The 144,179-nt window shown below is 41.9% G+C and overlaps 1 protein-coding gene across 1 annotated transcript; it reads left to right on the top strand.

Annotated features, from left to right (window-relative positions):
* The first annotated feature begins 32,806 nt into the window (after window positions 1-32,806).
* TMEM200A (transmembrane protein 200A) lies at window positions 32,807-106,795 on the top strand. The gene is made up of 2 exons (XM_046004353.1): window positions 32,807-33,791; window positions 103,929-106,795. Exon 2 carries the CDS (start codon window positions 103,945-103,947, stop codon window positions 105,418-105,420), a length of 1,476 nt encoding a protein of 491 aa, XP_045860309.1. The 5' UTR covers window positions 32,807-33,791; window positions 103,929-103,944; the 3' UTR covers window positions 105,421-106,795.
* Window positions 106,796-144,179: the final 37,384 nt, after the last annotated feature.

Below are 144,179 nucleotides of genomic sequence, written 5' to 3'. Positions count from 1 at the left end.
AATTAACCACAATCATAGCTAATATTCTTCCCCTGGGGATTAAGAAGGGCAAGTCCTTTGGTGGTATACCCAATGTTGGGTAGTAGCCAAGTGTGCCTTGGAAAGATGACCCCGGGCTGGGCAGCTCTGGAGGAGTGAATATGACTGAAATCAATTGAGGGGACCCTGAGAAAGAGCCACAGTGCTGCTCACCATCTCACTCTCCCCACCAAATCATGGAGCTAGAGAGAGGAGGAACTATCTTTAAAAAGGAAAACTGTTAAAGTGCACAAACATCAGCGACCTCCTACCCACTCTTGCATTTTCCATACTTTCAGAAGCGATGTTAGAATTATTTGAATTGAACCTTATATTATTTTTTTTTCTGCTGTGAGTATCAATTTTATTCATCCAGCTACCAAAATAGTGTTTTATTTATGTGGCCAGAATTACAACATGGTAGGGCAGGAAGGTTATTTAGAAATCACTGAAATTCTATTAAAGATGCAGTTTATGTGAGGTGAGGGCACTGGGGCGTCCTGAAGCAATGTACCCATCCAAAGACCAAGGCAAGAGCAGGCCCCCCGGCTCCCTCTCCTGCCCTGGATATTGCTGTAGACACTAGCCTGGAATTATGTGCTCACTGAGCAGTATCTGAGCCTTCCTTAAAAACTCCAAAAAACTGAAGGGGAGAGTTTTCCATGGGCTGCTTATGCTACAGATTTTAAAATTGGCTGAGATTTGGAGCAAGGGGGCAGCTGAAGTATTGAAAATAAAATTTGTAAGGATGTCCATGGGTCTACTGCTTTCTCTTAGTCTCTTTTTTCTGATTCATCTCTTAGGTTCTGACCTGGAAACATCCCATCAAAAGGGATCAAATCTTCATCAAAGGAAATGCTTTGCTGAAGATAACTTTCTTATCCTAAATTCTGGGTTTGGTCACAGATTGGCTGGGCTTTTATGGGGCATCCAACCTTAGCCCCCCACCCCCCTTAATCATGACTGAGTTTTTATAAGAGGAAACCACTCAGTCTTTAGTCAAGGAAAATGGAATGAGTTGTGACTCTGAGTTGGAGGTGGGATTATTTCATTTATTTGGGGAGGGCCTGGCTTACCATATACAACATTGCTTGAGCTTCCCACTTTCCTCCGTATGTATCATGGTACAAGAAGGATTTACCTTGCATTCATTTTCAACTGAGGCATCAAACAATAGATGTCAGACCTCAAAATGACTGAGGCAAATCCTTACATGTAGAACTAGCCAAAGTAGTTCTGATTCCACATTTTTAAACTTCTTTGCCAACTTCAAAGGTAAAAGAGTTGAGAGCAGGAAGAAAGGTGGGTATCTATGAGAAGTTTTTAAAGAGAGAGAGCTGTTATACTGTGAGTCCCCATCCCTGCCCAAACACACAGGGATGAGGGGGAGCTGACCTCCAATGTGTCAGCTCAAGGGGGAGCTGACCTCAGAGAGCTTGCTTTGTAGCCTGAGTCAACCTGGGAAAGTTTAAGAGGTCTGTGAGCAGAATGAGCTGAATCCTTTTGGATAGTCCAGCGCACTTGAGTTCATCAGGACAAAGGATGTGGAAGGGTTTTCTATGGTCAGATGACAGCCATGTTGGAGAGGGACAGGGAAGAAGAGCCAAAGTGAGCTGGAGAAGTTTGAAGTCCTGTTTCAGAAGAACTTCCAAAGGATAGGACCTCTCTTTGGACAACTGGAAAACTAGGAACCAAGAGTAGTGTGGTAACTACAGAAACAGATTCCAAGCCCATCAGGAGAGTGGCCTCTGATGGACACGGGAGAGTACCCAAGGCAGAAGGAGTCCACTTAAAAGTGCCCAGGGAGTGTTCCTTCCCCTCATTTCTCCTCAATTCCCACACCTAAAGGCTAAACCACATTTAGCAAGGGTGGCAGGAGCAGAGCCAGAAGAGAGAGGCTAAAGCTAGACAACACCTCCACCAAGAGTGACTGGGCTGACCCATTGTCTTCCCTAGAAGGTAGTACAAAGCAAGTGTACTTTGTATGCTCTGGGTTCCGGTGGCAAGTTATTCTTAATGTAATTTGGGTCCTAATTTTGGGCGCTTTGTTTGAATTCTGTGCCTTGCTTTTAAAGCCCACTTTATTTTGTCAGAGATATTAATTATAGTACCTCAGTATGTGCATAGGACCTCATATATATCATTTGTTTGCTTTGATCCCTAATTTTCTTAATATCTGATGTGGCTGTTGTTTTTTTTTTTTCTTTTTAAGATTTATTTGTTTATTTTTGAGAGAGAGAAAGTGCATGCAAGAGCAAGCAAGCGGGGGAGGGGCAGGGAGCAGGAGAGGGAGTGTCAGGCAGACTCCGTGCTGAGCACAGAGCCCAATGGGGGACTCGATCCCATGACCCTGAGATCATGACCTAAGTGAAAACAAAGAGTCAAATGTCCAACCTACTGCTCCACCCTGGGGGCCCGGTTGGTTCTTTTTTAAGAGTAAGACACTAACAAGCTGATGGTCATCCCACAGGGCAGGGGCTGGGTCTGTCTGCACGCGATGAGAACACTGAGGCTGTGGCAAACTTTTCGCCTTGGAGGATCACCAACCCTCAGCATCTCTAGGAATTCTCCCTCGGGTCGCAGTTTTCTTAGAATGGTTCAGCAGTTGTTCTCACATTCCATCTGCATCAGAATCATCTGGAAGGCCTGTTCCAAGGGAGGATTGAGCCTTATGCCCACAGCCCCCAAGTCTGTGATTCAGTAGGTCCGGAGAGAGACTCAGGAGAATGTACATTTTTATCAAGTTCTGAGGTGATGGAGATGTTGTTGGTCTGGGGACCACACCGAAAATCGCGGCCCGAAGCACAGAGTTTCTCAGCCCCGGTACTCTTGACGTTTTGTGCTGGAGAATTCTCTGTGGTGCAGGGCTACTCTGTGTATTTGTAGGATCCCTGGCTTCTCCCCACGAGATACCAGCATCAGACATGTCTCGAAGCATTGCCAAACCACTGACGACCCTAAGGAGTCCTTGTGTCTCCCTCCCGGAAAATCAAAACCTCGCTGTAAGCAAGCTGGGAGGCAGTGGGGCCCTCGAGAGTCTGACGCTTCTGTTGGGAGTCTATTTCGCACCCTTATTTTTAGCATTCCCTCTCACCAGTCTGATCTTACGCTACATTTGCACCTGTACCTCTGTCTAAAGATGAGTCTCTTCAACAGGGGAGGAGCGGACCAGGGTCCTGGGGAGGGAACCCCGGGGGGGGGGGGGGCGGGGATCTGACCAACCCTCGCATGAACTTTCGACCCACGCTTCAGGGCACAGTTTTGCTCTGAAGTTCTGCTTTCAGAACTGTCCCCTCTCTCTAGGGTTGGAGCCTTTCTGAGGGTTGGCAGAGCTAAGCAGCTCCCTCTCCTGCAAGCCCACAGGTCTGTTTTCCCGGGTCTGCAGAATTGGGTGCCGTTCACTCAACTGCTTTCCCGTGTCCAAGGTTCTGTTGACATCTTTCATCTGCTCTTATCTCTTCTCCCGCTCTCTTTGTTCTTGTGGCTCTGTGCCCTTTTACACATTTATTTTCAATCTGGAGTACTGCAAAGGAGCAACGAACAGCATGTATGTTTAATCTGCCATTTCTTTCTTTTATTTTTTTTATTAACATATAATGTATTATTTGCCCCAGGGGTACCAGTCTGTGAATCATCAGTCTTACACAACTCACAGCACTCACCACAGCACATGCCCTCCCCAATGCCGTTTCTAACCAGAATTCCCAGCTGCTTTTTGGACATCAGGTCTCGGTACAAAGGAGAAGAGAAAGGGCATACAAAGTATGTGAGTTGGGGAGGTGTTATTAATGATTTTGGCTACATATGAAGAAAAGAAATTTGAAGGTATGAGATACATTCTATTCCTATTTCAATTTTTTTTTGCCTAAAGACCTAATTGTTACACTCTGTTATTGCCTATTCAATAAAAACAACATTTGTGGTAGAAGATAAAGCCCTTAAGAGACTCTGAAATATTGAACAAGACAATATTTCTTAAAACCTTTTGTAAATGTCAGATATTCACCCATGTAAGGTTATGATTCCTCACTTAAAAATATAAAGATTATAGACCTTCATTTTACCCTTAAAATCAAAGCAGTATATTCTTACAGTGGACTTGCTTTCCACTTGGAAAATAACACTGGCACTAAGCCAAATAGCTTAGAAGTGAGAATTAAACCCCTTGAAGCATTTGGAGGTGGGTTGTTTGGTTTGTTTCTTTATTGTTGTTATTAATATTCTAGTCAGCGGAACCACTGGGCTGCTTCTCCGAATACGAACAGTCTGAAATCCGAACGCAATCCGAAAGTGCGATTTAGGTCTTGGTCAGATTGCTCATGTGTGACTTTTCTTATTGTTGAGAGAGAACCCAGCTCATGACTTTTGGGGATCAGGTGGGATTTAGCTGTACGTAACCAAAGGGGATATTGAATTCAAATTCAGTAATTAGCAAAATGACAAGTGAAAATTCTTCACAAATAAGTATCTGGCTCTGGGGAAATTACCAGATCCCTCAGGAGTAAATCTCTCCTGGTAGAGGAATTATAAAAATATCACAGCTGAAATGGACTACATGTCCTATGAATCCAACTTTGACTTGACATGTGACTTCCTTCTGAGCTTTCTACAGGTACAGCCATATGTGACAAAATGCCCTCCAGCTGCTTTAAGAGCTTTTTGGATGTTTGAGTTTTTTTTTTTTTTGATCAGTGCTTTTTGAATATAAGCCAATTGAAAATTTTGGGTTAGCACATGTTTATTAAATATAAATTCATATGTCCATTGCATTATGACTTACTTGAATCCCAGTATATAGACAGACAAATTTCTGCTAGAATTGTGTAGTATCTGGTGCTTTCAAGCTAACAGGCTCTAAGAAATAATGCTATGTTCTTGCCCTTGATTTTCAAAACACCTGTTGACTTACCATCGTATATGGTGCAACTGGAATGTGCTAAGATGGAAAGTCCATGGAAAATGGGGGAGGAGGAAGAAGAGGTCACAGACATACTATAGTATGTCAAAAGTACACATCCAGATCTAGATCTAGATAGACTATATAGAATCTATATTCCCTATAAATATAAATATATTATACAATATATATAAGAATAACACATATATATAAGAAGCAAGCCAAAGGAAAATATGGTTTAGAGTGTCAGTGAAAACTTGGAGATGAAGAATGTATCCATGAGAAGAATTTGCCATAAAAGCCGGTGGAGTATGGTGGCAGAATCGCTAGATTAGGCATTTGGTGATCCAGCCATGTGACCTCCAATATGAATCATCTGGCTCCTTGAAAATTACATTTTTTTTCACTTGTAAAATGAAGGTAATATCTGTCTTAGCTCTCAGAAGTCTCTGAGGATTTATTGAGATCACGTATGTGACATCACTTTATAAGTTATATATATTATATGAATATAAGTTGTTAACAAAAGCAGAATCAGAGGAAAATAGAACTAGTGATGCCCATAGGAGGTTGTTTGGTTCATTTACATGCCTAAGCCACTCAGGAGAGTGATTTACCTGTATATGCCTTTGATGTATTTTGTGGTATTTCAATTTTCTCCAAACGTTTAAAATTATATTGATTAACATAAGGCATAGCACATTTTTAGTACGAAATAGTTTTGAAAATAGTTTTAAATTATTTCCAAGTAACCATCTATCACGTAATGGGGTTCTTCTTACACTGAATTCCGTAGAGATGGATTTCCCAGAGTAGGGTCCTTTGATAGACTTTGGGGGAACTTGGTGGCTTCGCTGAAAGTACACATGAAAGTGTGAATATGTGCTAGGGGAGATTTTCTGGGAAGCATATACAGCCCTGGGAAGAATGTGCTCCAGGTAGTCTGTGCCCCTCCAGAAGGACAGAGAAAATGTCTTTTTCTGGGAGGCGGAAATGAAATTAAAATTTGGAAATTATAACTTACGTTCACTGAGAGCTCGGTACACCCAGGCACTGTGATAACTAACAGCTTTTGTTCTTTGACTACATTCACGACAAAATCCTGAGAGAGGAAAAAATCCACAGCACCTTTTAGGAAATGCTTGAGTCCAAGAATGTGTCATACTAAGGTGCATACCCTGGGTCAGAATTTTTACGTTTTTAGAAACGTAAGTTGATGCCTTTACCATACATTAAACAATAAATATATCCAAGTGGTTCTGAGACATTGCCTTATAATCGTAAATGCATAAATAAAAGTTTTAAAAAGATTCCCATTCGTTTATTCCCTACAAGTCAGATTATGATGTAAAAAAAACTATGAAAAAGCATTTTCTTTTCCTAGCTTTTAGGATTTTGGAATTGCAGGTAAGGGATCATAAACTTGTAGTCTTACCATCATTTAGTAAATGAGAAAATGGCTTCAGGAAGTTAGGAATAGCACTGGTTTGCACAGTCAGCAGGTGACCAAACAGATTTAAATTCCGGTCTTCGGAGTCCTGGTCTGTGATATTTTAAGAATTCAAAGCAGATGGACGATGAGAAATGCTAAGAGACGCAATTCGGTTTTAATTCACAGCTATTACCAGCCATCCACCTTATTGTTCTTACTGTCTCTATGGATTTTCATTTTCCCTAGCAACCATAACCAGCTAGGTGACAAGAGTGTGGGAGAAGGAAGACAGAGGCAGAGTCCAACCCATTCCTAGAATCCTGAAATGCTAACGGGAAAGCAAACCATCCAGATTTAGGTGAGTTAGTGGCCAGTCCATGAGATCTTCCCAAGAAGAATTTGGAGTTCACGGAACATTCATAATAGTATTTCTTGAAGACCTACTATGTGTTACATACTCTTCCAGGCACTGGTCACGCAATAAAGTGTATGAAATTCTCTACTGTGGTAATATACAAGTAACCACATACCCACATACTTGACACCTTCACACAGAATTTGGAAAAAAGTCCAGACCGCAAGATGGGCTCTCCTTAGCTAATAATAGTCTCATAGACATATGTGGGTCTCAGTTCCAGGAGAGGGGGCTTTCACAGGAACCCAGAAGAAAGAGAGAAATCCCTTGAGCTGCTGTGTTCCATCTTTCCTATTATCAGGCAACAGTATTAATTCGCCATGCTCTCAAAATATTCAGAAAGGAGAAATAAGTCAGGGAATCCATGAAGGCAGGATGAGGGTTGCTGACAGGAACTGATCACCAAGGATTCCACTGAGTCATCAGCAAGGCAGAGCGAGAGAGGGGTCCACGTGGGCCAGGTAAGGGTAGAAGTAAAGGAGATTCACAGCTGGGAGCACAGGACAGAGGCGCGGCCCTTCTGAAACTCGAGTCATGTCATCAGCAATCAAGAGCTGACTGAGAGAAAGAGACTGACCCCCCAGTGGGGTTCTTTTTCTGCCCGAGGCCAGACTACAGGTTGAGACAGCATGGCTGGAGTGGAAGGCTGGGAACCAGGCATTTGCTCATGGACCATAGGAACAGTAAAAGCAGAAAGAACAAACACCATGATACAAGAAGATTCCATGAAACCGTGGGGACGGATGGGTCAGCTGAACTGGAAAGTGTTCCGAGTACATGATGGGATTGAATGATCGTGTGAACAAGCTGGAAATGTACCAGCTACTTATAATATCATTTCTATACTAACATGAGCTGTGTATTCTAAGCCACCAATGTCAAAACAGAAATTTAAGGAATTCTGGGCTGGAGATACTTGAATTACAATTTGTCAGTTGCAGAGGCTGCCGCCAAGACCCACTAGGTGGCAGTGTGGTCGTGATTTGCTGGTAAACACAGACCAGACTAGAGCTGAATCTCAAGCTATTAGTTTTTTCTGACATTTAGAAGTTCACAATAGAAAATGTTCCTGGAATAATGGATGGAAAGTCAAACAATGACTACCATGTGAGCAGCCATTGACATATAAAATAAAACTGTTTTACAAGTAGTTAACAATGGAGCATTTATAAAAAGTCAAAACAGCAGTATCGTCTGCTAGGTTTTTAAATGATTCTTCTGAGAGGTGAACATTAGATATATCTAAAATAGAGAGAGGGGATGGAAGACGACAGTGGATACCTCTCTCCCAGCCCTTATAAAAGCCAGGCACCCTAGCTGCACCTAGCAAGCTTCAAGGGTTTTCTGGACCAGGTTTCACTTCCTTCATACCAATCCAAGTTCCCGGTTGCTTTTGGAGATGCCATTGGAGACCAATCCCTGACAAGTGACCTCCTATGACCATCTTACTTCATTTTTTGCATTCGTATTTCCCCCAAATTATGTACAAAGCACACTAACATTTTGCATTGTAAAATTTCCCTGTTCTTTCTTGTTTCTTGGATTGCCACTTATTAGCAGTGTGATATATGACCCATTACTTAACCCCTCTGTGCATCTTTTTCTTTATCTGTAAAAGGGAATGATGACCTCTTCAGGTTATAGCAGGACTGGCATGAATTAATATAAGAAGACATTAGATTAATTGGCCACATGGTAAACATCATGTAATGGTTTGCTCTCAACCAGAAAGTAAGGTGAGAAGAAAGAAACTGCATTCTGGTTCCCTTTTATTAGTGCCTTTTAAGTACTGGATATATAGCATACACGCTCAATAAATATTTAAATCAATGAATAAGTAAATGAATGACTAAAATTTGATGGTGCACTGCGATGCCCAGGAATGACTTAGTAAATACAACCCAGCCCTTAACATTTGAAACATCTTTTTTTTTCTTAAAGATTTTATTTTTAAGTAATCTCTACATCTAATCTAGGGCTCAAACTCATAAGCAGGAGCTCAAGGGTCGTCACACGCTCCACCAACTGAGCCAGCCGGGTGCCCCAGGAGCATTTAAAGAACATATTAATGCATGAGTAAAGTTAGAACACTTCACAAATAAGCCTTTAAGATATTTCTTTACATTTTAGATTGATCAAATGTTATTAAATATCAGGATAATAGTTTAAAAAGATGAGCTGAATCCCCAAATATTGATTTTCTAAAAAGATTTTATTTATTTGAGAGAGAGAGAGAGAGAGCACAAATAGGGGGAAAGATAGGGGGAGAGAGAAGCAGACTCCCCACTGAGCAGCGAGCCTATGTGGGGCTTGATTCTAGGAGCCCGGGATCATGACCTGAGTTGAAGGCAGATGCTTAACTGACTAAGCCATCCAGGCGCCACCTCCCAAAATATTGATTTAAAATAGTAGACATTTTTGGTTAGAAGTTATCTTTGAGATAAATAGGTTAACCTTTTTATTTTTGGACTAGAAACCAGGCTTTTAAATTCACTATGGTTTTTTGTTTGTTTGTTTGTTTTTTAGTATTTTGCTTCCCCGGTTTGGCAAAAGCCATTACTATGAGTACATTAAGTGTGGTTGATTTTGCTGTTAAAAACATATGTGAGGAATACTCTTGACATTTATATTTTGGTATGTTGGCATCCATTTATATAATATTGAAGCATAATTTTTGGAACTGCCTTCTTTATCATCAAAATATAAAAATGTATTTTTTAAATCTGTACTTAGCTTTTTTCAAATTGTGAGACACTTACTTCGCTGTTTGCACCAATTTACTGTGTGCTTCCTTCCCCTTTGACACTACTTCTCTTGCCTTGAAGAAACAAAGTTAAAACTCTATGTAATCAGAAAAAATTAGTCATGGGGTAGAACAAGTGATCTTTTAAAAATATCAAGTCAAATTTTAAATTCAAAAGATCTGAACATTATTCTTGAAAAGAGCTGCAACTAAAATAACATGTATTACATTTTGGAGAAAATTTTTTGGAACTGGAAAATGTTAATCCATGCAAAAAACTCGCCCAGACGCAGTGACCTAGTGTGGTTTAGGTACAGCATGCACACAAGAACTAATCCATTCCTTTTGCCCCCTGGGACCTTCCCATGCAAGCTTGCCAAGGAGTCAGGGTGTCTGTCCTTGTTTTAAATGATAATGTTGTCGTTTTTAAATTAAATAGATTTTTATTGCCATAAGTGCCAATGTAACCTTAAGTGAAATCACAGGTACCATTCGGCACAGAGAACTGTATGCATTCACAAACAAGAGTTGTGCAAGGCTTTCAGTCTGGTAGAAATCTCATTGCAGTTCAAGCTAGGATCTATGTATTTCTTTGCACAGTACTGGTGCAGTCCAGTACTGAGATTGTTCTTTAAATACCACGGCTTGAGCGGGTTTGACAACATGAGGGACATTTGTGATCTTGGCGTGAGTACACTGAGTGGGGATTTGGAGCCAAGTGTGCTGCAAAGAAACTGGGGGATAAGAAAATGTAGGCTGGGAGGAAGGACTGGTTTTTATAAAGATGTGGTGCTGGGAAGGGGGAGAAGAATTAGCTGAGGGGGATCTGAGGTCATGGCAGGCTGTCCAGTGGTTGTTGTAGGTTCTACAGCAAGGTTGCAAACTGATGCAAGGGAAATAACTTAGTGTGCCGGAGGGGACTGGCTTCAGACACAGAGGGGCTGCTGCAATTTTCCCATTGTAGCAAAAGAGAGGGAAGAAAGTCCAGGTCAGATACAAGCAGCTGGTGGATTAAGTGATTGGAATATAATCCTTGTGTGTATTTCCTCAATAAAGTCCAAGACAGCCACAGTTGATGTATTAGGTTTATAACCTTGAACTTGCTACAGGTTTTCAGCATTTAAACACATTTTAATGTATCTTTGATGCATGCAAAAGCATGTTTGTCATGCATGTGTAAGTTATGAAGTATACATAGTACAGGAAAGTCCTGGGCTCCTTCCACTCACTTAAAAGCTGCACTTTAGAACTTGACCACAACCATTCACATGCCTGGGTGCTTCTTCCTGATCCTGTGGCTCCGTCTCCTCTCCGGAAGTAGCCAAGATTTTGAAATGTGGGTCGTAACATTGGTATAAACTAGTGGTCCATTGCCTCCTAATGCTTTCCTGCATGATTGTCTCATGAGGGACAACAGGCAGTTAGAGTGTTAAATAAACTTGGATCAATTAGCAATTCTAATAGATGCCGCATATGATTTAATACAGAATTTTGAATAGCTCGTATTTAATTCCTTTAAAATTACACCATGAAAAAGGGGCCTTATGAGAGATGACAAACAAAAGGAAGATGGGTTGGAATTAAACTTCCACATGCGCTTGACTCATATCTGAGTCCCCTCCAAAGCCGTAGCACAGGTGTGACTCAGTCCATAAACTCCACTGGCAGGAAATATCACATTGGTTTATTATTTTACATCCATATAAAAATCTTCTCCAAGCTCCTATGCTGCCAGACAGGTGAGAAATTCAGTCTTAGTCATTAAGGTTGCAGAAGAATCGAGAAAGTGTATGTAGTGCTGACAAAATGGGGGAAGACTATTTCCTCTGTATTTCATCATGGTCGTCTTCTCCCCACGCTTTACACACATGCCCTCTGCCGCCATGCCACATGGAAGCCGGCCAGCCTATGCTTGAGACCCAGCCTCGGTGGAGCTAGGGGACGGGCAGACCCCCGTGCAGAACGGCCATGTCTCTGGGGTTCTGCCCTGAAGCTATGCTCAGAATCCTGCACATAGAACTTCTTCCTTCTCTGTTGAAATCTTTCCACCTGCCTCTGTCGACCTCAAAGGCACTACCTCCTCTTGCCTCTACCCCTGCCGCACTTACCCAAATAACACCAAGGAGGTCAGGCTTTCACAAAAACCTGGAAAATTCTCTGTTTTTTTTTTTTTTCTTAAGTGGCTTACGCTTTCGTTCTGCCATGATTATCCTCTGAGTTGAAGGAGCACAGCCCTGAGCCCCATTTGAAATTGTCAGTGGAAAGAGAGGGGAGGAGGGAAACACATTTAAACAAATTACTACCTCAGCGAATAATCCTGCAACATTTCTATATAAGGCATGGGCTTCTTATTAAAGAAAATGTTTTTGCTTTTGTTTTTTTCAAGAAAGAAAAAAGAGGAAAGCTGTGTTCTATGTGATATTGGACTTTCACCTTGTGTGAGTATTGAGAAAATGGAGATGTTCCCACCTAGCTCATCTCCCTCATTTTAGGGCTAAGGCGACTGAGTTCCAGAGACAACATGGTGTAGTAGAGACAGCAAAGGCTTTGCAGTTAGCAGAATGAAGTTAGCTCCCCAAGTCGGTGCCTTATTAGTTCAGCGATCTTGGGCAAGTTATACAGTCTCTCCGAAATTCAGCGTCCTCATCTGTAAAGGGGGATCATGACACCTATCTTACAGGGCTGTCAGGAGGTTTAAGCACTGACATGCATATATGGTCTCTTACACAGAACTGGTCCATAGAAGGCATTCGAGAATGCTAGTCTTGTTGCCCTGGTTCACAGCCAAATATGCAGGCTGTGGCAGATCCAGATGAAATCTCCGGTTCTCCTACTTCCCGCACACTTCCTTTCATGTTGCACCATCAGTGCGGTGCTCTGAGAAAGGCCGTGAAATATGGAGGACCAGGCCCTATCAACAGGAAACAAACCTGTTACTGGCAGACAGGTGGTATGCACGCTCGGTGCAAAAAGGACATGGCATTTATTAATCAATCCTTTTCATTGAAAAGATTCATCATCTTTGCAAAAACACTTGGCTGCAGCAATCGCCTTTGTCTCTGAGCTCCAGGGGATGGACCAAGGCCTGACAGTAGCAGAGGGTCAGGCTCCCAGCTGCTATTTTTCTCAAGCTCACTTTCCTATCCCCAAAGATGAGCCAAGTGGTCAGCAGGCAGTTGACCAGCAGCATTTGTCATGCTCCAGGGTGAATGGAAATGAAGCCGAGCTTGTGAATTCTCTCCCCTAGTGGGTGGGTATGCTCCAGAAAGGGAAAACAATGTGCCAAGACTGATGAGCCCAGCCCTGGTGCTGGCCAAGCAACTGTCCAACATGTATGACCTGTCCCCAGGACAGGCGCAGCCCTGCCCAGTCACCACCGAGGAGATAATCCCATTAGCGAATCTTCCTGCCAGTACCGCCAGTATCCTGCTGAGTGAAGAACAATGTACTTATTCTTACTATGTGTTTTAGACTTAAGCAAATCAGATCCATAATTATTAATTCATTTATTCACTCTACCAACATTGTCAAGGAGATTTTCTTTTTTTTTCCCCTAAGATTTTACTTATTTATTTATTTTTAAGATTTAATTCTTTTTTGTTAAGATTTTATTTATTTATTTGACAGGCAGAAATCACAAGTAGGCAGAGAGGCAGGCAGAGAGAAAGGAAGGGAAGCAGGCTCCTTGCTAAGCAGAGAGCCAGATGCAGGGCTCGATCCCAGAGCCGAAGGCAGAGGCTTTAATCCACTGAGCCACCCATGCGCCCCAAGATTTTACTTATTTATTTGAGAAAGAGTGTGAGTAGAGGGAAGGGTAGAGGGAGACAATCTCAAGCAGACTCCACGCTGAGCACAGACTCTGACGCAGGACTTGATCCCACGAGCCTGAGATCAAAACCAAGAGTTGGACTCAAATAACTAAACCACTCAGGTGCCCCAAACCTAAGGTTTTCCAAGTCAACCTTATCAAACACAAACTCTGTGTCAGTGGATTTCTATGCACTACCTATTAAAAATGAAAACTAACATTTATTAAAACAATGCATTAAGTACTTTACACGAGTTACCACTTTAATGATCAGAAAACACTTATGAGCTATTTTCTCATATCCTGCTTTACAGTTGAGGAAAATGAGGTTCGGATTGCTAGGCACATACCATGGTAGACCTGGGGTTAGAATCCTGATTTGCCTGTGTTCAATCGATGTATGATACCACGTTCTATGGTACAACCCAGTGCATGCCACTATCTCTGGGAGATTTTCATTCTAAAAAAGGAAGAAGGAATCCTAATGACAACTATAGAAGACAGACCTGGTAATGACAGTTACAGAGGGTAGACCTGGTAAGTGGAAGTAACAGCTCTGATAATTGATCCTGTTTGTATATTTACCACAGGTAAAATGGGCATCTCATAGTGATTTCTCTTCAGAAATATTCAGAGGAAAAATTCACCATATTTTCACATGCTACAGACTAGTAGTCTTAAGCCAGCACTTACTAGAATATAGTCATTTCCTGCCTGAAAATGAAGTAATCAATCTTGCTGTAGTAGGTAGTGTTCTATACATGCTTTAAAATGCAAGGGTATTGATTCCTAAGCTGGAAAAATCATTATCGTAAATGCTGGTCATAGCTCCTAAAAATTCAGCTATTCACATTAACACCGGGGGAGCGCCTGCTCACTCTTCTTCACATCTGTATATGCTGCCTGAACGCCTGACAACATCTTTGGTGATTCTTTGGTTCTCGGTGCCAAAAGGGCAAGTTAACTGCTATACATTGTGACCCTTTGAGGGGGAGGCAGCGCTTCCTTGTGGTTGTCAGAATCTGGATACATAATATACCCTTTTCCAAATTTCCACCCCTCCATTCATGATGTGGAATTTGCACCTTGCTACCCCATCCTGGGGTGAACTGGGTACAGGCCTGGTTTCCAGCCACTTTGTAAGTACCCCTCAGGCAGTGTTTGTACTCTCAAGGGTTTATATAAAGCTTTATGACTCAGCTATAAAGCACTGAATGTAAGTTATAGTCAAACCTTCACTAGACCATCAGACGCTTACCACCACTAGCAAAGAGGGTAAGAGCAGCTGGGAGCAAACCACAAGTTGGAGAGCGTTCGTTTTCAATGCTACCAGCATTCACCATCTGCCGCTTGCACTGAGTGGGCTCCTACATCCACAATCACACTTTCTTCTTTCCAAACTCTTCTTTCAGAAAATAGGACTTCTAAAGGCTAATTTCCACTGTTACCTTCTGTAACAGGTGCTTGGGTGTAGAAGAAAGAACATCCGTAGCCCAGACATGAGTTCTGATTCAACGTAAGATGTTGGTCTTTCCGATTCAAATATTCTATATAAATTTCTAAGTCGATTTCTCTCAGTTTATATGATCAAGTTTATCCTCCTAATGTAGCTCCTCAAAAGTCAGAGGATTCTTAAGACTGTGAAGATTTTCCCATATCACTACATGATATGTTGAGGAGATAGTTGGTACACATAATCTTATCCTCCACTAAACTTATTAGGGATCGAGACTTCTCCTTCAATATGTCCCCAGTCTATAATGCAGAGGTGGTCACATGATATGTGTTTGGTAATACTGTATTTGTTTTCTATTGCTGTCTGACTCTTGATTTACACTCAAGTCTTGACCTCATGGTTGCGAGTTTGAGCCCTGTGTCAGGCTTCATGCTGAGCTGCGTGTGGAGGCCACTTGGAAAAAAAAAAAAAAAAAAAAAAGGAGGTCAGAAGTCCAAAGTGAGTCTCCCTGGGCTGAAGTCAAGTTGTTGTCAGGGCTAGTTCCTTCTGGAGGCTCTAGAGGAAAAACTTTCCTTGCCTTTTCCAACATATCTTGGCTTGGTGGCCCCTTTCCTCCATCTTCAAAGCCTGCAGCATAGAGACTTTAAATTTCTCCCAGACTCTGACTCTCTTGCTTTTCTCTTTCACTTACAAGGACTCTGGTAATCAGATTATGCCCACCTGGATTATCCAGGATAATCTCCCCAAGTCAAGGTCAGCTGATGAACAACCTTAATTCCATCTTCAACCTAATTCTTCATTGTTAAGTAATATAATTTATTCACCTTTTCTGGATGTTTGGGGCATGGACATCTTTGGGGAGCTGTTACTCTGCCTTTCACAAACATTAATCAATTAAGTAAACACAAAAAGAGTTAAAGTAAAATCAGAAAGGATTCTCAAAAATCTTGTTTTTTAATTCCACAAAAATTTTCTGGAAATTCTAAAGGAAGAAAATACTAGATCTGATGCAATTTGATATTTTGATCATATTTATGTATATTTACCATTTTGAGACTTTTTTTTTCTTCAGCTATTGTAGTCAGTCATCTGGCATCCTTTATGATGAAGTTCAAGGTTACATTGCTCCAAATTGTATCTCTTCTTGAACCTTTTTTTCCCCCTGAGGATGTCTAATTCCCCTAATGCAGACAGACCCCCAGACCAGGTGTGTCATCTTTGAGTGAAATCTTTCTGGAAGCAAAATATGATGTCGGAAGCATTAACAATTTCCAATACATTTGGGCCATATGAGGTTTTTTTGTTTCCTCTAATAATTGAGCCTTATTGACATTAGATTCCACAAACGCTCCACATTCATGTTTGTTTATTACTTGACAATTTGCTGTCAAACAACCAAGCAAGAAAGGAAGCTACATGGTAATAATCAATATGGCCAATCACTTTATCTTTCTTTAACACAACACATGACATCAGAATTGTTCAGCTAATTGATAAGCTAGACTATTTGATGCACAATGCAAAATGGTCAACCACTAATGACTTTTAAGTAAGTAAAGATACAGTAGGAAGACCTAGTTTTCCTTTTTTTTACTAGAGACTGGGAGAGGGGCAGAGGGAGAGAGAGAGAGAATCTCAAGCAGACTCCCCACTGAGGGTGGAGCCTGACACAGGGCTCGATCACCCAGCCCTGAGATCATCACCTGAGCCGAAATACAGAGTCCAACGCTCAACTGACTGAGCCACCCAGGTGCCCCTACTTTTTGTTTTTAATTCAGGTTTTAGTAGTTGGTTAGTTTGTTGTTTCCTGTCATTTGAAAACTTACAGAGATTTGTTGGATGAGAAATGGAAGCTTAAGTTGCCTCCAAATTAAATGAAGCCCATTCTGGTGATTGAAGCCCACTCTGACTGAACATTCCAGTAATGTTTCCGTTATACACAGGGGGTGAGGATATTCCTGGGGATCACATTTCATGGCACATGGGTAGAGGTGTATCTGTAATGAGAACCTGGTGTCTGTGCAGACTAACTTCCATTTGTTCGTGAGCAAAGCCCTGGAAGGTGTTTGGTGCACTACAAGTGGTGTCCGCAGTAGCCTTGTGAGTGGGATGTTTGTTATTGTAGCAGGTTGTTAGACGCATGGAAACATGCTCTTTGAAAGCCTTCCAGAAAATAAATGGCCAAAGGATGACATTTCACTCTACCTTCTCTACTTTCTTTAACCCTGATAACTGGATGACATATTAAAATGTGTAGTTGTGTGCTTTCCACACCCAAACACATTTTCAAATTCAGTTCAATAAATTCCAGATATTTACAAGCTATTCCTGTTATCCTATCAGTAGACTAAACTTGGCAGGGAAATAAAGAGTTCCTACAAACCCAAACCACAGACATGTCTCTTGACTTAATATGAAACACTGACCTGGTCTTTGGACAGGGATTCTTAACCTCAGGCTTATGGTAATTGGACGGTCCAAAACGATATTGGGGATATTGGGCCAACAGTGAATTCTCTACAGATGTAGGGAAATTTTGTGGCTATGATAGCATTAAGCTTTTTCCGGGATAAGGAGTCATAACTGTTACGAGATTCTTGTATGACCTTATATACAAAATATAATAAGAAATAAAATAAAATATCTCAGGACCAGAAGTTTAGAATCTTTTTTCCTCCACCAAGATGTTGCTTACAAACCTCAGAAAAAAATGTTTCAGGTTCATGATGAGATGTTTTTTGGCTCCCATGAATAAACTGAGCTTCAGCTTTGGAAAATTAATGTGAAAACATAAAAATGTAATTGCTAAGCAACCTGTGCATTAAGCATCATTTTCAATTAATTTTAGCTAAGAATTGGGCTATTAATTTTAATATCTTACACTCACATTTATAATTAAAGATAATCATTTTAAAACCCACTTCAGAGGCTCTCCAAACCATGGCATGTTTTTGTTTATTCAAGGATTTCTCTCTTTTTAAAATTATGAAACACCATATTGTCTTGACAGACTTCCAGAATACTGGAAATGTATTGTCTTCTCCTTAATGATAGCTTAAAAAGTAAGGCTCTATTGTTAAACAAAAAAAGGGAAATTATTTACCCAATATTCAATATATAGTAACTTCATATGAAACATGATATTTTAATTCACTTTAACTCTTTTGGATCTATGGTAAGAAGCTGAATTGCTTCCTTGAAAGGTAGCAGTAACAAATATTCTTAAAATTTGAGAAAATTATCGAAGGCTTTATCTATAGTGTATAAAAGAAAATGTTGACCATGTTTTGGTAAGTAAGCACATAGTCTATGAACCTGGAAAATTCAGACCATACTCTGGGGCCTTGATTCAAAACTATTAGGAACAAAACTTTGACTTTTCTAGAATGGAGTTAAGTCAGTAATTTTAGGAAACTTCTGGGGAAAAAAACTTAACTTTTTGGAGATGATGATGGAATTTGATTACTTCTGTGATTATTGTTATTGATTTTTTAATCAATAAAAAATTTTTAATCAATAACAAAAACCCAAACTTTTGGTTTTTTGGGGTAATGTTGTATTGAATCTGGTATACAATGCAATTTCAGGGATGCATTATCAATAGCTTTCAGAATCTTTTTTCAAATATCCTTTTTAACTTAGAAATGATTTCATTTTACTGAAAGCTCAGGGCTTGTCCCTAAGGTCCCTTAGGTCAGCCTGAAATCTCCACAATTCAGTATCTGAATTGAACTACCCGTACCGTAAGTCATCACCAAGAGAATGGAAAGGATGTTTTCTCATCACACAGGACTTTGTCTGAAACTTCTGGTCAGCACAAAAATAATATACCAATGGATGGGTAAAGAAATGATTAAGTAATAAAAAGCATGTCTCTGTGGTGCTGTGGCGAAGCTAAATGTATCCTACGGCCCCAGTTCTTATGCTGCTCACATTTTCCTCTCTTGGGGTCAGAAAATGAGTACTTATTCCTGAGGGCAAAGGAGACGGGTGCGGTGCGAGCTAGGCAGGTTAGAGTCTAGGAGTCCTGAGAAGTGGTTGTGAACTGAAAAGACAGGACAGAACATGCTAGTGGAGGACAAATCACCAACACAGAGACAAGAGCATCTCTTCTGCCCTGAGAGAGGGGTCCGCTGGACCCCTCAAGGCAGCAGATCGCCCTCAGGGAGGAAAATATTTCTGGGTTTGTTTCCTTCCTCTTATTAAAATTTATTTTTCTTATTGTAGAGTACCAAATATTTGTTGTAGAAAATGTGGTAATACCTAAAAAAGAAAATTCACCCCTAACCACCCCAACCAGTAAGGACAATAGCTAACATGTGGTTATTTTCTCCCTCGTATTTTCCTGACATGGACATCTCTAGCCACCTGTTTGTTGGCACACCACCAAATTCCTGGAATCTAATTTGCAATACAACTTTTTTCTCTTAATGTTTGATACGCTAACATTTTTTTCCAGAGACACTGACTGGCTTCTCGGTTTCCTGGGCCTTGATGGGCAATCCCTCCATTGATGCCACCCCCTTCCCATTATACATAGTCTCCGAGACAGAAAGAGGAAAAGAAGAAGGAAGGAAAGAAAGATTTGCTTTGGCTTAGAACATTTTCCTCTGCTATTTCAGGACACTGACCCCACTACACCTAACTTACACCCTCCATCTCGCCTATCAAAATTCCTGCACAATTTGTTTATACCCGGAACACAGAATAGTACACAAATGGAGGAAGGAAACATGCTTCATTGATCTAAACCTGGGCTGTGAATAGTTTTCCACCAAATTCATCAGTCAGTTTGCTTTCAAATTCCTTGGTGGGGGGGAGACTGATGATCAAGTGGCCCAATAGTTAATAAGTACCTAATAAATAAATTCCTAATTGAGTGGAGTTTTATGAGTTTTTTTGTTGGGGAGTTGAGCGGGGGGAGGAGAAAGAAGCCTGAAGAGAACAGGAAGTCCTCAGAGGCCTGTATGGAGGTGGAGGCCGTGGACCACGGGGTCCCACTCAAGGGAGAGAAATGTTAGGACAAGGGGCCTAGGCATGAAAAAGGCAATCAAAAAACTTGCCAATCTCTTTTTTCTTCAGTCAGACAGAACCAAGCAGATACCCCCATCTAGTGAGACATTTCCTGTGAGACAGCCGTGGCAACAACTTGTCACCTTGTCCTGCCCAGGAGGGTGTTCCTCATGCTGAAAGGGATGGGTTAGTCTAGACAGAACCATATTTGGGTGGGAGAATAAGAATTCTCTGGGCAGGACAAAACTACAAAACTATGAATGAGATTGGTTTGGGGGAGTCGGGGATAGGGAGAGTATCCATGTGTCCTGAAACTGCCCACCCCCACCCCCAGAGATAGGAGCATAGGGATGCTGTGAGTCCTCCATGCCTGGCCCATTGCAGGCACTTGACATGTGTTCACTGAATGAATAAACAGAAACGGACCTTCTAAGTCCCTCCTTACAGGGAGGAAGTCAGAATTTGCCAGCTGTCTTCGAGTGGTATAAAAGAAGTCATGCTGCCTGATTTCACAAATGCACATAGGGAGCATAAGAAGGAAAGACAGAGAACAGATTCTCCTAACTGGAACTCAAAAATTCTCAGTATCTGTCATGAGTCATGGATTTTTTCTTATTCCCAAGTTGAATGTTAGGACACTCAGATAAAACAGTTCTATTAGTGTCATGAGAGGGGTTATAGATAAGTCTAGAGGGGTCAAAAACAAACCAGGTTGTTAAAGAGAAGCTAAATATTTTCCATTTATCTTATTGTGATAGGCAACCATTGAAGTTTTTAGGCAAGAAAATGACTTCATTAAAAATTAATATGATGATTTTATGAAAGAAATGAGGGGTCAGTTCCTGTCAAGGAGCAATTTTTTTTAAGAAGCTATATTTTTTTTTTTATATTTATTTTTTTTTTATTTTTTTTTCTCATTTTATTTATTTTTTCAGCGTAACAGTATTCATTCTTTTTGCACAACACCCAGTGCTCCATGCAAAACGTGCCCTCTCCATTACCCACCACCTGTTCCCCCAACCTCCCACCCCTGACCCTTCAAAACCCTCAGGTTGCCCCAACCTCCCACCCCTGACCCTTCAAAACCCTCAGGTTGTTTTTCAGAGTCCATAGTCTCTTATGGTTCGCTTCCCCTCCCCAATGTCCATAGCCCGCTCCCCCTCCCCCAATCCCACCTCCCCGCAGCAACCCCCAGTTTGTTTTGTGAGATTAAGAGTCATTTATGGTTTGTCTCCCTCCCAATCCCATCTTGTTTCATTTATTCTTCTCCTATCTCCTACCCCCCCATGTTGCTTCTCCATGTCCTCATATCAGGGAGATCATATGATAGTTGTCTTTCTCCGATTGACTTATTTCACTAAGCATGATACGCTCTAGTTCCATGCACATCGTCGCAAATGGCAAGATTTCATTTCTTTTGATGGCTGCATAGTATTCCATTGTGTATATATACCACATCTTCTTGATCCATTCATCTGTTGATGGACATCTAGGTTCTTTCCATAGTCTGGCTATTGTAGACATTGCTGCTATAAACATTCGGGTACACGTGCCCCTTCGGATCACTATGTTTGTATCTTTAGGGTAAATACCCAGTAGTGCAATTGCTGGGTCATAGGGTAGTTCTATTTTCAACATTTTGAGGAACCTCCATGCTGTTTTCCAGAGTGGTTGCACCAGCTTGCATTCCCACCAACAGTGGAGGAGGGTTCCCCTTTCTCCACATCCTCTCCAGCATCTGTCATTTCCTGACTTGTTCATTTTAGCCATTCTGACTGGTGTGAGGTGATATCTCATTGTGGTTTTGATTTGTATTTCCCTGATGGCGAGTGACGTGGAGCACTTTTTCATGTGTCTGTTGGCCATCTGGATGTCTTCTTTGCAGAAATGTCTGTTCATGTCCTCTGCCCATTTCTTGATTGGATTGTTTGTTCTTTGGGTGTTGAGTTGAAAATAGAAGGAGAGATAAAAAGCTTCCAGGACAAACAAAAACTGAAAGAATTTGCAAACACCAAACCAGCTCTACAGGAAATATTGAAAGGGGTCCTTTAAGAAGCTATATTAATGAATAAAGATATTAAGGCTTTATGAGTAAAAGCCTATTAAAATTACTTCAGCAGACGGTTTTACTTATCGTATCTTAAAACTCGAGTGTGACTCACAGCTTAAGGGGTTTTCAATTGAAACCTCTTCATTTTGTGACTTTTCTTACTATAAATAAAACTTTACCTCTGTCATTAGTAACCACCAATTCTCATATTTAGAATTGCAAACACACTCCAATCAAAAGGGTCCTAAATACTCATCCTATCAACACCAATGCTAATGCCGAGTGAATAGGACAATGTAGCTACAATTGAGTGAAGGTCCTTGAAGACTATGAAATTTTCTCTTTCTCAAAACTTATCATTCTAGTAGGGTCTTCATGCTTATTGAGATAGAAATAAAACATTTTGAAGAGTTCATTCTTATTTTGAATGAAATTCACGGTTTCTGTAAGCAACAAAGAAAGCTTATGCTACTAGAGGGAGATTTACCTGTAACAGACATGTCTTCATTCTGAGAGTTTTAGGGCTTTTTTCATCAAGGAGCCTCAGCAAAAAGGATTAGCATGATATATAGCTTTCCTATTTTTGGTTTATAATTCTTTAAAAATTATAAAGTTGGAGGAAGTTGAAACATTTTTCATTTTCTTGTGTTTCTTTTTTGTTTGCTTTTATCAAGGTGTAATTGACATAGGACATTACATCAGTTTCAGGTGGACAATGTAATGATTTGGTATTTGTATATATCACAGAATGATCACCAGGGTGTCTGGTTAACACCTACCATCACACATTCCTACAAGTTTATTTTTTCTTGTGATGAGAACTTTTAAGATCTACTCTTTTAGTAACTTTCAAGTAAGTGATATAATAATGCAAACTACTGTCGCCATGCTGTACATCATATCCCATGACTTATTTACTCTATAATTGGAAGTTTGTACATTTTGACCCCCTGTACCTATTTCTTCCAACCACTATACGTCACCTCTGCTACCACCAGTCTGTTCTCTGTATCCATGCACTTGTTACTTTGTTTTTCCTAGGTTCAACCTGCAAGTGAGATCATGTGTATTCTCATTTCCTATTGTTTCTGTGGGCAAAGAGCAAACAGGGAAGTGTTGGAGTACGTACTTCTTGCTCCTCTCTTGACTCCTTTGGGGATCTCTGTGTTAAAGGATCCTCTGGTCTACCTTTGAAATTTTCAACTTCTCAGTTAAAAAGGCCGATGCTGTGCTCTAGCCTAACAGCTGATACAGAGGGCCCAGGGATGCAGACAGCAAGAGTAGACTGATTTGAACCATAATAATATTTCCAATTCAACTTTGACAGCTCTTCATTTTGGAGTTTGCTTAATGTATTTGCATGACTATTGCAAAGCTGATATGCGGCTCCCTTCTTGGCTATCAGGTTTTTCTATGTAAGTACAATTGCTCAAAGTCAGAGTGGAAGACAAGAGCCTTCTAAAACCTAGGCACCTACACATATATGTTTTTGTTTTATTTATTCAGGTTATGAATTTTGGCATTTTAATAGTTTGAAGTGGGCATCCAGAAATAAAATCTCATTTTTAAAAATGTTTCTTTTCTTTTTTTTTCTTCTTTTTATGTATTTTTTAGGAGGCTCCATACCCAGTGTGAGGCTTGAACTCACAACCCAGAGATCAAGAATCACATGCTCCACTAACTGATCCAGCCAAGTGTCCCTAAAAATCTCAAATTTTGTCATTGCTCTTGTTATAGGAAATAAGGGTATAATTTAAAATGATGTGATTTTAAACTGAAGCTTGAGTCCTACAAGGCCCTGGATGCTTAGCCCCAGGCTCCTCTCTCTCTCATCTCTCACCATTCACCCTCTCCCTGATCTGCCTGGCCATCCTGGCATTCTGATTGGTCCCAAACATGCCCAGAACATTTCACCTCAGAGGTTTTGTTTTGTTTTGTTTTGCATTTTCTATTCCCTCAACCTGATCTGTCCCTGCTGCAGATTTTTTTTTTTTTTTTTTTTTGACAGACAGAGATCACAAGTAGGCAGAGGGGCAGTCAGAGAGAGGAAGGGAAGCAGGCTCCCCGCTGAACAGAGAGCCTGATGCAGGGCTTGATCCCAGGACTCTGAAATCATGACCTGAGCCCAAGGCAGAGGCTTTAACTCACTGAGCTACCCAGGCGCCCGTGCAGATTTTTTTTTTTAATTGTGTTATGTTAGTCACCATCCAGTACATCATTAGTTTTTGATGTAGTGTTCCATGATTCATTGTTTGTGAATAAACCCAGCGAGGCTATGCCTTATCCTACTTAGATATTCTCCTCAAATGTCTGCCCCTAGAGAAGACTTTGCTGATGCCTCTATATAAAACTACAATCCTGCTCCAAGATCACTCTCTAGACTCTTCCCCTGCTTACATAGCCCTTATCACTTCCTTTTGCTATACTTTGTATATAACGATTTTCTGCCCCTCTGAGATCTGAATCATTAATGGTAGAGATGACTGGGCCAGAACAAATCCTGGTACACAGTAGTAGGAGCTCATGAGGAATGTGTTGAATAAAAGAACAGTTTTTATCATAAGATTATACTTATTGACCTTCCCATAGATGGTACAGGAGGCCCTAACAGCCTCTTGGTTTTCTTTTTTTTTTTCCCCTAATGGTGAAGTTCATCAAAATGAAAACTCCAAAATATCAGTCCTTCACCTGGTATGTTCCCTTGCCTGTGGAACTGTAGGAAAGAAATAAGAGGGCAATCAAATACTTACTGGTTTGCAGTAATTAATTCATATTTCAGATGCTCTCAAATCCGAGTGACTCATCTCTATGTTGCTTAGCTTCTAATTTTGCGAGAGATTCACAAATAATTTCATCAAAATATTCCTTTTGCTGAGGAAAGTGGATTTTTACCTTTATATCTACTGTGTGCCATGAACTAGAGCATATGTCAAAACATTAGATGGGAATTCAGAACTTCTTTGCTATATTGTGTTTTGTCTTTAAAAGTTCCTGTAATTTTATAATTTTTCTCATAGGTCATCTTTACCTTTCAATAAAAAAGTCTTTCCTCCATTGTCCAGTAAAATTGTGGATCCAGTAAGCAGGCCCTCATTAATCTCTTGATTTGCAAAAGCCTCTGGCAAGCCACCTGTGTTCTCAATACAACCATTCACCAGAAGACAGTATTTTGCATTAAAGAGTATTGAGCAACAAGACAGGAGACCTGTATCCTTATCCTAGCCCTAAAATTCTTTAGTTGTCAGATTCCGGGCCAGGTAAACTCTTTGAGTTCCAACATTCCAATGAGTACCTTCTCTTTCAAGGTTAAAGAAGTAATTTCAAATCCTCTGTTGGGTAACTGACCAGTCTGTGAGGGAAAATCTACTGGTACACTATACTTCATAAGACATTGTAAGAGAGCATCATTCTTGAGGATATTTGGGTAAACTTTGTAAAAGCATAGTTCTTGGATTTTTTGGTTGGCACACATTAACTTTTGTTTAAATTATTAATGAGGAAGCAGACAGGAAAATAAAAGAGCTGCTTTGACATGCATTTGAGGAATGAGGTTTTATTTTGTCAGTAGGAAAAGGAAAGCTATGTGAGGCATAAGGCTAGTTAATAGGGTTAATTTCTCTCATAGCAATAACATGTCACTTTCTGTTTTTTAAGTCATTTAAAAGTTGCTAATCAAATATTCTATGGCAAAAATTTGAGCTCTCTCATGGAGGCAGAAGAGTATAATTAGATAAAGCTCTTGCTAGCAAGATGTCAAATAATCAAGCAACCATTACCTTGCCTTTTAAAGTAAATTATTCTTTCATACATTGAGAAGATGGAAATATAAGGAAGCTGCAGATTGATTGCTTTTGCCAGAAAGTCCTGAAGAACTTTCTTTCAGGAAGCTTTTAATTCAGATTGCACATCTCCAGTAAGGATTCCAAAAAGTCTGTATTTTAGTTGATGAATTATAAGGTGAAATCTGGTATTTAAATTTGTTATTGTGTGTGTGTGTGCCAGGTTTGAAGAAAAGTCTGAAAATATGAACACAAACTTCCTACATATGTCATTTATCAGTAAGATCCATCTGTCGCTAGGTCCACAGTTACAGAGAAAAGTCTTAATGATTGTTATTGTTATTTTAAGAATATTATTATAAAATTAATACAAGTCATTATAAAAAATTAAAGGGGCAAAATTGTATAAAATAAAAATTAGAATGAATTTAGTTTCATTCCCCACTGATAGTCTCTGTTAATATTCTGGTATGTATCCTTCCATGTCCAACACCTTTAGACACACACACACACAAACACACACACACACACACACACACACACACACATTTTAACAAAGATGGGATCCAAGGTCTTCCACAACTTCTTTTCTTGCTTAGCACTATCTTTTTGACATTCAGCCCTATAAGTGGATATGGATCTTTTCTGTTTAGGGCTACATGGTATTCCAATGTATCAACATATCATAACTTGACAATCTCTTAGTGATGAGCTTTCCCATTTTCACTGAAAGACAACTAAAAGTCCTTGAGAACTCCAAATCTGGCATCAGCCTGCATGGCTCATAAACCCAGTTCCTCTACTTACTAACTTGTGTAAGTCACTTAACCTTTGTAGTTCTCAGTTATTTCAGCTGTAAAATGGGGAGAAAATTAACACTTAATATAGAAGATTTTTGTGAAGAGTTACTAGATATAAATGATTAGAATTTATGTGCCTACCTCAAAGCAAGTACTATATGAAGGTTTGCTATGATATTTTTGTTACTATGGGCAATACTGCAATCTACAGCTTAAATATATATCTAAATTTTTGACTCTTGAATAAACCAGATGTTTTTGAGGACACAGAATTTAAACCATGGTGAAAATAGCAAATGAACTCTTAGTCTTCATTTCTTATTTAGCAGAAGAATGAATAGAAAAGACAGCACATATTCTGCTCATTGAATACTGGTCCTAGACAGTGTAAATAAAAATACATACTTTCTGAAGCTCTCCAACTCATCATTATTCCCAATGTCCTGGTTCATTCCATCATCTTCGCTTACCTGGGCTATTATAAAAATCTCTAACATTTTTGTCTGCCTGCTTCTGAGTTTCTCACCTCTTCCACAAAACCCCTACCATTTCTGTCAAAAAGACATTCTAATGTTCCCTAATGTCTCCAGGTTAAAACCTAAATTCCTTAACATAGAGTTCGAAGCCCTTTGTGAGCTGGTCCTGGTCGAACTCTCCAGATTCCTTTTGATAACTTTGGCTTCCTTCCACACTCCTGCCATACAGGGTTTACCTACCCTCCTCTGACTGTCCCACACTGTTTTCTTCTCTGGAAATTGCACACACAGTTCTGCCTCTTTGAATTCTGCCCACCCTCACCACCCCCCCAGTCCATCCTTTGAAGACTCTTAGTCTTTTAAGACCAATATCCTCTATCCCCATGTCTTTGAAACCTCCTTTGAACTCTAGCTCCCCAAAGGATTTCTGAGAACCCCTATTTTATATCATCATTTTTTACCCCTATTAGGGCACTTTTCACACTGTGATTGTATGCTTATAAAAGTGCCAAAACACACCAGACCACAATACATATAACGAAAAGGAGTCCTCTTACTCTTTTTTATATGGCCTTAATTGAATATAATGTCCAGTACATTATGTGAACGCTTTTTGAATTAATGAATGAACAATCCAAAACAGAATTTCTATTCATAAATTATTATAAGCCTGTTCTTTTAGGTGGGGAGGTGTGGTAAGGCCGGGGAAATTCGTCTGCTTCCAGGGATAGGCTAAAATCTCTCCAATAACCACCTGAGGACATTAAAGCAGCCTGACATGAGTCATGTGAGAGAATGCTGAATAAACCTTCGACTAGGAATAAAAAATGCCCAGGTTCTAGTCATGCCCTTACCACTCTCTAGTTACATGATCCTGAGATAGACAATTAACTTGTGTTAATTAACTAAAACAATGAGGGAGCTGAAAGAAATGATATATAAAGTATTTCAAAGATTATTTTTTCCAATAATTAAAAAAAATGGATATAGTTCCTAAAAGAAGACTTGGCCTGCTCAAGTTCATTACAGTTTATTCCATTGTGGAAACAGGTGTTTCCAGATCAACAGTGGCACAGTGAGCAATGATCCCAAGTGTCAAAACTCATTAAATGACTATTGTAATAGAACAGATGATCAGCTTTGACATTTCTTTTGAAAACTGAATGTGTCAACATTTCCTAATGTTTTGAAATAAGTGTGTGAAAGGGTATTCCCAGGGATCCTAAATAGCACAATTTTAAACTGCATTCTATTTTTATCAACATCGTGGTTTCATTAGAGACTATACATAAGTGTAAACGGTGACTGTTTACAAAGTCAGCTGTACATGTGTGCAGATTTTGTTGGTAGTTAAGGCATCTAGATATTTATAAACATTTTAGAATTCAAAATACCAAGTCATCTTCCTCCAATTTAATAAAAACAGATCTCATATAATTGTCAAGAAAGAACATACCCGTCTTTGCTCTAGATCATAATTATGGGTGGAGACAGAGAATATGGTGGATATTAAAATCTCATTTTATTAATTAATTCAATATGTATGTACTATGATTTGATTGAGCAGAAATTATTAGTATGTATGCGTGTGTGTATGTATCTATGTATTTATTTATTTACTTATTAGAAAGAAATAGAGGGAAGGGCAAAGGGAGAGGAAGAGAGGGAATCTTAAGCAGACTCCATGCCCAGTGCGGAGCCCAACGTGGGGATCGATCTCATGACCGTGAGATCAGGACCTGAGCTGATATCAAAAGTTGGTTGCTTAAATGACTGAGCCGCCCAGGCACCCTCATTGAGCAGAAATTAAAGACTAACTTGTTATACAATAAACTTTTACCATGCCCAAGAGTGTGATGCCAAGATGGCACCCCTCAGGGTGACTGAGACACTTGTTGAACATCTGCTATATGCCAGGCTAAGTGCTTTACAAATACTATTTTATTATCATTGAATCCTTAAAATGGCATTAAAAGGACATACTATAATTATTGACACTTTATGGATGAGGACAACAGAGCTCAGAGTGGTCAGTACAAGTTGAGATTTTAGCCCTGTTCTTTGATTCAAAAGCTATGCTCTTTGCATAACACCACACTACCATCACCAAATAAAACATAGCTAAAAATGCAGGATTTCAGCTGTCCTCAGGAAGGGATTGAAATGAAGGGTAATATAAACAAAGCCCCAGGATAGTCACGGGTAAAGTAAATTGCGTCCTAGTGCAGGACTGCTCAAATTTTAACAAGCTGAGGAATCATTTAAGGTTGTTGTTAATTGTGGAGTATGATCTCCAGTAGGTTTGGGTTGAAGCCGGAAATCTGCTATTCTAACAATTTTCCGTGATGCCAATGTTTCCTATCCTCAAACCATACTTTGAGTAGCCCAGCACTGATGCATGATTGGTTCAGTACCATGGACAGTGGAACAGGTGGGTTACTATTTCAGTCAAATCTCTAACATCTTCTGTGAGTAGATTCTTGCAATAAAATATACAATCAGGGGGCTCCTGGGTGGCTCAGTGGGTTAAAGCCTCTGCCTTTGGCTCAGGTCATGATCCCGGAGTCCTGAGATGGAGGCCTGCGTCGGGCTCTCTGCTCAGCAGGGAACCTGCTTCCTCCTCTCTCTCTCTGCCTGCCTTTCTGCCTACTTGTAATCTCTGCCTGTCAAATTTTATATATATATATATATATATATATATATATATATATATATATATACACACACACACACACAATCAGAAACTTCCTGAGAAAATACTTCCTGGATTGCCAGCTATAAGATGATATATATGTATATATATATATATATATATATATATACATATACATATATATATACATATATATATACATATATATATATATATATATATATATACACACACACACACACAATCAGAAACTTCCTGAGAAAATACTTCCTGGATTGCCAGCTATAAGATGATCTTTCCTCACATATAGGTACAAATCTGTTCACAAGAAAGAATTGGCGTTTTCGGAGAAAGAGAGGCTGCCCCCCAGTTTGTATTTTTGAAGGGTATACTGCTAGTGCTCCTCAGGTAAACATAAGCTAAAGAGGTTTATCATCAAATAAGGGGGTTAATACAGAATTTATAAAATATTTAAGTATTAGTATCAGCTGCAAAGTTATAAAACCTCTATGTGAGAGAGGTTAGTACTCTCACTTGCATGTTTAATGAAGAGAAATTAACAACATCTTTCTGCAGCTAAATATACTGAACTATTAATCAATTATACAAAATGAGAAAGAAAGATTAAAAATATGGCAGAGTGCTATTCAAAATCACAGTGAAATAAAATGACCTTAAAAATTTCTTTGTAAATATATTTCTATTACCTTTTTCTTTTCCCTGCATTTCTTCTACCTCATTCCAAATTTTAAAGATAAAATCAGAGAAATCACTTTCTTTAATTGACTTTGTCCTTTTTTACCCCTTATTTTGAAACAGCAACTATGGCTTCCAGCCAGATACCTTGGGGGCCTTAAGACTATCAATTTATTTCACAGCTGGAGCAAAACAATTCAGATAAGAATCTAGGAAACAATTGCATTTGTTTTCCATTGAAGATATTTTTTTATTTTTTGGTTGAGGACCTCTTCTCAGGTCTGGAGATGCTATGGGCTAAATTTATGACAAAAGAAAATGGTATAATCACACATAAACCTTCTGACAAGTCTTCCCTTAGCCTTGTTATGTGTTCTACTTAGTGATATTCTTGTTATTCCAATGTGTATTTTCAAAATGAATCTACTAAAAATGTGTTGCTACCCATTGAGCTTACACTTCTAGCATACCAAGAGTGAAGATTGAAATTTCCGTATTTCAAAATTTTTCTCAAGTTAATTTTTGATTCCACAGGAAGAGTCTCTACATTTGTATATGTGTGTATGTGTTTCAATATGTATTGACAACCTAAGTCACAGGTGAGAAGAGTCTTATATATGTTGTTTCATTCAATTTTCACAGAAACAGTTTGAAATAGGTACTTTGTTCCTACTTAAGGAATGGGAGAAATGAGGTTTGAAATCCTTCTGTCAGTTGTGTTTGTAGGTAGTTGAGCTTGAATCACAGAGATGAGTGCTCTCTTCCCACACGCACTCTTATAAGATGGGTTTGTTCTAGTAGAAATTTACAAATCTCATAAGGACAGGGCAAAAAATTTTATGTGTGAAGTGCAGTGCAGCCTGATGGTGAGAGGTCCCCATCCATTACTTCAAAAGCAGGTACAGAGCTAAATTCAAAATCCATTACCAATGGTGTTATCCTCACTGGGCTTTTTTCAGATGGACAGACACTGGCCATTAGCAAAGATTAAATAATTTACCTGGGCTTGCTTTGAGCATTCAACGCCAGAAAAGGATTTGTAACTAATATCTTGGGAGTTGCTTGGTCTACTGAATTGTGGATAATCCCCTATTCATAAACATCTTATCTCTATCTTTTCTGAGACAAGTAGTAATTATTTTTAAAAGAAATATAAATAATTCCCTTTTGGTGGTCTCATGCAGTCCATCTTCTTTGGTTGAATCACTGAAATCTAACTTCAGAAAGGAGGGATCATCAGCATCTGTGGCCATAAGAATGGGATTATTTTTTTCCTTTCATAACACTTATCACTTCCTCTTTGAGGAAGGCTCAGCTATTCAATGTGTAGGATGGTTAGATGGGCATTTGAAATGTTTTACCACTTGTATGAGATGCAATGTCATGTTTGATGATCTCTATAGACACTGTGAACTTGTTATTCATTCCCTGGGAACCCAGTGAACACAACCAGGTGATGTCCACTCACAGAAGCTTTATAGAAAAATGTGGCTTTATAAATACACAGAGCTACAATTAGAAGAAAGGCCCAGTGGAATCACATTCCTTTGGTGAGGTGCCTTGAAAATGTGTAAGAAAACGAAGAGAATTAAGCAAGTGGCTGTGGGCTAAAGAGTTCTTGCCTCAGGTGGGGTAAAAATAAAACTACAGATGGTTTACTGGAGTGATTTATTTCTTCAACTCCCTCCCTACTCCTTTAGCTTTTTTTTTTTAAACCTTTTTTGAGATTTTTAGTAAAATTACCAAGTCTTCAAATTCTTCTAGTCAAGACAGGAAGACGGGACCACAAGAAACCTATTTCCATAGTCTCTCCTCATTGCCACACCAGAACTGCAAAATGTGGGGTTTTCCATAGAATCCCTACCCCCCTCCTTCCCTGTTTTAAATACACAAACACACTTCACCGGAATGCCGTACTTGCTCTCTGGTCCATTACCTAAAATACATTCAGGAGACGCACAGGTGTACCCCACTGTAAGTGCTGGCACTGATGTGTTCTGCACATGCCGGGGTATGGCTGGAAGAGTAATCCAGAGTTTTATGTGAAACCTTATTCACTGAATTGACCTGCATAGAATAAAATCACCACTCTGTCTCTGCCAAATTGGAGGTAATTATCATATCATTTTACTCTATGAAGAGGGCAGTCTCCACTCACTGGATGTTAGGGAGAAAGGAGGAGTAACCTGTACCCCTCATTAACTTTGATGTTTGGAGTTCAACATCAGCACCGTTCATCGAAGCACTCAGCGGGCCGGTTCGCCCTTATCCCTCCTGCCCATAACCCTCACCCCCAAGCCATCTCTCACAGCTCCTTCCAGGGCCGGACCGCGGCTAATCCGTTGGGCGCTCTAGGGCGGTGTACACAGAGGGGGCGTTTGCAGAGCCGCTGGGAGCCGAGTGTGGCTCCGCTCGCGCAGCGCCCGCGCAGCCCGCCAGGGGGACCCCGACCCGCCCAGGCGGCGTCTGATAAAGAGTCTGAGGGGCGTGGGGCCGCGGCGCCTGCTCCAGGAAACCCGGGCATCCGCGGGGGCTCCCCTATTGCTCCAGTGGACTGGCGGGGCTGGGACCTGAGCTCAGGGACCCGCGGTTGCACCGCAGGCAGAGGCGTGCCCCACGGGTGGGTGTGTCCGTTTCCACCCGCTGGCCTTACAGCCCGGAGAAGAGCTCCTGAAAGCGGGTATTTTGTCACCCAAGACAGGTTTTGTCTTCGGTAAACCCGGATCCAGAAGTGCAACTTTGCGGCCGGGTCACGCGTAGGGCATTTCGGGGGGCCTGGGAAGGGAGGAGCGGATCTTGTCGGCATCCTCCAGGACGAGGCGGGCTGCGGGAGCGGGGGCAGCGGGGCTGGGGAGTTCCCCCGGGCGGTGGGAGGCGGCGAGACTGGCTCCGGCCCGGGTCCCGACGGTGCGGTGACGCTCTTGGAAGCCCGCCCCGCGCCCCCCCCCCCCCCCCAGGCCCCAACCCCCTGCTCGCCTCTTCCGAGCTTAGGGCGTGAGGGGTGGTTGGGATCTGTCCGGACCACAGCACAAAACTTTTACCCTCTAGGTCCCCGGGTCCTTTTGTCTTTCTTGGAGGCGGCGACGACTCCAGAGCGGAGAGTCCCTGCCTCCCGGCCGGCGCGCTACGCCCGCTGACCTCCGAGGGCAGGAGCGCTCGGGCTTCTTGCGCTCGATGGCGGCGGCCGTCGGCCCCGCGACCCGCGGCGGGCACAGGCAGCAGCGCGGCCCCCGCCCCGAGACCGCCGCCGCCCCCACGGCGCGGGGGTAAGGGGCGCCCCCCCACCCTCCGCCGCCGGTTCCCCGCCCTCGCCGCCCGCCCCCTCGCCTGACTCATCCGCCCGCGGTGGCCGCGCCGCGTCCGCCGCCCGAGCCCAGCCGGGATGGGGAGGGAGCCCGCGGCTGCCGGCGGCCGCTGAGATTCCCGCTGACGCCCCCGAGCCCGCCGCCTCCTCCGCTCGTCTGAAGAGGCGCCCGATGTCCCAACTGCTCCTGCAGTGAGAGTCCGGAGAGACCCCTGGACCCCTGGACCCCTGAGGCCGTGCGCTCAGGACAGGTGAGGGGGGAAGGGAAGGTGCTGTCGGGGGCGGGGAGGTGGGTGGGCAGCCGCGGCAGCCGCAGAGGGGCGCTTCTCCACCCCACTCCCCCCTGCTTCAGCCGCCAGAGTTAGGGTAAACGCTGTCTCCCGAAGTTTGGGAAATAAACCAAGTCCGCCCTCAGTTTCGGACTCCCCAGCCCTCGGAGCGCGAGGGAAGCTTTGCGGGGCAGCCTCCGGGAGCCCGGAACCTCGGAGCGCCTGGCTAGGCTTCTCCGAGCTACACCCTCCTTTGTCTCCGTTCCAGAGAGTCAGCATTCTCGGCGAAGACGTCCGCGGCGTCAGTTTATAGTGGCCTCTGGCAGGAGCCAAGTGTAGTCAGGGTTTCCTAAAGCAATACCTGGGAGGCTCTACATGGGCAAAATGGAGAGGCAGAGCGATTATTTGCCGATTTCAGCACTACTTTTCTCCCTATATAGTCACATAGTCCGTCCTTCAGAAAAAGAACTGAGGCTTTGCAAGATTTGCTTCATTAATCATTCTTCTGCTATTATTAATTATCCACGATAGCATTTCACACTGTGAAGGTGTAAGCTGTGTCTATTTACTACCTTTCGATTTAGATGGAGAAGTGTATGTGTGTGACACATGTAATAAAAAATAATTCATTATTCAGTACCAGGCACCGGTGATGACAGAAAGTCAGATGCTCCACATATATGTAATTTACTAATTGGAGTCTATCCCAGTACACCTGGGTCTGGTGTATTTCAGAACTACATATGTTGCATTAAAGTGTCTCTTAACCTTGTTTTTTTTTGTTTGTTTTGTTTTGTTTTGTTTTTTCTTCTGAAGACCTTCAGAAGTAGTCGTGGACAACTGTATGCATAGAAAATATTTAAGGAATCGACATCTGTTCTTATTTGTCAGTAAGAATATTGAACTCTTTTGGTTTGCCGTCAAACCAAGTTCCGAGCTACACTTTCTGAAGTGCTTTATGCATAGGTATTACCAGTTCCCTGTAAAAGCTGTTTACTTTGATGGTTTATCACGTCTTGCATTGTAGAAATACTTATTATCAATTGCCTTCAGTTTGTTATTTGGCTGCCGAGATGGGAATATATTACCGTTTTGTGAAAAATAGGCTAGATTTGAAACTTTTTAAACCCTTGTTTTTCCACTACTGTTTATCTGAGCAGAAGCATCTGCTTGTAGTTTCATGGTTTTCAAACAGCTTAAGTGAAGGAAAGGAGTCCCTCTAAACAGAAAATAATGTTTTCGTTAAGTGGAAACTATAGTTAAAGGTCTCAGCAATTTAATGATACAGGATTTTTTTTTTTAACTCTTAAAAATATATACTGAGGTGTTAGAAATGATTTATGCTAACCAAGTTCTACTAGTGAGCTCATAATTATGGGATGATTTAGCTATAATTTGTAACCCTGGTTATAATTAGCTTTGTATCCTAGGCTGGGAAAGCCTTCAGTGAAAGAGGGAGTTGTTGCGTGGGAAGTCTCTGTGTGTGATTTCCAGGCGGTCGGCACAGAAAGGCTTTACCTGTTGCTTCTGAGTCGGGTCCAGGTAGAAGCCATGTGGTATCCCAAAGGCACCCATAATCAAAAGGGATTCTTCAAGAAGGCTCATTGTAAGGAGGGATAGCTACACTTGTTATTTTAACTTGGAAGAATTGTTAGTGAAGCTTTTGAATGCTCCCAGAGCTAGATTGCTATAGTTGGACTTGTGTGGTTTCAGAATTTTGACAACAGCTCACTGGGCAGAGAAGATAACCAACCGCTGACACATAGGGGGAGTGAATCTGAACCGATTGTGTAAATTCATTCATTGCCCTGAAGATTCTCAGCATAAAGGAAAAGAAATTCATATTGGCCTCAGGAAAATAGATAAGAACAAGGATAAAAGCAGATCTCACCTTTTGCATTTCTTCAGCAAAATTAGTAGAAGATAAATTCATAAGTCCTCGTAATAATTCACTTACTAAACAGAATATAGCATCTAAAGGGAAGGCACTTTAAAAATAAATTTCATTTATTAATACTCTCCCTAAATAGGAGACCGCATGGGAAGTCTTCCTTAAACAAAATGCTTTTGGAAAACAAAAACAAAAACGAAATTTGTATAGGGACCAAAAAACACCTCTGCAGTGAGATGGCCCCTTCATTTTATTAAGGGATAGATGATGTACAGTTTTTCTAAGTGTGTCCGGTTCAGAACTTAAGATAGGATTTGTCTGCTCATGTCTGATTTATACCCAAGCACTCGGAGAACACGGATGAACACATGTTGGATGTATTCCTATGGACTGGCTGATGGACTGCAAGGTAACCTCTCCCATGGGAACTTAAAGTGTGGTGCAGAGAGGGCTGGAAAGTGTGCACAGATCGCTGAGCATCTGGGATGGTCCTTGAGCATCGGGGCACTGGTGCACACAGGGGAGTAGTGTGGTGGGTTGCAAAGGACTCTGGATGGGGGCTTGGGAAAACCCAAGTTCTCCTGACTAAGCCACTGAATGAGTGGCCCTGGATATGTAACTTGGCCTTCACGGGCTTCTGCACCCTCAGCCCCTCATCGACAGATTGAGGGTTTTGGACCTGTGGTCTTCCTGTCTCTTTTTAAAGTGCTGTTTGATGAATTTGGTGGAATTGAGAGGGAGAAGCCAAAGTGTAATTTGGGAAGGATGCAGTTAATAGAGTTGCGTCAAAGGAAGACGGGCAAGACATGTCCATGCTGGACACAGGGAAAGGGTAATAATGATGCTAATACGAGGTAAAGGAGATCTGACTGATCATTGATTATCTGAGCTTATAATACATAATAAAATAATAAACGCCTGGGTGGCTCAGTGGGTTAAGCCGCTGCCTTCGGCTCAGGTCATGATCTCGGGATCCTGGGATCGAGTCCCGCATCGGGCTCTCTGCTCAGCGGAGAGCCTGCTTCCCTTCCTCTCTCTCTGCCTGCCTCTCTTGTGATTTCTCTCTGTCAAATAAATAAAATCTTTAAAAAAAAAAAAGAAAAGAAAATAATAAATGCCAACTTTTGTTGAGTATTGGACAGATTTTGATGAATTTTCACAAATAATGGCAATCAATTTTTCACAACATCCCTGAGAGGTCATGAGAGCAGAAAGGTGAGGAAGCCGGGAAAATGCTACAAAGCACGTGTGTTCCCATATGCCCAGTTGCCTTTCTGCAGACTTCTAGAGATAGGAGAAGCTGGAACGTGCTTTGGAAACCCTGTGTTCATGGGATAGAGAGATAAGGTGGGTGTCTGATTCTCCTAAGTGTAGGTTCAACTTTCTGAGGAAAAATTTAGTTTACATTCTGGAAGTTAAGTCTCTAAGAGAGCAAAACCTCCTGAAATGTATTGATTTTTGTTGTTGATGTTTAGTCTGATTATTTCTGTGTGCTTCCTCCCCACCTCGCCTCCCTCCCTTTCCCAGCAAGAATTCTGGGGATTTGACTATTTACACAGTCATTGGTAAGACTCTTCAAAGAGTTTTGAGGGCAGCTGGGAGAAGGAAACTACCCTGTAAAGGCGGGGATTGGGGTGGGGAGACTATTGTATTGCGAATGGGATATATGCTAGGAGCAAGTTGTGATTTTTTTGTTCCTGGGGGTGAAATTACACAGGAGTCCTAAGAATATGAACAAGGCATGAAGATATGGATCTCTCCATTCCCTCCTGTGGTGCCCTCATCTCTGCCTGAAGAGATAAGAACATCAAGGATGGGCAGGTGCCCCCACCCCCACCCCGCTTCCCTGGCCAAGGGAGTTGGTCAGGATTCGTTATATGTGTGAGGAACCTCTATTTAACTATGTTATACAAAAAAGGATTTACTGGCTCCTGTGACTGGAAAATCCAGCAAGATGGACCTTGCTTCAGTCGTGGCGAGAACCCAGAGGCTCAGGTGGGCTTTGTAAGGGCTCTTTCTCTTTCTCCCTATTTCTCAGCTCCTTTCTCTCTGGGTCAGCTTCATCCTGAGGCCCCTTCCTATGTGCTGGGAAAGCTGACTATCGAGTAGTTCCCAGCCTGCCTTCTTGGGCTTTTGAGCTGTAGAAAAGAGAGGTTTTGTCTCTTCCAGGTCCCGTTCATAGACATTTCCTTCCAGGGCTCTGACTGGCCCTGTATCAGTCCACATCCATCAGAGAGTTGCAGTCTTGAACTAGATCATGTACCCCACGCTGTGTACATGGTGGTGGTGGCAGGGTGAGGGGGCAGAGGCTGGCGGGGACACCACAATGCACAGTCGTGTCAAGATCCCATAGAGGTGTGGTTCTCTGAAACTACTGATGTGGCCAATCAAAAACAACATGTCTGTCATCAAGGAGATTTGTCCCCTCTTTTTTCAGGACAGACCCCCTAAACAGTGGTGTGGAGTTTGCACATGGAGGCAGCTCAGGTGCCCAAGGCCAGACACATTACAAAAGTGGGACCCTCCTCCCAACCAAGGCAAAGCTCAGTGATGAAGTAATGCCCTTCGTATCTAGACTTTGCTGAAAGAGGTGTGGTTGCAGGATATTTCTGACTGAGGAGCCCACTACTTATCTGTATCCATGTACTTTAGTAAATATCCCTGTGCTTTATTTCCAGCCTAGTCGTTTCATGATCAGAAGCCCTGGTCATCTAAAGATCATGAACTTGGAGACCCCTCCTTTAGGGACTACCCAGCCAGCAAATGTTTGAACAGGAAAGTGAAGTGATGAACATAGTACCGTTATTCATGGAGGTTCCCTGAGTTCATGGGAGTCAGGCAAGGGGGAGGCAGCAGGCATAGGTTAGAGTTACCACTTAGGACCTAAGTCCTAAGATGATAGGTACCAAATTAGAATATTGGGAGGTATGCATGACATTGTGAGTCTGGTAAGGGCATATGACAGGATAAAGGAGATTCTGTGTTGACATGCGAGGAATGAATGGATCTGGAAGGTCAGTGGGAGGTGGTAGGGGACATGGCTGTGGGCTGTGGGTAGTACATGGTAACTGGCTATGTAGAAAGGAGGCCAATGGTCACGGTGAGTCCAACGGGCACGATGTTTATGCATGTAGCACTGACATTTATTGGGGACCTATCTAGTATGCCAGGTCCTGTGTCGCATGTTTTGAATTCACCATATTATTTAAATCTCATAAAAACCGTCTCTGGTGAGAACACTGGAAGTTAGGGAGGTAATAACTTGCTCAAGGTTACGTGGTCATGAAGCGGCAGCACTGGGATTCAAACCCTGACCGTCCAAAACAAATGCCCCTACTTTAATAAACTGCCGTACTACCTCTCAAGGCCATGGTCAGAATCCTCTAGGTGAGGTGAAACTGAAGATCCGGCCTTCTACGAAGCAACTAAAGTGACAAAAGTTCCAGAGGGGATGGAATAGAGGTCATCAGGGCACAGGTGCAGAGCACCCATGCTCCAGGGAAAAATAGACAGGATTGCCAAACCGAGAATAGGACAGACCTAGATTCTTGGTTTGGGGTTTGGGGTGTAGCAAGGGAGCTGGATGGGAGTGGTATCAGGAAGTCGAACAGGTGAGCCGATCAATACAACAACTGGGGCTTGATTGTTGGTCTGAGAACAGAGCTCTGCCATCTGCCCCACTTTAAATGCCTTCCTGGTGTCAGGCAGGAAGAACACACATTGGGCACCTCCTCAGAGGGAAACAGGATACTATTAGTTGTCAGGCACCGCTAGGAAAAAAGGAGCTAACATTTGTGGAGCACCTGCCACATGCCTTAGATACATAATCTCCACCAAATCTTTATTACAGTCCTGGGAGGGTAAATATTAGGCTTTCTTCTTTTTCTTTTCTCCTTCCTTCCTTCTTTCCTTCCTTCCTTCCTTTCTTCCTTCCTTCCTTTCTTTATTTCTTTCTTTCCTTCTTTCTTTTTTTTCCCCCTTTCAAGCCAGGAACTAGTGGCTTAGAAAGGTTAGATGATCTTCCTGAGCTCTTGGAGCCAGACTGGAGAGGAAGGTGCTGTCATGGAAACCCAGTTCTGTCTGAATCTAGACCTCATTCTGGATCTTCAGGGAGTCATCCCGGCCTTGGCAGGCAAGGTCAGAGTCAAGTCTGGGGACTAGAAATGGGGAAGTCAGCAGGGCATATGGTTGTGAAGGGAGAGTGAGAGCTGACTTGCAGTCATCAGCACTGAGAGGGGAGCAGGTCATCCGGAGGGGGCTGTCCAGCAGGATTATATCCGGCTTTGGCTGAGAACTTCATAATCCGCTAGGTTTTTCCCCTCCGAGCAGGATCTCTGTCATTCTGCAGGACAGATACGTCAGCAAGTCAGATGTTCGGAAGGCTTAATTTTAGTCACTGATTTCTGTTGAAGAGAAGGGACCTCTGCCAGCTGCCTTGGCCTGAATTTACCTTGATATGGACAGGTACTTTGTCCTGAAATATGATAAGTAGATACATAGAGAGAGAGGGAGAGGGAGGGAGTCAGGAAGGGAGAGCACAAGCGGACACGGAATGTAGTAGGTATATGAAACACATTCCAGCTACAAAGGTCTATCCTTGAAGATACTCTGAATGAAACTGCTTACTGACAGAACAGCAGTGACATTATGTTATTCCCCAATAAATGCAAGATCAAACTTTTATCTGCTCAGACGTGTGACTGTGGATTTCATTATGTGCAGTGGGCTGTGTGTATACAGATATATACACACATACGCGCGCGGTAAGTTAAAAGGAATGTGAAGGTATATAAAAATATATATTTTAGGCATATTTGTGAGAACTCAGACCTATTTGAGGAGGTAAATATAACCATAAAATTTTTAAAGCAACACAATAAGACAAGGTGATTTTAGAGTTAGAATGATTTTTCAGAGTGCAATCAGGATCACAGTGCTGGCTAGTATTATGAAATACAAACTTAATAGTAGCAGTTGAACTAAATGTTATGAAGACTAAAAAGAATGGAGCCATCTAAAACCTGGAAGGCCAGTCCAGGGAGGCTTCCAGGAGGAAGTGAGTTCTGATGACGATATATGAGCAGAGAGTGAGAGGAGAGCAGTGCAGGTTAAGAACTTATTAATGCTCTCTGACCAGAAAGCACCAGGAATGACCCATGGTGGAACAGGTTGGGGCAGCTACTTGTTTAAGCAAGAGAGAAGGCACACAACATAGGGAAACACAGGGAGTCTCAGTAAGAGGGTATTAGAAATTACTTATAAGATTTTAAGATTTGAGTTTATGTTATACGATTTGGGGAAGGTTTAAAGAAGTAGGGCTTCTGCTCTGGATTGAAGCAGGAATAATCCTTTGATTTTCTATCTCAGTAAGTCTTATCTGAAGTAGCCAAGACTAGAGAGGCTAATGCAATAACTGGCGAAGAAGCAGCAGTCCCTGAGGAGCCAGATTAGGGGGACATCGGTCACGCTAGGGGTTAGACCGTGTCCATATTTCTGTTTGTCAGAACAGAAATATGTTCAGGTGTGATTACAGAGTGGCCTTGTTTCTGTCCTGAGCCATCGTGACCACAGAGGGGCCTTGTCTGGTGTTGATGTTCCATGAAATCGTTTCCCTCCGACAGGAGAACCTCAGGGCCTGGTTGGGAGGGCCAGGCTCTGCTCCTTCCTAAGCTGGAAATGATATCTCAAATTGTTTCTGATTCCAGATACCAAGATTTCCAGCATAAGAGGGTCCTGTTCGTGAATGTTTCTCTTGGGGATTATGGAGGTGGCTTTCTCCTTAGACCGTAAAAACGTATTTAACAGTATTTATCAAATGCCACTGTTTACTAGTTACTCAGCTAGATCCTGCGGATGTCAGGATGCCAAGAATCTCAAGAATTTCATAAGCTAAAGGGAGAGCCAGCGGTAAACCGATGATTGCAGTACCCTGAAATCAAGCTGGTAGAGATACTAGAATCGGTAAAGCATATTGGAGGCTCCTCGGGTAAAAGGAACGAGGACAAGGAGCCAGATTTTGGCAAACAGTGAGCGAGTCACAGAGGTGCAGATAGGTTGGCAGCCGCTGAGGAATATTTTCCTTTTCAGAATCAGCATCTTGGCGCTGACATGCAGGGCAAAGCCAGAGAATTTCAGTATTCTCGGTGCTGATGTAGGGGTTGGAGACGCACAGATTTGGGCTCACTTGGCAAACCACGGATCAGCTCAGCTCCATGAACCTTTATGTGCACGTTTTAGTAATAAAGTAGAGTTACTTAGCATTTCTGAAGAGATGTTCCTACTTCTCATCATCAAAGCCATGCACGCTCCCAATAGAAACTTTGGAAAATACATGAAGTCTAACAGATCAGGGAGAACATTTGCCTGTAATCCCCTGACCCCAAAGTACCCATCAGATTTTGACTTTTTCTTCCTCATTTTTAATGAATTTTTTTCCATAGTTAATAACATGTTGCAATCTGCGCTGCTGGCTTAACCTTATGTCCTAAATATTTTCCAACTCCTCGGCAAGCTTTATTAATGTCTGTATAATATTTGATTATGTGGATATAGCACAATTTATTAAGGGTTCTCTTAAAATTGGACCTTTAGATGGTTTCCAAATATCTGGCATTATAAATGGCATTTTGATGAAATCTTTGTTCAAATTTCAGATTATTTCTCTAAGCAAGATCCATGGAAGAGGCTAATTCCTGGGTCAAAGGTTATGGCTGTCTTAAGTCTCTCGATACTTAATGCAAAACTGATTTTCAGAATAGGTAAATTGGTGATTGACGGTGCATGGAAATACCCCCTTCATCAACTGGGGTTCTGTGTATTTATTTTTAATTTTTTTAAAGATTTTATTTATTTATTTGAGAGAGAATGAGTGAGAGAGAGCATGAGAGAGGAGAAGGTCAGAGGGAGAAGCAGACTCCCCAAGGAGCTGGGAGCCCGATGCGGGACTCGATCCTGGACGTCCGGGATCATGACCTGAGCCGAAGGCAGTGGTTCAACCAACTGAGCCACCCAGGCGCCCCTGTGTATTTATTTTTAAATAAGAAAAGACACCATTTCAAAATGAGTAGCAATTTTTGTTAACCACGTACTTTGTTTCCTTGTTATAAAAAAAACTCTTTTAGAATCTAGACCGTTAAAATATTGTGATAAACCATTCGAGTTTTAAATATGTATTTACACACATTCCTGATTATACATCTAGAGGCACAAGGCAGAGAGCAGATTAGCTTGTGAGTAATTTTTTTTTTAAATCATAAAATGCGTATCTTGTGAGGATGCTCTTCCGACCATGTTGTGGAGAACTTTCCCAGCCAGAACCGCACTTTGCTGAGTACGCCCTCGCCTTCTCTGTGTCTGTAGCTTGGTAGGATGTTGTAACTCTTGTGCTCATGGTCCCTACACTGTTCAGAGGGGCCCTAAGCTAAGGGAGGCAAGCCTGTGTTCTGTTGATGGCTGTGTTCCCAGCAGGGAACACTGGACCAGGTTGACCAGTAGGCAGAATGTGAGGTCCCAGATAAAATGTGAAAACGCTTGAGGTTTTCCAGAACATCTGCTCTCTGAAACCGCTGGTTCCCCTCCAGTAAGCCACAGATTCTGAATTTTGAACCTTCTGATTTTGTTCCCTTTTCCAGAAAAAAAGCCAGTGACATCCTAGTATCTAGCTTTCATAGTGAGAAACTTTGACTCATTCCATAAGAAGGCAGAATTCGCATCTTAGTTAAACCTCTGTAAGGGTTTTTTCTTGTCCAGAAATATTTCCTGCGACTGTAAAAGAACTATTAAACTTCCTATAGCAGTCCATTTGACGTGGATTTTGAGTGCCATTTTCAATCTTTTCACAGCTGCCATTTTTCTACAAAAATAATACACAACTAAAATAAAAAGACTTCTGATTTTCTTCTGAAAGTTGAGGAAGAACATTACAGCATTATAACTCCGTTTTCTTTCACAGATCTCTGTCAGTAACTTTGAACATAATTATTTTCTTTCATTTGTTTAACAAATTGTGACTTAGTGAGCTTCATTCAGAAGTTGCTGCTAAATTATACTGACGACCCATTTGGTCAAATGTGAGGCATATCATGTACAATGATGTAGAAAACCATGTGGGAAAGCAGGACCCCTAATTTATGATCACTTACTGATGGGACATGCATGGGATAGTCAATTCAAGCTCTGTAAGAAGTTCATTAATTAATAATTGATGCAATACCTAGGTGTTGGCAGCTGGGAATAGAGTAGGTCTCAAAGCCAAGGTTGTGGTGAGGGTACATTCTAGATGGGGGAGACAAACAAGGTGGGTTCAGACGTGGACGGGGCTGTGAGGAGGTGAGGAAATTTATGTAAAAAAAGGCTTGGGCTTTTGGAGATCAGATGGTCAGGGCAGACCTCTCTGTGTTTGAGGCATCTTGGCTCATACCTGCAAGATAATAAGAGCCAGCCTTGCATATTGGGGGTCTGGGGAGAGGAGAGAAGGCTTCATTCTCAACTGCTTGGAAGTTACGAGAAGGTTTTTCTTTTGGAGCATGATGTTTGAGACCATTTATTAAAAGTAGGGGGTTGGGAGCAAAATCACCCATCACTTTAGAAACCCAAGGTGTGCCATACATCGTTCCATGGCTGAAGACATTCCACATTTAGTATGTCCCTCTTCAAAGACTGTTTCATATAAATAAAACATTAAATACTAATATAAATATAGTCTCTCTGTAGAATATAAACAGCTCAGTCAGTCTACTGCGCTTTTTTTGTTGTTGTTATATGAAGCTTAAATTTTTAACTGTGGCTCGTATAGTGACTTTTATGCATTCAGTAAATATTCACTGAATTAATTATATTTGATCTTCTATGATGTCAGGGGAAGAAAATCACTGTAAGATATAAAACAGACTTTTTAGTAAAAGGCTAAATCATTTCTCTGAAAATATTTGGATAAAGTGTTAACTTTATTCTGAATATTAATAATATATATTTAAGGATTTATTTGTTTGGGGGGACAGAGGCAGAGGGAGAGAGAGAATCTCAAGCCGACTCAGGGTTCGATCCCACCACCCTGAGATCATGACCCAAGCCAAAATCAAGAGTCAGATGCTTAACTGACTGAACCACACAGGTGCTTCTGAATAGTAATAACATTTAAAAATGATATTCAGGGTGTTAAAAATGGAATATTGAAAATAAAAATAAAGTTCACAAATATAATTATCTTCTTTACATCGTCCCCCACCCCCACACCTGTGCCATATAGGTAGAAATCTCTGAGAAGTCCTCATGGTGCTCTTATCACACCTTCCTTGACACATGTGGAAATCCCTTATGTATTTTGTGAGTCTTCCAATCCTTGAACTAATCTCTATCCAGAACTAACTCTATCCAACACCTGTGTAATTGAGCAGAAGACAATAACAGCATGTAATTAGTGATGTTTGCTAGTGAATGTTTAGCTCGGTGTCTTCGGGGAGATCTTGTTCAAAATATACTCACTGAGTCCTCTGATGTTTATCAAGCACATGCTCAGTGCTGGCCACTGCGGTCAGTGCTGGGAGCACACCAGCTTCTCCTCTGGAGGAACTCACAGTCTAGAAGGCTCTAGTAGGACTCAGGACTTCGAGTGAGGATAACAGCTTTGAAGGATGATATACCGGTCTCCCTGCGTCTGAGCTCGGGGAACGAGAGTGGCGGTGAGTCAAACTGGACTAATTCACAGAAGCCTTAAATTCAGAATTTGGTTAAGTGATTTTTAAAGGTCAAATTACAAAGAGAAGACAAAGATGAAAAGACGGCACACGCTGTCCGTTTCCAGGAAACAAGGCCACCTGCATCCTGACGCTCATCCTACTGGGTACCACTGTGGGAGTTTCTCCTCTCCCACCCCAACTGTCAGAAAGCTCATTGCCTATTTGGCAGGAGACCTGCCGACTGGCAGGCCCCTGGGACTCAAGCCCACATGCCACCCCATGAACTGAGCCCTCTCTTCTTCAGCTTGCAGCGTGGTGCAGTAGGGGGAGGGTAGGGAAGGTGGGCGTGCAAATAGGGGGTGTCTCTTGGCTCTCCTGCCTTGGGGCCCTGCAACCTAAGCTCTTCCTTCTCACCTTCATCAGCACCACTCCTCTCTGACCTTCAACGACCCCTGAAGCTTTAGATTGGAAGATCCTCAGCCCTGCTGCCTTCTTGGTTTCTGGTAAAGCATCACTCATTCATTCCTTTGTTCATTCATGTGATGCATGTTTTCTGAGTGCCTACGGTGTACTGTTTCAGGCTGGATATTGAGCAGGAAACAAAGCTCCTCTCTTTTTTATGACTCCTACCTTCTGGTTGGAGGAGACAGATGATAGCCTCTAATTTATTGTGACAGATAATAAGAAAAATAAAGCAGGTCCCACGGACAGAGAGTAGTTGGGATGGTGAGTAGTGTAGCATAGTCACGAAATAGCCCTCCCACATTTGAGCAGGCACCTGGAGGAAGGGAGGGAAGGAATCATTAGGATGTCCAGGAGAGGGGAGTGCCTGGCCTGGGAACAGGAAGCACAAGGGCTATGGAGAGGAGGCCTCTGAGAAGTGGGGGTTGGCAGAGAGGTTTGGCACTGCCGAGAGGCCAGTGTGAGTAGAACAAAGCACGGGCCCCTGCAGGATCTGACAGCCATGAAGGAAGGAATCATCTGAGTAACATGGGAAGCAGCTGCGCATCCAGACCTGCAGTGGGGCTTTGCTGGGCCCGGGTCTTAACATCATGACTAGTCTCAGAAGGAAATGGCCAGGAAGCAGAGGTCTAGGTTCTGCATTCCCCATCTGTAGGCTCTGACTGATGGGTCTGAACTGTAATTCAGGGTTCTCAGAAATCATGGGATCAAAAGAAAGTGACATTGAGAAAGACTTTGAAGCAAGAATAATCCAGAGAATTCAAGCCAATAGGAGATTTGGGGGGGCGGTATTCAAAATTTTGTTCTGGATTGAAAACTCTGTGTATTCACAGATTCAGAGTATGAGAGCCGTGAGGAGTCTTTTTCATACAACAGTGAGAAAGATGAGGTCTGAAAAAGCAGTTCACTTTTCTTAAAGCCTGCTTACTAAGTACAAGTACAGATACGGGATTAAAATCCAGTCCTTTTTCCTCCTAATCTTGGCCCATGGGTGATACATACATGTTAAGGAAAAGAAAAGCTATGAAATTTATACTTACATTAGCCACCTAATATGAACTAAGGCTGTCATGGTCAAAGACTTGGGGCATACCCCAAAAAACCTTCTCTTAAATATTAGCATTGTTTGGCCGACAGATACTTGTGTTCTAGGCACTGATTGTGTCTCGTGCTAGGGAAAATCTGAGTGGGTTGGACAAGGAGCTTATCATCTGGTAATGATACAAATGATACAATAAATTACATCGTCAGTAATGATGTGATGATAAGTGTGGTTAGTGCCATGAAAACATAGATGTTGCTAGGAGAGGGGGTCATGAGTCAGAAGGTTAATGGAATGTTTCCCAGAACTGTCTTGTAAGTTGGGGGCAGAAACAAGAGAAACTTGTCTGGAGAAGCTATGCCAAAGAGAAAATCCATGCAGGCAGGTTGAGAAAGAAACTCTTCAGTGTTTTCAAGAACAGAGAGAAAGCCCTGTCACTGGATCACAGCAGGGGAGAGAAGGTAGAAGGAAAGGTTATACGCTGGGCAAGGCCATTGTGAAATGCCCTGTGGGAGGTGATAAGGGTTGCGCACTTGTTCCAAAGAGCAAGCTTTGAAAGAGAAAATACATGAGCTGATTTACCACCACTGGGCAGTTTTGTGATAAAGGGGTCAGAGGAGGCAAGAATGCATGAAGGGAGAAACAACAGAGCTTAGATGGGATGGCGGAAGTGATGTTGGAGATTTGTGGACTGAGCGAAGACAGGTTTTGAAGTCAGCATCTGCCAACACTGGTACCAGCACGTAGGAAATTGTGGTCCAGGATATGCCCAGATATTAGCATGACCGAATAGATGGAAGATGGTATTGTCTGATTCGATAAGGAAGACTTTATTCCTAAGTTTGGTTCCTGAGTTCAGTTTTGGACTCATTACAGTTGAGACGCCCATGAAGCATCCCAGGAGAAAGAGTAGGTGGACATTTGGACAGATGGGTCTGGATTTCAGATGTGAAATTTGGAGTGGAGACATAAATTTGAGAGTTACGAGCACGTAGTTGGTAGTAAGTCATAGGGGGTGGGGGGGACAGAGGCTGGGGAAGACTTAGGACCATGCTTTGGGGATTTCCATGTTTAGGGCTGGTTAGAGAACATACCAAGAAGTAGCAGCCTTGAAGGTAGAAGAAAAGCCGGGGGTGTGATGTTGGTGACAAAAGGTACATGATATTAGCTGTAAAGCTTTGTTGGCATGTGTCACTTACTAAACAATTTCTGAAGATCTGGGTTCAGTTTCTTTCTCTGATTTAATCTCTCAGCACAACACTGATGTAGTATTGCCTTCAAACTTTTGGATGAAATGGGATTAGAAATTACTGGAAGTTTTTTGGGGCACCTGGGTGGTTCAGTGGGTTAAGCCTCTGCCTTCGGCTCAGGTCATGATCTCAGGGTCCTGGGATCGAGCCCCACATTGGGCTCTCTGCTCAGCGGGGAGCCTACTTCCCTTCCTCTCTCTGCCTGCTTCTCTGCCTACTTGTGATCTCTGTCCAATAAATAAAAAATCTTAAAAAAAAAAAAAAAGAAATTACTGGAAGTTTTTTTTTTTTTTTTTTTATTTCATGTCATAGTTGTTGGTACCAAATTAGAACAGAATAGATGCACAAGTTATTTCTTCCCAGTAAAATACTGATTGAGTCACACATCTGAAGGTCAGTCTCATTATCATGCTGATTACCAGTCTGGTCTCTTATCAATTCCCCCGCTGCCTTCTTTTTGATGGAGTCTTTATACTTTTAAAACATTTGCATATACTTCTTAAAGCATCACTAGGTCATTTATTATCTTTGTGATAGGACTTTTTAAAACCACAAACAGAGGTTTAAGCTATTTTATGTTCCAGGACATTGTAAGAAAAGTATATAATTTAAGAGAGTTGCTTGAACATCTAGCGGAAAACTCAGAGGATTATGCTGGCTCTTATTACTAGTGCATTTGTAGCTCATTAAAATGGAAGAGAAAAGACACCTGTTATTGGAGGTTACTTCTAGCCTCTCCGTTTGGGAGCTTAGCTTATCCTATTCAGTATTCGATGTTGGACCCTGAGGGAGCATCACATGCTCTTCCTGTTTTTCTACAGGGAAAAACACAGTGGAGAGGCACGGTAGTACATGAAACGAATGTGCAAAAATCGAAAATCATCTTTGTCAAATGAGAAGTGATTAGCCACATTTACTTTACTGCTTCTCAAGTCTTCTAATACAGCCTTTCCATGTTTTAATATTTTTCATCATATTCAAATAGTATTTAAATTCAGGAATAAACCTCATTTATAAAATGAAGTTATTAGAGCACTCAGTAAAGCTTATTATGTCCACAGTACTTTCTTACGTTATGATCTAAAGGTCCATAGCAGCACCTCTCCTGGCCCTGGATCTCTTTGGAAGTTAGCACCGTGCTGCTGGGTGTCTCCCATGACGGTGAGAGCCTCCTCCTTTAATATCTTTCTCTTCTTATTTGAATGCTTAGAAGGCAAATCTGCCCATGGTTTTCTCCGTCCTGGCCTGAGCGTCTATCAGTTATGTAAGACCTTCATGAACAGTGTGTCCTAAGGAGCAACGCCAGGTACTGCTTGCTGGTTCAATGACCCAGCTTCTTGCTTGCCCCCTGGTGAACCATCTCTGAAGCCGACCCTTGAGGAAAGGAGCTGGACTATTTTCCATTTTCAGAGGGGGCTTTTTTAATAAGTACCAGTGGAGGTCGACGTGACCTTGGATCGGGATGGCTGGTTGAAGAGGTGGTGTACAGCTACATGCCCCGGGTTACCACGCTGGGGACTCCATTAACTTTCCTCCAAGTCCAGTGCTCTCGGGATGTCAGTCATCTTCCTGTGGCAGGTGTCGCTCAGTGAGCGTCGGTCACTCAGCAGCCAGACAGGCATCATCGTGCGACATTCCACCCATGAAGGGAGGCAGCCTTTCTTACTGCTGAGGGGCACATGCGAAAAGCAGCTCGTGGAGTCAGAGTGTCATTTTAAAATGTAAGTGTCGGGACCATGAAGGTTTATCCTTTAGTTTTCTATGGTTGATCTAGTGGGACTGGGGGAATTGCTAACCAAAGGTTAACGTTTGAAAGGCTGTCTCACCGACCTGCCTGGGGCTTCTCTGAGGGACATCCCATCTCTGGTCCGTGCTCTCTCTTACTTTCATTCTGGAAATCATTGCCATCTGGCTGCCTGGCCCCAGTGGCTCTCCTTCAGAGATATTTTTAAAATACAGAGTCAACTTTTGATTCTCCGAGCTCTTCATGATTGAAGCGAGATCCTTTTTGGAAAAAGAGTCCCATTGCCAGGGATTATTTGAAAATCACTGGAGAGTTTCAGTTTTACCACTTCAGAGCTGGGTGACTGTGGTCAAATCATGTAACCTTGCTGGACCCCAGGTTGTTCATCTGTAGCATGGGACGTGACCTCCTTAGAAGGGTTACTCCGGTTGTAAAAAGTCATGTAAATAAAAGACCCTGCAGAACGTGTGACACCGAGTGACACTGCCCAGTGTGGTTCTTTCTGTCCTTTCACTGCCACCAGGGCGATCTTGCTTTTGCACCTGTGTTGTGAAAGCAGCAGCTGGGAGCTCGGCCTGGATGTGAAATCCTTTCCAGGGGCGGGGAGCGAGGCGGGTGAGGAGTCTTCTGTGGACTCGTCCCCTGCCTCTCTTGGGAGAGCTGGCTGCATCTCCAAGCAATTTCAAGGTGCCCCGCTCATGCCAGCAGTCCAGCCTGACGCCCTGAGCATGGTTAGTCCCCCTTCTGTCTCTCCCAAACCCAGGGGTGTCAGTAGTAAAAATGAACCTAATGTCTCTCTCAGGACAACAGAAAGAACTGACTGGAGAATGGAAGGGGAAGTTCTTTTCTGTTGGTGGTGGCGCCACTAGCAGTGGCCCCAGAAAACAGAGCCCACTTCAGCTCTACTGACGGGGAGCTGCGCCCTCACCTCTTGGAGACCAGTGGATGGAAGGAAGGCTGCAGCCCCACAGGAAGCCTCTCCTCCCTGTGCCCAGGCAACATCCCCCTCCACTTGGCTTGGGCCAGGGGCCAGGAAGGCGCACTTAGAAGCAGGGACACTTCTGCTGTTCGGTCTGCTGAGTTTGCACTCTTCAGTTTCTTCTGTTAAGTTGGCTGTGCTCCTCAAGGCACCTGCCCTGGCTCCCTCGTGACCTCAGACAGGAAGCAAACCTTCTCACCTGCTGAACTGTGTGAGCTCCTCAAGGCCAGGTGCTGTTCAGGATTCCTCCCAGAGGTCCTGGAATGGTCTACCTAAGCTGAATGTGGACAGTAGCCCTGAGGGGTTCATGAGCTGCCCCTGGCATCAAGAGGGCTAGTTTCACTTTGATGAAGGGGCGGGGCTTATCACGCTAGAGGTGTTAACTCATTTAGAGGAGGAGCCACTCTCTCCTTAGGCATTTCTTCCTCACGATGGTGAAGAAGTCAGCAGTGCCGTCCCAAAGAGAGAGAGACAGACACTGAGCAGCAAGTCTGGGCAGGCGGGCATGCTAAAACCTGGCCAGATGGGAGGATTGCCTGACAATAGATAATCCGGGCTTTTCTTGGGCTTATTCATTTGGATGTTTTGAAACTCCCATGAAGCCATCTTAACAAAATTGAAAGTTGAACACTTTAGCACCTGGCAGTGGGAACTCTTCTGGCCCCGTAGCCATCACGACTCCCGCCCTCAGGACTCCTTGTAACTGGGCGGCAGTTCCCAGTCTCTCTGAGGATACTGATCAATAAATTAGGAGCTGTTGTGCTCGAAACCCAGGAAGAGTCTTCAGTTCTTGTTTTTAGTGATATATAAGTCACATTTGGTTGGCACAGAGAGAGAAAAAAGAACATCAAAAAGTGGTGAATACTGTCTCTATTATGAGTACCAATTTTAAAATTTTCTGAATAATTCTGATAAATATTAATACTTTGAGGGCCAATTGACCCAAGGAGTGTAGAGGAAGAATTTATTCACATCATCTGAAAAAAGAAGAAATCACTATGTATGTACTTTCTGAACATAATGAGTTGGTTTTATCAGTGTTTTCTATAAAATAAACTTATCTTTTCAGAATGTGCTTTTTTTTTTTAAGAATTTATTTATTTAATTGACAGAGATCACAATCAGGCAGAGAGGCAGGCAGAGAGAGAAGGGAAGCAGACTCCCTGCTGAGCAGAGAGCCCGATGTGGGACTCAATCCCAGGACCCTGGGATCATGACCTGAGCTGAAAGCAGAGGCTTAACCCACTGAGCCACCCGGGTGCTCCTCAGAATGTACTTCTTTTGTTTATTAAGAGTGGTCATGTTACTGAAGTTTTGGTAAGCATACTTTTCTAAAGCCTGCATGATGCCCTGTTAGCCTGTTTTTTTTACACACACACATACACACACACACACACACATTTTTTAAGATTTTATTTTTTTAAGTAATTTCTATGCCTAATGTGGTGCTTGAACTCACAACCCCGAGACCAAGATCACCTGCTCCTCTGACTGAGCCAGCCAGGTCCCTCTGTTACTTCTGTTTTTAAGGTATAGTTTTTAATTAATAAAAAAGGGAATGTTAATTCTGTGACATTTAGAGATTTCCTTTGCAATTTCCTTGATTCGGGAAAGAAAAGCATGTTTCCCAATGCATCATTGGATCTTTTGGCATTTTCTATCAAGCTTCACAGTTGAAGTGATAACCAAATCACACATAAATGAACTTGTCAGGGAGCGGATGACTCTCCCCTGAAGTTTTCTGATGGGACCTTTTCCTCTTGTTACAAGCTTTAGCGTGTCAGGCAGTTTAGGATGATTTTTGCTTTTTTTCTCATATCACAAATGTTTGTATTTGGAGGCCCTTTACTTACTGTCTTTTTGCAAAAGGATTTCTTTTAGTACAGCCTCGTGTCTCATTAGAAACACGAGAAACCCAGTCATTTTTAATAAACTCTTTTGATTATAAATATAGAAGCAAGCAGTCCAAAGAAAACCAGTCTTTATCTGGAAAGGGGATTTGCATTGAGAACATGGAGTTCCATGCATGTGCTTTTGGGGCATTACAAGTTACAGAGATCACAATAATAAATCTTTAACATCACCGTAACTGCAAGGAAGGAGGAAGTCTAGGGCTCCCTGCCAGGTGCCTGTGCTGGAGGGGAGTGGAGAAACCCGCCCGGGGCCCTAGGAGGGCTCATCAGCTTTTTATGGCCATTTTTATAATCTGTTTGTTCTTCCCGTGATCTAACAGAGTTTGTTTACATTCTAAACAGAGTTTATTGTTGGGGATTTGTCAGATCATTTCTCCTGTTAACCTTATTTCATCAAGCAGTTGTCTTATTTTGCCAAATCAAAGCTGCTCTAGTAAATAATTTGAGTGGAAAGGAAAGATAGGTCGCTCTGGCTGAAGGGGCACCTTAAGAATAGGTTGATGGATCGTTTGTAGAGGAAGCTGTTGAAGGGGATTGCTTCTGGTTCCTCCAGTTCTTTGGTCTCCACCAAAATCCCCCAAAGAAGACGCCAATTAGGAGCTCGTTGTCTAAAGAGAAAATTAGCTTCTTTGCACTTCTTTAACTTGAAAGTTCCATGGGAGCAGAAGGTTTATCACCTTGCAACCTGTGATCTTGCATGACATTTGCCTTTTTGAGAACACTTCCCTGGGAGTCTAAGCAGCAGCAAACTCATAAGCAGTCTCCCATGACTATCAACTACAAGAAGGATTTTCAGGTAAGTTTTTAGGGAACTACCTTTGGCCCTCTGACCGTGTTTTGAAGTGAAAAATGCACGGTTGAGAAAATTATCCTTTCATTGAGGAAGAAACTCTGCCCCCCCGCCCCCGCTCCTTTTTCCTGAAATCATACCGATATTCTGGGTGAAAATTGGATATTTGTGAGGGGAGAGCACTTAAACTTGAATTATATAGAGTTGCTTTTTTTTTTTTAATTGTGTTATGTTAGTCACCATAAAATACATCATTAGTTTTTGATGTCATGTTCCATGATTCATTGTTTGCGTATAATACCCTGTGCTTCCTGCAATACGTGCCCTCCTTATACCCATCACTAGACCAACCCATCCTTCTACTCCCCTCCCTTTTAAAACTCTCAGTTTGTCTCTTGGAGTCCACAGTCTCTCATGGTTTTCTCCCCCTCTGTTTTCCCCTCTTTACTTTTCCTTTCCTTCTCCTAATGTCCTCCACGTTATTCCTTATGTTGCACAGGTAGGTGAAACCATATAATAATTGACTCTCTTTGCTTGACTTATTTCACTCAACATAATCTCTTCCAGTCCCGTCCATGTTGATGCAAAAGTTTGGTATTCATCCTTTCTGATGGCTGCATAATATTCCATTGTATATATGGACCACATCTTCTTTATCCATTCATCTTTTGAAGGACATCTCAGCTCTTTCCACAGTTTGGCTATTGTGGACTTTGCTGCTATGAACATTGGGGTGCCTCTGGCCCTTCTTTTCACTATATCTGTATCTTTGGGGTAAATTCCCAGTAGTGCAGTTGGTGGGTCATAGGATAGCTCTATTTTTAATGTTTTGAGGAACCTCTACACTGTTTTCCAAAGTGACTGCACCAACTTGCTTTCCCACCAATAGTGTAAGAGGGTTCCCATTTCTCCACAGCCCCTCCAACATTTGTTGTTTCTTATCTAGAGTTTACCTGTATTCTTCATTTCACTTAGGTATCTGTGTCTGGGTTTATACAACTGATGTGCGGTCGTCAGGAAAACTGCCTGAAGTACTGGAAGAACTTTCTGATTTCCATTCTCTTGGCTCCTCCCAAGCCCCATCCCGGAAAGGGAAATTTTACTCACTGACAGAGTAAAACTGCGACCCCAGCAGGGACCGGTCCCGTGCCCTGAAGCTCTGGGGAAGGCTGAGAGGGACAGAGGAGAGACCTCTGTGCAACGGCACGTGTGGGCTGTCAAGTCTGTGACCATGAGTAGCAGCTCCGTTTGCTCGCGACGGAGCTGAACACTGAGATGGGGTTTGTCAGAGCGACTGGAATTGCACTTCCTGTGGTTTCTGTTCAGAGCTCCTAAACGCAGCAGTGTTATTGTCAGCCATAAAGACAGGCACACGGGAACCGATCGGCTTTTCAGAGCACTAGAACCGCAGTGCCTGGTCTCTGACCCTTCCCTACACCAGCCTTCTGGGACAGAAAGCAGAGCTTGGGTCTTTAAAATCTCCTCTAGGTGATTAGCATTGAAATATTTTTTTCACCAAAAAAAAAAAAAAAAAAATAGTAATGAGAAAATGTAATCTCAACAGATAATGACTTTAGAATATCCTCTGATAAAAGATTTGCCTTGCATGACAATGCTGTTATTTTAACACTGTGTCCGAAGGCAGTGTTCCTGTTTCTTCACCCCAGCCTTGAAAGGCCAGGTCCTTTTACAGATTACCCGCAGTAGTCCCTAACTCTTGCCCTCGGCGAACCTATTTCTAAACCTGATCCCTTGCCATGTGGGGAGGCAGTCACGCAGCCCAGCTCATTGTCAGTAATCCCTTAATGCTATTAAAGCAAGTGGGAGGAAGAGGGTCCCTCTTAATTATCGATTCTAAGAGGATTTGGCCCCTAAGATGCTGCGGAGCGCTATCATTTGGTGACAGTATGCATTTCTCACTTGGAGGTGGCAGGGGCAAGACGCTGAGATGCTTGGAAAGGAAGCATGAGGGATCACCTGTCTGTGACGGTCGTCCTGGCCTCTTGCGTTTGTAATAAAAGTGATACAGTAATACGAAAGGCGTTTGTGGAAGCGCCCATCATTTCTGCGTAGCAGAACAAGTGTTTATGTTTGGATAGAGTTTTTGGAAGGGTAGGAAAGCTGTATCTTTCAAGCGGAGTGCAGTCACGTGAACTTGGCCACAGGGCTTCTCAATTTTGTTGCAGTTGGTTGAGTCAAGGGGACTCCCGTCTGTAGAGGGGATTGTAGACCAGAATCCCAACTCCGTTTCCTTACTCGTTAGCATCTTTCCCTGGAATTGTCATACATGTGCAACTGGACTTGAGGTTTAAACTGACGAGGCTGGTTTAGAGCCCTGTCCCATTTCTGGTTTTTGTTTTTGTTTGTTTGTTTTTTCTTTTTTCTCGTTGGGAAGGCCATTTTTAAGTCCTTTTGTGAAGATGGGAAAGAACACAGAAGTGAGAGGTGACCCAGGGTCTTTGAGCATTGAGTTTACACTTCGTTTCTGCTTCACGGATCGAAGTATTCCTAACGAATAGTGTGGGAGTGGGAGGGAGAATGGCAAGGACCACTCAGGAAGGAGAATAAAATTTTAAAATTAAATAACTTTTTTTTTTTTCAGAGATTTTATTTGACAGATCACAAGTAGGCAGAGAGGCAGGCGGGGTGGGGGTGGGGGGATAGGCTACCCGGTGAGCAGAAAGCCCAACGCAGGGCTCGATCCCAGGACCCTGAGATCATGACCTGAGCCGAAGGCAGAGGCTCTAACCCACTGAGCCACCCAGGTGCCCCCAAATTCAATAACTTTATTATGGTACACTAGTATAGGTCCTTTGGAGATTATGTCCCCATCAGCCATCTACATATCAAGAAGGCAGTGAAGGAGGTGAATTTTTAGATGAGAACTAAGGCTTGATTGAGATGTTGGAAAGTATGAAAGGATTCTGGAGAACAGACAGTTTATAGTAATGGTTTTCGAATGTGTAAGAATCCGAGATCTTCCTCTTTAGGAAGAAAACAATTTAAAAGGAAATGTGCTTAAACCTGCAACATTAGGAAATTATCTAAATATAGATGCTTCCAAAGTAAGTTGATAATGCCCAGAATGAATTCTCAAGAGAGATGATATGTCTGTCCTTGGAGAAAATGGGACCTGTCCTCAGAGTGGAATAACTCATTGCTTAGGTAAGTTCTGTTTCTGTCAATGTTATTGATCTGTATTCTTGCTGATGTACATTTGCATTCATGTATAGTACTTTATAGTCAAAATTCATGTATCTTTGTTGCTTTTATTTCTGAGAAGATGATTGATTCCTCTTGTGAGTGTCATAATTCAGTAATCATGCTTTCTCAATCTTGTCACCAGAAACAATGACTATTAATTTTTATGTCTGTAAGTAGACATCTGATTTTTTTTAAAGATTTTATTTATTTATTTGACTGACAGAGAGATCACAAGTAGGCAGTGAGGCAGGCAGAGAGAGATGGGGAAGCAGGCTCCCTGCCGAGCAGAGAGCCTGATTTGGGGCTCGATCCTAGGACCCTGAGATCATGACCTGAGCTGAAGGCAGAGGCTTTAACCCACTGAGCCACCCAGGTGCTCCAATACCTGATTTTTAAAATAATTCTAAGACTTAACACATACTGCATCGCTCTATTATAAATGCTTAAATTACCGAGATTGAAAAAAAAAAAGCATTTGAATGTCCTTACTGAAAACACATTTATTCTGGTTTATATGAACTATGTTAACCACTGTGTTGAACTTATAAATTTATCAAACCATTTAGTTCATGGCATTCAGCATATCACTACATGGCAATATTTTTTTCTAAAGATTTTAAGTAATCTCCACACCTAATGTGGGGCTCAGACCCACAACTCTGAGATCAAGAGTCTCATGTTCCAAGAAATGAGCCAGACAGGCTCCCCTAAATGGCAGTAATTTTAACACTAATCGTTATTGTTTAAGGAGAAGTCAAGCAAACTTATTTTTTTGAAAAAAGATCCATTTATCTGATAAAGATGCATTAATATAAATATAACATAAAACATGTTTTATATAAAAATAAAAGCGATATAATATGAAAATACTGCTGTAGTCCAGCTGCATAAGTAGGTAAATGATATTTTCATTGCTTCTCAACAAATTAGGACCTTAGAATAAATTATAAGTTACATTATAGATTGTTGTATTTGAATAGTCCTCTGATTTTACAAATGAGGAAACAAAGATTCACAATGGCCACTCAGTCATGTAGCAAGGCTTGGAGAAGCAGGAACCAGACTGGTGGGGGGAGCCGTCTCCTGGGTCTCAGCCCAGGACATGTTCCGCTGTCCAGAATGGCCAAGTGTAGATTTTGAGAAGAGCAGTGGAGGTACGTGCTGGGAATACTGATGTGAAGAATAGATACTGTGGTGTTTGTACCATTAGGGGAAGAGAGGTATGAGCCTGACCAAAAAGCGTTTAAGGAGAGCTAGGACCAGGTACATCACCAAGCCAACTCCGCTGTCCTGGACTCCTGTGAAAGGTAGCCATTTCCAATGTGAAGGACTGTGTAACATGACAACTACTTTAGAACCTGAATTTCATCTTTCTGTGAAGGAAACGTCTAATATTTGTTAGTGTGTACTCTGTGTACTTCGCTAGCTATGTTGTGCATGCCTTCTCATTTGATTCTCACTGTACCCTGTGAGGTAACAATTCTCCATCTAAAAGTATTCTAGAAAAATGAAGGAACTTACCCTTGGTTGCTTACCAGGTTGTCACTAGAGCTTTTGCTCTTTGACACTTAATGTCTCTCTCTCAACCCACAACTCTATCATTGTATCAGAAAAAAAAATGAGAGAAAAAAAGGTGTTATAGACTTGAAAGTGATACACAGTATTCCTATGGATCCCAGCCAAAGATTTTTAACGTGGTAAGGGAAAACAGTGATATAGCTCTTGAGAATTTTAAGAAGGTAGTAATTTTAGATACAGAAGCTCACAAGCCAGATTTTAATATCATCAGTTGATTCTGATGATTTGCTCATTTTCAGATCTCAAAATTTAAACATTTCTGAGTAAAATTTCCAGGTCAGTTGTACATTGTAAGGGATGTAAGTTCAATATTCCATGGGCTAATTTTATTACATGGGCTCCCTTTGTTATAATGAAACTATAGGGTCTCCCCCAACTTCTTTGTTAATACCCATTACTTAAGAAGTATAAAAATTGCCTGGGTGCCTGGGTGGCTCAGTGGGTTGAAGCCTCTGCCTTCAGCTCAGGTCATGATCCCAGGGTCCTGGGATCGAGACCTGCATCCGACTCTCTGCTCAGCAGGGAGCCTGCTTCCCCCACCGCCCCCCAACCTGTCTCTCTGCCAACTTGTGATCTCTGTCAAATAAATAAATAAAATCTTTAAAAAAATCGTTTAAAAAAAAAGTATAAAAATGGCCTTATAAAAATGGCCCATCCTGACACTTAAGGGTTACTAACAAACGTTATTCTGCTTCCAAGGGCATTAAGAACTTGTCAAGAGTGGTCAGAAATAAGTGTTTCCGTTTTTTAGATGTTCTAGTCAGCTCCGAGTTGCTCAAAATGCTTCATCATGTTTCAAAAGTAAAACAAATGAAATGTTCAACAAGTCCCCATACTATTTTTGACTATAATCTTTCTTTGATTAAAAAAATCTCATGGCTTGATGGACATGATTATAAATCATAGCGGTTTTATTTATTTTATCTCCGTTGTTTGGATCCTGGAGAAATGATATATTATCAAACCCCCAGTCATCTAATTTTAACCAAGAAGCATTCTGAAGTTCTTAACTGTAGCTGTAGAGAGAATCTGAATGTGTCACATTTTGGTGGAGTGACCAGCCCTGATGACCATGTCATGTAAAGGTGACACGCATATGTCGGGTGCTGTCACGCAGAGGGCAGGGGGGAGCGTGCGTGAGGCCTTCAGAGCCGCTCTGCCACTTTCTCTGTGGTCTGAAGTACGTCTTCAATCTCAGTAAACTGTGTCTGAATTTACAGAGCAAGACTAGTACCAACTACATAGGATCGCTGTGAGGTTTAAATAGTGAGGTATATGAGAAAGTTTGACAAGAATTAGTATTCTTCAAACGCTTAAAGGGGCAGAATCTCTTTCTTATGCGTAATCTCTCCCACATAGCTGGGAGAATACATTGCATACAGTAGGTGCTTAATGAATGCAGATAGTGGATTGGGATTGTGGGGGGAAAAATACTGCCCGGTAAGGAGCAGAGGTCCACTAACTCCGATGTTGCCTCACTGCTGGCAGATTCCTTCTTCTGGAGTCAGCTGCAATGTTCTCGGGTTGCTCTGGTCCTCCAAGGCAGCCTTAAGGGTTTGGTCTCCTCTGCCCTCTCCTTCATTACAGCAGAATTTCTCAACCTCCACACTAGTAACAATGAGGACCAGATAATTCTTTGTTGTGGGAGATCATCTTTTGTGTGTGTGTTTGTGTGTGTGTATGTGTGTGTGTGTGTTTTAAAGATTTTATTTATTTATTTGAGAGAGAGAAATCGAGAGACAGAGCACGAGGGTCAGAGGGAGAGAGACAAGCAGACTCCTCGCTGATCAGGAAGCCCGGACGTGGGGCTCAATCCCAGGACCCTGGGATCATGACCTGAGCAGAAGACAGATGCTTAACTGACTGAGGCACCCAGGTGCCCCCATCCTGTGCATTTTAAGATGTTTAGCCTCTACTTATTAGATTTTGGTAACGCCCCTTCCAATTTTTGTTACAGATTTATTGTAGCAATAAAAATGTCTCCAGACATTGTCTCTTGTCCCAGGCACAGAGCTGTGCTAGGGTGAACACTGTGGTCCACAGCAGACATAGGGCATTCCGCACTTTGCCATGTGATCGTTGCTTTGTCTGTGCCCCTCCCAATAGACGGCCAGCCCCTACAGGCAGCACTGCGTCTCTCTCTCTGAGCTACCATCCCCACACTAGTGGAAGAGAAACCAATAGAGAAGGAGGAAAAGATATCTAAAGAGCGAGAAACATAATAATTGTATTGGTCCATTCTGTGTAGTGGGTTTTGTTTTGGGAGAGACCAAAAGGGCAAGGATTCATCATCACCTGAGATCTCTTTTCCTAAAACCATTAATGTCACCATCTTTTTTTCAGATGCTCCTCTTCCCTATGCCCTGATCATGGATAGAATGGTGCAGTGTGTCTACTCAAAATAGATGTTAATCTGGGATTGACAACTTGAGACTTTGGGCTTCAAAGTCCGGGCAGAGATCAAAGGGACCTCTCTCTCTCTCCCTTAAATCCTGGAACACCTTCCACAGCTGGGCTCCAACCATCTATTCCCTGAAAATCTCCATATATGTGTCTCTAGCCTAGAACCTCTCTATTAATCCCAGAGTCACATTTTCTAGCCCCTGGAGAGCTCCTCTTGTCTATTTCACAAGCTCCAGAACCAGAAACCTGGTGTGAAAAGGTCTGAGCACATCATGTTCCTTCCTTGCTCCTGTTCAGCTTCCTTCAGGATTCTTTATCCTGGGGAGCAAAGCCGTCCCAGCCCTAGTGCTGGGATCTGGAGTCAGAATCTTCCTTTGCCATTGATGACTCAGTGACCTTCTGCAGATGAGTTCTCCTCTTGTTGCTCCATTCTCTTCATCTGTCAGATGGATACTGATCTCTCAGGCTGTTGTGAAGATTACATTAGATATAATGTGTGCAAATTGCTTAAATGAAATAATGCATGTAAATCAGGGAGGGGAAAAATGCCTTTTCTGCTTGATAAATGGTAGATGCTGTTATCTTTGAAAAACATGCTTGAACCAACTGGCCTTTCTGCCTCCAGTTTTACCTCAGTCTGTCTATCTGTTGCCTGGTCCCTGGACACACAGATTCCTTAGTGTTGGCCATTGCCTTCATGACTAAGGTTAGCCTCCAGCATGATGTAGATGGCCCTTTGTGACCTGCCTCCTGCTTACCTTTCCGTCTCACCATGGATGACGTCCTGAACTCACCGTACCAGCCCCTCAGGCTTTCATGCCTGTGCCAGCTGTTCCCTCTTCCTTGTTTTCTTTCTCTCTTTCATTGAACGAACATCTGCTCTTTAAGACAGAGCATGGCCATCTCTTCATCTTAGAAGCAATGGTCACCCTCCACTTGGTCACCATCCTGAGATCATTGTTGCACCGTGTGCCTGTTACCATGCCAACACTCCTTGCTTGTGTGTCTTCTGGCACTTACCAAAGATAACTCATGTTTCTTGATTGTGTCCCCCACTAAGTTGTGACTTCTTGACATCACGCTCGTTCTGGTCTTCTATTCATTTTGGTTTTCTATGATGCATAGCCCATTTCTTGGCATTTAGTAAATGTTTAATAACTATTCAAATAAAGCTAGGGTTCTGTAAGAGTGAATCAGGCAGTATAGACTTAGCAAAATGCAAAAGAGTTGAGTCAGAATGAACTGATGAAATTAACCAGCAGAAATCAGGAATGAAGAAACCATGCAAGTATCTTTATTGGATAGAAACAGGAGATCCGTAGATATAGAATCTAAAACAGAATCTTAATGCTGGGATCAAGAAAGAAGTCCTAGCTGAGTAAGATAATCTGTAATAGGTAGCAGAAGAAATACCAGAGGGTCTGGGTGTTAAGGTGTGCTTCCTCCCTTTTTTGCCTCCGACTTCAAGGAGCTAGATCTTAAGAGGGAGAAACAACAAAAGAAAAAAATAAATCAATTCTTATAAGACAGTGCTATTTAAAAAGGTATGTACCGGGGCGCCTGGGTGGCTCAGTGGATTAAGCCGCTGCCTTCGGCTCAGATCATGATCTCAGGGTCCTGGAATCGAGCCCCGCATCGGGTTCTCTGCTCTGCGGGGAGCCTGCTTCCTCCTCTCTCTCAGCCTGCCTCTCTGCCTACTTGTGATCTCTCTCTCTGTCAAATAAATAAATAAAATCTTTAAAAAAAAAAAAAAAGGTATGTACCTAGCATTAGGGCAATAGAGACGAAATAATTTTTCAACAGATGGAGTCATGTCACTGCCTGGGGACCAGAAATGACCAGCTGAAACATCAGAGGCAGATGTGTGGTGGGTAGATATTTTACGCCAGCTTCAAAGCCTCCAGTATCAATAACAGCTTCATGGAAAGAGCCTGATCAAAGATCATGTTCAAGAGGCCAGGCTGCTTCACAATCACATGACATCAGCCTGCAAAACGTGCCAGTATTTTGTCATTTTCTGCCTGAGCATTTTAAAACTAGTTTCCTGCTAAAAGCAACAGTCTCAAGAACTCCCCTTTTTTTTAATCATGAAGATTATTTTCCATGTCTGTGATGTAAAGCAGGGAAACGTGGCGCCCAGTTTTCTTGGCACTAAGAAGGTGACCAAAACATCACTGTGTAACAGTACCAACCCTTTAAACGATGATTTCTTTGAAGGAACTGTATTGTTCTGATTGGACTAGGAACATGTTGGTACGTTGCCCAAATGTCCACTTTCATAAATCACATTTGAAAAACCTCTGACCATGTTACATCTTTTGAAATCTCATCTCACCTTCTGAAAAGGGATTTTGCTCTCCTTTCTGATCTTACCAATTCAGCACCACACAGTTCTCTTCCCTTAGGCTAATGAACGAATTTCCGTTCCCATGTTCATGTTCCCATGATTTGCACAGTGCTTTGTTTTTGAGGCAAAATAACAATGAAATCACAGTGCTGGTTGTATGTAATGATTCAACAAACTGTACTTGTGAGTCAGTTGTCAGGGTTTGAAGTCAATATTTGTCCATTTCTCAAAACCTTATACCAACCCCCGGAAGATTTGTCTCTTGCCTATTCTGTGTCGAAGGAGCCAGCATCCTGCTAAACCCAGCCTCAAGTCTGTAAGATCTGGGACCACCTTAAGGGAGACATTGAACCGACAGGCGAGAAGGAACCTCTCTCAAGGCTTGAGATGATTTTGCCATTTCACAACCATCCTATTGAAATTCCCTTCCGTTCCTGCAGAAGCACATCGTTGCTTCTGCCAGCAGGTTCCTGCCAGGAACTGGAATGAATCCCTGCAAATACTCGGAGTAGCAGGGGTGGAAGAGCTCTCTTCTCCCCCCCACCCACCCCACGCTGCTTCTGCTTCTGGCAAAGGTTGGGGTGTTGGCAGGGACACCCCGCCTCTGCACAGTCTGCTCTGGGAGGTGGGGGATTCCTCTTACTTCCAATTACCAGTTTCTTTACATGTGGGAGGACATTTTTTGGCACATGATCCTCATTTCTTCATGTCTGGCTGACAATGCCCCTCCTAATTTATTTTTTGGCATCCTTTATGCATGTGTTAAGATGTCAAAAGGTATGTACAAAGTATTGGAGTGAAGGCTGAATTTACACTCTGCAGCTTCCAGGGGGTATGGGATGTTAGAAATTGTCTCTTGGGAATAGAGGTTACAGTGCTGGGTAATAGAGGACACTGCGGTGATTCACTTGCCTGCTTGCAAAAGTCAGAGGATCCTTTAGCGAACACTGAATCATGAAATCCTTAACTTGTAAGCAGGTTTAGGATCTGGAAGTTAGTGTGATCTATTCCCAGCTGAGGAAGTTGGGCGAGGCATACTTAAGTGATTTGCCCGAAATCACCCCTTTGGCTCGTGCTAAATACTATATTAGGATTCTGGTCTCCTCTCTTTGTTCTGTATTATTTTCACTGTATTGTAATGTTTTGCAAGTTGTAGGCTCTCAGTGACATATTAGATACAACAAGATATCCGTCTTCATAATTCATTCTGCATAGCGGAGGGAATAAAATAAGATCTTCTCCCCATTTCCCCTCCCAAACCAATTCTGGCTAACTATGTCACCATCCTGGAGGGACTGGTTATAATTCCTGTAGCTGGACTGAGGTTCCTGGAAAAGAGGTCATTTCAGTTGATTTCCCCTCTCCCAAGTGGCTGGAACCGTAGTTGAAATGCCAGCCAGCTGAAACATGTCAAAATCAATCTGTAATTTTGGAGGCTTGGAAAATCAGTTCCAATGGCCAGCCCTGGACAGTCTGTTCTATTCTACTATTTGAAACATTAGTAGCAGATTTGTGAAAGGCACACTCAGGAAGAACAGAGCTCCCAAATTGTTTCTTCAGAGAGAATGGGTTTATAAACAACTAATTTGAGTAAAAGTAGCTCAGAGAATATTTTAGGTTCTGGTTGAGAATCTTAAATGCTCAATTAAGTAATTTTTAAAAAGCTCTTGTTAAACCTGTATCAGGAAGTGTTTTTTTTTTTTTTAATATAAGGTTAATGAAACTACATTTCAGTTCATAACAATTGCTTCTACATTCATTGGTTGGATGGAGAAGGTTTTGCTGGTAATGATGGTAGAAGAGGTTCGCCACGTACCTTGACCAGATTGTGTTATTTATTCAAGAAGGTAACTCACACTGAATCCAACTTTGGATTTAAAGCAAACGCTACACAAGCAAATGCTACACGTAATGGCAGTTAAAATACAGAGGGTATAATAGCATGGTTATCTAAGACAATAATTCTTTTTTCTACATTTTATTTAATTTTATTTTTTTTCAGTGTTCCAAAATTCATTGTCACCACATGCAGTATGTGCCCTCCATAAAACCCACCACCAGGCTCACCCCTTCTCACCCCTGCAAAACCTTCAGTTTGTCTCTCAGAGTCCACAGTCTCTCATGGTTCATCTCCCCCTCCAATATCATTTTTCCCTTCCTTCTCCTAATGTCCTCCATGTTATTCCTTATGCTCCACAAGTAAGTGAAACCATGTGATAATTGACCCTCTCTGCTTGACTTATTTCACTCAGCATTATCTCTTCCAGTCCTGTCCATGTTGATATAAAAGTTGTGTATTCATCCTTTATGATGGAGGCATAATATTCCATTGTATATATGAACAATATCTTCTTTTATTTAAGTTTATAATTATTTATTTGACAGAGAGAGATCACAAGTAGGCAGAGAGGCAGGCAGAGAGAGAGAGAGGAGGAAGCAGTCTCCCTGCCGAGCAGAGAGCCGGATGCGGAACTCGATCCCAGGACCCTGAGATCATGACCTGAGCTGAGGGCAGAGGCTTAATCCACTGAGCCACCCAGGCACCCTGAACCATATCTTCTTTATTTATTCATCTGTTGAAGGGCATCTTGGGTCTTTCCACAGTTTGGCGACTATGGCCATTGCTGCTATGAACATTGGGGTACAGATGGCCCTTCTTTTCACTACATCTGTATCTTTGGGGTAAATATCCAGTAGTGCAATTACAGGGTCATAGGGAAGCTCTATTCTTAATTTCTTCAGGAATCTCCACACTGTTCTCCAAAGTGGCTGCACTAACTTGCATTCCAACCAACAGTGTAAGAGGGTTCCCCTTTCTCCACAGCCTCTCCAACACACGTTGTTTCCTGTCTTGTTAATTTTGGCCATTCTAACTGGTGTAAGGTGGTATCTCAATGTGGTTTTGATTTGAATCGCCCTGATGACTAATGATGATGAACATTTTTTCATGTGTCTGTTAGCCATTTGTATGTCTTCTTTGGAGAAGTGCCTGTTCATGTCTTCTGCCCATTTTTTGACGTGATTATCTGTTTTGTGTTTGTTGAGTTTGAGGAGTTCTTTATAGATCTTAGATATCAGCCCTTTGTCTGTATTGTCATTTGTGAATATCTTCTCCCATTCTGTGGGTTGCCTCTTTGTTTTGTTGACTATTTCCTTTGCTGTGTAGAAGCTTTTGATCTTGATGAAGTCCCAAAAGTTCATTTTCGTTTTTGTTTCCTTTGCCTTTGGAGACATATCTTGAAAAAGTTGCTGTAGCTGATGTCGAAGAGGTTACTGCCTATGTTCTCCTCTAGGATTTTGATAGATTCCTGCCTCACGTTGAGGTCTTTTATCCATTTCGAGTTTATTGCTGTGTATGGTATAAAAGAATAGTTGAGTTTCATTCTTCTACATGTAGCTGTCCAATTTTCCCAGCACCATTTATTGAAGAGACTGTCATTTTTGATGTCATTTCTGAAAAGGGCAGGGATACCAAGCTTATAATGTTCCGTTTTCCTCCCTGAAATACATATGAAAACAGTGAGAAGGGATATTTGATGTCAGAATAATTTGCAAAGAAAAGTATCAGACAGACTTTAGTTATGAACTTGCTTGCACTCTTGATTTCAGTTTGGGTCATGATCTCAGGGTCCTGGGATCCAGCCCCTTGTTGGGCTCTGTGCTCAGCAGGGAGTCTGCTTGGGATTCTCTCCCCTCTCCCTGTCCCTCTCACTAGCCCCCCCCCTCAAATGAATAAATAAATAAATAATTTTTTAAGGTTATATAAAAAAAGGAAATAGGTTCGGGTACCATTGAAACCCCCACCTATCACATCCCAGGCTCTACTCTCCCTCCTTGAAAGTAACTGGTACTTCATAAAGCCTTTACCTCCCTGTTTTTGTATGTTTGCTGTATATGTTTGTATCTGATTATTTAGAGCATTGGATTCTGTATTTTAAAACTTACATCAGTGTTTTCTTGTCCCACGTACCTGACTTTGTGGAATAAATGCCTGGAAAGGAAATCAGTGGGTCTAAGGGTGTACACATTTTTAAAGTTCTATATGTATTATGACATTGTTACAGTTATCTTCCCAGATCCATGCTTACTCCACACTTCTCCATCACTGCGTGTTTTCAATTGTTTTAACCATGTAAATTTGATAGGTACAAAATGATATGTCACAACTTTACTTGGCATAAGGTTGGACATTTTCTCTGTGTGTTAATAACTTTTTTCCAATTTTTATAAATTTGCTTGTTTATGTCCTATTATATTCTGTTTTTCCAATGGGGTATTGTTGTTGCCATCGTTGTTTTTAACTATTGATTTCTTTCTTTTTTCTTGCCTTCCTTCCATCCTTCCTTCAGGTAGGCTCCATGCCCAAACTAGGGCTTGAACTCATGACCCTGAGATTGGGAGTCACATGCTATACTGACTGAATCAGCCAAGAACCCCTAACCATTGATTTCTAAGAACTCTTTATATATAGAAGGGACAGTATTCCTTTGCCTGTTCTATATGTTGCAACTTTTCTTTGTTCGCGGTTTCTCTTCTAAACTTGACTACAGTGGCTTTGCCGTGTAAGAATTTTAAATTTTATGTATTCATAGCTTCTCTTAACGAAAAAAAACTTAATGGCTTTTGGCTTTCCTACTATGACTAAAATACTTCAAGAATTTGTGAAGTGCTTTTAACAGAAAAAATTCTAACTTGTCATGAGTAATTCATATAATAAGCAAATGGAACATTATATAAAAATAACATTTCCCAGAATAAATAGTGGGGAAAGTTATACACTTAAAACAATAAAAATAATGAAACTTTGAAGTGAAACACAAGCAATTCTCAAGGAATGAAAATTCAGACATTGTGCTTCCCATGGAGAGACTACAACACTGTTCATAGAAAATAGGACACAGTTGAGTAAAAAATGGAAAAAATATTAAGAGACTAAAATAAATCTGAATGAAAGAAATACAAAACTCACAGCCAGTTGTTCTATTTACATATTACTTGAGATTTATGATTAATTGGGTAAGATTTACAAAGGACTTTTTATTACACTTAATGAGGTTTATTTGGGCATCTGTTCAACTTTAACAAAACTTAATTTTTGTGTTTGTTATTCAGTCAACATGTATCGATTACCTGTTGTGTTCCAGAAAATGATTAGGGGGTGATAATTTTGGCTTCTGAGATCGATCCCTACAAAATTGCGTATGCCGGACCTGTTTTTCCCTGAGGCATCAGCAGTGGCCTCTGATTCACCCTAATACCAGCTTGGCTCATCCTTCTCTCCTCCTGCCTCCTTTCCACTCCACCTCCAGCTACTGGGTGGAGCCAGGGCTTACTTAACCATCTCAAGATTTCATATTCCCTTTTTGTCTTTCAGAATGCAACTATATTAATTATGCCTCTCTTTCTCTGTATTCAATATTTTCCCTTTGGAACTTGTCCTTTAGCATATCACATAACCAAGATTTTTCAAAATGTATAGCTTTTATTGTGAAATATGCTGCAGGAGCAAAAGGGAAATCTATGCTGTGTGCAGTTTAAATAGCTCATCACCACCTTGAGGAATTTCTATAAATCCTAGGTTTACAATTTGCTTAATTTTACAAGGATTTGATACATAAGATTTATTAAGAATACATGTGTTAGGGGGCACCTTGGTGGTTTAGTTGGTTAAGCGTCTGCCTTTGATTCAGGTTATGATCCCGTGGCCCTGGGATCGAGCCCCGCATCGAGCTCCTTAATTGGTGGGGAACCTGCCTCTCCCTCTCCCTCTGCCTGCTGCTCCCCTTGCTTGTGCTTCCTCTCTCTCTCAGTCAAATAAATAAAATATTTTTCTAAAAAGAAAACACGTGTTAGATGAAGTGAAGTACTCTCTCATCTATTAGAAATTTTATTTTTATAATCACTTTTTAAGTTATTATGAAAATATTGCCTAATCAACCTCCTTAGTTGTATACAAGAGTGCTTCTTCACGTTATTTCTCTATCCTCTGATGGCTCTCCTTCCTTAACTTCTGCATCTTAGTCCTATTTACCATCCCCCATTCTTCAAATCTGTAGTGGCTTCCCTTCGTATTATTTCAGTCATGGCCAACACTACGTCTTCTTTATCTTGGTGCAGCCACACCAGGTGAAAACATTTTGGAAACAAGCACATTAGTGGAAAGTTCTGTCTTGGGCAGCTCACATTAGCAGTCCTGTCTGTTCTGAGGGATATCTGAAATATGGCTGCACTAGGGATCACTACTTATTAACTCAAATCCTGTTGTTAATGTGACAAAAATTCACAAGAATGTTACAGAATTACTTTTCGAACGACAGCAGCTCACAGATTTATTTGCCAGTTGTTCAGACAGAATGAATGGCCAATGCAGATATCACTTTCGTACCAAGGAAATTCTAGATACTGCAATGATGAATTCTTCCTGATTATTAAGATTATTTCATAACGTCCAGAAATAGCCCTCTTTTAAACACCAAGGGAATTTTTCCTGCTACTTTACATTGGTGATCATTTAGATAGTCAGAATATTATTGGAAGAAGCAAATTGTATGTTTAAAATTGCAGAATTTTAAAAAAAGATTTTGTTTGCTTATTTGAGAAACAGAATGTGTGCGAGCAGGGGGTAGAAGCAGAGAGACAGGGACAAGCAGACTCCATGCCGAGTGTGGAGCCTGATATGGGGCTCAACCTCATGACCCTGAGATCATGACCTGAGCAGAAATCAAGGGGCGGATGCTGAACTGACAGGACCACCCAGGCGCCCCCCCAAATTACAGAATTTTGAAAGAAATATATCATCTTTGCTAACTTGTATTTTTAAGTGAGAGGATATGGGTCATTCATCCTGTGGTTTTTGTGTGAAATCCTTCTTATTTAAGAAACTTTTCAGAGCTGCTTTTACTGCTGAAATGCACTACCGCCACAGGTTATTTATTTATTTATTTATTTATTTATTTATTTATTTTACTTCTTCTTATAATTTATTTCCCATTAGTTGACTTTGTGTCATGATAGGAGTGTCATTCTAGCTAAGCGTGAGAAGCTATGTGCATTCATGTCCGTGTGCTCAGCCCCCCACCTCTGACAACTGGGTCTCTCACTGCTGCTGGGGAAGACATTAGAGTCTTGTGGGCTGGTGCCATTAACATGTCGTGGTTTCCAGCCCGAGTGTACTTTCTGGGCTATTCAGCTTCCCTCCTGGGCACCGCTTGCCCTCTCTCTGTGCCTGCTCCCACTCCCACCGCAGGTCCCTTCATCCACCGCTTCCCAGTCTGGCTCAGCTCTGTAATGGTTAAGACCTCAGTGGACCATCACCTCTCCACTGCTGGGATGGACCCGTGTGAAACTGCCAATGTTCGAAGGGTTTTGACTCAAAAAGCCATCAGTTGGATCTGCTTCAAGTTAAGACATGTTTGTCTTCATCCTTTTATCATTCTCCGGCTTCTGGGAAGAGATGACCTTCCTCTCCAAGGTGAACTCACCCGCCTCAAGAACCCATAAATTCTTTCTCTCCTGGGATCTGCCTCCATCCGTTACACTTGTATTTTCACAGCTTTCACTTCTTACTTTTTACCATGGCTCCTTTTCTTTTACATATAATGTAGCCCACGAGTCTTTTCTGTCTTTAAAACTATGTGCAACATGCCACGCATATATAGGAGAAATATAAAATATATGCATAGTTTAAAGGATAATAGTACAACAACCATGATCTTAAAACTAGACCCTTTCCAATATATTTGAAGCGCTTGTGTGCTCTTCCTTCTTCTCGGAAGCAATATCCTGAATTTCGTATTATTTTATTCTTTGCTCTTCTTTATAGCTGAATCACGTGTATATATTTCAAAAGAATCTTTTGTTTAGGGGCGCCTGGATGGCTCAGTCGTTAAGCGTCTGGCTCCTGGTTTCAGCTCTGGTTATGATCGCCAGGTCAGGAGATCAAGCCCTGCCTTGGGCTCCACACTCAGTGCAGAATCTTCTTCTCTCTCTCCCTCAGCTCTTCTCCCTACCCTTGCTCTCTCTTGCTCTCAAAGAAATGCATAAATAAAATATTTTTCAATGTAAACTCAATTAGCAAACTTATAGTACATAAGTAAGACCTTTTTTTCATTTTATTTTATTTTATTTCTTTTCAGTGTTCCAAAATTCTTTGTTTATGTACCACACTCAGTGCTCCATGCAACACGTGCCCTCCTTAATACCCACCACCAGGCTTGCCCAACTCCCCACTCCCCTCCCTTCCAAAACCTTCAGTTTGTTTCTCAGAGTCCACAGTTTCTCATGGTTTGTTTCCCCTCTGATTTCCCAATCTTTTGTTTAGTCTCACGTAGTTTTAAACATAAGGTAAAAACGCATGAAGCCTTCTGAAGCCAGCTTTTTCATCCTGTTATGTTTGTACGGTGAGTCTGCATTAAAATGTAGTTTTCTCTCATCCAGTTCCCAGTTTCCATGTTGTGCTGGTGTAGAACCTGCACCAATGTCCTGAATTCCAAACAAAATAACTTCACTTCCCAGTTTTAATTCCCTAGAAATAGCTTATTTTGTTTCACGTTGTCAGCCTGGTTGCCAGAAACAAAACTCTTCCGTCTTAAACAGAAAACCAGCACCCTCTCCTTAATCATGTGTCCATCTCAAACTACTTCCCTGGCTTTCTCCTTTCCTTCAAGACTGAAAATCTTACAGGGAGTAGTTTATACCGTACGTCTTAGCCTCCCATCCAGGCTGCATTTGACCTCTTGATGGTTGACCTTCCATGTTTTTTGAACTTTCTCCTTTGGTTTTCTTGATAAAGCTCATGAGTCTATATATCAGACATGATCTCTGAATTCTCTATCCTCTATCCTTCTAATTTTTACATATCAACTGTATCGATACATTATTAACATGCTATCTGTATTCTAACATTTGTGATAAATACAGTTCTTTCCTCCTGCTTGTTCTGGGTATGGAATACTCTCTACTACAAAGTGTGGACATACAGAGATCTGTCAGATGTGGTCGGGAAGTTCAGAGCCCTGAGGCGGCGGGCACAGGCACCAAATTCCCGGTACAGCCCCAGGGCCCCATTGTATGCGATGCTGCCGTGCCTCCAAGGAGGGGATATGAACACGGTCTGATTAGCGAGAGCAGATCGCACAGGTTTCAGGACCCAGTGGGACTCTTTGAAGGGTGAATAGAAAGTTACCAGAGGGACACAAGATGAGTGCAATGCCAGGTTTCTACCAAGGGCGGGGGGAGGGACACTTTTCAAGGGTTATTCTTCAACTACACCCGGGGCTGGAGAAGGTCTATGATAAACCTCTTCTCAGACACTGGGATTGGTTCTGTCACTGCTTCTACCTCCGTTCTGTATCCCCCAAGTCTTCTCTTTCTTGCCTACTTCCCATGATTCCTATCTCCAGGCTCTGGTTGGCCTCAGAACCCAGATTGGATTTGGCAGGTGCTGCAGCTGAGATGGGCCTGGGCAATCAGACTCAGAAGGAAAGAAGGGAGCGTGAGAAAAGTCAGGGATGCAAAAATGGCATGAGGCACGTGGGGGGCATGAGCACTGGTGGGGCGCTTAGAGAGAAGAGGTGGGAAATAGAATTGACCAGAAAAGCAGTATCTGGATCATGAAAGAACATTCCATGCTTTGCTGAAGAGTTTGGATGTTATTACGGCACAGGGGAAACTTGAAAGTCTTTCAAGGAGCAGAGTACAGGAAAAGATGTGGGTCGTATTTTCTGCATAACACCTAGCTGGGGGTCCTGTTTCTCCATGGAAGCTGTGGATGAGGCCCGCCACCCCCATCTCCGTTTCAAGAGAAGCTGCGGCAGGAGTGGTTGGCTAGCAGGTGTCACAGCATTCCCGCAGGGCCTCCCCACACTGGGTGTTCTCCAGGGACGACGGAGCATGGCAGGGTGTTGTGCCCAACGCAGGATTCTTCTGGTGGGCACCCTCTCCTTGAGCTTGTGCTGGCAGAGACCTTGTCTGGGCTACATTTGATTCTTTGTTCTTTCCTCTTTCGTTTTGTGGGGGCCAACGGTTTCTGGTGGCCTGAAGCTCCCTCCACCCGTTCTGAGCCCTCCCCACTTCTCTGTCCCAGGATTCCCCCCAGGAAGCTCTCAGATTTCTAATTATGTCTTGACATCTTCCCATAGGACATGAACTGACACATGATGCTTTGAAGTCTATTTTTAAGTTTCAGTGTATGTCTTCAGGTGGTTTATTTATGTTTTTCCCTCTGAGCTAGCATGCTTTCATTTATATGAAATGAACTGTGGTATGGAGTGAGAAGTAACCTTTACGTTATCTCAGGAGAGACTGGACTCCCGGGAAAGCTCAGCTTCTCTGCATGAGTTTATCATTCCAACTATCTGGGCCCTGACCGGCTCCCGGACGACCCGCACAAAGCCTCCAGCCTTGCTCGGTTCTACCTGGTCAGGCTTTCCCACATCCCATCATGGCAGGATTGGCTCAGGTTCAAAGAGCTGATGGACAGAAAATACTTCAGACAGATAGGATTTTATTCCTGCCTGTCATTCTTATCATATAAAGTGTTTTGATATCTCATGTGGTTAGGTCAAAGAGGAAGATAATTCAGCATCTTAAAAAGCCTGTGACCTAGCATCTGGGGGGACAGGAGTAATTAGAGCAAACTACCAGGTGAGTTTTGAGGCAGTGTTTCCTCTGTGGTGTATTGTGCCTTATGTATGAAAGGCACTTCCTCACTCTCTCTCTTTAATACACGTTTAAATGAACCCTGTTTAAATGAATCCTGTTTTTGAATTAAGCTATCAGAAAATATGGAAGTTCATTTTTAGTTCTTAGAATGTCTATCATATTTATTGCAGTTCATGTAATATGGCTAACAGCAAAATTCTAGACTCCATTTATTTAAAATAAAGTGCTAGGTTGACTAGGATGTTTTTGAAACTAAAATGAATGTGTTTGAGTTAAGTTGTGAGGTGAGACTTATCTAATCTCTTGGGCCGGCTCTCAGGTGTTCTGTGATCATAACTCCTTTGTAAGTTCTCTATGAATGGGAGTTCTCTGTGTGGTGCAGGATTTAGGGAGGGACCCAGGTCCAACCTTATGGTTTTGGCTGCACTGCTTTGTTCTCATCTTACAATGAGAATCTCTTCAGTAGGAGACAGCTAAAAGGCCCGCAGAAATTCAAATGGATTCAAAATCTGTGGAGTGATAAGATGCTAAATGCCTTTCATGTGAACTTTTCCATTAAAAAAAAACCAAACCAGATTTTTTTAAGTCCAAATGCTCTAATTACAGTTGTGGCCATTTTCTAGTAAATTTGCATTTAAAGAGAATACATAGTATGTTGCTGAAATGTGAAAAGAACCATGTAAAGAAAAATCTTGTATTTTTGTGATATTGTTTAATAGTGCTAGGAAATCTGTTTGGTGAAGGGATTTCATGTGACATCATAATTTTGCAGTACTAGAACCCGCACATGAATGAGACATTGCTCCTATTCAGGGTGACAGCTGGTTATCCACGAACATGACAAGGATGATTACTTCAAAAGCCCTAGTGAAATGTTAGTGAACTTATGTCTTCATTCTGATGAGATTGAATCTGGGGAGTGCACGACCTTCTTGCTTAATTAATACTAAGTTCTCATGTTGTCGGAGTTGTAGGGAAAGCACAGTGGCATGTACAGTGGTTACTATGGAGAGGCTGTCTCTGTCAAATGGAAGTTTGGGGAAATCAATATGGCATCTCACATTGGCATTTGAGATTCTTTTCAAACCAGTAATTGATCATGTTTGATGGGAATGAGTAGGTGAGGTACTAAGGCAAATCAATGCCATTTTTTAAAGTGTTGATTTTTCTTAAACCTCATGCCTATGGAAATTTTGCAAATATAGTATAAAAAACTTTTTCCCTAAACCACTTGAAAATAACTCATTGACATGAGTTAGTGTGCAGGTACAGTAGTGTGCATTTCTTACAAAGACATTCTTACCTAACTACAATATAACATCAAATCCCAAACTTTAATACTGATACATTATTACCATCCAATCCTCAGACCCCATTCGAGTTTTGCCAGGCGTCCCAATAATGTCTTTTATAATGAAAGGATCCAGTCCAGAATCACGTGTCAGATTCAGTGGTCATATCATTTTCCTCCTTCAGCGTGGAATGTTTCTTTAGCCTGTCCTAGACTTTCATGAACTTGAAAGGCCAGTTTTGTAAGATATTTTTCAGTAGGGGTTTGTCTGGTGATGCTTCCTTGTTCTTAGATTCATGTTGGGCAGGAGTATCCTGGAAGTGGTTGTTGAGGAGGAAAATAACTTTTCCTCTAACCTCTTCAGTTTAATGTATGGAGGCCTGCAAATTAAACTGACAAAGAGACGTTAGTAAGAGGAAAGGAAAACAGATTTAATTAACTACATATGCATGGTAGTTCACAAATGTAACTCAAAGCAGTAGTAAAGATTTGAGACTTATATACCATCTTAAAAAGAAATGGGGAGGGCCAGATGCTTACTTCTGGGAGAACAAATGATTTAGAAAGGAAGCGCAGAGAGAGGACACTTATGGAAGAACAAAATGACTCTTTGGAAGGATAATATGACTTGGGGAAAATAGATGAGAGATACGGTGGTTTTGCGACAATATCAGTCCGGGTGTGATGCTGGCTTCTCTCTGAAAGGGAAGATTGGAGTTGTTCTCAGAGATGGGATTTATGACAATTGAATTTTTTTTTTTTTAAGTTCTTTTAGGAGCCTCTGCTTTTTTTTTTTTTTTTTTTTTTTTTTTACAACATAAGCATATACATTTATAGAGGGATTTTTTTTTTGAGTTTTTTGTTTTTTTTTTTTACTTTCTAGTTTCTTCTTTTTTTTATTTATTTATTTTTATTTGTTTATTTACAGCATAACAGTGTTCATTGTTTTGGCATCACACCCAGTGCTCCATGCAGTACGTGCCCTCCCCATTACCCACCACCTGGTCCCTCAACCTCCCAACCCCCCCACCCCCCCCGCCGCCCCTTCATAACCCTCTAGTTGTTTTTCAGAGTCCATAGTCTCTCATGGTTCATCTCCCCTTCCAGTTTCCCTCAACTCCCTCTCCTCTCCATCTCCCCATGTCCTCCATGTTATTTGTTATGCTCCACAAATAAGTGAGACCATATGATACTTGACTCTCTCTGCTTGACTTATTTCGCTCAGCATAATCTCTTCCAGTCCCGTCCATGTTGCTACAAAAGTTGGGTATTCGTCCTTTCTGATGGAGGCATAATACTCCATTGTGTATATGGACCACATCTTCCTTATCCATTCGTCCGTTGAAGGGCATCTTGGTTCTTTCCTTCCTCTCTCTGTGACCATGCCGTGATCGTGTCTGCGGCCACCACTCGACGCATCCTCATTCCTACCCGAACCGGGAGCCTAACGCTAGATCGGGGAAGTGGGTGCCGCGCGTGTGGACACAGAAACACCATGAAGATTATTTCCCCGATTCTAAGTAATCCAGTCTTCAGGCGCACCATTAAACTCCTGCTCTGCTTACTGTGGATTGGATATTCCCAAGGAACCACACATGTATTAAGATTTGATTTCTAGATCTCTGCCAAATGACCAGAATCTTCAGAGGCAAAATTAAAGTGAAAAAACGGTTATCTTCCCATGACACGGGAAGGTAAGGTCAAGAAAGACCAACACAGATCCAGGTGGAAGGTGTGGGAACAAAGCAATGGCTACGGTCGCCAAACTGAGGAGCCTCTGCTTTTAAGCAGATAAGGGATTTCAGGAACTCAAAATGCCTCTATCGTGAAATAAGTTTGATGCCACAGTGGTTTATTCTGGATCCTTTTATGGTCCTTTTTTCTTATTGTGCCATTTAGTGCATGATTTCAGTTCATCTCATGATAATGATGTTCACTTTGATCTGGTTTCTGCCACTCCTTAATCAATCCAAGTTCCACAGTGTTTTCCCTTTATAATGAATAAATATTTTGTGAAGGGATACTTTGAATTTATGCAAATAGCCTTTTCCTTCTTAAACTTTCAATTTATGCATTTACTAGTTTATATTATTATGGTCTCATGGTTTAATGGGTTATAACCTATGACTACCGTTATTTATTTTGATGCCCACTTGTTCCATGTTTGGCCAATGAGAGCGCATTCAAGCTGGCTTCTGTGTCTTTTTGACATATTGCCATTATTGTTTGAGCATTTCCTTGCTTTTGGGGGCACATGTTATTCTGAGATTATCTTACATTTTCCCTACCCTAGTTCTGAAATTTGTCATTTCTCCCAGAAGCTCTTGTTTCTTTTAATGGAGAATGATATTTAGAAACCAAAATATGGGTGAAGGTGTGTTCAATATGATCAGGGTGTTGCTGCTGCTCACAGACCCTCTCAGTAGATAGTCATCACACTGTCCCACCCCACCATAGGGGGACTCCCTCCTCATTGTTCTTCCCTCTCCCAACAAATGGCACAACCATGCCGCTAGTGAAAGATCTGGAAATGTTCTTGATTCTTCGTTATCCATATGTGGAATAGGTCAGTGCATGTGGTCTCTTCTGCTCTTTTCAGTACCTCCTGTCTCAAATCTAGTTGGGATGGGAATGGGAGAGAGCTGGAAATGAGATGTCCAACTTCATTTTACCTGGGCCTTAAAGTGAGGACAGTTCCCTCCAAAAAACTTCGACCCTGCCTGCACACAAACACATCCCGCCTGGCACCATCAAATACCCCAGGCCTTTCCTTGTCAACATAGTTCCCAAAGGCAAATTACGAGGGGCCCTGTCGCCCGACTTATGACAGAGCCACAGATTTCTGCCAGACTCCCCAATTAAAGTATAAGATATTGCTCTGAGACATTGGCTCTGAATAGCTCCCAGGGAGGGCCTGCCTTAGAAAAAAGAGCAAAAAGACAGAAATGGATACTTGGAGGGCCAAAGCTCTTCAATACAAATGAAAATGGGATAGAAATGAGAACGAAGAGCCTAGCACAATCTCCTGGGAAGCTGGCTGTCTTGGGGGTGAGAAACACTTGTGGGCTATACATGGGAGCCCAGTGGTCAAGAGGCCTACATTCTTCCTTCAAAAAGAGAGGAAAAGGAAACAAACAAACAAACAGTGTCTCAGCTCATCTCCTTCTCATCCTCATTCATTATCCTCACAGCTGCCAAAGCGATGCCTGCATATCAGATCATGTCCCTAGCCTGCTTAAAAACACTTAACAAACCCTATGATTCTTACATACAGCTGCATGACCAGCCCCGGTCCCTCTCTCCACTCTTACCTTGTATTGTTCACCCCTCTACTCTCTAAGCCCTGAGCACCTGGCTTTCTTTCTTTCTTGGAACAAATCAAAGTTTTTGCTACCTTAAAACTTTGGAACATCCTTTGCCTAGAAGATCATTAAATTCCTCTTCCAGTAGAACTTTTGAATCTTTACACCAAAGCCAAATGCTTACTGATAAGTGTGATTTGGGGACTGGTTTTGTTCTCCTTCAGTATTATTTATTTTGTACTTGAAGGAGCATCTCAGTGGCAATTAGTATGAAATAATAATTAAACTTAATTTACTATTAAGGAAACAACAAGAAAAAGTCTGCTTCCAACTGCTTCCAAAATAAAAGTCTTAATAAAAATCAAGGTAATTATGACATGGAAAATATAAAAAGGAAAATAAGCTACAGTGTCTATGAAATATTCAGCATATGAAACACTTTGAAATCCTGGGGGGGAAAAAGGGGAATTCAGAGTATTATTGTTACCAAATTATGTCCAGTTCAATTTTCACACGATTTGCTTCTGTAAAGATGATGAGTTTTTATTAATGGTGTTTGTAAATGTTGTAGTAATTTCTTAAATGTACATGGCACAGCCCAGCGTACAAGAATGAGTGCATGCATTGTCTCTCTTGAATTTCCTGACTCATGAGATCAGAGAATTCTCTTCTGTAGTATCACCCAGCCAAGTCCAGTGCCCTGGACTCCCACCTTCATTCAGGAAATATTGTGCACCAAGCAGTATGCTAAGAACTTAAGAACAAAGTGTGCTCATGATCTAGTAGAGGAGAAACATAATAAACAAGTAAACTAGCAAATACATTTACGTGCTTGGAGGGATACTTTTCCTTGCTCATACACACCTAGTTTCTGGAGCCACAACCATACTGAACTTCCAAACCGACCTTTAGAGATGAAATACAGAGGAAAGGAGGAGTCAGAGAATCTTTTTTCCTGTTAACTCATAGGAAATAAATTATTTGAGGCAGTATAAAATTACATTGTTTCATAGATAATGTATTCATGAACACTAAATGCTCATCCCTACCACTCCTTGCAGAATAGAATTCAGTGGAATGCAAGGATTTGCAGAGCTAGCCTCTAAGGGAGCAGGAAGAAAGGGAAGAGAACTAGGGTGTTAGAGACCATAGAGGATAGGGAGAACAGAGGAAACAGAAGGGTTTTCTTCCACTGAGTGCCTGATAAGGTGCAAGTCATGGAGATGCGCAAAAGGGTAAGGAAACCTCTTTCGTCCCCAAATCCCCATGCATCCTGTAGAGACTAACAGATAAAAATGGAATGTGGAGAGATGAACGACTAATGCATTCTCAATTCTGTGTGGTTGGCTTGCTAACAGCAAGCTTCATTATAAATGAATTATATCCTTTCTTGGTGAAAAAATCAGCTCTTTGTAATTTCAAGAGGACTACATGTCAGACAAAAGAGAACCCAAGACTCCATAAGATGATAGATCCTTAAGTTTTGAAAAGACATTGGGATTCCTTCAAGCCCCACTTTCATAGTTTACTAAATGGATGCTAAGGATGCGTGGGCGGCTCACTTGGTTGGGCGTCTGCCTTTGGCTCCGGTCATATCCCGGGGTTCTGGGATGGAGCCCCGCATTGGGTCTCTGCTCAGCAGGGAGCTTGCTTTTCTCTCTGCTGCTCCCCTGGCTTACCCTCTCTCTCTCTCTGGCTCTCTCTCTAACAAATAAATAAATAAATTTTTTAAAAAGAATAAATAAACAGCTGGTAGATCTGCCCAGCCCTCCTTGCTGTAGAGGTCCCTTTCCTCCACTTTAGTGCCTTTAGGGCTTCCCACAAGATCTTTCTTGGAGGGTGTCTGAGGTTGTACCTTTATGTAAAAGAAAACTGTAATCTGATATGCAAATGAGTTACTGTGCTATGTATGTGTAAGGAATTATTACAGAATTTGTAAACATCATTAGTGAAGATTCATCATCTTCACTGGAACAAGTCATTTGGAAATTAAACTAGAGATAATTGGGTAACAATAATACTTTGAATTCCTAACTCTTCCAAGGTTTCAAAATGTTTCACACATACTGAATATTTTATAGACATTCCTGGTTTTTTTTCCTTTTTACATTTTAAATGTCATAACTACATGGATTTTTATTAAGAGTTTTATTTTAGGAGCAGGTTTTTTAGTTGTTGGGTTTTTTTTAAAATGGTAAATTAAGTTTGACAATTATTCCATACTAATTGGTGCTGGGATTCTTCTCCAGGTTCCAAAAAATAATACTGCAAGAGAAAGGAAGTTGGTTCCAAAAGAACATTCATTAGTTAGTATTTGACTCTAGTGTAAAGATTCAGAGGATCTGTTTCACTAAGAAAAACAACATTATGATTTGTGGACATTAAGTCTCATGGCTGTTTTATCAGTGGATTAAATTTTCAACTTTTGCTTAGAGGATTGCTTTGTGTGTGTGTGTGTACATATAGTCAATTAACAGTAAGTCTGTAGGAATATGAGAACCAATAACATACTCAAAACTAAACTTTACTGTCAAACAACTTCTTTTCACGTGTTCCTTATTTCTCTAAAAGGTGTCTTCATCCCTGCAGTTGCTGAAGCCAGCAAATGGGGGCCATCTTGACAAGCTCCTCTCCCTTACTCCTGCATCTGCTCTAACACCAAGATCTCTTCATTCTACCCTCTCAGCTCCATCTGCTCTGTTCACCGTTAGCCGTCACCCTGGTTCAAGCTACTGTTGTCTTTTCCCTAGATTGCTGTAGGGCTTCTTAGCTGGTCTTCTTAGATCCATTTTTGCCTCCTTTCCCTCTGGCACCAGGAGTCCTATAATCATACAAATCTGATCCAGTTCTTTCTCTGCTTAAAGCCCACTCACTGTGTCTCCCAAGTTAAAGTTTAAGGCCCTTAATATGTTCTATGAAATTGCATGTGATCTTGCCCCTACAACATTTTTCCTTACCCCCTTCCCTGAGCCACATTGCTTTTTGCTGGTTTCTTTGAGACGTGGTACTCTATCGTTTCTGCCTTGGCACACACTGTTCCTCCCTCCCTCCTCTATTTAGTTTAAAGTCATTTCCTCAAACTTCTTAATACTAAAGTTAGTTACTGTGATATTCACTTCCGTGCCATCCTACCTTTCCTCTTTTTAAACCACATGTAATACTCGCAATTATTTGTTCAATGTCTATCTTCCTGTCTCAACAGTTAGATCCAAGGAGGGGAAGATCGAGTCCAAGTTGTTCATCGTTTTTATTCCCAGCTCCCAGCAGAGTGCTTGGCACTAATGAATGCTAAGTATTTGTTGGATGAATGAAAATGAATAAAGGAAATGAGTGAGTGAATGAATGATAGATCCATGTAAATGTCACTCAAATACTTTGGTGGTAAATTATAATGGCAATTCAAGTTAGAAAAAAAAACAAATAATGAAAATCTGAGCACAAATGGGTGGTACTTTTAAAAAGTTTGTTTATAAGTGTTATCAACAGTCTTGTATCCTCAGGTTCAAATTGACTTGGCATCGTGTAGGAACAGAAAGAATCTTTCAGGTGAAGAAATTTAACTATATTGGTAAGCTCTGAACAACTGGGAAAGATTCTTTAGGAGAATGTATCTGGAACGTAACATTTAGAAAATATTGATCTCCTAGTACTCATACTACAATTATCTAAATAACCATTTAACATGTTAGATAAGAGCTTCATATTCACTGGAAGTTTGCAGACTTATTAAGAACACAGCAAAGCCAGGAAGTAGGTACACATCCCAAAGTGAAAAAACAAGTTGAATAGATGTCATAAAGCCCAAGCATAGGTACGCTCAAAGTCTTCATTCCAACTTTGCTTGCTGTTACTTTGTACACAGCGTCAGTCAGCTTATTTTCTTGGCTTTCTAAGGAGCCCCACATAAGAGCTGGGAAAGGAAGAGCAGTTGTAGTAACCATATTCCCAATGGCAGTGTCAGCCAGAAGCCCGTTCACCTCGCCCTCCCCCAGACTTCTGGGGAACTTTACTTGTGTGATAGCCCTAACCACATTCACCTAGTGACACAATTACACTTGAAAAAAGTTTTTCCCAGGACTCCTGGGTGGCTCAGTTGGTTGGGCATCTGCCTTTGGCTCAGGTTAATATGCCAGGGTCCTGGGAGCGAGTCCCACACTGGCTTCTTGCTCAGCGGGAAGCCTGCTTCCTCCTCTGCTTGCTGCTCCCCATGCTTGTGCTTTCTGTCTCTCTCTCTAATAAACAAAATCTTTAAAAAAGAAGTTATTTCCCATTCTTGATCATAAACATTTTAGGGAAAGACCTGGGCTTTTTACAAAACTTTCAGAGAATCACATGAAAGTATGTCATAGGTGATTATCATATTCGCAACAAAGCAAAAGAACTCTGAGACATCAAGAGAAAATTACATTATACTTAATATTGTTTGAGGAGCCTGGAATGAAGTGTTACATTTTTTTCTGAAGTGTTATATTTTAGAAAGATTTTTATCCCTAATAATGAAAGTTTTAAAAAAAAGTGAATACAAAGTTACTACTTCTGTTTTTTGGAGCTACTCAGAAGCCAGGGAGTGTCCCAAGCCTGAAGTTTCAGTATTTCCCAGTTCTGATTTTATTGATGTCTAGTTTGCAAACCCTTTAAACTCAACCTAGCTCATAGCAACCTATTAAGAATGGGAGGGTAAGGGGCGCCTGGGTGGCTCAGTGGGTTAAGCCGCTGCCTTCGGCTCAGGTCATGATCTCAGGGTCCTGGGATCAAGCCCCGCATCAGGCTCTCTGCTCAGCGGGAAGCCTGCTTCCTCCTCTCTCTCTCTGCCTGCCTCTCTGCCTACTTGTGATCTCTCTCCGTGTGTCAAATAAATAAATAAAATCTTAAAAAAAAAAAAGAATGGGAGGGTAAGTATTCTAATTTTACAAATAAAAACTTAAAGTGGTAACTTAAATTATTATCTTAAGATTATAGTTTATTGGGGTGTCTGGGTGGCTCAGTTGGTTAAGCATCTACCTTAGGCTCGGGTCAAGATCTCAGGGTCCTGGGATCAAGACCCGCAGCAGGCTCTCTGCTCAGAAGGGGGTTTGTTTCTCTCTCCCCGCCTTCTTCTGCTACTCCCCCCACCCTGCTCATGCACATGCTCTCTCTCTCAAATAAATAAATAAATAAGATCTTTTAAAAAATAAGATTACAGTTTATTAAGGACCAGAACTTTTAGTCTTTTCAGGATAACTTTAGACATAAAAGCAATGTGACAAAATCACGGGTTTTAGTGTAAGAAAGGTCTAGGTTTGGATCCTTCCTTTGGTCACATACTAGGTGAGTCACAGTGGGCTTAATCTCTGTAGATGAGGGCAATCTCTGAGCAATTATTAGTCATGTGACATTATCATATATCAGTTTGGTGAAAAATGAACTGGAACCACACAAGAGGGAATCTTTGAGAAATCAGCTAATGAAGCCAGAGATTGAGGCATTAGGGGGAAAAAAAGAATGTTACCTGGTAACAATACCCCTCTGCATTTAAATCATTTTTTAGCCTCTCTGGCTCATCGTTTCTTTATAAAACGTGGGAATAATAACAGATCCTAATTGCATGAGTCCGGTAGGTTATGTGCAATAATAAAATCCCCCGCATTTCAGTGATTTGAAATATCAAAGATGTATTTCTTATTCCTGTCCGTTGTGGGTTGACCAGCAGCTCCTGCACCTCATCTGTACATGGGAACCTGAGATGACTGACTTTTTACCATCTGGAGGGCTGTCGAATATCATGGTTGGGGAAGGGATCATAACAATTTACATACTGACTTTTAAAGGGTTTGTCAGGAGGGGGCACACATCTCTGCTCACAATCCAGGGACCAAGGCCAGCCACTTCTCTTGTCTAGATTCACAGAGTAGAGAAAACGCATCCAATCGTAGGTGTGTGAGCCTGGAAGGAGAATTGGAATGTCGGTGAATAGCCCTAAAGACCACCTCCTGCCTTATGAGCATTGTCGGGGGATTGCGTTAGTGATCATAAAACCAAGCACAATGCTTGGTACCCTACAAGAACCAGATCAATGGTAGGGATTGTTGTGACTTACACTGGTTACACACTTCATTCATAAGGATGACTTGAGATTTATTTCCGCCTGTTGTCCTCGGTGTCCCTTAAGAAAAGGAAACTTCAGAAGTAAGGCCTATGTCAAGAAGTATAGGGCTGCATAATGACAGAAGTGCCTCGGTGTCCCACATGGAAGTAGCGTAATGACGGCTATAGTCATCGTGCTTAGTTATTCTTTTCTGTCCAGATGGGAAACTTGTGCCGTATATGAACTGCTAAAGAACAAAGAGGGTTGGAACGACACATTTCATGGTACGGAGCTAAGCACATCGTTTTCCAGCGTGCAGCCCCGTGTCTGCACCTTTCCTTGCCCTCTTAGGCAACCCCGCGGCCACCCTGGCTCTGGGCTAAGAGGAAGCAGGTCAGGTTGTAGTTCGAGGGGTGTCGACAAAAGCAAGTCCTCTCTGTTTTCAGAGACCTCTTTCTTCTCCTTTAGTCTGGGGTCCTCAGTGCCCCATCTGGAACTTAGCCATTCTGAATGGAATGAAGAACAGAACGAATAGGCAACAGTCGTCCCCATTTGAAGGAATTTCAGGTGCAGGGAGAGCACTGGGGGCATTTTCTCAGTGCATGGGATCCTGAAATCCTGTGCTGATTGCCTTTCTCTTCCCAATCATTTCTTCCATCCTTTGTGGCCAGGTCGTGACCACTGGGGGAGCAAGGAAGAGTCCCTTGATTCCGCAGCACCGCTAGACACCGCTGCCTTCAGCCATATTTCTCTAGAAATAGCATTCCCTTCCTTACCTCCTTCCCAGGCCCCGAAAAAGAATCCAGTTCTCCCCAGCGTTTTATCTGAGTAGAGGTAGGGTCTGTTAAGGAAATTCTTCCATTTCCGTGACTCAGACTTCAACATGCATGGGAATCACCTGGAGAACTTGTTTCAATAGGCTGCTGGAACCATCCCTGGAATTTCTAATGGGGAGGGGGGGTGGACAGTGGGCCCATGAACTTGCATTTCCAACCAGCTTGCAAGTCATACCAATGTGATGGTATTTGGAAAGCCCTGCTCTGAGCTCCGTCCCTGCCCCTTCCTCCCAGTGCCTCCAGAGTTTCCGGAGCTTGTTTCTTTTCAGGTACTGAGTTTGCTTAATTTTTTCATGTTGCTTTTGAACAGTTGGGATGATCCTAATTATTTCTCTTCTGCTATTATAATACTCAGGTTCTCTTTTATGGGTCGCCCAAATGTTGTTTTGATTGTTACAGATTACAAATTCCTAAAGCCTTGGAACCCTCTGGTCCCAGAAGACCTTCTGGAGGCCGGGGAAGCAGAGGAGGTTGCCTTCTGAGCGCTGTATTTGGTCAGAATAGCAAAGGGACAGCTTCCTTGTGGCAAAGACATTTGGACCCTTTCATCAGCTAGTTCAGAAATTTATGAGTGTCTTTACTATACTCCTGGTACCTAGCTAGTTAGCCAGTCGGCCTTTTTGAAATCATTAAAAGAAGTGAAAAAGTTCCATCAGCATTAGGGGCTGAATATAAAATTAATGCATCTGCTATTTTGCACAAGGACTTTTCTCCTTCGGTTGACTGAGTTGAGCTCTACGTTCATAGCTGTAACTCTTTTCTTTTTTTTTTTAAAGGTTTTATTTATTTGGTAGACAGAGATCACAAGTAGGCAGAGAGACAGGCAGAGAGAGAGGAGGAAGCAGGCTCCCCGCTGAGCAGAGAGCCTGATTCGGGGCTGGATCCCAGGACCCTGGGATCATGACCTGAGCCGAAGGCAGAGGCTTTAACCCACTGAGCCACCCAGGTGCCCCTCATAGCTGTAACTCTTAAATTGATCTTGATGTAACAGCAAAGTGTCTGACTTTGGGGAATAAAAGACACACATGAGCTTGAAGAAATGGAAGTCTAGATTTTAAGTGATCTTCTGTTTGGGGTATGCATTATTAAATGAGCAAATTAGGAATTGTATTTAGTTGGACCATGGAGTGAGTTCTTTTCCAAATGGCTTATCTGGGTATTTTCTCCATGTATGTTTTCTCGGTGTGCCTGGATCAGCGGTAGACTGCCGACAGCTGTGTATGTGTGTGAAATCTAGTTCTCAAACAAATGAGATTGCTTATGACATTGAGTTTTTTATATTCAGTTAATACATTTATTGAACATTTCTTCCTGTCATTAAATGTTTTTCTACATTTTTGACGTGACTACTAGTATTTGTTGTAGTGTACATAATTGGTGGGTCAAGTCATTGTGTTAATATAATTGAGAGGGGGGAAATACACGTTGCCGGATAACCCTCTAAAGAGAGAGGAAACGCTTTTATATAAACATTGCTAACTAATAAAAAAGTTTTGCTGATATTTCCTTAGTTTGTGCATATGACACTTTAGGGGAAAAATAAAGTCTTGTTTTGTTTTTTCTTTTTGTTTTTTGGGTTTTTTTTGTTTGTTTGTTTTAAAGATTTTATTTATTTATTAGAGAGGGAGAGAGAGTGAGAGAGCACAGAGGGAGAATGTGAGAGAGAAGCAGGTGCCACACTGAGCAGGGAGCCCAATGTGGGGCTCAATCCCAGGACCCTGAGATCATGACCTGAGCTGAAGGCAGACGGAGCCGCCCAGGTGCCCCCAAAAATGAAATCTTCAAACAGATTGGGTTTCAAATATTCTCAAATCAGTTCAGAGTGTGAGGGTCATTTTTAAGTATCCTTCCCCTAGTATTGGTTAGATCTGTAGCAACATACCCATGAGTATGCCTCAAAGTAGGAAGATACATCAGAAATGAAATGGAATAAGAGTATTGCCACCATTACTTGCTTTTTGGGACATTTGATTTTTATTTTATGTATGCATTGAATGATGTAGTTGTGGGCGGGTTTTTTTGTTGTTGTTTTTGCGCCTTTGTGTTTTTGGGGGGAATTTGTTTATTTCTCACCTACAGCTTTGATAATTTTTATAGAAGTGAGTTCTTACGAAGGTTGGAAATGGAACCCATTCTGTCATCACCAACAGTTGCAAGTTGTTGAGGACATGGAGCTCTGCTGTGCAAGTCAGAGATGTGTATGATTTCCTTCTTTAAATAACATTTTTTCTTTAAATGACATGCTTTTTTGCTTTTTTTAAAAAAATATTTTATTTATTTATTTGATAGAGACACAGCAAGAGAGGGAACACAAGCAGGGGGAGTGGGAGAGAGAGAAGCAGGCTTCCGACTGAGCCCGATGTGGGGTTCAATCCCAGAATCCTGGGATCATGACCCCAGCTGAAGGCAGATGCTTAATGACTGAGCCACCCAGGTGCCCCTGCTTCTTTAAGTAACGTATTTTTCCTGACTACATTCTAAATTCATAAGCATAAATTCTTCCTTCTTCCCCTCATTTCCTTGTTTTCTCTCAACATTTGCAATCATGCCTCATCTTTCCCCTTACCCTAGTTCTGTTTATGTGCAGGACAGTTGAAGGAGAAATCACATGTTCTTGGAGCTAAACAGATCTGGATTTGAAACCATGCTCTTCTGTTTCCTGGCTGTGTGACATGAAGCAAATTACTTACCCTTTCTGAGTCTCAGTGAAATGGTACAGTTTTTCCTCCCTCACAAAATTTTTCTGAAGATTAAATATAATAGTGTATATTAAGTTCCTAACAGACTGTCACAGCTCAATAAATACTCGTTCCTTTCCCATTTCTGATTTTTCATTCTTCCCTTGCAATTTTCATACTTTCCCCCAAAGCCTCCAGATGAATAATTTGAACTTCTTGGCTGTTCTCCTAGAATAGATTCAGAGTAAAACTGTTTTCTTTCTTTCTGGAATTCATCATCTTTTTTTTTTAAGTCACTGTTTAACTAATATTTACTTTGATCTTGGTAAGGTTGTAGAACTTAGGTTAGTTAACTTTATTCCTTTTAAATCCAAATGAATCCTAAAATGACCTTTTAAGCAGTACACAGTCTTCAATATTTTATGAGCGCAGGTGGGGCTGGGTTGGGGAGCTAGGATGATGATGACTGGTGTCTCCCCCAAGTAAGACTCAGGGATTTTACCACTGAATTCTGTCTTCTGCTTGGGCATTGCCGACAGAAAGTTATGCTTCTTGGGTCTAAACCCCCAAACGGGAGTAATTCCTGCAAGTCATTCGTGCCATTCTAATGGCTCTCCTCCCTCTGTTTTCTCCACTGGAAATTCCTTCCTGCCTCTCTGCTTTTCTTCCTCCCTTCTTCAGTGTGAATGTCACCTTCTTTTTGACACCTGTCCTGCTTATTCCCTCCCCTGATTCTCAACCTCTAAGTTCACTGGCTCCTTTTGGCTTTCTCTGTCTCCCAGAAACACTTCCATCGCTGTGCCTAGAGTATGTCTTAGTACTTGCTTGGTGGTCTGCTTCTGGGGTTCATACTCACTGTGGCGCTCTGGCACGCAGTTGGTGCTCAGCAAACACCTGTTGAGTGCAGAAGTCAGTGTCCAAGGTCACAAGCATGGATCCTCAGACAAAGGAGCACTGAGGGTGGAAATCCTTGTGAGTGGCGATCTGAACTAGAAGCAGCCCAGACAGCGCTAACTAGAGCTGAGTGAGATTCTCTGCCTTCCAAAGCGGATGAGAAATTTGAATAAATTATCACATCGTTCTGGAAGAATTAGGAATGTGATTTGATTTATTTAATTACTTGACTTCATCATCTTATATGGATTTAGGAAGCAAGAACAGTCCTCTGCATTATGTCAAAAGTAATAAAAAAGAACCCAGATGCCCTATAAATAAACGGTTTAAAGCAAAGGTACCGAAGCCTGAAGAAACTCAGCTATTACTTCAATCCTCTCCATACTTTGCCTTTGGGAGATGAGCCAGTTCAGAAGGAATGAAGTGGCCAGAGGACCAGCATGGTCAGAACTTGCGCTCACAGGCCTGGGAAACAGCTACTGCTACATAACTTAGTTATCTTGGACTCTCAGCTCATCTGCTATAAGGGGGATGCTAAGCACCTGTACGTCGTGGGCAGGAAGCTACAGCCTGCACTTCAGAGTTGTGAGGATTGAATGAGTCAATATATGAATAAGCCAACAAATGTTGGATTGATCTCCAAAAGGCTACAGATAAAATCTGTGGTTTAGCATGTAACTATAGCAAATCTAAAAAATACTTAGACTATTAAAGCAAGTTATATTTGTCTGCAGGTATCACTGAGGATCAAAAATGTAAACTAATGGACCAAATATTCCTTTAAAAAGCACACGGGTCAAAGGTTCCTGATCATATCCCTATTCTTTTTTTTTTTTTTTAGATTTTGATGACATACATCAAGATCTGAGGGCGTTTTTGAAACTTAGACTGGAGGGACACCTGGGTGGCTCAGTTGGTTAAGCATCTGCCTTCAGCTCAGGTCATGATTCCAGAGTCCTGGGATCGAGTCCTACTTCGGGCTCCCTGCTTAGCAGGGAGCCTGCTTCTCCTGCCTGCTGCTCCCCCTGCTTGTGCTCTCTCTCTGACAAATAAAAAAGTAAAATCTTTAACAAAACAAAACAAACCCTCAGATTGAAGTCACATGAATTTATAGGATGGCTCAACCTTGGCATAAACTCATCTTAGATAAGCCCAGGGATGTTGACTCTTGAAGGAAAGTTCCATGTAAATAGACTTTCTCTGTGTTCAGATTAAGCAGGGGCAGGGTGGGCATGGTGTAACCCCTGAGTACAAGGGACCCTCTCCTTACCACCACCCCACCCAACTTGGTCCACAAGTTCCTACCAAAACAGATCCTCACCCTCTAGGACGACTCTTGGGTCTCTGTAGACAACAGAGCCATGCTGCGCGCAAAGGATGAAGCAGGATCAATGGACAAGGCAGAACAGAGATCTAATTTCAGGGCATGAAAATTAAATATGATTCAGCCTTGCTGCCTCATCTCCTGGAGAAGACGAATGCAAATGAGGTTAAATGGAAGTACCCTTTCCGGAGCCCCAGTCCCGGTTTCCCTCACAATGAAGGCTGAAAATCTCTGTCCAGCCTCTGTGGCCGCATGCTTGATAAGAATAATAATTCTGAAGTTGAAGGCTAATCTCCAACAGGAACCCATTTCCATAAATGAATCAAAGTTGGAAGGTTAGAGTAACTGAAGATCGTCAGCAAGGACTGAGCTCTGGGGAAAGAAAGCAAGCCCCAGCCCCTCCGGAGGCCAGAAGGGAGCCATGTGAATAAGTCAGGATGACCCAGGCACAGACCAGCCAGGGAGCCAGCCCTGAGAAAGGATTTGCTTTACAATGCACACAGCATTATCCATGAGCATCTCCCAGATTGCAGATTTCCCAAGGACAGTTGCCAGTTCGTAACTCATCCTTTATGTCACCTTGAACCCAGTAAATGCAGGTGTTGATTTTTGTTCTCTCTCCTTCACCGTTATGATGTAGCTGTAAGTAAATCTTTCATTCTTGAGTTTCTGATTTAGTCTGGTTAGTGATTTTAGCCATTTTCTATTTTCTCTACATTTGCATTTTTGCCTCAAAGGCAAAATTATACCAGTTTTTATATCAGCAAGCTCACCAAATTTACACCAAATGTATACCAAATGACTCTCCCTTTTACTCTTATATTACAAGCTTAAGTATCCTTTCTTTGGGGAGGGGTTGGAGGATCTGTACTTAGAGTTCCAAAAGGGAACTGAAATAAAAGCAGCGTGTGCTCCTTGCAAAAAGATGAATTTGGATATACCTAAAGCGAGTGTTTGCCCTCTTGACGCCTGAGCACTCTTGGCTGTGCTTTGGTCTTCCACATCCCTCAGTGCCTGTCTGAACACATGTTCTGTGTGGTTGACATAAACAGGATCTTAAACTCTTTATTTCTGTTCTAAAATCTCAAAAATATGATGTAAATAGGGTGCCTGGGTGGCTCAGTCTGTTGGGCATCAGACTCTTGGTTATGGCTCGGGTCGTGATCTCAGGGTCATGAGCTCGAGCCCTGCGTTGGGCTCCACACTCAATAGGGAGTCTGCCTGAGATTCCCTTTCTCCCTCGACCCCTCCTCCACCACCAACATAAATAAATAAATCTTTAAAAAATATGATGTAAATATTTTACCTCATTAGTACACACTCTTTGTTTTAAATATCGGTATACTATTCTATTATTTAGGTGCAGCATGAACGACTTAGCCAATCTTCTGATGAACACGTAAGTGGTTTCCCAGATGTCGCCATTCCCATAGCACTGAAAGCACACTTTGTGGAGACTCGCGGAAGTCTTTCTAAAAGATGTAGTCATGGAAGTAAAGTGGTGGAGGGAGGCGGGGACAAAGGGAATGGATGCTTAACCTTTTGAAAGTCACTCTCCAGCTAACCACAGAAAAATACCAACGTGTGCTTTCACTGACAGCGTTTTAGGGTTTATTTGCTTTACACCCCACCAGTAATGGACATCCTCAATCCCTTTTTTTCTTCTTTGTCAATTAGTAAGTGAAGATCTGTTTTGACTTTTGAAATTGGTTTAGTCGGCAGTTCTTTCTTTCCTATTGAGTTGCTCTTTTCCTTTGCTACCTGGACATTTGTACTTTTCCTTCTGTGACTGGACTATGAATGCCTTTTGTCCATTTTTCTCTTGGATTGTCATTTCTCACAGGAAATTACCAGTGAAGCAAACCATTATAAAGTATAACAGATATTTGAAGCTAAAAATATCTCGGGCATGACCCCCACATACCCTACTATTGTAGAAAGCGGAGATATGCACGTATGGTGTTTTTAGAAACATGGTTCCATCTTTTGCTGCCATTAGGTTAAACCTCCCTTGAAACTATTTTCTGCCATGCATTCTTTCCAGTTTTTTTTTTTTAAGATTTTATTTATTCATTTGACAGAGCTCACAAGCAGGCAGAGAGGCAGGCAGAGAGAGAGGAAGGGAAGCAGGCTCCCTGCTGAGCAGAGAGCCCAATGCGGGGCTCGATCCCAGGACCCTGAGACCATGACCTGAGCTGAAGGCAGAGGCCTTAACCCACTGAGCTACCCAGACGCCCCTCCAGTTGTTTTTTTTTTTTTCCTATTCCTGATATCGTATGCGGTTTATCATTCTTCTCGATTTTCCCCTCTTGGCTAGTAAAATCAGTCAGGATTTATAGATGATCTGGTAATCCCAGCACCCCCAGCAGGACAACTCCTGACCTTATATAATTGTATAGTTGGTTTTTTTTTTTTAAGAAGATATGGAAAGAAGTAAGGATTTTTAAGAAAATATATAGAACTGATTCATGGTTTTAGGTAGTTAACATTGCATTAATAAACCATAATCCCCCCCCCAACAGAACATGGTTCTCCTTCTCTTCCTCCAGTGTATCCACTTTTCCTTCTTCCTTCTTTTCTGACCTTTGCCTTTCCCCTCCTCTTTCCTTCTCCTTCTTCCATGTCTCTATCCAGCAGCAGCTCTGACATAATTAATTTTGTTCCCTAGAATCTAAGTTAAAACTCTACATAAAACAAAACTAACTGGTACTTCAGTGGTGAAACCATAGGAGCTCCATTAAACCCAAGAGTCACGCAAGGATGGCCACACCTCCCTATTATTTACTTGTTTACCTTTGCTCTCCATGTCCTGGGTGGTATAGTTAGAAAATAACAATTGTAGGGGCACCTGGATGGCTCAGTCAGTTAAGCATCTGGCTTTGGCTCTGGTTATGATCTCCAGGTCCTGGGATGCATTGGGCTTCTTGATGAACAGAGAGTCTTTTTCTCTTTCTCCTCTGCCCCTCTCCACTGCTCATTATCTCTCTCTTGCTCACAAGTAAATAAATAAAGTCTTCAAAAAAAAAAAAAAAGAGAGAAGAAAAAAGAAAACACCCATTGTAGGTTTAAAATTGGGGAAGAGAAGAAAAAATATATCTGGATGATGTAATTATCCTAGGATACCTTCAAAAGAATGAACTAAAATCGTTTTTTTTTTAATAGTCAACAAGTTCAGTAAGGCAGCTTAGTAAATTAATACACAAAAATCAGTAGCCTTCCCACATCCAAATGACAACCACTGGAAGACAGAAATGATAGTGACAGAAAGCTTACTGCTATACAGTGAAAACCCAGTGCCAAAATACCCAAGAAACACAAAGTAACAAGAAATGAGAAAGATCTACGTTTAAAAAAAAAAAAAAAAAAACTATGACATAAAAGAAAACTTTTAGATAAAATGCTACTGTGGTATAACAGTGTCAGTTCTCCCAATACTTATGTAGACATCTAGTGGGATCTCAAGAAAAATGCCAGGTTTTTAAAAATCAAATTCTGAAGTTCATAGGCAGAGTAAAATGTAAGAATAGACAAGAAACTTTTGACACAGGAGAATGAAAATAAACTCTTATCCAAATATGTATTATAATATGAATACTAATCAAGTCAGTTTGGGTCAGGCAAATTAATACATTAATGAAACAGAATGGTCAACCTTAATATTGACCAAAATGTGTATGAGATTCGGTACATACTACAACTCTAAGAATTTAATATGCGGTGAAAGTAGCATTTTGAAGCAGGGGAGGAGAGGTTTATTTCTTGTAAACAAATTAGATCCCTACCTGTATTCTTACACACACACACATCCAGATACATGAGAAAATTAAAATGTAGGAGAATTAGAACATAAAATTACTGGAAGAAAACATGGGAGAATTTTTTCAAAGATTTATTTATCTGAGAGAGAAGAGAGCGTGAACACACATGAGCACACACGTGTGCAGGGGGAGGAGCAGAGGAAAGACTCCTAAGCAGACTCTGTGTTGAGCTTGAAGCCCACTGAAGGACCCAGTCCTATGACCCCAAAACCACGACCTGAGCTGAAACCAAGAGTCAAATGCCACCCAGGTACCCCAACATGGGAGAATTTTTAACATAATCTTCCACTGAAGAAGATCTAATGAGTCTATGAAGCCATCAATCAACATACTGATAAGGCTGACCACTTATAATTAAAATTTTCTGTTTGATAAAGGACACAATTATAAAAAATGTAAATTAAATGTGTTTGCCAGGCGTAACACTGCCAGAGAGCTGATTTCTTCAATATATAAAGAGTTCTCATAAATCAATTCCAAGAAACCAAATTAGAAAACATTCTTCCCACTTCTTAAAGAGTAGCTCTTTAAGAAGATTAAGATTTAAGATTTAAGAAGATTTCTTGTAGCAAGAAATCCAACATTCTCCTGGCCTCTAGGCGGGGGAAACTAGGGAAACCAGGAGTGTAGGTAATTACTCTCCACTTTGTATTGCCAGATGCCTTGAGCACAAGTAGCTTCCACATAGTGGGCAAGGAAAGGGAGAAGAGGGGAGGGGAGGGGAGAAGGACAAACTGACTAACAAATACCGTTTTTAAACCTTAAATACCTTCCTGCGACTAACCTGTACAAGTGGGAGAAAAGTTGAAGAAAACGAAAATAGAAATAGTCACATGCACCCATGCTGCCTCCTTCACTGAAGTTTCTCTAAAGAATATGTTCCTTAATGCTAAAGGACTTTTGCATTTCCGAGCTGAAGAGACTCATTCTTTTTTTTTTTTTTTTTAAAGATTTTATTTATTTATTTGACAGAGAGAGAGGTCACAAGTAGGCAGAGAGGCATGCAGAGAGAGAGGGAGAAACAGGCTCCTCACTGAGCAGAGAGCCCGATGCGGGGCTCGATCCCAGGACCCTGAAATCATGACCTGAGCCGAAGGCAGAGGTTTAAACCACTGAGCCACCCAGGCGCCCCGAGAGACTCATTCTTTTTGTGACTGGTGAGCAGTTTGGTCTTGTCTGTCACACCTCTTCCTCCCTTGCCTGAAGGGCGATACTACTCAGGTTACACTTAGGGGGAAAAAGAAATTCTCTAGTGGAAATGATAAAGTTTTAATTACTTCCTAATGTCTTCCTTGGGTTTTACAAATGCTTCATGGCAGCCTTGACTGACCATGGTTTGGAAAACTGTATATAAGAAACTTGATGTACAGGGATACCTGGGTGGTTCAGTTGGTTAAGCAGCTGCCTTCAGCTCAGGTCATGATCCCAGGGTCCTGGAATTGAGTCCCGCATCCGGCTCCTTACTCAGCGGAGACCCTGCTTCTCTCTGCCACTGCCTCCCACTCTGCCTGCTTGTGCGCATGCTCTCTCTTATTCTCTCTCTCTCTCTAATAAATAAACAACAACAACAAAAAAGAAACGATGTACAGTATGTTATGATGGATGAAAAGATGATACAGTTGACTGCTAATTTCGACGGTGGTTTGCTCTGGTGAGAAATGGTTCCTCATTTGCACTAGAGAAGAAAGGAAGATGTTCGGCATCCTTCACAATATTGGCCCAGCTGCGTTGCAGACAGAGCTGGCGGACTTAGAGAAGACATTTGCCACAAAGTGGAGCAAGTAGAATTGAAACTCACTACCAAGCTTCAGCCTATCCCCTTGCTCTGTAGGAATGTCAATAGTGTGTTTGCAACTCTCCAGGCATTTAAAGTCGCTGGAAAGGATACTAATACTGGAGTCTCCCTTACCTTATCAATGTTGTCTCCAAAAAACGTTGTCACCGTATCTCCTAAGGGAAGTTACCATAGATATTCTTCTGCTGCAGGGAAACCGTATATTCGAAGTCCAGCCTGGAGTTTTGAGTGTTTCAGCTCTTTATCCGGGAATATCGCAGCTAACTTCCTGCATGTTAGTAAATCTGTGACTATTGAACAATAGCTCCTATGCATCCGTTTCAAGTCGACTTTCCTGCCCGGAAACACCGCGAGCAGGGTGTGTGACCGTCATTTTAAATGTTGTTCAGATTTGAAGAATTGGGGTACAAGGCAGGAAGCATATTTCTACTTTGGGGGAAATAGCCTTCTAATTTCTTCTGTTCCCGCGGAAAATGTCTCCCACTGGGTCTCAGCAGGGTTTTGTCTAAGGGCTCATTATGGATCTGTTATTTGGCCTCCTGAAGTCTTTTGTGCTCTGTGAATTTCATGGCTGTTATTCCTGGGAGAGCAGTTGTTCCATGTCATTGTTGCAGAGTCTGTAATTGGTTTGGGCCCATATTTTACAGTTTGTCAGGCTGGCTTCAGTAACAAAGAGTGTGTATAGATTTCCAAGCACATTCTGTGTTCTAGCGTTTCTGTGTGCATAGGATGTACTCCACCATGAAGTGGTATTTTATATTTAAGGACCTGAGTATCATTCTGTTCATTAGAAAAGTTTTCCTATCTCCCTTTGGTTCCAGCACTCATGCAGATGTGGACTTACACTGAATATTAAGACAGCATTCTCTCCAAGACAGAACATTCTCTCCAAGACAGAACAGCAAAGGCCTTCACAGTGTACACAACATCACAGCTTAAACTTCTTGTCACAAAAATAACATTTTGCGATTTTCACCCTCTATCACCCTTATGGCAAATTCTCTAGTCCCCATATCCCCAAGTCCCTTATTCCTCTTCATTTTCAGTCTGTTTTATGCCCAAGAGTCCCAGTAGAAGCAGAACGGTGCCTGCAGAATTGATCAGATACTCCTGGGTTTGGTTCAATGACATCAGTAAGATAAGTAAAAACATCAGATGAACTGGTTTGGGTTTTCCTACTTAATTTTTATTATTGCTTTTATTATTTTTCTGTCTCAAGACAGGTCTCCAAATTTGAAGAAATACAATGTAAAAGAAAGGCATGCTTTATATAACCCCCCACCTGCCTCTCTCTTCTATAAATGCGGCTCTTCTTCATAACTACCAAATTATTAATGCTTTGGGCACTAAAATACGCAGTCTCCATACAGATAGTTTTTGGGACTCTAAGTCCCAGTACGAGGTTGTGGTCATAATTTCCTCTCCATGTGCCTAGCAGAGCAATGAAAAGGTTAATGGCACTGAGCAATGAAGAGTTACTCAAAATAGCTATTGTTTATTGATAACTCACTACAACTAATACTACAGTAAACATTTCACGGATAATACTTCATTTTATCCTGAACATGACCTTACAACAGACACAGCTAACATCACTAACGTAGACCGTTGTTCCCACATACTGAGTTGTATTTCATGTTCATTATTTCCTTTGCTCTACAACAACCTTACAGATACTGCTACTGTCCCCATTTTACAGATGAGGACACTGAGGCTCCAGAAAGTTGAGTCAGTTGCTCAGCTGTGGCTATTAAGTGGTGTGGTGGAATTCAAGCCCTTCCCACCTGGTCTTCTGCCTCCCGTGCACTAAATACCATGTACTAAAGAAGTTTTTTTGCCATTTTACAGATAGAGAAACTGAGATAAGAATCTAAAAACAACTTGTCCAATGGGTGCCTGGGTGGCTCTATTGGTTGAGCATCCGACTCTTCATTTTGGCTCAGGAGATGATCTCAGGGTCATGAGATTGAGCCCTGTGTTGGGCTTCACGCTCAGCGTGGAGTCTGCCAGAGATTCTCTCCCTTTTCTTCTGCCTTTCCCCTGCTTGTGCACTCACGCACTCTCTCTCTCTTTCTCTAAGATAAATGAATAAATCTTTTTTTTAAGATTTTATTTTTGCAAGAGAGAGCGAGAGAGAGAGAGAGAGAGTGAGCACAAATGAGCTGGGAGGAGGGCTAGAGAGAGAAGCAGACTCCCCATTGAGCAAGGAGCCCAATGTGAAGTTTGATCCCAGGATCCTGGGATCATGACCTGAGCTGAAGGCAGATGCTTAACCAACTGAGCCTCCCAGGTGCCCAATGAATAAAATCTTAAAAAGAAAAACAAACAAACAATGAAAAAAACTTGTCCAAGGTTGCCTGGCTACCAGGTTTCTGCGATACCACTTTCCATATTCAAAACCATTTCTACACATTAGAAAATGATTTCTACTCTATTCTTACTTTTTAAACTTTAATGTGATAGAACTATTAGTCACCCATAGGCATTTTCTCTTCCAACTCTGGCAAGGATATAGATTAAAAATCCCAGTCTGAAAGCTTAAAATGTCTCTACTGGGAGAAGAGTCCTAAAACTGTTCTAGCTTGAACAGAAAATATTTCCATCTGTCACATTTGTGGATACCACATGGGGTTTTTATATAATGTTTTTGTTTGGTCCTGAAGGCACAGATTAATTTTTACTTCCTTTGGCAGATAGCCTCATATTCTGGTGAATTTTTAAACCTTGAGATAAGAATAAAAATTCAAACATAGAAGTAAGACAATATTAAATATATTTAGGACAATAAGCATCCTTCAGCTGAGAAAATGAAGAAAAACCCTACTGCGAGGACCGTCGTGAAACAGTGAGGAACACAAATGAATTCAAATCTGTTTGCATGGCAAACTCCCTACTGATACAGTGAGTCTCCACTCCTGCCCCTTCTTGGAAGCCTCCCCCTGATTCCTCCAGATAGTGTGAAAGAGCATTCTCCAGGATAAGTCCACCATCATGGCCTCATTTCATTTTAAATATATACTTTGTTGCTCTCCAACTGGACTCCATACTCCTTGAAATCAAGGACCAGGTGTTATTAACTCGGTGTCCCTGGTCTGCAGCACATTTCAGTCATGGGTTGGCTTTCCTCAAGTCGATTTATAGTCAACAGGGAAACTTGCTGAGCATATATCACATTTCTGGCATTCTGTGAGGCCTTGAGCTAGCATGAAAAACAGTAAGAAGAGGAATATTTAACCGAGAGTGAACATTGGGCCGGGAATCTGAAAACTTGAATTCCAATCCTCATCTTTCTGCAACTTCATTGTTGGATCTCAGACAGCATTCCTAGTACTTAGTTGGTTAAAAGGAATGTCTGATTCAAAGACTTCTAACGCTCTCAACTTTGCAAGTATACTTACCTATTATCTCAGATGGAAGTGTGCCCATGCCTCTGGAACCACATCTGATGTGTGGGAGACTCGTACTGTGGTCAGAACAGTAGGTCGGCATGGTCAGATGAGGACATAAGAGTACAGGAAATAAGCTTCTGTGAGGATATGAGTCCTAAGTGTGGATGAATGCTGTGAAGAGCCAATTCTACAATGCGCTTTTAAGCTTGTGACAGGGCGTGAAGGACAACTACAAGGCTTTTAAAATGATTAGCAGAGCAAGGGGAGTAGAGGTGAAGCCTGAGATGAGACAGGATGGTGTGGGGTTAACATATGATATGCAAAGCAGAGATCTGCTCAGTCAAGGAGAAAGAGGTTTTGGCTGAGGGGGTAGAATAAGCATTGTCCCAGGGGAAGATGAGTCTCAGGTAGGTGAGTAGATAAGAATGGGGTGCACCAGTGAGTTCAAGGGTCTACAACTGTAGGGAGAAATGTGGCCACTGAGATTGAATCCATCCTGATGATTTCTGGAGATCTATGGTGAATGGGTAAGATTGTGAAGGCCCAGAGACAGCCCAGCAGGGAGCCAGTTTGCCCAGTGAGGAAGAAGATGCACGTGTCATTCATAAGCTGGCCATCTTGATAGCTGTGCTAGCAACACTGTGGCTGATTTACAAGCCCCAGGAATGGAAAAGAAGCTGATGAATATATAGCTGAAGGTTAACCCTATCTAAATTTCTTTTTTATTTTTGGTTGTCAACAGATGATGATACCTGTCTTACCTGTCTTTTAGATTGACTTCTGACAAAATCATGGTATCTTTTTGAAGAATATGGAAAGTGAATGTGGCTGACCCTCTAGTTAGGTTTATTTTTAATTAGTCTAATGGCTTCTTCAAGAAGGTAGCTGCTGATCATTACATTCTTAAGGCCAGAAAACGAAGTTTGAGTCTTCTGCTGTAACTGCCATACAAGATGTCGGTGTTGACTACTTACATGAGAGACTAGCTACCCAAAGTAACAGCACCCACTTAGGAGGAGGGCTCTATTGGAACACCACATGGCTTCCTTCAGGTTCCAGAAGGTTAGGTAAAGCTTTGGATCCAGAGAGATTGGGAAGCATAAATTCTGTGCCCAAGTTAACAGAATGAAATTCAGTTAGTAAAATTCTCCACTTGGATCTTTAAGGAGACAAGTCCCAGCCCTGCCCTGGGATCGCAGAGAGCACACGCACAGTCATGAAAGTGTAGCGTGGAGGGGATGTGACTTTGCAGCATAAGTTTAAAAAAAAATAGAAAGGCTGCTTTCACATAGACTGCACCCCATAGACCAAGCTGACCTTGCGCTTTGGGGGTGCAGAGGCCTGTGCATGGACTCTCTCCGCGTTTACAGTTCCATGGACTTCTTATTGCAGAACTGCCATTAGCATCTTTATATTGTTCCCAGGGTCAGTCCCTCATTGCTGCTTTGGTCTACAAGTTGAGATTAATTTTCCTAAGATTATAAGAATAGTATGTGTGTCTTATGCAAATCCCGTTGCATATGAATGGAATATTCAGGTGCTTGGGAGTGACAGTTGCTACCTTCCAAGACCTGGCCTTCCCTTTCCTCTTGAGCCTTATCTGGTTTCCTCCTCCAGTGCTGAGCTGGGTGCTAGAAGCAGACCAGGGCTCTGTGTGCCAGCCTTGCTTTCCCTTGACCCTACCTGAAATGCAATTCATTCAACTTTTCACTGTGATGGAAGTTAGAAAGCTTTCACCTGCTGGAAGCTGGTTAAGCTCCTCCATCACGAAAGCTTCATTCCAGGGGTATTAATTCTGTTTTATGGAGACGGACTAGCTCCTACACTGGGGTTCACGCTCTTTGAAGCAGTGAGTGTGTTACGCACCTTTGCTTTCCCCTCTGGGTCACTTTGGGCCTAATCATAACAACAGCTCACTAAAGAAGGACGTTAGCACCTACCCTGAGCTTCCTGTTCCTTGAGACTCGTGGTACCCCTGTCTGGGCCTAGCCAGGGCAGCCCTGTTGAAGAAGCCATGTGATCCTTTCATTTGCCCCCTACTCTGTTCTTGATTTTTCCAAACTCCGCCCGGACTTTTTTCTCCTTCCATTTGCTGTAAGTTTTCCCACTTAGACTGCCCTTGCTTTTCCTTCCTGTCTAGTCTAAACTGCTTGCTCGCTCACAAAGCCCACTCACTGTAGCTCTTTTCTGCCTTCCTCTCCTCACCCATCTTTCTCGAATACGATTTTCTCTTCCAGTCCCCTCTCCTCTGTCCGCCTCAGGAATGGAGAGCGGCAATGCTAGCAGAAAGGTTTTGACAAATGGAGGTGAACGTGGACTCTGAATGGAAGGGTCAACCACGGTGGTGTCTTTCAAAGCAGAGGAAACCCTTTGCCTCGTTTTCATTCTGTTCAGAAGGATCTCAGACTAAATCCTCAGTCAGCCACATGGAAGTAACTGAGTGAGATGGCTTCTATCTAATAAAATTACTGTATTCAAACATTTGAAACTGTTTTGCGATCAAGAAAACATAGGTTGACATGAAGCCCTGTGATAGCTAAGGTTGGGAAGACATTCTGTACTGTAGTATGTATGTGTTGATAAATTTCATACACTTATGCTGTGGGTTACAGTCTAGCATCTTCTTTCAGCATCAAACTATTTTAATCCTACTTATAATTCCAATGAATGCTGGGTTTCCTCACCAGGTTGTTCAGCTAGCTTAAAGGGTAGATACCATCTGAAACACATCTGAAAAAGGGTAGATACATACTGAAACACAATTCAGAAATCATAACCAGCAACTCAAAAGAGAACTCAGTTTCAGAAGATGAGATTTGATGCCGTGAAGCAACCCTCTCCAAAATTTGCCAGAGACCCTGTGAGTCTTAAAATATCCTCTGTTTCCTACCAGCCTGTTTTGGCAGCTTGAGAACTATTCTTACAAATAATGACAAATATTTTACCAACTCACAACATGTCGCTCTTTGTTTTGGTATTAATTTTGTTTGTTCATATTTTTAACTAGGAAAGTTAGTATAATAGTGTGATGGTCATCCAACAAATCTCAGGGATAGGATTACTCTCTTATTGAACGTTTTAGCATATGTTTCTTGAACACTGGCTATGTACAAGTTATTACACTGAATTTTTTTGGTAATGAAAATATGGCTTGAACTTGATGTTTGACCACAAGAATTGAAAGAACGGAGACATTATAATGCAGCAAGTGCCATATAATACTTGCTAAAATGCACTAAGACATGAGGGCTTGGGTGGGATTTGCTGAGTGAGTCAAGGAAGGCTTTCTAAAGGAAGTGGGATATGAGCTTTGATGACTAGCCAGATGTTAATATGTGCAATGTGGTGGGGAGGGTAAGGGGGAATCTAGATAGTGAGACGTTATTAACAAAGTCTCAGAAATAGTACAGGATGAAGTACAGGGAACATCGTAAGGTTTTTGTTTTATGTAAATGAAAGGGAGCAGTTAGAGATAAAGCTAAATCCCCTGGGTCTGAAATCCCCGATTTAACTCTGCTAGGTAATGGGGAATGTTTTATCCATTATTCCACTCTTTAAACAGTTTCAGAGCTGTGTTTGAGGATAATTAATCAGATAATTAATCTGTCCTCAGTGTAAAAGCTTGACTGGAGGAAGAGAAATTGGAGTTTGGAAGGCCAGCTGGGAGGTTATTATAATAGTCTAGTAAGAGGTACTGCAAGCTGCCCTGGGCTGGGAGGGGTGGGATTGGGGTGGAGGGTAGAATTGAGAGACACCAGGTAGTGAACATTCCTAGGATTTAGAACCTGATGAGAAGACAAGAGGAAAAAGAAAGGGAGGAGCCAAAGATAATTATGAAGAGTCAAACCTAAGAAGTGATACCCTTAAGGAAGGCAGACAAGTCAAACAGTACTGGGGGAAGGTGGGTTCAGCTTTGCTGGTGGTGCATGAATGTACGTGTGCTCCCCACTAGTGAGCCAGAAATGGGAAGCAGAAACTTGGCTAGAGTCTGAAAGACTGGCTTGGGATTCACTAGCACAGAGGTAATGGTGGCAGGTGTAGGATATGCACGCCAAGGGAGGGTCTAAAGAGAAGATGGCCAAAGATAGGCCTCTCAGGAGAAGGTGGTCTACGTGTAGGGGAGGGAAGATGAGCCAAGATTGAAGTGGTCAGTGAGGTCAAAGAAGAGCCAGACTTAGATTCATAAAAGACTGGAGAAGAGAGTTTCAAGCAAGGAGGGGCCAAGAGTGTTCATGGACACAAAGAACTAAGGAGGCTGAGAATGGAACAGGAGAAATGAAATGTGGGAGTTAAGAGTTCACTGGTGACTGTCACAAGAGTGGACTTTATAGTGTACATTGCTAGAATGTATTCTCTTTGTAAGTCTAGGGTTTGATGGTTTGGGGCCTATTGTGCCATTTCTTTAAAATAGCACAAATAATAAAAGATGGCATGTGTGTGTGTGTGTGTGTGTGTGTGTGTGTGAGAGAGAGAGAGAGAGAGAGAGAGAGAGAGCATCTTGTGACCAGGAACTGTTTTACATAAGTGAAAAATTATTTAAGTAAAATATACCTTGAGCTCATGTTTCCTTAATAATAGAGATATCAGTTTAGCTGATGAAGGAAATCCTCAGGATTTTACATTACTCAATAAGCAAAACTTCTACTCAAACTATGTCGATTAAAAAGATATTGTCTGCCCTTTTTCATTATGTGAAACAACATCAGCAAGACCATATAAACAATTGTTGAACAGATGAGCATGTCCCGGAACATGTTAGATTATCATCTTGTTTCCTTCTTTTCAGAGCAAAAGACTGAGCTATGATAGCCACTGGTGGAGTGATAACCGGCCTGGCTGCCTTGAAAAGGCAAGACTCTGCCAGGTCGCAGCATCATGTCAGCCTCAGCCCCTCGCCTACTGCCCACGAGAAGAAACCGGTCAGGCGGCGGCCTCAGGCCGATGTCGTAGTCGTTCGAGGCAAAATCCGGCTTTATTCCCCATCCGGTTTCTTCCTCATTTTGGGAGTGCTTATCTCCATTGTAGGAATTGCAATGGCAGTCCTTGGATACTGGCCCCAAAAAGAACATTTTATTGATGCTGAGACGACACTGTCAACCAACGAGACTCAGGTCATTCGGAACCAAGGTGGCGTGGTGGTCCGCTTCTTTGAGCAACATTTGCATTCTGATAAGATGAAAATGCTTGGCCCTTTCACCATGGGGATTGGCATTTTCATATTCATTTGTGCCAACGCCATTCTCCATGAGAACCGGGACAAAGAAACCAAAATCATACACATGAGGGATATCTATTCCACAGTTATCGACATCCACACGCTGAGAATCAAGGAGCAAAAGCATATGAATGGCATCTACACTGGGTTGATGGGAGACACAGAAGTAAAACAGAACGGGAGCTCCTGTGCCTCAAGACTGGCTGCAAATACCATTGCCTCTTTCTCGGGTTTTAGGAGCAGTTTTCGGATGGACAGCTCTGTCGAGGAGGATGAGTTTGCACTAAACGAAAATAAGAGTTTGGGGCATCTCATGCCCCCTTTGCTTTCAGACAGCTCCGTCTCAGTCTTTGGCCTCTATTCACCTCCCTCCAAGATGACTGATGATAAGACCAGCGGCCCAAAGAAATGTGAAACCAAATCAATTGTGTCATCGTCCATCAGTGCTTTTACACTGCCTGTGATCAAACTTAATAACTGTGTTATTGATGAGCCCAGTATAGATAACATCACTGAAGACGCTGAGAACCTCAAAAGTAGGTCAAGGAATTTGTCGATGGATTCGCTTGTGGTCCCTGTGCCCAATGCCAATGACTCCTTCCAGCCAGTCAGCACCGTGTTCCCAAGGAATAATTCCATTGGGGAGTCATTGTCGAGCCAGTACAAGTCTTCTGTGGCCCTTGGACCCGGGGCTGGACAGCTTTTGTCTCCTGGGGCTGCTAGAAGACAGTTTGGGTCCAACACTTCTTTACATTTGCTCTCGTCACATTCAAAATCCTTAGACTTAGACAGGGGCCCCTCCACCCTAACTGTTCAGGCAGAACAACGGAAACACCCAAGTTGGCCTCGGTTGGATCGAAGCAACAGCAAAGGTTACATGAAACTAGAGAATAAAGAGGACCCCATGGAGAGGCTGCTTGTACCCCAAGCTGCGATCAAAAAAGACTTTACCAATAAGGAGAAGCTCCTCATGATTTCAAGATCTCATAACAATTTGAGTTTTGAACATGATGAATTCTTGAGTAACAACCTAAAGCGGGGAACTTCTGAAACGAGGTTTTAATGTTCAAAAATATATAATTTTACAAGGCTATATATTTTAAAACTATTTCACTGGTGTTTCCTTGTTAAAGTATGGGTCATACACATTTTTAATCAAACGGTTTGTAGTGGGTTAGACCTGGTCGCTTAATTCTGTGGTGGCAATGGCTGTATGTTTGGGTTACTTATGATCACAGGATTTTCTTTAATCACCCGTGATTTTATATTCTCCCTTCTTTTGAAAACATATATCTTCTATCAGTATGAACACAGAACACTCCCATGTGTACTTAAACTCCCTTTCTTTACTTTTAAGTTCTCTCATTGATGGTCATCTGCATAGGATGAATTGTCCAGAGTACAAATTTTCTAAACAGCTGCTTTTAAAAAAAAAATACAAAATCGATTAAATTATTTAAAAGGAGAAAGATCTAGTTTCTGGGTGAGCTATATAATTTGGATTGGTGACGTTGGTCTAGTTCCATGTGAGCTAACTGATAGGAATTATTTAAGTTCGTTGTGGTTAGTACCCTGAGCTCTGGGGCTCTTTTTTTCATTATTTGTTCTATTTTAGTGCTATTTTTATCAAGAAACCATGTATTCAAGAACCATGGCTGAGAATGCCAGGTATTCTTAGGGGGTAAATATCAAAATGCTATTAGCTATAACTTTAGATACTCAGAATCAAAATTTATCTGCATCTAACTTGAAAAGGGAATGAACCAATTTAGTTTGTAGGAATGCTATCTTGAAATAATTATATACATGAAGAAGATGTTGATTAGTCACAAAAATACACTATGGGTTAGTTAATGCTAACTAGTCTCCATATCTTTCCTAGCTATCTCTTTTATCATCCAGCATCCATTCATTCCCACATCCTTCTTTTCCCTCAAGATTTTTCAGATCCTGTTCTTTGGAAAATAATCAGCTAACCTTGACATTTCCTTTTATCATTGTGTATCACTAGCTTGGTGATTCAAGAAAATTTAGTCCTTGACAAATTGCCTTGAAATTTATCTTGTGTTGGAAAACCTTATGAAGACCCCAAAGACTTTCTTACAGTGTAATACATGTTTGGGATTGTAACTCTCAATTATTGAAGATAACAAATATGAAAATGAATGCTTCCATCAGAAAATGTTCATGTTTCCCATTAAGGTAACATTTAATTGTAAGAACTGTTTAATGGAATACTCAGGAAATTTATAGGTTCTTCTTAATGCCTAAATGTTACCAAGCATCAGTATTATTGCAGCTATTGTGGAAAAGGAGAAGGAAGGTATATTTCTGTTCGTAGTTCCCCACAATTCCATCTTGTGATGGCATCATGAGCTTCCCTGAATTGAGTCAATGTTACTTGTTAGAACATCAAGCTTGTATACTGTAATAGAGTGGACTCAATATTTTACTATAAAGCATTTAATAAACTTCTGTTCTTATTAGAAATTTGTGTTCTGCCTACATTTGCTATTAATTTTTAAATATGCAATTCTGTTTAAAGTATTGTTTTTTCAGACTTTCGAGATATATTCTGCTGAAGAGGCCTGATATTCCAGTATATGTATTGGGTTCAGTGGCTTTCTTATTTTGCTCCTATTAAAGAGCTAGGTCTATCCACCTATTGAATTAGACTATTTCCATATTTGTTCTTGTGTGACCACTAATTTTACATGTCAACTAGACTAAGGCATGCCCAGATTTCTAGGTGTGTTTATAAGGGTACTTACAGAAGAGAGTCACATCTGAATCCATCGGCTGATCACCAGTGCAGATGGACATCATCTAATCTGTTGAGGGATTGAATAGAACAAAAAGAAGAAGGGCAGATCTGTTCTTTGTGCTTGAACTGAGACATCTGTCTTCCTGCCCTCAGACACTGGAGCTCCTGTTTCTTGGGCCTTTGGAATTGGACTGAGGTTTATTCCACTGGCTTTCCTGGTTCTTAGGCCTTCATGTTGGGAGTGGAACTACACCACTACCTTTCCTGGGCCTCTCCAGTTTGCAGATGGCAGATCCTGGGATTTCTTGGCCTCCACAATTATGTGAGCTAATGTTTCATAATAAATGTCTCTATATCTATCTATCCATCTCTCTCTCTCTATCTATCCTATTGGTTCACTTTTTCTAGAGAACCCTAACTAATAAACGTGGGATCACTCACTTAAAATTTCATTAGCTTTCAGGAAAATAACTAGGCATATAGCACCTAGTGAATGTCAGTGATGCTCCCAAGTTTGAAAACAGTTACTCTAAACATCCCCCATAACTATGAATGTTATCTTATGTGGCAAACAACAACAACAACAACAACAACAAAAACCCACAAAAAACAAAAACAATAATAACAAAACAAACACTTGTAACCCTAACTAGATGAAGGATGTTGAGATGGGGGAGATTATTCTGTATTATTCAGATGGGTCCCGTGTGATTACAAGTGTCCTCATGAGAAGGAGACTGAGAAAGAGTTGGCTACAGAGGAGATGATGTGATCACACCAGAGAGAAAACAGAAGATGCCAAGATCCTTGGTTTGAAGATGGAGGGAGGAGTCACAAGCCAACAAATGGAGGAACAAAGCTCTAGACACCGGAAAAAGCAGGGAAATGGATTCTCCGCTTAGAGCCTCTGCAGTAAGCAGTCCTGCTGACACCTTGACTCAAGCCCAGTGAGACTGACTGGATTTCTGGCCTCCACAACTGTGAGTAAGTAAGTATATGTTATGTTAATCTACTAACTCCATGTATTTTGTTACAGAAGCCACAGGGAACTAATACATTCCCCAGACCAAAGGAGTTTTTTTCAAAGAAGTGAGCCAGTTGTCAGCAGACTACTAAGCAGGGTGAAAGGCATCCATCCCAGGTGATGGCAGGTGGTCCAAAGTTGATGTATGATCAACATAAAATTTACTTTGACATTGATAATGTAAGTATAATAATTTAGACAAAAGAAGTAGAGCTTCTTTGAAGCAGGAAATATTGACTTTGGGAGATAATAAAAAATAAATGGCCAATAGACACATGAAAAAATGCTCAACATAGCTAATTACAGCTAATTACACCTTCCACCTGTCAAATTGGCTAGTATCAAAAAGACAAAAAAAAAAAAACAAAAACAAAAACAGATGTTGGCAAGGATGTGGAGACTGTACACTATTGGTAGGAATGTAAATTGGTGCACCCACTATGGAAAACAATATGGAAGTTCCTCAAAAGGCTAAAAATGGAAGTTCCATACAATCTAGTAATTCCAATTCTGGGTTTTTAATCTGAAGAATATGAAAACACTAATTCAAAAAGATGTATGCACGCCTGTGTCTATTGCAGTGTATTCACAAGAGCCAAGATATGGAAGCAACTGAGATGTCCATCGATAGATAAGTGAATAAAGATGATGTGGTATGTATACACAATGGATTATTACTTGGCTATAGAAGAGAAAGAAATCTTGTCATTTGTGACAACATGGATGGACCTAGAAGGTGTTATTCTATGTGAATAAGTTGGACAGAAAAAGGCAAATAATATATGATTTCATTTATATGTAGCATCTAAAAAACAAAACCAATGAAGAAATTAACAAGAAAGCAAAAACAAAAAACCCCAGAAACAGAGTCATAAATAAAGAGGACAGACTGGTTAGTCGTTGCCAGAAGGGAGAGGATGAAAAGATGGGGAAAATAGGTGGAGAGTATTAAGAGGTACAAACCCCCCATATATATATTTTCCCATATTTGGATAAGAGAATATCCTAAACTCTTGGCTTCAAAGCAGGTACCAATTGTAAAAGTTTTCAGCATCAAATTAGTGTTTCTGTTTATGTAATTTTAGAAGAAACAGTGGTAATATCAGTAAAAAGGAAACTTTTTTAGCCTAGCTTTGTAGCAAAATGGATATTGTACTAGCAATGAACAATGTACTAAAGATAAAATTTTAGTTACTTGCTTTAGCAAGTTCAAATTTAACCCTCTTTATTTTATGAAAACATACCATGAATGACCAAAAGAAGTAAAATAAATTTTTTTAAAAAACTCCATCAATTTACCAAAACTACCTACAGTGTTTTAAATATGAAAGTCTTGGCTTGCCCCCTGATATACATCCAACCTCTGTGGTCTTCAGATTGTTCAAAGATCTTAAGCAATCTTCTCCAAGTAGCAGCAGCCATACATAGATTATCCTGCCACTTAATTCCAAAGAATTCCACTTCCCCCTTGCTACATATAATCCCATCTCAGGCCTTATATCAATAGTAACAATGACCATAATATTGGATCAGACCCCCATTTAATGATTTAAGTCCTCTGTGATCTGAATTCACACTGAAGTAGGCCAGTTGGTTTCTTTCTATATGCTGCTTCTCTCAGGACGATGGCATAGGGGGAAAAGGCCGACTTCATTGAAGTGCCGTTGACTCACTGATGCCTTCTTGAGATAGAATTTTTAAAAATCCGGCCTGCCCAAGAACAGGGTTCATTAAAGTGACAGAATTAGGTCCCTCAGCCTTTAAATGTCAGCAGGTCAATTCCTATTCTGGAAACACAACGCTGGTAAACTGATTTACATATGTATTTCTTCTTTTGCTGACTGTAAGAAAAGAGAAAGTAAGTAAATACAGAGGATACAGGAATTTCTGCACATAGGATCTTGTCTTTCTCAGGCATCAAGTTGGTCTTCACTTTAATCTTAAACTCTGAGTATTCTCTTCTTATTGCTTCTCTTTACTACTGGTTGGTTCAGTAGTTATACAGAAATTACTGAGAAATTTATTTTCATTCCTCCTTATTAATTCCCCATCTAATATTTGGAGATTTCTAATGATTTTCTAGTTCCTTCTCATCACCAAATAGTATGGATTGTGTCTCCAGGAGCATGTGTACTCTGTCAATTAAATGTAGAGATTATGTTTGCAGTACAATTATTAATAATCTAGATCATAGTGTCATGATATTTATGATACAAAGATTGACTATTTGCTGATGGAAACATAAAAGCCTAGAATTTAGAAGCTGTAAGACATTAGAGTTGGTACCCAGTGGTACACACAAGTTAGGGGCAAAACCAGGACTTGAATCCGAGACTGTTGATTCCCATGATCTACAACAATTAAAATCAAGTCAGTCTTTTTTTAAAAAAAGGTTTTTTAAAAAACATATGTTCAAACTCTGATGAATAGATTTTGAGTTGATTAAGACTAATACGGAGAAAAATATCTAAAATTTCAGGTAGGAAATAGAGTGTTGAAACTTCCATCACAGCTTAGAAGTATGTGTGGAGGAGTGGGGGGCGCCTGGGTGGCTCAGTGGATTAAGCCTCTGCCTTCGGCTCAGGTCATGATCCCAGGCTCCTGGGATCGAGCCCTGTATCGGGCTCTCTGCTCAGCAGGGAGCCAGCTTCCCCTTCTCTGCCTACTTGTGATCTCTGTCAAATAAATAAGTAAAATCTTTAAAAAAAAAAAAAAGAAGTATGTGTGGGGCACACAGGGGTGATATACTTGGGACAGACTTTAGATAAGGCACAGAGTTAGGAATGGGAATTTTTAGTATTTATCTTAGACATTGACTTCCTGCATTTTAACATATTAACTGTGAAGTTCTGCCATGAAAATTATGCTGTTATGCCTGCCTGAGCTATTATATTATCTTTGAACAAGATTTATGGAACTAAAATGAGTCATTTGCATCCATATTCAATAAACCACATGTACAAGAAGGAAGGCAGGAAGACAAGGAGAAGGGAAGGAAGAAGTGTGGGATTTGAAGGATAGAGCGGAGACAATACCATATGTTTTTAATGCTTATTGAAAACCCATGCATAGCAAATGGCATTCCATTTACACTTTATTTTGGAATAAAACCAAGCCTATAATTTTTAATCATGGAAGCAGTGAGAAAACATTCTTAGTTGATTTAAAAATACATTTTAATAGATATTATCAATGTTTATTTTCCAGCTTATTTCCAATAGTCACCCTAAGGGTTAGCGAACTAATCACTAATTTGAGGTTATCAACTAATGAGTCATCGTTAGCTCAAAGCTGTTCAGAAATCATGGGACGCCTGGGTGGCTCAGTGGATTAAAGCCTCTGCCTTCAGCTCAGGTCATGATCCCGGGGTGCTGGGATCGAGCCCCGAATCAGGCTCTCTGCTCAGGAAGGATCCTGCTTCCTCCTCTCTCTCTGTGCCTGCTTCTCTGCCTACTTGTGATCTCGGTCTGTCAAATAAATAAATAAAAATTTTTTAAAAATGAAATCACTTTTTTTCTACACTCAGATATTTTCTGTGTTCATTAGGTATATTTTTTTCTCTAAAGCACTTCCAGTTCCAAATGTGTTACCATTTACAATGTTAATAGCCTGAGAAGTCAAATGATCTTCCAGGCAGTTAATGGAAGAGTTAAGGAAGTATCTTTCAAAGGCTCTTGTATTTTATGTTTGTTATTACAGTCTGTTACTGTTTCAAGACCTTAACATGGTCAAATGAAATACAGATGAGCAAAAATATGAAGGGGATGTAGAGTCAGAATCATGTTCAATATAGATTATTAATTAATTATCCTTTACAGTACAGTATGCTCATTACCAATTCACAGGGGGGAAAACGTCTCTTAGGAAGTAATCTAAGGGAAATGCACTCTGTTGTGTGATCACTGCATTGTTTTATACTGACTTGCAAGATACTTAGTAACTTACAAAGTAAATTTAATAGAAGCCATTCTTTTCCTATGCTAGAGTTCTGGCAATGATATACATTAAGAAATTCTGGTGCAAAATTGTTGTATGTTTATAAACTTACACCAAAAAAGTTTCATTCTAAAAGTATAGACTACTACCCAATATTTAAATGTGTAGTATTTCATCTGTGGCTCCTTCAAGCTCTTCTCTTTCAATTCTTCTTTTTAAGTTTATATATTTCATTATTTACTTTGTCGACCCAATTTTATGGCTCTGTTCTCTGGCTAAAGGAGAGATAAAATTGAGTATTGACCATCTACAGCATAATGGTAACACTGCCACGGACTTGCAATGGAAGGAAAGGGAGAATATCTGAGAAGGTATGATGTTGGGTATTTCTAGGTATACTTTATGTGTGGTATTTCTGATGTCTGGCTCCTGTTGCCATAGTCAACCAAGAATTGACTTTTGGTCAGAATGGAGATTATTGTCAATTTGGGTATGTCACTGAATAAATTGTATACTGGAAAGTCCAGGAAATTTAAGAATTTTTTTTTAAGATTTTATTTATTTGACAGAGTGAGAGAGATCACAAGTAGGCAGAGAGGCAGGCGGTGGGGGATGGCGGGGAGAAGCAGGCTCCCTGCTGAGCAGAGAGCCCGATGTGGGGCTCAATCCCAGGACCCTGAGATCATGACCTGAGCCGAAGGCAGAGGCTTAACCCACAGGTGCCCAAAGGAATTGATTTTAATATATTCGTTGTAGACTCTCTTCTCATTATTTCTGTTCTTCTAGACTTCAGACTCCATTCATCAAGACTCCTCAGACTTTTGCACAATGTTGGAACATATTGGGCTCCTAATGGAATTGGGAGAACTTACTTTTCAGTTCATGGTGAAAAAAACAGACTGTATTTCACTGTCCTATATTTATGGGTCAGTTTGCAAAAATCTCTATGATAAGAAAGGGAGAACATATGTGGCTGGTTCTAAAACTGGAAGGCATGGACTGGTCTATAAACCAACTTCAGGAAAGTAAAGGAAGAATTAATCCAGTGGTACTCTTGGTCATCTGATCTAGAAAAAATAAGAAAGCAATTTCAAAAGCTTGTATATCTTTTTAAAGATAGGAAACAGAAAAGCTATTTCTGAAAGGCAAAAGGAATTCTATACTTAATAGGGTTGGTCAGTGGCCTTTTGAAACATGATCTCTGTATTATCTTCTTGTCCCATATATTTGCTTTCAGTCTTTAAGGCCTCAGCCCTATTTGAAGTTCATTTCATCAATGAAACAACTACCCAAGTGTACATAATATTTCAGTTGCATGAATTTGTAAGTCAAAATGATCATTTTCAGTTAGTGTTTCCTTAGAGTTGCAGGGTATGGTTCATTACCAAGGTCTTGTTGTTGGGTATAGCATATCGTTCCCATGCTCACGTCTCTCAGGAAACCCAACAGTACCTGAGTGTGCAAATTACTTTCATTTCCTAGATGTAAACCTGAAATAGAAACTTGCTCTTAATGAAATTTTATACTTATGTGCCAAGAGCAGATACCAGGAGAGTGGGAAAATAGAAATTGAAGATGTAAACATTCACTCTTCCAAGTTAAGTAAGAAAAAAAATTCCTGCCATTGTTTAAGGTAAAGAAATAGATTCTTTAAAAGACTCTTAAGTATCTCACGCACACCTAGGTGACTTCTGTTTGTAGCATTGGGAAGCCTCAAGGAGACCTGCACCATCCTTGACACACTGAAGAATATCAAGAAGAAGGTAATGCTCTCTGAGGTGAAACAATTTGAACTAGATTTTGAAGGATTTGTATGAATCCTGGAAATATTTCAAGGACAGTGTTTTAGAGAGAAATTGCAGCTCAGGTTAGGAATGGGAATCAGGGAGAAGTAAAGCCTGCAGGACACTTGGCCTGCCTAGAGTATTGAGTCTGAACAAGAGAGGAACAGAAGATAAATTGGAAATTAGCAGGAACTTCAAAAGCCAGGCCAAGAAGCTAGGTCTAGGGTAGTGGAGAGACTCCCTAAGTGAAAGAGAAATACCCTGAGAGAAGCTGACGGTTCACCCTTTTCTCATACTCTCTCCCTCCCCCAGTTCCCCAAGGCATCACTTGAACCTACACCTGCATCTGGCGTCTTTTGGACAGTGGATGCAGGCTTCTACCAAACTATGTCTTTCACATTTTCCTCTCAGGCTCTTCCTGCCATTCGCTGTCCCCAGTCTCTTTGGTCTCTCAACCATGTCTAGGTTTTTCCTTTTGCTTTGACACCCCATGCTTTTACTTCTCTTTGGCTTTCAGGACTTTCATCAACTCTTGTTCGTATGTTTAGAATTATTTGCCTGATATTACCAGTTATGGAAATAATGTGGGGTCACTATTAAAAACAATCCACATCCCAACAAAATGGAACTGCACCGTTTAGAAAATGAAATGTCCCACAAGATCCCACCCTTCGATAGTCGATGTGACAATCACTTTTTGAAAGCCCCTGTGTAGCAGCCATTGTGTGAAGGGCGGTGAAAACAAAACCAAATTAGACATTGTCCTTCAAGGAGCTTGCAAAGTTCAAACAGCTAAAACCTCCTTCATAGCATGAGCATAGCCACTGTGCTATCACTGTTAGCGGGGGTCACCTTCCTGCCTCTCTGGCCTGCCCTAACCTGCACAGAATCCCCTGCTGAGCATAGGAGGGGGGAAAAGATGGAGCCCGTGGACATCCGTGAAGAGGCTGAATCAGGAAGACGGAGGGCAGAGGCTTTTGAAAAGACTGTTTCAGTCTTTTCATGATCTAGACACTCAGAAATTACTAAGTCATTTCACCTGTCATTGAATGGATTTGCATATATTCTAAGCTTCTTGCTTTCTCAGTGACAGATCTTCTGAGAACTAAAATTATTATTTAAAAAAGAAGAAAAAAATAATCCCCTATGCTCAAAGTCTTCTGAAACCTTGAGAAACAGATTGGCCTATATTCTTAGCTATACTTGAAAAGCATCCAGGCAAAAACTGTACTGGTCGCAGGCCAGGGGAGACTCTAGGAAATTTTCAATATAGGTCTATTGGAAATTCAGCCTTCACTACTGTCTCACCTATTCCTGTCTCTATGCATGGTTCTTTGGGAGCAATTCCCTCCATCCCCTGAAATCCAAGACGTAAAGATCTAAGATAATCATTCATGCTTATTCATTGATTAATTGAGTACACTCTGATGTTTAGCCTTTTCTCCTCTAACTGGGGAGCAAACATCTTTGTTGTCCTTAAATCATTCCAGTCTTTGCACGCAGGCAGGGCAGGAAGAAATTCTACCTCTGCAGGCTTTTGGAAATTTCCTTCTCCAGAAGGGAAAACCAGAGCTGGCTTAGCAGCCAAAGAACTATCAGAGGAACTGCTGGGAATGGAGGAACCTAAGACCCATACCACATGCTTTTTCTAGGATCTAGAACCTCTCCACCTAGAACATTTTCATTCCCTCCCTACAGGCCACTCCCCCAACTCCTTCTGCTCTCCTCTCTACCCAAATTTGGCTTCCATTCTCTCTGCTCATCCCTTAGCCTTATTCTTCCTCCAACTTCCCAAACATCTACTCTAAGTCTCCCGAGTATATGCTTTATGGCTTTTACAACTGGTCAATTTGATCTAAGCCTTTGGAGGCACAGATCACCATTAAGTTCTTTTTGGCTGATTATAATACTTGTCAATAGCTACAGCTATTGATGTATTGATGTAGACAGCTATAGATGTAGCTGGTCTCTTGCTATTGGGTTAAAATGAAGACAAGTCTCTTAGCATGTTGTGTGACAATATGGGCATTTATTAGCAAATAGGAGTAGAACAGTTTGTTCAACAAGCTTGGTAAAGTCTTAATTTTCCAAAAAAAAAAAAAAGTATGTGCTTCTGCTACATTGCAGAGGAAGAAAAAGTTAACCTGGACCCTCTTACAGTCCTGGTTGGGTCTGAAAATGAAACCGACAAAGATTAACAGGAGAAAAGAATGAAAATTTTATTAAAATTTTACATGCACATGGGAGCCTTCATAAGAGAATAAAGACCTGAAGAAATGGCCAAAGGAAGAAATTTTATACCCTTTAGACAAAGAAACAATAAATTTGTGAAAAATTAACAAGACAAAGGGGTTTGGGGTATGGGTAGTGAATGGTGAGAAAGTAACAAGATTTGGGGCGCCTGGGTGGCTCAGTGGGTTAAGCCTCTGCCTTCGGCTCAGGTCAAGATCCCAGGGTCCTGGGGTCAAGCCCCGCATCGGGCTCTCTGCTCACAGGGAGCCTGCTTCCTCCTCTCTCTCTCTGCCTGCTTCTCTTCCTACTTGTGATCTCTGTCTGTCAAATAAGTAAATAAAATCTAAAAAAAAAAAAAAAAAAAAAAAAGAAAGTAACAAGATTTGTTTATATAGCTTTCTTACCCCTAAATCCCCTTCTCTGGTGATGAGTATCTTCCTCTTGATACAGGGAGATTTAGACCGTTTTCAGGAAAGAGAGCAGGTACAGAGATCAGAGTGACCTTCCTGCTTCTGCTGTTATCTCACACTCCTTCAGCTTAAAATATTCCATATGGCAAGGTGCCATATTTTGGGCTTGTGTGTCCTGAACCCCATCAATGCCTTGAATGACAGTTTTACTCAAGACAGACATGGTAACAATCTAAAGTAGGGGTTCCCAAACTCAAACCTCAGGCACCATCCTTTTAGAAAAGCACTAATTTTAATGATGGAAGCTCCTTTTTAATATCATTATACTAATAAGCAAAATCTCTTCTTGTTGCCAAGAGATTAAAAAAGCAAAAAGGTGGAGTCTTCTTTCATCTTAATTACAATACCATTATCACAGCAAAAAATTTTTTTAATATTAATTTCTTAATATTATCAAATATCTACTTGGTATTAGAACTTCCCTAATCATGCCATATTTTTCTTTTGTTGGTTTCTTCATCTTTGGATCCAAATAAGGTCAACACATTACAATTTAAAATCTCTTAAGTCTCTTTTAATCTTTAGATTCCTCTCCCTTCCTGCCCCTGATCCTTGTGATTTCTTTATTGAAGAAACCAGACCATTTGTCATTCATCATTCACCATATTCTAGATTTAGCCTGATCGCATGTCTCTGGTGTTATCTGAGAGTTTCTCTTCCCCATATGTCCTGTGTATGGATCATCCGATCAGTGAGATTTTTTTTTGGCAAAAGCATTTTATAGATGGTGGTGTGTACTTTTCATTGGATCCTCTTAGGAGGTACATGAGATGCGCAATCCCTCTTTGTGATAAGTGGGCTGTTAAATTTGCCTTGCGTTGGGGTTGAGAAATCACCTTTATTGAATAAAACCTCTGAGATTTCTGGGATTTTCTGCTACAGAAGCCATGTTGCTCGACCTTACTAATACATCGATAATCATCACTTTGTCCAGGAGGAAGTGTTATAAACTAATTATAGGCATCAAGACAATCATTTTGACCTGATCAATTTTCAATAATATTTTTATAGGTCCTCCTTATCTGAAAAAAATAACTATTTCTACTCTTATTTATCCCTCTGATGCTGTAATTTCTGAGAGCAATACGTGGCTGAAACAGTCTCTTTGTTGATAACAATTTTATTGTCTTTGGAAAATAGAACAGCCTAATCACCAACCAACCATGCCAAGTAACAAAAGTCTTTTTTATTGTCTCTACATTCCATTACAAACTCTTTTGTTTGAATAGTAACAATTTCTTCCTGTTCAATAATAGACTTCTTGATAACATCATCATGTATTGAAGGTCTGGCAAAGCTCTCATAAGCAAAGCAATTTTTATAAGATAAAAAAACAATCAAAATCTCAATGATTATAATAATCTAGAGTCACCAGACTCTCAAAAGATGAGGATTCACAGCAAAGCGGGGGGAGGAATAAATAGAAAACAAGCTGGAGAGTTTTCCTTTACAAGGTGGACTTTCATCATGAAACCTTCCTCCCCACACAGTAAGAGGAATTCTACACCCTGTATAGCTGAGCTAGTAAAAAGCTGCTCAGTAAATGAAAATATAACAGTTTACTGGGAAACTTCCTGATAGATAACAAAACTTGATACTAATTCTTTTTTTCAAAGACTGATTTATTTATGTTGGAGAGAGATTGGGAGTGTGAGTAGGGGGAGGGGTCTGGAGGGAGAGAATCTCCAAGCAGACTCCCCACCCAGCTTGGAGCCCAACACAGGGCTCAATCTCATGAGACAGATCACAACCTGAGCTGAAACCAAGAGTGGGACGCTCAACCAATGAAGTCACCCAGGTGCCCCCCAAATTTGATAATTCTTCTTAAATGATCGAGGAAAAAAAGGGTTGAGCTCATATGCCTTTATAAAGTGTTTGCTGCTCTTTGTTTGATCACGATTAATTTGGCCAGAAATGATGAGATTGCAGCCTCTACTGTTAGCCCTCCTGGTATTAATCATCTCCAAGGTGATTCAGTTTCCGTGGCAACTGTAATATTTATTTTTGCACTACAGCACTGGCTGGTCTCTAATGGTTGGAGGGCAGAGTAATCCTGAAATGTTAAGTCTCAGTCATAAATTTCTCATTGCTGATGTTAGAAAACCGGTTTATCACTTCCAGGTATTAATACTAATCTGTATTCTGGCAATTGAATTACAAGGCTGTTCTGAGCCCATCCTATCCTTTGGTTCCAGGTTACGAGGCTTTAAGGTCCAAAGGGTTTTTGTTGACTAAAGAAGCTCCTGGTATTTGCATCCATATTTTCATAATAATTTTAAACATACATAATGTATTATTACCATATTTATATGAAAATAGGCTGAGGAGGTCTCGCTATAATTCCTTCAAGGAAAAAGAAAATAAATATTAAGTATGACTTTATGTATTCTCCAAAACAGAGATGTCAATCAAGACCAACTGACAACAAATTAGTTTCTGCATTTCATTCAAATTACCCCTATTCAAGGGTGAATTGTAAATGAGGATAAGTCTCAGATCTTTCCTGTCTTCATCAGAAGTAATAAATATTGTATCAGATATAAGATTTTCCTAGAAAGTCTCCTGAACAATGGAGGCGAGCAGGATTACACCCTAGTAGAGTCAAACGTGGAAGAAAGGCTTTGTGCAATATGGCCTAAGGCAAAATGACAGATTCTCGGTCCCTTGAATTAATTGCGTTTGTATCCCTGTCACAGTTCTTCAAGTTCTTTCCATCCTGCGTGTTGTTTAAAATATCCAATTAACTGATTAGATTAATACATTTTAAAATGTTGGCTCTCCTAGACTTAAAAAAAAAATCACGCCATGTAGGCACCTTCCCTCCTGCCTGTATGCAAAATTGACTCCGTCTTTGTCCATCACCAAGGGTTAGGAAGGTACCAAAGAATAGCACATTGCCCCCTTAAACACCTGCTGTTACATCTCTGGGGCAGAGAGCAGGGAACGCTGTGAGCTGGGGTGCAGCAGGGAAAGTGTGGGGACAGAGACTGAAGTCACCAACTGCAGATGGGCTGCTTAGAAGGGCCACAGCTAGGGCACCAGGGAGCTCAGGGGGTAAGCAGGCGACTCTGGATTTTGGCTCAGGTCATGATCTCAGGGTCCTGGGATAGAGCCCTAGTTGGGCTCCACGCCCAGCCAGGTGTCTGCTTGAGGATTCTGTTTTCCCCTCCTGCCTCACTGAGTTCTCTCTCTCTTTCTCTCTCTCTCTCACACACACAAATAAATAAACAAATAAATCCATAGAGAAGAAGGGCTACACAGCTGTGGGCACTGAGATTCCTATCCTATTCTCCAAAGAGAGCTGCCCGGGGGAAGTTTGGAAGTGTTCACACATGGTGCGTGCTGGTTGCAGACACAAAGTCAGGGAAGCCAAGCTCCCGGAAGGGGGACTTTACCCACGTTGTGCTCAGAGGACACACTGTAAGAAGAGGGAAGGAGAAACCCCATTTCTCGTCAAAGAACAAAGAATAATCTCAGGACGCCTGGGTGATTCAGTCGTTAAACGTCTGCCTTTGGCTCAGGTCATGATCCCAGAGTCCTGGGATCGAGCCCCGAGTCAGGCTCTCTGCTCAGTGGGAAGCCTGCTTCTCCCTTCTCCCACTCCCCCTGTTTGTGTTTCCTCTCTCGCTGTGTTTCTGTCAAATAAATAAATAAAGTCTTTTTAAAAAAAAAAGAACAATCTCAGGATGAACCTTTCCAAACTTTTGAACTTTTTCTACTGTATTCCTTCATTCAGAGACAGTAGATATCTCCAGAGAGGACACCATGACCACCCAGAATGAATGCCATCCTGAGTCTGCTACTTCTGCACAAATTTGAAAGTCAACAATTAAGTGGTTCTATTTATTTCTCTCAGTGCTTCCAATATAAAGCAGGGGGATGGGGGAAGGACATTAAAACACTGCCAACGCTGGGACGCAGTAATTAGGTCTGCTTCTCTGTCACGTGTTTATGCTTATAATGAGGAAAATCCCCACAGAATCTCACATTGATTTCAAAGTCCACTGTCCTCTTGATAAAAGGAATCATCTGAATTAGACATCAGGGTAATTAGGCTGGTTCTCTTAAAGAGAGCCTGTAATTCTGGAGGTGGGGCTCTTCCGAGAGGGGACACTCCCCCAGGTGAAGATATGGAAGATGAAGAAGTTGATGGGATTCTGTAAAACCAAATTACATAGGTAAGCCAGCTCCAGAGTCTGGGATCCTGGTGGTGGCTGCTCTCTACTGGGTAAGTATGGAAATCTGGGTTTCTCCACAGCACTGTAGGTTTTGTCTGTCTGTCTGTCTGTCTTTCTCTCTCTCTCTCTCTTCTCACGGGAAAGTGAGTCACTTCCTGTGCTTTCTTTATTTCCAAGTTCTGATTCACTTGTCTTCAACTTCGAGGATTTTCTCATTGTGTCACAGGCATCTAGTTCTCTGTTCCAAACACGGCCACGAAGACGTATCTTGCTGGTTGGTGTGGAGTGCTTACAAAGTACAGGACACAGCAGTCTTGGAAGTAAAGCCTCACCCTTTCCGCTGACTTGCCCCATGCACAGGAAAAGGAGGCCTAAGTGGCTCAATGAGAGCCAGGTTTCCCCCCAGAATGATTGTAAGTGAACCAAGCTGAAGCAGCAAGAGGCTGAAATAAGTCCATAAAAGCCCTCCATCACAGCATCTTTGATTTGCAGGTAGCTTAGAAGATGAGCTTGAGCAGAGCACAGCTCTGTGCTGGCTCTCTTGGGGGGATGCCCTACTGTAGGGGCATGATGTGCTTTGAGGACAAATTTTGTGTTCTGATTGACATTTTCTGCGTGACTTAGGGAACTTGAACTTTGGGGGCGGAGCGTCAATAGGATACCAGGTCATTCATCATGCTGGCAGCTGTAAAGGTCACATTGTTGTTGCCTGAGGTTCTGCCTCCAGAGGCACCATGTTTTTCAGACCAGGAGAGAAGGGAGAGCAAAAAACAAAGGGAGCAAAAGATGTCAAAGATGGCAGAATCGTGGAAGCTCAGAGTAGACCAGTACAAGTAAATGCTGTGAAATGCACTTGATTGGACATTAAAATTCCATGGGCTGGCCGAATACCATGTGTTTTCTCTTTGCTTCCTGCTTTGAAGAAAGCAAGCTTGCAGCTTCTCTCAAGACCTCAGCTGTGACAGCCACCTTCCTTCCAGCCCTAACCACCCTCTCCTCCATGGTCGATGGCCAGCAGCCTCCTCTAGGGCTCTGGACAGAGCTCTAGAGTCTTGCCTTTCCTGTGGGGCTGCAGAGCTGGAAAGATCTCTTGGAATCATCCTCCTTGCCTCCCTTTTATCTTAAGTGAATGAATTCAGTTGGAATAGAATGTCTTAGGAAAAGAGGGGAGTACACAGCAGAAGGGCAGAGTACAGGAAAAGAAATCAAAGGACTCTGGCATGCTTAAAGCACCCCAGTCTCCATTTGCCCCTGCTGGGAGACCTGCCTCCTGTCCTGCAGTTCCTGCTGACCTTCCCTGGGGGTGGCCTGTTGACTGCACTATATTCCTCCCAGGCCCTCCTTCACCCTTGGGACAGCTCTGTTCCTTTACCCCACAGCCCATGGGCAGGCAGATACAAGGCTGCTACAACAGAAGCCCACATTGTGAACCAACTCAAAGCCATTTTTTTTTAAAGATTTATTTATTTTAGAGAGCAAGACAGAGTTCGAGCAGGCAGAGAAGATGGAGAGGGAGAATACTTGAGCGGACTCCCTGCTGAGCGTGGAGTGCAACCGGGCTCAGTTGGATCCCAGGACCCTGAGGTCATGACCTGAGCTGAAATCAAGAGTTGCTCACTTAACCGACGGAGCCACCCAGGTGCCCCAAAGCCATGTCATAGAGTAGGTTAACTGCTAGGTCACAGAAGCCAGTGAACATTTGTCTCTAGAGGGTGTCTCCAAAATCAAATTCTCAGGAATCTCCGAAGCCCATCATAGGGTGGGAGGAGCATGGGTTAGAGAAGAGAGGCCCGTGGGGCTAACTCTAAACTTGAGTGTTCTCATCTGCAAAAGGAGGAGGCAGAGTGCCTTCCTCCTAGGGCTGTTGATAAGATTAAATGAGACACGTAGTGAGCGCATCGCACATGGTAGCTGCTGTCATGGGCGCAGTCAGCCTTAAGCAAAATGTTGAAGCAGACTCTGTTCATTTTTAGTCTTTTCAGTCTTCTTTCAGTTCTTCCACATCGTATTGCGCAGCTGCACTCCGCCGCCCCGCAGAATGTCCACGAACCACGTTCCCTGTAACTACCACACTCAGGACTCTGACGTCATAGGCCCCTCCCCTAAATTAACCAGGCACAGAGCACCCAGCGCCCCACCCCAACCAAAGAATGTTGAGACTGAGATTGCTTCCCAAGCAGCATCTTAAGAAGTTGTCCAGTTTAAAAAATGAAAAAGCAATTAACTTTTTATTCAACGCTCAGAAAACATCTTATCCCTCCCGTAAATGTAAATGCCTGTTGCCCATCCCTCCATGCAGGATTCGAGGACTAACCTTAAAACTAAGTGGTACCAAGTTTTCACGAGTTTTCTCTGTCAGATAAGTATGTTTGTGTAGAAGCAGCGGCTTTCTCTGCCCCGTTCACCCGGATGTCCTGTGGTGGGGCTCGCAGCTGTGCTGCCCGAGCAGAGCAGAAGGGACATATGCTAGTGACCCTAACTGGAAGGAATGTCAGTGCCAGGAAGATAGCTTTACTTTATTCAGGAAAATTTTTGTTAATAAACTACACAAGGGTTGGTTATGATACCAACAAGTTCTATCCTTCAGAACATGAACTATTTAAAAAAATTTATTTATTTCAGAGAGAGAGAGACAAAGAACATGAGTGGAGGGAGATGCAGAGGAGAGGGAGAAGCAGGCTCCCCGCTGAGAGGGGAGCCAGGCTGGAACTCAATCCCGGGACTCCCCGGGATCATGACGTGAGCGGAAGACACGCTTAACCCACTGAACCACCCTTTTACTCCATGCACATGCTTTCTTAAACAACGTCTTACAGTTAAAGGAAATTTGTTGAAAGAGTTTTCCTTATAGACCACATCTTATTGGATTATTTTAACTTAATTTAATTATTTTAAATCCTTATTTCAAGTATCAGTGAAGAACACGATTGCAAACTTCACGTATATGTGGATTTCTTAGGATGCTCATCAAACATTCCAATGTTACCATCCCAGTAATTCTGGCCTCTAGGACTCTGTAGTTTAATGAACATGCCAGGTTGTTCCCGCTACAGGGTTAATGTTCTGAGAGAAACTGCAGCAGACACATTTTCTATAGCAGGAGTTCTCAACTGGAGGTGCATTTGCCCCCTGGGACAATGTCTAGAGGTATTTTTGATGGTCACAACTTGGTGGTGGGGGCGGGGGGGTTCCTGGCATCAAAATGGGCAGAGGTCCAAGATGCTCCTAGACAGGCTACAACGTACAGGACTCCCCTCCCCCACCCTACCCACTCCCCACTGAGACAAAGGATCTCCTGATGCAAAGTGACAGTGGTGTTGAGGGTCAGAAAACCCACCCTATAGCCACACTGACCTCTTCAGAGGTGGGTCCAAAACTCAGAACAGTCTGTCTTGAGTCTGCAGTTTCCCCACAAGTCAAGCCTGTGCATGGAGTGGGCTCACCGCCTACCCCAACCCACAGCCCCTCCCTCTCAGGGATTTACTATAGAGCATCTAGCTAACGTGGGTACAAAGATGGAGGATGGGAAGTGCTGGCTCATCTCTGACCTTTCAGAGGTGATTTGAAGGCCAGTTGGCTGCCACGTGGCCACTTCCTGAGTCACCACAGCGTTTGGCAGACACACGGGCGCAGAGGGATTCCTCAGCGGATTTTAGTTCCACTTGCAGTTCAGAAACAGTGGAGTTGGAATCAAAGTAGATGATAGAAAAGCCTGGCTAAACTAGAAAGCTGTGGAGGCTCTGCTGACCAATTATGCATCTCCCGTTTCAACTCAACAATTCAACAAATGCTTCTGTGCCAGGCAAAGTGTAAGACACAGGGAAGGATTCAAAATTGGATGAGACAGTCTTTTCCTCAAGGAGCCCCAGCCCCAGCTGCCTCCACCTTCTCTCTGTTGGCTACTTCCTCCTCACCCTCCTAAAAAGCCCTTCCTTAGAAGCTACTTCTATCTATTGGCTGCTTAGGACCTTCAAAGTGAAAAGGCCCCAAAGAGACCAATCTAGAAGTCCCGGAAAAGGCAACAGAACAATCTCCTTCTGTCTAGGAAGATTCTGCTAATTTATCATTTACAAAGGAACAGCCTTCCAGGGGGCTATTAGAGCCTGCATTTCTTTTCTTTTTTTTTTTTTTTTTTTCATGTCATCCATTTTTTTTTTCATTTTATTTATTTTTTCAGTGTAACAGTATTCATTCTTTTTGCACAACACCCAGTGCTCCATGCAAAACGTGCCCTCCCCATTACCCACCACCTGTTCCCCCAACCTCCCACCCCTGACCCTTCAAAACCCTCAGGTTGCCCCAACCTCCCACCCCTGACCCTTCAAAACCCTCAGGTTGTTTTTCAGAGTACATAGTCTCTTATGGCATTTCTATACACAAGAACCAGCTCAGTGAGTGCCTGTGATTTGGACAAAGCATCTATTAACTGATGAGGTTACTTCACTAGTTCAGATATAATCACCATAGGACTCAAGTGTGCCTGGGGCAAAAAAAAAAAAAAAAAAAAAAGGAAAGACATTGAAGTAACATATGGGGTCCGAGGAGCCAGGCCCCCTCTGCCAAGCCAAGAAGCAGGTTACAGTCAGAACACGCAGAAACTCAGTGAGGTCTTAACCCGAGAAAGAAGTGACTGCATGGACCCCCATCTACCCCCCGTTTACTCACACCATTTATTCTCCTTTGCAATCTTAAAAGCAACTGCATGTTTCTGGGCTCTAAGTTCAGGGTAGAAATTACCTTCCCAGGGCAAGAGAATCCGTATGGTCCTGGCACCCAGGCAGCTTCAACACTGGCCAGTGTTCTTTGTCTTTCAGTGAGGGGGTAGCTATATGAGGTAGTATAAGGATCAATCTTTAAAGAAAGGTTACCTACATTCCTTGGCATATGTAAAATATTTCATTGTAATGGAAACCAAAAGTTTCCAAAGTAATATTTGTTTTGAGATTTATTTATTGGGGGGGGGGGGGTTGGGGGGCAGAGGCAGAGGGAGAGAGAAACTCAAGCAGACTCCACTCTGAGCTCAGAGCCCCACTCGGTGCTGGCTCTCACTACCCTGAGATCAGACCTGAGCCCAAACTGAGGGTCAGATGCTTAGCTGACTGCGCCACTCAGGTGTCCCCTAAAGTTTTCAAAGTTATTCTTATGATCAACCACACGTGCATTTAGTGTTGTTGCCCCAGCTATCATGGTCCTTCCTGCTTCTTCCAACCTCCCATTCCTCCTATTACCTCCCATTCCCTTCTCCTGAAGTCCTCTTTCCCACTTTTTCGATCCTGTATCTCCACCTGCCACTTCCTCCCACTGCCTCCCCTTCCCTTCTGGCTCTGTGTCCCATTTCTGCAGAACCTCCTTCCCGCCCACAGCCTGGCCATCTGTGAGGAGGGAGGGGCTGGTGTGAGCAGGAAGTCAGGTTAATTCTAGACCAGAGCTTCACTTTTGGATTGTCCACGTGGTCCCTAAATCCTCAGTGTTTTCAGAGCCATACTTCTTCCAAAGCGTTCCTTCCTTAACTTTCTGCACCAAGGATCTGAGACTATTTACAAAGATGCACAGAATATAGCAAGAATGAAGAAAATAGGCCAAGAGAATCAGAACAAAGATCTCACCACTTTGTTGGCCGGCATTTCTATGAAATTGTTCTATTATCAACTTATTTATGCTGCAACTATGCTTCCTAGAATCCCATCCTTGAGTGGTTCCAGGTTGGAACTGGAGAGAAGAGAAGCTCAGGCAAGATTTGGAAGGCAGAAGGAAGCAGCTGCCTCCCTTTCTGCAGATCGTGTGGTTAGAGGTGGCGGCTGGTTCCAATCTCAACTTGCTGTCTGCTTCTCTTTCCTCCATTCCTCCTGACTTCTGACCCCGATGATCCTGCAGTCCCAAGCCTAAAGCCACACACATAGCTGCAGACCCATAGACTTCACCTGTGGACTTCTCCATTGGCTCCTCTCTTGTGACTATTTCTGTGCATGCATGGGTTTGCCTTCTCAAATGGCCAGGTCAAGCACCCCAGGGATCCTCCACCTTCCCCGTGAGACCATCTGCTCCCCAGGGCATTGCTCCCCACCCTAGTTCCCCAAATTGGAAAAGGTGTGCTTCCTGTAATAAATCAATTGTCCCATAGTTCTTAAAGGTTCCCTAATTGACATAGTGAGAACGGTGTTCAGAACCAAAGACAAGGCAAATCAGACGTTCTCTTCGAAGCACTGACTGTGAGCACCACAGAGGTCATCTAGACCACCAGCCTCATTCACAGATGAAGAAATGGGAACCTGGAAACAACAGATCAAAGCCATCTTCAAAGTCACACAGCTGCATCGGCAGACATCGGCAGGTCCCAGCTTATATACTTTTATAGTTTCTTACAGTTTTTTATTTAAACGGTGAGTAGAGTCCTATATTAAGGTACTGATATTAAGTCAGTTTGCTTACTTTAAAAAGTGGGGGGCACCTGGGTGCCTCAGTCAATTGAGCTTCCAACTCTTGATTTTGGCTCAAATCATGATCTCAGGGTCGTGAGATGGAACCCTGTGTAGGGCTCTGCCTTCAGAGGGGAGTCTGCTTGTCCCTCTCCTGCCCCCTAATTGCATGCGCTCTCTCTCTCTCTCAGATAACCAAATAAAATCTTTAAAAAATAATGAATTAAATAAATAAATAAAATTTTTAAAGAAAAGGGATGTGTCAAAGCAGTAATTACTACTTTGCCATTACATGGAGCATTATTTTACAAAATAGAGAGCTGGTAAGAATTATTTAGTTTAATATCTCACTGGAAACTAGGCAGTACATCATAGAGGTGCTGAATTTCACTTTCCTTAAAAAAAAATCATTAGAAACAGTTATTAGAATGGAAAAAAAAAAGAGTATATGACAACCTCAAAGTTGATCCTGAATCTGACATTACTAATGGCAGCATTACTTAACAAAATTATATGTATTAACTTTGTGGTTCACTGAAGAGATTAACATCTTCAGTATTTAAAAATAAACATCCATCTCAAGATGTTCCTGTTTATATTTTTAGCAAGGAGATATGTAGTCCGTGGAGTATATTTTAGCTGTCATTAAGCCAGACACACAAACACTGGAATTTCCTCACTTCCAGCTTAGAAATGTTCCCCCTAAACGTCAAATTCGCATTTGTTAAAGTATAAATAGAATATGTGTTGATCGAAACAGCAATAGTGGCATGGCATTATTTTCTGGGGAAGAAAGGAAAGCCTGAGATGGTGCAGCTCCCTGGGCAGGACCCCTGGGTAAGACGGGGGCTTTGTCTGCCTCCCACAGCGCTGCTTCGTGGGAGCCGATCTTCCGACAGTTGGTGGTGGGAGAAGGTGCTCTGGACACAACCCCTTTGTGAGACTGAGAAAATCATGTCTCTGCCCTTCTAGTCTGCTACCTTGTCTGTGAAATAAAAGAGCAAACCTGGATAAGACCTGAAGCATTTTTCAGTTCGTAAATCCCATTTTTTTGCAGTGCAAGTGATACCATAACGGCATGAATAAAATTTAATGAGGGACGTTGTACTGGTATAGAGATAACCAACTTTTGCCTAATTTACAGAATTGTAATTCTGGCAGATTTCTAGATATGTGGCGATCATTACTTAGAAAATGACTTCAAGGTGGGGGGCATCCATGATGCAGGCAGGATTCACCATCTGAGTTACCTTTGGCATAAGACGAATTTAGCTCCATCTCAGATAATGAAGACTGTTTTAAGCTCAAAAACCCAGATTCCTTCTAAGGCACTTCTGGAACATGTCAATGCAGATGCTATGGTTTATACCCACACCCGTTCACCCTCCTTCCTTCTTTTCCTCCACCACGGGAATCCAGAAAGCTACAACCCTCACCTCCCCAGGTTTTCTTATCTCTGGACTCACAATATGACCCAGTCTGGCCAGGGAAATCGAGGCAGAAGTCACTGAGAAGAGAATTGGGAACTCATTCTAGAAAAGGCAGGCAGCCTGGATTCTCGTCTGTCCTTTGTCTCATTTCCCTTCGCGCGGGACACAGACTCAACGCTGAAAGGTGCAGGAGCCTTCCTGCTCCCATGAAGCCAATGCTAGGCAAGGGGGAGCAGCCAGTAGGAATCTGGGCCCCGATGGCATCTCTGAGCTACTGGTCAGCTTAACAAGCTAAAGACTCCTTGTTGGGGGGGACACAGTCCTGATCAGGTTAAGCTTTGGGTGTCCTATAGCTTGTAGCCAAACAGTCTAACGATTACGCATGAACTCTGAACAGGGTTAAAACAGGGCTCTCACTTGCATGCCTTCAAGTGGGAAAAGGGGACAAAGACGTTTAGACCACTCTGCTTCAATGCCATTACTCAGGCCACAGACTGTATATACCCATGGATATATATACACAGATTTATACATCAGATTTTATATGCTCACAGAGTGAGAGTAACAACGTTCACAAAGAGAACTGTGGAATCCGTGCCACTGCTTTGTGGCAAGGACAAGGTAAAGTCATAAACCATAGAGAGCAGGGGGGCCAGACAAGGACGTGGTTCCTCCCAGGAGAGGTGGGCAACGAAGTCCTTCCTCTTCCTTCCCTTCCATGCACACAGCACGTAACAAGAACAGAACAATTGAAGGAACGTGTGCTTTTAAACTTGTTGGTTAAAAGCAAGTACAAGTTTTGAAATTTTTTGATAATATCAGCTCCTCTCAAAAAAAAAAAAAAAAAAGACAGAAAAAAATAGTCATCAGCTCCTCTGTACCCATCACTCCTTGTTAGTTGTGTGGGACAATTCTCTTCTCTGCACCTGCTCAGCAGCACAGATGATTTCTGGTCTTTGTGACTTTTGCCAGGCAGACAGGAGATTGGATTTATAGCACTTTGGATTTTTACTGACGAGAGCATACTGAATAATGGTGCCCCAAAGATGTCTACACCCTAATCCTCGGAGCCTAGAATAGGTTACCCTACTCGGTACATAAAAGTTTGCAGATGGGATTAGGGATCTTGGGTGAAGGATCTGGGGATAGATGACTTCCTAGATAGGTTATCTGCATGAACCCAGCATAATCACTAGGGTCTTTTATAAGAAGGAGACAAGAAGGTCAAAGTCAGAAAAAGGCCACAGGATGACCAAAGTAAAGAAGATGGGAAGAGGTTATACTGCAGCTTTGAAAAGGAAGCATTGGGCCACGAGCCGTGGACTGCAAGCATCCTTAAGAAGCCAGGAAAGTCAACCAAATGTATTCTGCCCCTGGAACTTCCAGAAGAAACAGAAACCTGACAGCACCCTGATTTTAGGACCGCTGACCTTCAGAGCTGTAAGATGATAAATCCGTGTCATTTTAAGCCACCTAATTGGTGGGAGCCTCTTACAGTAACAGTAGGAAACAAATACGTAGACCCTCTTCCCCTTCCGAAGAGTCTATCCAAATGATGGCAAGCTAGCAAAACCAAGCCAAGCCCAGGGCCAATCTCAGAGTTTCATTTATTTATTTATTTTTAGACTGGGAAATATTTGTTTGTTTGTTTGTTTGTTTATTAAGATTTTATTTATTTGTCAGAGAGAGAGAGCACAAGCAGGGATAGCGGCAGGCAGAAGAAGAAGCGGGCTGCCTACTGAGCAAGGAGCTGGTGCAGGACTCCATCCCAGGACCCTGGGATCACAACCCGGAGTGAAGGCAGGTGCTTAACCAATGTCTTAACCAACACCCAGGAAATAGTTAATGTAAAGATTTTTGGAGTTTTGTTCTGCTTCCCAGCTTCGCTGAGATATTATTCACACACAACACAGGTAAGTTTACGGCACACATTGTGAAGATTAGATGCAAGTATACAGGGAAATATGATTAGTACAATAAGGTTAGTTAACACCTCTAACCTCCCACATAATTATGTCATGTGAGCGCATGCAGGTGTGTGTGGGGTGATAACCTTCACGACCTATTCTCTTAACCTTCAAGTATATAGTGCCGTATTGATTATAATCACCATACCAGGTGCTAGATACCTAGATTTCGTTCATCTTTTACCTGAGAGTATGCACCCTTTGACCCCTGTGGACATCTCCGCATTTCTCCACACCCCCCGCCCGTTGCCCTGGCAACCAACATTCTATTCTCTATTTTTATGAGTTCAACTTTTTTAAGATTCAACATACAAGTGAGAACATATAATATTTGTCTTTTTCTGCTTGACTTGTTTCACTTAGCATAATACTCTCAATGTTGTTGCAAAAAGCAGAATTTCCTTCTTTCTTATGGCTGAATAATATTCTGCTGTATATGTATACACCACATTTTCCTTCTCCAGTCAGTCACCCATCAATGGACATATGGGTTGTTTCCATTTCTTGTCTACTGAGAATAATCAGACCGTTTTGAAGTAAGAATGAGGCAGGCTTGTTTCAGGCCCCCCTTCTCCCTGTACTTGACTTTCTCTCCATAGGTGTCCCAAGACACCCTGTTCTCTCACTCTCTATGTCCTGGGCCTCTCCTCCTCCCTTCCTGACAAATATTCTTTGTCCTAGTGCCTTGGGAACATGGGCTACTTTTTCTGCACCCTACTTCATAAATAAGCTTGTCAATACAACGTAAGGTTTAGGAGGCCCGGCCCCATAGATGGACTATAGGATTTGGCTACTTACCATTCATGTGGTCTGATACAAACTCACCTGAGCAAAGTAATACTTTCCCCATGTATGAAATAGGAGTATGCCCAAATGTTCTGTAGGGATAGGGTCGAGATTTAAATATTTGTGGTTTGGTTAGCATGGGCACATAGGAATGCTCATAAACATTAATAATGAACGCTGATGACTTGAGGCTATTTCATTCCAGTCATTTGGAGGGTAAAGGGTTTCTTCAGAATACCATCTTACCACAAAACATTTCATCTCTTGTTACAGAATTTCCCTAATATGACAAATTAGGTTATGTGATACCGGGGGTTAAAAAGACTTTCTCTGGCCCAGCATATGGGTCAGTCGATATCTAACAATTCATTAGACATGTTCAATGTGCTGGGTGATGTGGTAAGCCCTGAGGCAAGGTGTGCGTGTGTGTGTATGGTGTGTGGTGTGATGTGTGTGTGTGTGCTGTGTGGTATGGGGGGATAGTGTGTATGTGTGTGCTGTGTGGTATGGTGTGTGTGTGTGTGTGTGCTACATGGTATGGGGGAGTAGTGTGTGTGTATGGTGTGTGGTGTGGTGTGTGTGTGTGTGTGTGTGTGCATGCTGTGTGGTATGAGGGTGTGTGTGGTGAGGGGGCACAGATGACACAGGTGGGTTTCATCCACCTAGGACTTTATTATGTTACAGGCCCTCTGGGCTTCTCTCTCTAGGCATCTATTACCCGCACAGATCTCCTAGCACAGGGGGTGGGTTCGAGCCTGGGGCCAGAGTGGTGGGGGTGGGTATATTGATAGCTTGAGCTCCACGGAGGCTCTGGGGGAAGGAATCTACTGCATTTGGGGACTAAGGGACAGGAATGGATCTGCTTTATTTTGTGCAAGTCACTTTCATCTCCACCTGCTGTGAGGCCATTAAAGGACACCTGGGATGCCCCTGCGTAGCACTTCCCAGAAAAAGAGATGGTTTTCTGAAGTCCATGGAGTAATTACTTATGTTCTTACCCTGTAATGGTCTCTTTCCACTATGAAGGTGATTTTCCAAAACTAAATGTTCTAGGTTTTAGTCCAACCAATTTAATTGGCCATAGGGGGTAGATTGGAGGTGGAACTAGAGACTGTAAATCAAAAGTAAGACCATTTCCACTGACATCAAACAAGAGTGACAAACAGGTAATTAAGGCTAGCATGTTTCTAATTAAAACTCTGATCGCATCAAGCTTTCCTGACCCAAATAGCAAGCCACAAGTCCTACTGCTTAATGAAAGCGAAATTCTTACCAATCGATGCTCCAGTCTAATGCTCATTCATTTATATAAAGGTCAATTGCCACGTAATATCCACTGCTGATTGCCACCCACAGAAAAGGTGGTGGGAGAGAAAAAATTCATGTGATATGGCTCCTCTTGTGCACTTTCCCAGCTTTTAAAAATCCCTGTGTCTGTGTGATGACTACACCAGGAGGCCTTGATTGCAACCCATTTTTATATAACAGGTTAGAAGCAACTGTGCTTTTTAGCTATTATAATAGAATATTGGCTCGTACCTACAGGATGGCCAAGTTCTTTTGTTTATTGTCATTATCACAGTTAGTCAAACAGAGATAGTACATAAGTACATTCAGCTCAATTTCTTAAAAGGCCTCCATCGCTCATTGGGAGAGCATTGGCAGACAGGATTCACGTTCCCAACCGTCAAATCGCAATCTTATTTTCCAACACTTATGCAGCAGGATAAACTACCATAACCAGACCCTATAAAGATCAGACCTTAAAAGAGCCTGTGCTTCCCCTCCAGAGGCTTGCTTAATTATCAGGCTAGAAAATTCACCTTTTCTGCTAATGAGCTGACCATGAATGGAAAAGCAGCATCCCACAGTTCAGGAGAGGATGGGGAAATCTTACAGAGCGAAATGTAGGAAGCTACAGTTTTTATTTTTAATCGGAGAAAAACAAAGTTCTTGGTGAGTCTAATTTAGTAATAAGGTGACCTATATGTGTTTGAGGCAAATTCCAACATGAAGAAAATTTACTTGAGAGTGTTGTTCTGAAAGGCAGAAGGGAAGCCTTGCTTCCCAGTGAGTCCATTTGTCTCAGCAAACAACGAGGAAGTCACATCGTAGAATGGAGTAAAATAAGCAGAGGTTTCTCTGTGACACTTATGGTCCCCGACCCGTCAGTCACATGGGGGCTGGCCATCTCCTAGATACAGGCGATAGATTGCATATCACACTTAGCCACCTTGTTCTTTGGAATTCTGTTTCCTTTGTTGCTAGAGACCATTGTCAAGGCTCCTTGGCTCTCACTTTGGATGCCCTTGTCTCATCTCCTACCCGTTCACGGCCTCACAATACGGAACATATTAGACCTTTCTTTGACCTGAAACTTACCTCTTCTGTTCAGTCTTTTCCAACCACTGCTCTTATTCTGCCAACTTCTATTTTGCCTGGAAGGTTGACGGCCCACAATGGTTTCCCCGTGTTGTTCTACCTCGTCCTCCTATCTCTGTGATGCCGGATACCCAACTGGCAGTTCCAAAAGAGCTTTCTGAACACAGAATTTAATGTCATCATATCAAAAATAGAACCCGGGGGTATAGACTGTGCTGTCAGGGGCGCCTGGGTGGAAGAGTTGGTTGAGCATGTGACTCTTGGTTTCGGCTCAGGTCGTGACCTCAGGGTCCTGGGATGGAGCCCAGAGTCGGGGCTCCACACTCAGCAAGGAATCTGCTTGAAGATTCTCTCCCTCTCTGCCCCTTTCCCGCTCATGCATGCTCTCTTCTTCTCTCTCAAATAAATAAATAAATAAATAAATAAATAAATAAATCTTTAAAAAAATAAACTGTGCTTCGAGCAAGCCCTGTCCCCCAGACCCCCATGCCAATCTCAGGGGAGGTTGCTGGAGTGATGCCAAATCCGCCCACAGCAAGCATCCCTAGCACGATGGTCATGACCAATCGGGGCTACCATTTCTGAGCGGCAGATGGACTGCGGTAGGGGAACATGAGGTAGGGGAACGTGGACCAACCTGCGAGATGACCAAGATTTCAAATCCCTGCTGCAATGTGGCCTTTGGCGGTACCATTTTGTACGGGTACAAATGAGCTCACTTTTCTCTCATGTCCCTTTACATATTGTAAAGAAGTTTTAAACAGGTATTGTTGTTCTTTGTTAAAGGCCAAAATGACATTTCAAAAAATGTAAATTTGATCATGTCCCTGTCTATCTTCAAACTTTTCAAGGCCTTTATGTTCTCATTTAATAAAAACCAAAATCTTTATTGTGACCTGGGAGCCCCTGCCTGGTCTGTCCTCTCTGCTCCCCCAACTCCTTTACCCTCTGTTTCTTCCAACTGCTAAAAATGATTAAAGAAGGCAATTGTGTTGATATGAACACTTTGTGGAGTGGGTGATCTCCATTCCCAATGGTCCAGAGAACTGCAGAATGAGGTAGAAGGCAAGAAGTGTTGACAGGCTAAAGAGTAAGGAACAAGAAGAAGAGAAAAATAAAAAACAAATCAGAAACACAGAAATAAGTATAGATCCCAGAGCTTGGCTTGGCATTTGGGCACCGCCGACCTGTTATGCTGTGTTTATTGTCAAGCGAATAGATGCAAAAGGACAGGCAGGGACACAGAAGTTATCTAAGTTTCGAGCGTGCTGACCTGGCACCCTCGGCGGGAGTGGCTCCATCTGGGGCCTGGAAATTTATTTCAACACGCCCTCATTCTCGTCTCCCCCGACACCTTGCTCTCTACTCCTGTTAAAGAAAACAATGATTTAAGACTTGTTAAAATGGTAAGGAAGGCTTTGTTCAGGACTCTTGCAATAGGAGAGAAGGATCTGGCTCAACTCCTAATACAACAAGGACAGCGGGAATTTATAGGCCACGACCAGCACGAAGAGGTCAGTGATGGAAAATTTCTAAGAGGAGATATCAAGGTGGGGTGGTTCTTGCTGAACCGACTTAGCAGGATCTTGCTGAAGGCAATGTATCAAATGTGAGAGATTCTTTCTAAACCAACTGAGCAGGATTTTTTGAAAAAACTGGGCTAGGCAGGCCACAATGATGGGACGCGGGTGCAAGGCGGGGAACAAGGTCAAGACCTACACAAGAAGAAGGCTCAGAGGAGCCTGGCTAAAGTTTGGTCGAGGAGAGGGTCTTTGTCACTCCTGGGGCCTCCCAACCAGCTTCCTTTCAGGTTCTCCTGCTCTGTGTTCCTACTCTCCGGGTGGAACATTCTTCACGGCCTCCCCTCCCCCCGGTCCCTACTCATCACTGAGATCTTAGCTCATGGGGGTCCTCCCCATGGAAACCCTCCTGATCCACTCTGATGAGGTCTTCCGATTTGAAATTCACTCAGAGACCTTCTGACTGTTCCTCTACTAGCAGAGAATAGGATCAAGGCTTTGGTTACAAGCTCGGTAAGGTCACAAAGGCATCAACCCCCACAGGAGGCTGTGTGGACAGATCATAAACACAGACAACACGGCAAACTTCCTGGCGGCATACTTAGTTGTTTGCTGGAAGGTCTCCATTAAGTTGATGAAAATGATTTCTTGTTCTCTTTCTTAATTTCAAGATAACGGAGTAAAAAATGGTGCAGAGGACTCGATTGTTTTAATAAGATTCAAACCCAAGTCAATGCATTCCATTGAACTCCTAATCCTCTATCCAGCTCCCTAACCCTGCCAGTGTTTGCAGCAAGGTAAAAGGCATGTGTGGATTGTTTGCCTAATTTCTTGTAGAATGCAGCTTGTGTGTTTAATGACAAATAATAAAGTTAACTGTAAGGGACAATGAAATGTTTTCTGGAATGTTTGATGGTGCTTTCATCAGCATTTAATGATGCACTGAGATGTGACCATGCTTTTCTGGATTACATCCTTCTAAGTCATCTGACAAGAAAATGCTTGTAGTTTTTTTTGTTGTTGTTTGTTTACTTGTTTTTTAACAGAGGTGACTGAATTTAATCTTCAACTTTATGTTTTGATGTTAGCTCAATTTCTAAGCCTTCTTTTCTAAAAATTATAACAAAACTTCAGAAAAGTCCTGTTTTGGGTGATTGTAAGCTCATAAATATTTAACCATCGATGGTTTTTTTACTAAGTTAAAATGGGTGTTTGATATCATTAACTTGTCCTTTTGTTACATAAGCCCCATTTAAGATCACTGATTCCAGAAACACTGAGATGTCCTCTCTTGTGTGGATTCAAGAAGTTATTGGAATCATATGACGTATTTCCTATCCAAGCCCTGAGACAACACATTGGTAGTTATGATTGAACAATTTCAAGTTCCGGAATGGATATTTGCTTAACTTGCCACACTAGCAATCTGAGTATCTTGTATATTTCTTTCAGTGTGAAAACAATCTGATTCTGAACTCACAGTGGTGATCATAAATGCCCAGAATCAACTTACTAGTACTTTGTTATCCACACTGCATGCACTTACATCGGCCCCTTTTGTATATGTTTCATCCATTCCTTTTTTGTTTTTTAGAGATCTTATTTATTTATTTGACACAGAGAGAGAGAGAGATCACAAGTAGGCAAGAGGCAGGCGGAGAGAGAGGAAGAAGCAGACTCACTGCTGAGCAGAGGGCCTGATGCAGGGCTCGATCCATCAGACTATGACCTGAGTCGAAGGCAGAGGCTTAACCCACTGAGCCATCCAGGCACCCCTCATTCATTCTTTAAGCTCATTAGCCACGTCATAACCAGTATGGAGTGGATTGTAACTACTGACTACCATTATGGAGAAGATATGGTCTTAAATTTGCCATGAAGTAAAAATCATATCGTTTAAGGGATCAGCCAGTTGTGAATATTGCAACCAAGAGTTGACAATTCTGCTCTCAAGGGCTCATTATAATAATAAAAATAGCTAACCTTAGGGCGCCTGTGTGGCTCAGTGGGTTAAGTCACTGCCTTCGGCTCAGGTCATGATCTCAGGGTCCTGGGATCGAGTCCCGCATCGGGCTCTCTGCTCAGCAGGGAGCCTGCTTCCCTCTCTCTCTCTCTGCCTGCCTCTCTATCTACTTGTGGTCTCTCTCTGTCAAATAAATAAATAAAATCTTAAAAAAAATAGCTAACCTTAATTGTGCACTTCGTAAGATGGGGTACTGTGCTTAACTTTTATATACATTTTCGGTATAATCCACTGATTGAGTTATAATTAACAACTGATGAAATAGATTCTACTGGGGCCATTTTACTTTTGAAAAGCATAGTAAATACTATAATTATTTTTATTTCTTTATTAGTCATGATAATTCATTTCTTTTGAAATCCCCAAAATATTAAAATGAGGGTATTAGGCTTTTTTTTTCCAAAAGGGAGCCCAGATTAAAGAAATTGAGACATTATTTTGAAGGAACCAAGAACCATAATATAAAGCAGTGTAAGATGAATGCCATGTAAGATGCAGGAACAGGTGTCCTCTAGCTCAAGAAGGGGAAGTAAGTGGTTACAAAAATGAAATTTAATGAAAGAGGTCATAGTTGAGAGATGCTTTGCGTGACTTTGCATGACAACTTTTTGACAAAAATGGCATAAACGCTGGTCTATGTCAAGAAGGGAGGGCGGCTGTTGTGGAAGAAACAGCACAGTTATAGACGCGACAAAGGGAAGGGGGGATCGATGGAAAGAAAGAAGATAGAGTCTAGTTGATATTTACAGGAAAGGTGACGGAGAGGTGAGGGAAGACTGGAAGAAGAAGGTGGGACAGTGCTCTATGGGATCTCCAGGAGCCAGTGAGGAGCTTGAGTGTAACCTGATCTGCAGAGGAGGACACCTTAAAGCTTCCGAGCAAAGCTGTGACATCATCAACGCAGCGCTACAGAAAGTGAATTTTGCAAGGATACTCAGAAAGCAGAGGTTCAGGAGGGTTCTGACATGGGAGAAGCCAGTAGAAGGTTATTACCACAGCCCCAGGTGAGAGATAATGAGGGCTGAAGCCAGTGGCAGTGATGATGAGGAGCCAGTGGAGAACGAGCCCAGATATGGCCAAGGGCCCTCATCCCTGCTGGTCGCCAGCCCTTCAATTACTGGGCAAATGACAGGAACTACTGTCACAAGCTGTGAAAACACCTTGTGATTTTATGTTTAATTCAGCAGATGACTCCCCACTTTGGGTCTCAGGCAAAGCTCTCCCTTGTTGCTTACTTCTACTGGAAGTCATTGAAACTTTTCCAAGAGTCACACATACAAAAAAGGATTCATATTAGAAAAAGTACAAATAAATGATTAGTTCAGTTCTCCAAGGATTAAAAGAATGAGCCATGTGTGAAGTCCAAGGTTAAGTTGATACTGTGGACACAAAAACCTTTGAAAATGTTCATGTGTGTGGCCATGTGTGCCATATATAACAAAAAGTGTCAAAGTGAACTTTCTGAAAAAAATGCACTTAAGAGGAGACAGTTCTTATACGATTGGTTCTTTGTTGAAATAGCACAATTGATTTCGAGTGACAGAAATGCACAAAATCACATTTTGCAGGATGCCAGTGCAAGAAAATGGAAGTTTCTGACCGTGCCAGGAACAGCAGGAAAGTCCTGCAACACGATTAATTCATATTACAGTTATGTTTTTAATCAAGTTTGCTTTCTATTCTCATTCCTAAAAATATATTAAATATGTCATGCTCTATAGACTCAATTATCAACACAGATAGCTGCTGGTTTGGAAAAGGTTGAATTTGACCATTGCCATTAACTTTTTACTTGGGAGGAAGCCTCTGATGGTCATGGCAGCAAGGTTTTACAGCCGCTTTTTAATTTTCTAGTTCTCCTACCAGGAACTCAAGCTGTGTCACTTGTCTCTAAATTTCCTTGCCAAATTTCTGTGTTTCTGTAACACGCTTGAAGGCAGAAGAGAAAAAACTGAGGATCCCGAAGGTGGGGCAGTGTGGTGCATGGAGAGGGGAATGGCCTCATTTCTGTATTTACTGAGGAACCTCTTCTTCTCCCCTTTGACTTGCGTAACCTACACATTTAAGTAGCGAGCAGCTAAACATTCTCCAAGAATGTCAGAAAGCTGAACACACCTGAACGGTGTTGGATATTATCATCAGATGAAATCTGCATCCTCAAGTCTCTGATACCCACTGACTGATTAAGCATTAATGGTCACAAAGGATCAGCCAATAATAATCTGTATGAGATTTGTACAGGCTAATTTGAGGGGATACTGGCTTTCTGTTTATGTGTTTATGTCCAGGTAGCCATAGCTTTAAGTGCTGCAGTGAATCTGCTCCCTTGCTCTTTGCTGTTACCCCATGGCCATGTTAAAAAAGAAAGTCAGGTACCTGGGTGGCTCCGTCAGTTAATCGTGTTGAGCGTCTACCTTCAGCTTAGCTCATTAACCCCGGGGTCCTGGGACCCAGCCCCATCGGGCTCCTTGCTCAGCAGGGAGCCTTCTTCTCCCTCTGCCTGCCCCTCCCCCTGCTTGTGGTCTCTCCGTCTCTGTCCCTCAAATAAATAAATAAAATCTTAAAAAAAAAAGAGTCTTCACACACTCACGCATGCATGCATGCTCACATACACGCACACAGATTTGTATTTCTCCCATAAATCTCACATAAAGTGGATCCCAAGTGGAGGCTCTCATTCCCTTCCTGTTGCCCCTAAGACCTGCTTGCTGCCCCGTATTTCATGTCTCCCCACCATGTTCTTTGTTACCCTCCTCCAGCCAGAAGCTCAGAAATTATCTGAGAGCATTCCCTTTCTGTGTTCCTTACCCTCAGCACCCAACTCCTAGCTACTTTACTTTCCAGAAACTTCTGGGATGCATTACGTTTTGTTAGTATCTACTATCACCTTCATAGTTCACGCCCATCTTCATTCTTGGCCTCTTAATAATTCTCTCCAGCCTTGTCTTTTTTGTAGCCTGAAATCCCACTAAAACACAAACCTGAGCTCCTTCAATTGTTTGCAAATTAAGGGCTCTACGCTGCAGCACAGCATGTGAATCTGGTTGTGACTTGTCCTGGTCTTCCTCTCTGGTCTCCATGTTGTGCTTCAGACTCAAGGATTAGGATCAAATGCAACTGAGCATTATGTGGGTGAATTACAAATAAATCCCCTCCAAGATTCCCATCACCTAGTTGTTCAGTCAACAGATCTAGGTGATGCTGTGAAGGGGCTCTGCAGAGGTAATTAAGGTTACTAATCAGCTGACCTTAAGACAGGGAGAGTGGCCTGACTTATCCAGATGGGCCCAGTACAATTGCATGAGCCCTTTAAAGTACAAAACTTTCTCTGGTTAGAGGCAGAGAAGACGACGTAGAAGACTGAAAGCATGCCAAGGACTCAATGTACGGATGCTGGCTTTGAGAAGGGGGGGCCACGAGTCAGGGAAGGTAGGCTGAGAACAGCCCCCAGCCTATAGCTGGCAAAGAAACAGGGACCTCAGGCAACACTGAATTCTGCCAACAACCTGAATGAGCCCGGAAGCAAGTTCTCTTCCAGAGGCTGCAGGCTAACAGCCCAGGCTGGCTATGCCTTAATTTCAGCCTTGAATCACCTGGTGATTATGGAGCTATATTTAACTTTGCACAATTATCAGAACTGGCTAAATAACCCAAGTAAAACTGCTTTTCTTGCATCAGCGCTGAATTTGAAGTCAGTAGGGCGGACAGTCAGGAAGGAAAAAAGAGTGTGAAGCGAGGAGGAGAGAGAAAGCCACCCAGAACCCAGAAGCACTACTAGAGTTCCTGATAACCTGGAACTTGGGTTGTGTGCTCACCACCCTCAAGTCTCCAAATTGATGAGGAAGTGTTCCTTTGTGACAAAGCTAAACACCCACATGGCCTAGGAGTTGGAGTGGGTGGGAGGAGGGTGTCGCAGGAGCTGGAGCAGGTACATGGCCCTTGTTACCTCAGGCCAAGCAGGGGAGTCGGGAGAGAAGCTTGTATAAGCCTCGATGGTGCCTGGTGCCTCTGCACCTACTTTCTGAGAATTGACAGAAGATGGCTGCCTCTTCTGCCTTCTAATCTCGCCCAACATTTCTTTTATAACTCATGCAAGAAAAGGAATTCTGGGAGACATAGCCTCAATTCAGCAAAGTTAACATAATGTAAATCCCCTACATTCTAAGCATTGTTAACTTGCCATGTATATCCACCTCCTTTAGTAATACTTAATGTACAAATACAGACAAGAGCATGCTTCTCTTTAGCAAAATACAACAATCTCTTCATATAACTGAAAACATGGTAACATTCTTCAGGGAAAAAAAGATACTGAATCTTTTCATCCATCTTTAAGTGCTGTTCATTCCTGTTCTAGGTGAGTCACACTCTCCCCTGGGTATCCTGTAATTTAAATACTGACATGTAAAGTTAGCTCCTACTATTGTTATGTTGGATATGAGAAGAATGGGACCTGGAAAGACAAATATATATGTATTTAAATCAAAATTAATTAAAGCTACCATTTTCCTCTACCCAATTTCCCTTTGCCCTCAGCAAGCACTTTAGATAGGTGGGGTTCCTTGCCTAGTGGGATAACCCAAACCATTCCTGAAGTGTCTAAGTCTTTAGCAGTCCCGCCCAGATTGAGGTGATTAGTTTTCCACTGAACTAGTCACAGAGAATGGGAGTACTAGAAGGTGCCCTATGGGAACTCTTACATTCCATCCCCATGGTGTAGAAGCAGCCCAATTTCCCCTTAATAATCAAGATTAAGCATCCCAGCCAATACCATCACCCCATTCTTTACCTGGTGATTTGCTGGCACAACTTGCTTAAAGAGGTTAGGTAGCAATCTCAGCTTTCCGTTTTGTGGAACCACTGCTGGGTCATCTGCGGGAAGCATTCTCTACTTGGAAACCAGGATGCCTAAGGTGACCAGAGTCCTAAGTCATGAGTACAGGAAGCAAAAACTCTACTAGCTGATCTCCAGTGAGAAGAGCTCTCCCTTTTCTGGCCCTTTGATTCCTAGATTTGTGAATCCTAGCTATAGGGGCAATGGCTATAGAAAAAATGAGGATATTGCCCCAGCCCTGGTGTTGCCATCTGTAACTGAGTCTTCAAAAAGACATTCCACCATTCTTATCAGGCCAGCTACTTCAGGGTGATAAAGAATGTAATCATACAGCAAATTCCATCAGCCCAAGCTCATTGCTGTACTTCAGCAATGAATGAGCCCAAGCTCATTGCTGTTATCACTGGAAACACTTCTAGATAGTGTACAACCTTAAGGGTAGGTAGAGAACCTACCCTTCAGGTTCTGTTCTGGGGAAACACTTCTAGTACCAAAATGTGTATTAGTCAAGATTCAATCAATGAAGCAAAACCCTTAGGATTTATTTAAAATTTTTTTTATCTTACCTATTTGTGGGAACTCATTAAACAGTCTAGGTCAGGTTGTTGTCCTTATATCTGGTGCTAGAGTTTGAGACCACTGGGAAAGGAAAAGGAAAGTAAAAGATAAGAAGTGAGAAGCAAACTTGGACCCCTTAAGATGCACTAGAAACTGTTGGTCTCTCACTGGCTCTACGCTTCTAACTTTATTGGGTGTCTGAGAGGGGCTAAACACCTGGCCCAAAAGTCAGGGAAGGTGAAGGAGGATTTGGCAGGAGCTGGAAAAGCTGCATGTCTATTGCTGTCTACCCCCACGCCCCCAACAAGGCGGAGCCAGCAGATAAGTGATAATATGCGAGAGAGTTTGGTTCACTACATCACTGAAAATAAGAGAATATGGCTGCTGCTCAACTTCTGCCAACCAGATGCCATGCGAAACATCTCCTGTGGCCCACCGCTACCATGGGACTATTGGAGATGGGGATTCTGGAAAATAGAGTTTCACCTTAGCTTAAGTTGGAGTAAGGACAAATCTATTAGACTATGTAACCATTATAGCTAACATTGTGACCTAAAACAAGTGCCACTAATGAGACAGCAGTCTTTCTGGTTAATTTGAGATAGCAGTGGTAAGCTGGTTTCAGTCTTTTCTCTCACAAGTGTTTTAAATGCTTTTCCTGTCCTACAGATCAGTGAAGTATACTGGGTGATTATTTTTAGAACTGTTGTTGCTAGTAGTCAAAACCCATATTAAATAAGCAATGTCTACTGCTCATGGTATATTTTGTTGAACAGACAGGGTATGCTAAGTTCCGAACAGAACATGGAGATACAATTGGAATGTGGCCAACTGGCTTTCCATCTAAATATAGTTCAATGCAGATAGGGTCTGTTTCTTGTTAAAGGGTTTTACAGCTAGCTCTCTAAACAGATTTTTTCCCTCATTTTATTCTCAAGGGGAAAATGACTGCAAACTTATCTTTCCAAATTGAGTTTCCATTCTGAAGATTTAGCATTAGCAAAGGAATAAAACTGATAAATATTTAAGGATAGCATTGATCCCCTTGTTAAAGATACTGCCAGAGGTTAAGGGGTCTAGTGGGTCTGAGAGGACACACCCCTCTTCCTTTTCAGATTCCAATCAAATAGAGAATAGGCACACACACTGTCAGTTTCCTTCATTACTGCTCACACATAGTGTGGAGGCCGAGAAAAACTAAGGCCATCCCACCTCAGGTTTAGCCTTAACATAAGTACAGCTATCTTAGCTCTGGCAGCCATCTCAGACCCCTGTGCCCAAGGGCTGAACTTTCCCCTATTTACTTTAGTTCTAAGAACTTAAGTTCCAGAGGACCTCCCCCCCACTCTGCTTTAGTACAGGAAGCCCCACCCTGCTTTAGTTCCAGAGCCCCCCACCCCTGCTTTAGTAACAGGAAGCCCCACCCTGCTTTAGTAACAGGAACCCATAAATACCCCTTCCTTAACTAAGCTCTGGGTCCAAGTCCCTACTCTGCTGTGTCAGGTATACTTGGGCCCA

Source organism: Meles meles, chromosome 5, assembly GCF_922984935.1.
Source record: "Meles meles chromosome 5, mMelMel3.1 paternal haplotype, whole genome shotgun sequence".
In the NCBI taxonomy this organism is placed as follows: Eukaryota; Metazoa; Chordata; class Mammalia; order Carnivora; family Mustelidae; genus Meles; species Meles meles.
This window is presented reverse-complemented; position numbering and strand designations above follow the sequence as displayed.

What these genes read in the sequence shown, in the direction of transcription:
- TMEM200A (XM_046004353.1), top strand. Translation starts at nt 103,945, where the DNA reads ATGATAGCCACTGGTGGAGTGATAACCGGCCTGGCTGCCTTGAAAAGG.